Source organism: Salmo salar, chromosome 02 (genome assembly GCF_965601325.2).
Source record: "Salmo salar chromosome 02, fSalSal1, whole genome shotgun sequence".
Lineage (NCBI taxonomy): Eukaryota > Metazoa > Chordata > Actinopteri > Salmoniformes > Salmonidae > Salmo > Salmo salar.
Window position 1 is genome coordinate 27,441,513 of NC_138292.1, and position 125,441 is coordinate 27,566,953.

The window sequence follows — 125,441 nt, forward strand, 5'->3', positions numbered from 1 at the left end:
TACATTCAAAGAATTACAGCTATATCATTCTATTTTAATACATTTGCTGCAGGTGAAATGCAAATTAAGTTATATATTTTTACATTATGGCTGCTGAAAAAAATAACTGTTGATACATTACAAGGTTGTGAATCATCCAACCCACAACCCCTTACTTCTCTTAATGTGTGTGTGTGTGTGTGTGTGTGTGTGTGTGTGTGTGTGTGTGTGTGTGTGTGTGTGTGTGTGTGTGTGTGTGTGTGTGTGTGTGTGTGTGTGTGTGTGTGTGTGTGTGTGTGTGTGTGTGTGTGTGTGTGTGTGTGTGTGTGTGTGTGTGTGTGTGTTGGTCTGTCTGCTTTGATATACCCCTGGTGCTGGCTGTGCATGGTCAGTCGGTTTGTTTCAGCATTCCTGTGGATAATATGTACTGTAATTGATATGACTCTTCAAGGTTCACTTGAGCATCGGATGAAAATGCTCACAAGGTATTTATAGGCAATCCACATATACATATTCAGAAAGGTGTGTGTGTGTTTATCTGTGTGTGTTTGATGTGTGTACATGTGTGTGATTGAAAGAGAAGATGCACATCTCTGTATTAGAACCACTCTTCAGCCTATTTCCAGAAATGTTTGTTCAATGAAAGGAGTACAGCTCATTTAAAGTCAAGAAGACAAAGCATAGTGAATCTTAATTAGATCCTGAAATCACAACGACGCAGCTTGAGTCCAGGTCTTAGAATAGTTCCATGACAAGGGCTTTTAAAAAAAATACATTTAGATCATACCCAATCACACAGTCATGTCAAGTTCCTATCCTCTATTTCATGTCAGTAATGTCTGTCTCCCTCCCCCCTCTCTCTCTCCAGGAATGACATGCCAGGCGCGCAGCTCCTACCTGGACTCAGAGGTCATGTGGGGGGAGCGCTTCACCCCTGTGCTCTCCCTAGAGGAGGGCTTCTACGAGGTGGACTATGAATCCTTCCACCACACCTACCCTACCCCGACCCCCACCTCCTCTGCCCGAGAGCTGGCCGAGCTGGCCAAGAAGGGAGAGGCCATCCCCCTACCTCCCCAGTCCCCACCTCCAGTCCTGGAGCCGCCCCCACCACAGCCAGAGAAGGAGGAAGACAGAGGGGAGGAAGAGGTGGGGGTGGAGGCGATAGGGGATGGAGAGGGGGATAACATTAGCAATGGAGATGCCAACTGGATGGATGATGGGCATGAATGAGTGTGCATTGGTGAAAACACAGACCATGTCATCAGATGATGCTGCTCACTGGTTTAAAACAAGTTCATACATGGAACAGAGGCTACAAGAGGCAAGATTTCAAAACCTCAACATCATGAAGACAGGCAAGAAGTACTTGTGCAAGTGACTCAATGTCTCAAATGGCTTTGATATCAAACTTCATCAACTGATGAAGTGTCGAACATAAACTATGATATCCTATAGTTTATGACTGCTATTAGAGGGACCAAAAGTAAGTCTTCACGCGGACTCATCATTTTTTTATTACAGCATTTAGTGCCAATATTCTGATCTAAAACAACTTGGATAACTGGGTGAATATGATTTTAAAAGTTTCAAGTAATGGGATGTAAATTATTGAATAATTTGTACTAGACTAGATATGTGTGTAAGAATGAATGTGAAAGAGGATGAATTAAAGGAGGCCTGGCCAAATGCCCTTCCATTTCAAGTATTTTGATACTCACGTTTTTCTTACATGTGTTAATTTTTGTGAATTAATATTTACCTTGTATACAAATCTTAAATCACTAAGTTTGAAAGGCCTTTCGCTTTGAATGGATTGTTTAAAGTTATGGTTTGGATTTCTTGCACCATTTTGTTTGCTTCACAAATTATCCTGTTCAAGGCATTTTGGAAAGGTTTGCTATTAGTGGGCGTTGCCAACAACCTAATAAATAATTGAGCGCTTATCATGGAAATTGAAATGATTGAAGCCTTTTTTTGTTTATTTTTGCATTTTACATCCACACAGATAGGTTTTTAGAGGAAGTTGTGCCATATTGAGTCTTACCTTGGTGAAGATTTCCCTCTACTGGCTGTAGAATGTCAAGACAAGCACAACCTGGTCCTCTCAGGTCTCTCTTCAACTTCTTCCAAGCCTGATCAAGTAAGAAAAAGATGAAGGGAAAGAATAATCAGTCCAATTTTGTTATGCAGTCATATATAAGTCAATCATTAATCATCAGACAAGGTGTAAAACCCCCAAACACAAGCAAATTGTGATATGGGCAAGTATGGTGAAAGGTGTGTTTATCATAATGAAGCAGCAGGGGCACCTTAAAACTGCCCCCATTCTAATTGTAAACAAGGAATACTGCACTGCCACTGAAAGCCAAACTCAAAATGACATAATACCATCAAAACGCACAGAAATCAAATTATACATAAATCAAATCATACACAATCAAAGTCCTACGTGTGATCGCTAAGGTGACAGGCATACAACATGTTATACAAATTGTTGTCATGTAGTCCAGGGCAGAGGTAGCTCTAGAAAACCCAAGGGACCATACCCAGCCCTCTTGGGTTCTCATTTGAACCACTGACCACATTGCGGGCAATGTGTACGAGGCGAAGCCGAGTGGCGTAGACCACCACAGCCATGATAATGCCATTTATTTGGATACGTCCATAACAATGAGCTAATGATGCATGATTTCACCTGACATAGAAAATGTGCTCTCTCATCAGGACACGTTGTTCAGAGGAACTAGCCAACAACACAGCTAACACAATCTCTTCAAACTGAAGCTGGAAAGACTGCAAACGAGCCGCACTTCGTTTCGTTTCACCTGTTTTCTATTGATATTTATTTGTATACATCCATAAAACATTATGCTGATTCATGATTTTGACTGGCTGAGAAAAGCTGCCTGCCTGTCTGTCTCATCCCAACACGTTCATTACTGTGCATTCACATCGAATGGGAATATTGAAACAATGTTGCAAATGTCAGACAGCAATGTCAGACAGCAAGGTTAATACAAATCTCTGCTGTTGAAAACTAAATGTTAGTCTAAAAGAAATGTGAGATAATGTCTAGATGCTTTTTATAGTGGAGAGTTTATAAATTGCTTGGCTGGGTTGATGAGACAGTGGATTGCGCAGTTAGATGGAACAGAGTAAATAGCCATTTTAACGTGGCATAGACACCGGCTGGAATGAGGTTTTAACCAATCAGCATTCAGGATTAGACCCACCCGTTGTATAACCTTTAATATAAACAGTGATTCGATCCCTGAGTGATTCGATCCCCGTGGTATACCACGGTCTGACAGCTGTGGTATTCCACGGGTATGACAAAATATTTATTTTTACTGCTCTAATTACATTGGTAACCAGTTTATAATAGCAATAAGGCACCTCTGGGGTTTGTGATACAACCCCAAAGGGCTGTATCCATGTACTCCGTGTTGTGTCATGCAGAGAACAGCCCTTACCCATGGTATATTGGCCATATACCACACGCCCTCGTAATCCTTGAACGCAATATGCATTTGGAAACCTCAGAAATGATACTTTCATAGCACACCAAAATAGTTTTCAGGTGTCACATTAGTGCAGAATTCTGCCTTTTTCAGGAAGAAATATCTTGCTAAAATGCTTATTGTAATTTCTGCTTGGCATCAGACAAATGCTGTGATTGACTTGCATTTCTCCAGTCGGATGAGTATTCACCAACGTGTACCTCTGGTATATTTCCTCGGTGTAGCCTACTTTTCTCTGGTGAAATGCAAGATCAACTTCAAACAAAACATTAGGAAATGTAGCTGGCTACATTCTTTCTATGATTAACATTAGAAATATAATGGCTATGCATCGTTTTTGCAACAAAAAAAACCTTGCCTTTTAAATGTAAGTTAATTTACTTGTCGCTGCTAGCCAAATAACATTTCACTTCTGTTGTCATCTGATATGTTGTGAATTTGAAATATGTCCCTATTTAAGATTACGCTGATGTTTTTCGTATGATGTACCCAATGATTAATGAAAACTTGCTATGTCCTCATTGTGATTTTATGGACGTATTCAATGCGTCTTATCTATACACTTTTGTAATATTTGTGAAATGCATATTGTTATGTTTGGTAGCACTTATTTATTTTTTCTTTGCCTCCAACCCCTTTCCATACGTGGTACGGGTGTGGGTGGGGCTAGGTCTACATAGAGGTGCTGTTTTCAGAAAATTCACAAAAGCTCTGACGAAGGCCGTTAGGCCGATACGTAAGCTTATTAAATATTAGTGATACTATCAAGAACAGTGTGCGGTTCCCTTTTTTCCTTCACTTCTGTTGTCATCTGATGAAAATTAAGTTATTTTTTTGCCGAATGTGTTGCACTAATGCATTTTCTGTGAAGGAAAACTATAGTTGCACATCCCTGATCACTCTGATCAGGTGGGGGAAAAATGCAGATTTATTGATGGTCTGCGTTTGGAAAATGCAGATTTCTGAACTCTAATGTGACTCCTGGGAGTCAGGAAGCAGATGGTGAGTTTAATAATGATGATGATGATGATGATGATGATGATGATGATGATGATTTACAAATCAAGAGAAGCGTCTAAACATGAAAACAGAACCAATACTGCCTGATGACTGAGGTTGGTAAGGGTTATATGAAGGGAGCGTAGTCAGGGTGGTGATGAAGTCCAGGTGTGCTTAACGATGGGGAGCAGGTGTGTGCAATGATGATTGCCAGGTGTGCACATGTGGGTTGCAAGGACTAGTGGTTAGTAGACAGGCCACGTTGAGAGCCAGAGGGAGGGAGGGAGCAGGAGTAGGCGTGACAGATACACTTACTGTCTGCTGTTTTCACACAGAATCCCACAGAGGTATTTGGCGTTGCACATTGACCTGAACTACAAATGGAAACTTGTAAGGGAACAATAAACCTTGGCTTGAAGCTGTGCTACACAAAAAACCTTGGTGGAAATCTGTGGTAAAACATCGAACAGTAGCCAGTGTATCTTTTCCAGTCCGTTTGTAAAAATTTTTGGGGGTGATAATTAAGTTGAGTGTTCAAGGTTTCCAAAACTGTATCAGAATCAAGGAACAGTTAAGGTGGAGCGTTTCACACTTTGATCAGTTCCCCTCAGCTAAATCAAAAGAATGATTCAATAACTCTAATGTATTGTAGTCAGAAGGGCAAAGCTGAGGATAGGCTCCTTCACACAGAGCTAAATCAGAAGCCAGTGGCCTACGTGTAGTGTCTAAAAATGCATATCATCTTAAAGAACAAATTCAGTTGGATTGCTAGAATTGACACTAAATGCAATTGAATATCCATGGAGAACAACTTCTCGATATCTTGTATGTCGTCACCATAGTCCCTATGGCAGGGGTCACCAACTACATTCAGCCGCGGGAGGATTTGAATGGATGGTCGGGGGGCTGGAACATTATTATAAATCATTTGTACACTGCAAATTGACCGCAAGAAACTCAAACAATTATAGTATTTGACAAAAACATAATCATTTAAAATCTTGATTTCTTATTCTGTGGTATCATGGAGTTTGCACATTTTGTTTGTGCATGCTGCCGCCTACTGTGCAGTAGTGTGTGTTCAATCACGTTACATTTTGTGATACAAAAATGTAAGAGGGGGGAAAAGGAAAGAATTGCAACTAACTAACCCTCCACCTACAGCATATACCACTATTTCATAAATACATACAAATCACCACCCCATTCCACTACTTTGAACCTAACTGATCCTACACCAGGTCGACGGCCTGGGAGGACTGGACTCTTTCATTCAAAACCCCTTGTAACTCTTCTGAAGTATAACATTGTACACCCAAGTACTTCTCCGCAACTGCCACCACAAAAAAAAAATTCAGTGATTTACGTTCCATTTCTGAGGTACAATTGATAACCATGGCAATGAATGCTAAGAAGTTAACTTTACTGAAGCACAATTTTGTATCACTCTGTACTGGCCTAGGCCTACTACTCACCCTTAACCCATCATCCTCTACTCTCTTCACTGCCTCAGCATATGATACCTTCTGTTCTACTCTGACCCTGGCAATCTCAACCTGTCTCTCTCACACCAGTCACTTCTGATCCCCAGCAACATGGGCACCCCCATAAGTGACACACAGTTTTTTCCACCGATACTACACATTACTTTGTCCCATGCCCTTCTTCACGCTTCTCACATCTCTGAATCTCCCTCCTACACACTGCTACAATATGACCATAAGCTTGGCATCTGAAATACCTGAGTGGATTTGGCACAAAAGCTCTCACTGGGTAACTGATATATCCTAACATGACTTTGTCAGGTAAAGACTCTGCTTCAAAACTCAAAAGGACAGACAGTGTCTTCTCAGTTGCACCACGCTTGCCACCGGGTCTGCGTCACACAAAACGGCAGGCATCACACTTAACATCACCCCAGTAATCACTCCTTTCAAAGGCGCACTGCTCCGGAGAGCAAAGCAAGTCACAGATCTTGTCCCTAGTCACGTGACGCTCCCTCTGGATAGAAGAAATACAGAAAATAATCACAAGTCCACTTCGAGCTACCTTCACCAATTTAACAGTACCCAACCTATTTTCTACCCAGCCTGAGACTACATATGGATCAGCCAAAAGGCAGAGATCCACTTTCTCCAAAAATGTCTCTCCCACTGGGCCCGAATCATCATTTGGATGACCATTGGGGTGAGACTCTGAGGTCTTCATCACACCTGCCACCACAGGTAATTCATCCTCACGCTCCTCAGGTTCAATTTCTGAGCCATCAGAGACAGTAGAATAGGATTTGTACTTGGCCCAATTCTTAATAAACACACATCTTCCCACTACCCTCGGCTCTTCTTCTTCCTTGCTGTACATAACCCCGTCGATCTTTTCACCACGCACGCTCTTGCCACGCTTTCATTGCTTGCAGAGCATGCACTGATGGCATTTCTCCAAAGCCCAACTTCTGTTCCTTAGCCCAAATTACTAGTCTGGCTATCTCTGGCCTCTCCGTGATTCCATTTCCAAACCTTGATTACATTGGGATAAAATCAGTAGCTGGTAAAAATCCCTGGGGAAGTAGTATGGGTAAAATCCCTGGGGAAGCCCCACAAAAAAGGCATATTACAACTTATGTGTTGTGATAATTGCATTGTTTGCACTATAACCAGCTAATTCATATGCCTTGTGACCAGGATATATAGGCCTAAAGGCAGAGACAATAAGAAGACACAGTGGCAGAATAAATTAAACCACACATTTGTTTTATTACAAAACCGGAGAGCAACATCTGCCCGGTGAAGTCCACAAAGCACGTAACAGACTACAGTATGGTCAAGCAAGTTAATGTTTACAACATTTTTGGACCACTAAACAACTATTGATTTAGAACCAAAGACGGTTACTGCAAGTCGCAAAGAAAACAGGAGATGCCTCCACTATTCCAGCACCATTTAAACTTGAACATTTCAATATCATCAAATCACCTCTGCTTAGTCTAATAAAGTGACAACTAAAAGATACCAAAAACAATTTAGTCCAATCAACACAAGCTACATATGAATTGGCTGTCAATGGTTCTGATTTCTGTGTGCATGCGCGTTAGTGCAAGTAGAAAAATCATGTTGACCCTACTTGTAGAGAAACGCCAATGCCATCCTCCTCTCTTTCATGTTGACCAAACGGTCTATCACTCTGTCATACAGTACACGTTGTATGACAGCTAGTTAACATTAGCTAGTTAACATTAGCCTTTTACATCTAGCTACATATTGAACTTCCATCCTCTCAGGCCAGGGGCACAACAATGTATGTATGTATTAATGGTTGGATCAGAAACGCTATTATAATCATTGGCCAGTAGGGAGAATTAAGTAAAACCACAAGTCCAAATCCTCATCTCTATCCATGGGTAATTTAGGAAAGGGACAATTTTAGGTAGCTAGCTAGCCACCGAAGGACAACAATACAATCAGCTGCAACAATTCAAGTTCTTTCTGTACAGTGCATTTGGACAGTATTTAGACACTTTGACTTTTTCCACATTATGTTGCAGCCTTGTTCTGAAATGGATTAAATTGTTTTTTCCCCTCATCAATCTACACACAATACCCCATAATGACAAGCAAAAACAGCTTTTTAGAAATTTTTGCAAATGTTTCAAAATAACGGAAAAATCACATTTACATAAGTATTCAGACCCTTTACTCAGTATTTTGTGAAGTACCTTTTTGCAGCTATTACAGACGCAAGTCTTCTTGGGTATGACGCTACAAGCTTACTACACCTGTATTTGGGGAGCTTCTCCCATTTTTTTTTGCAGATCCTCTCAAGCTCTGTCAGGTTGGATTGGGAGCGTCGCTGTACAGCTATTTTCAGGTCTCTCCACAGATGTTAAATCGGGTTCAAGTCCGGGCTCTGGCTGGGCACTCAAGGACATTCAGAGACTTGTCCCGAAGCCACACCTGCGTTGTCTTGGCTGTGTGCTTAGGCTCGTTGTCCTGTTGAAAGGTGAACCTTCTCCCCAGTCTGAGGTCCTGAGCGCTCTGGAGCAGGTTTTCATCAAGGTTCTCTCTGTACTTTGCTCCGTTCATCTTTCCCTCAATCCCTCAATCTTGACTAGTCTCCCAGAACTTTCCTACAGCATGATGCTGCCACCACCATTCTTCACCGTAGCAATGGTGCCAGGTTTCCTCCAGAAGTGACGTTTGGCATTCAGGCCAAAGAGTTCAATCTTGGTTTCATCAGATCAGAGAATCTTGTTTCTCATGGTCTGAGAGTCCTTTAGGTGCCTTTTGGCAAACTCCAAGCGGGCTGTCATGTGCCTTTTTCTTAGAAGTGGCTTCCGTCTGGCAACTCTACCATAAAGGCCTGATTGGTGGAGTGCTGCAGAGATGGTTGTCCTTCTGGAAGGTTCTCCCATCTCCACAGAGGAACTCTGGGGCTCTGTCAGAGTGACCATCGGGTTCTTGGTCATCTCCCTGACCAAGGCCCTTCTCCCCCGATTGCACAGTTTGGCCGGGCGGCCAGCTCTAGGAAGAGTCTTGGTGGTTCCATACTTCTTCCATTTAAGAATGATGGAGGCCACTGTGTTCTTGGGGACCTTCAATGCTGCAGAAAGTTTTTGGTACCATTCCCCAGATCTGTGCCTCGACACAAGCTTCTAAGGACAATTCCATCAACCTTATGGCTTGGTTTTTGCTCTGACATGCAGTGTCAACTGTGGGACCTTATATAGACAGGTGTGTGCCTTTCCAAATCATGTTCAATCGAATTTACCACAGGTGGACTCCAATCAAGTTGTGGAAACATCTCAAGGATGATCAATAGAAACAGGATGCGCCTGAGCTCAATTTCGAGTCTCATAGCAAAGGGTCTGAATACTTATGGAAATAAGGTATCTAACAATCTTATAAAGAAGATCTCCTTTTGAGGGGCGCAGGTAGCCTAGTGGTTAGAGCGTTTGGCCAGTAACTGGAAGGTTGCTGGATGGAATCCCCGAGCTGACAAGGTAAAAATCTGTCGTTCTGCCCCTGAGCAAGGCAGCTGATTTTGTATGTTTGCCCACTGATAAAGAAAGGATCAGTCTATAATTTTAATGGTAGGTTTATTTGAACAGTGAGAGACAGAATAACAACAAAAATATCCAGAAAAACGCATGTCAAAAATGTTATAAATTGATTTGCATTTTAATGAGGGAAATAAGTATTTGACCCCCTCTCAATCAGAAAGATTTCTGGCTCCCAGGTGTCTTTTATACAGGTAACGAGCTGAGATTAGGAGCACACTCTTAAAGGGAGTGCTCCTAACCGCAGCTTGTTACCTGTTAAAAAGACACCTGTCCACAGAAGCAATCAATCAGATTCCAAACTCTCCACCATGGCCAAGACCAAAGAGCTCTCCAAGGATGTCAGGGACAAGATTGTAGACCTACACAAGGTTGGAATGGGCTACAAGACCATCGCCAAGCTGCTTGGTGAGAAGGTGACAACAGTTGGTGCGATTATTCGCAAATGGAAGAAACACAAAAGAACTGTCAATATCCCTCGGCCTGGGGCTCCATGCAAGATCTCACCTCGTGGGGTTGCAATGATCATGAGAACGGTGAGGAATCAGCCCAGAACTACAGTGGAGGATCTTGTCAATGATCTCAAGGCAGCTGGGACCATAGTCACCAAGAAAACAATTGGTAACACACTACGCCGCGAAGGACTGAAATCCTGCAGCGCCCGCAAGGTCCCCCTGCTCAAGAATGCATATACATGCCCGTCTGAAGTTTGCCAATGAATATCTGAATGATTCAGAGGACAACTGGGTGAAAGTGTTGTGGTCAGATGAGACCAAAATGGAGCTCTATGGCATCAACTCAACTCGCCGTGTTTGGAGGAGGAGGAATGCTGCCTATGACCCCAAGAACACCATCTCCACCGTCAAACATGGAGGTGGAAACATTATGCTTTGGGGGTGTTTTTCTGCTAAGGGGACAGGACAACTTCACCGCATCAAAGGGACGATGGACGGGGCCATGTATCGTCAAATCTTGGGTGAGAACCTCCTTCCCTCAGCCAGGGCATTGAAAACGGGTCGTGGATGGGTATTCCAGCATGACAATGACCCAAAACACACGGCCAAGGCAACAAAGTAGTGGCTCAAGAAGAAGCACATTAAGGTCCTGGAGTGGCCTAGCTAGTCTCCAGACCTTAATCCCATAGAAAATCTGTGGAGGGAGCTGAAGGTTCAAGTTGCCAAACGTCAGCCTCGCACCTTAATGACTTGGAGAAGATCTGCAAAGAGGAGTAGGACAAAATCCCTCCTGAGATGTGTGCAAACCTGGTGGCCAACTACAAGAAACTTCTGACCTCTGTGATTGCCAACAAGGGTTTTGCCACCAAGTACTAAGTCATGTTTTGCAGAGGGGTCAAATACTTATTTCCCTCATTAAAATGCAAATCATTTTATAACATTTTTGACATGCGTTTTTCTGGATTTTTTTGTTGTTGTTATTCTGTCTCTCACTGTTCAAATAAACCTACCATTAAAATTATAGACTGATCATTTCTTTGTAAGTGGGCAAACGTACAAAATCAGTAGGGGATCAAATACTTTTCCCCCCCACTGTATATGGCACCCTTTCATAAACCCTGATTGACATTCAGCAATCAGATCATTCAAGCACGATTTTAACCTTTTTGCAAAGATTGAGGCTATAATTTTGTATTCGTTATCTAGGAGTGTTATTGGACACCAATAATTAAGAGCTCCTTGTGTTGTTTAGGTATAAGAGTAATAGCCCCTTGCATCAGAGGCAGGTGGTTCTCCCTTTCTTTATAGCCTCAGTGGTCAAGTAAAAATGGTGCTATTTTGTCAGAAAGTTTTGTAAAATTCAGACGTTAATCCATCTCAACCTGGAGATTTTTTAATTGAGCAACCCCATATTGGATGTCCATAATGGATACATCTTGACATCAAGACCGATTGGATTCTTCACTGAGTTAACATTCTCTATAAAATCAAGGAGATCCTTAGTCACTCAAACTGTTATCGAAGGTGTAAAGATTCTCTTAACTTAGTGGTAAAGTCTGATAACTCTATCCCCATTAATCTTACATTTCCGGAGTGTGTTGAGTTCCCTCTCCTCTTTTCCAAATGAAAGTATCTGCTGTTCTTCATCTTTTCAAGCCATTGTTTTCTGGATCTTATAGAGGCTCCTCTAGCTTTCTCCTCATAAAATGTATCTAGTTGATTCTGTAAATCATTCAATTTAGCTTTCTAATTAATATCAAGCTTCTTAGAGCTCAGCTACCTCACATCTTCATAAGCCAAGCCAGTAGTACAGGCTGAGCAGATTTTAAATTTCAGCAGTTCCCAATAGAGTATTTCGTATAATCATTACTGCACATTCTTAGTCAGCCATATGACTTTATGATCCGTCAGGACTGCAGGCAGTATTTTTCCCTCTACGGTTTTGGGCTCAAGACTAGAAAGTCCGAAATTATTGACACCCTTGAAAAAGATGAGCAAAAACGACTGGGGTGTACTTATGGACATCCAAGCTAGGTGGCGACAAAATCACAAGCGTCCAGACCGTGGTGAATCATGGGAAGGAGGAGTCTGATGACGCATGGACACATTGGTAGGTAGTGTGTGCTGCGTGTTCTCAAGAAGAAGATAGAGAAGACCGAGTAAAACAAATTCGAGCTGTTTTAGATTGAGATACAGCAATTGACCAAATATGACACCAGGTAAGTTTATTTGATCAATTGAGTAGACGGGGATACATAATTGAAATGCCCGTAAAAGTCTTACTATTATGAAGGCCAAATATTATTGTGAAGTTTAATCTTCCGGCCTGGTGTTGCGAGCAGTAACGTTAGCAATGATTTCTCTCACAACAAGTAAATAGTGCATGTAGCTAACTATACAGTTACACGTACGACGTGTTTGTGTTCAAATTCATTATTGATCATTAATATTAAAGTGTTTGGACTGTCTTTTACTTCTGTGATTTAATGCAAAATGTTTGCAATGGTACAGCCCGCATGGCACAAACTAAACACGTGTTCATACGCACTAAGGTTAGCTAATTAGCTTTCAAGCAATCTAGGTACCTATTGTTCGCACACAACACACCTATTCTTGTTATTTTGCCTGAAAACGTGCTTTTGATTTGAGTGCCTAGCCAAATATTGGTCTAACGTTATTGGCACATGTGCTCGCAACATGCTAACATTGGTAACCAGGTCACTAACTAGCCCATTGCGTTAGCTAGATTTATTGCCGGCCATGTCATGCTGTTTACCCATTATCTTTGGTTTACCACTCTTGCTCAAATGCAGTCTTCTAGTTTGCTGTTGTTCTTTGTAGCTCTTTGAACCGCTATTAGGGTATCAATTCATCACCGGTGGCGGAATTAACGTGTATTTAGCTTACAGCTATCATGGCTGTAAGACAAATAAGCATGCATTAGTTGTTGGGATCTATGATTCTAGAAGTAATCTATACTATAACGTGTACCATCAATCTGAAGCATCTCATTTGTTTGCACCAGGCCCTGGCACCATGTTATGTGACATACACATTTGAATGTTAATCTCCGTTTTTCATAATCTTTCTTCCTTTTAGGATTCAGCCCCCGGGGTGGTGATCGAGGAGGCAGAGGAGGCTTCCGGGGAAGAGGAAGCTTTGGAGACAGAGGTGGTGGACGGGGAGGTTTTGGAGATAGAGGTGGACGAGGAGGATTCAGAGGCAGAGGTGGTGGTAAGTCAAAAATAGCTAGATTGTATTTGACATGTCTTTAGGTTATAGACACATGCCTGCTCTGTCTTGTGTAAGTTTACCTGACTGATGAGCATTATCACATATTTGAAGTCACAAGTCAACCTAATGTGACTGACTTAACACATCAAGTTTCTTGCATTTGCCATGGATGAAAGTTGTTTACTGCACATGGTTAATTTAAGCAAGAACTGGACATTACGTGTTATTTCCCTGTTACAGGAGGTGGATTTAGGTCTCCAAGCGGCGAGGGTGGCTTCAGAGGCCGTGGAGGTGGTCGTGGAACCCCCAGGGGTAGAGGTGGACGTGGCGGCTTCGGGGCGGGCAGGAAAGTCACTGTGGAGCCTCATAGACATGAAGGTGAGAGTAAAAGTTGGAGCTGTGCAATACAAGCTGTCTCCAGCAGAGGCCTGTAGTTGCACTATTGTTTGTGTTGTTCAGCAGCACCCACTCTATGCAAAATGTTTCTTCTGAACTGTAAACTTCCCAATATATTGGGGTGTTGTAATTTCATACGTCTCCAATTTCTCCACCCTCAGGAGTGTTCATCTGCCGTGGTAAGGAAGACGCCCTGGTGACAAAGAACATGGTGATTGGAGAGTCCGTGTATGGAGAAAAAAGGATGAATGTCGAGGAAGGAGAAACAAAGATTGAGTACAGAGCGTGGAACCCTTTCCGGTCAAAGCTGGCAGCAGCCATCTTGGGAGGAGTTGACCAGATCCACATCAAACCTGGCTCGAAGGTCATGTACCTGGGTGCCGCATCAGGGACGACAGTGTCCCACGTGTCAGACATCGTTGGACCTGTGAGTATTTTTTTCCACATAATCAGAACTGTCCTTGGTTGGGCTACTCAATAATGGTCTTGTTTAGAACAATTAACTTATATCACAATGAAGTGTGGTCCTTCATTCCTTTGACCCCTGTACATGTAATGAGACTTTTCCTGTTTTGCAGGAGGGTCTTGTGTATGCTGTAGAGTTCTCTCACAGGTCAGGTCGTGATCTGCTCAATGTTGCCAAAAAGAGAACCAACATCATTCCCATCATTGAGGACGCCCGGCATCCACACAAATACCGCATGCTTGTTGGTAAGTCATCAGAATCATACACTGATGCCAAAATACTGTGGTAGTTTATGTATATTTTACAAACTCTGGCTGTACCCTCTTTGTGCAGGCATGGTAGATGTCATCTTCGCTGATGTGGCCCAGCCTGATCAGACCAGAATTGTTGCACTCAACGCTCACAATTTCCTTAAGAACGGAGGGCACTTTGTCATCTCAATCAAGGTAAAACATTGAGACGGTTAAAAAAACGGTGTTATTCAGAGTTAGTGGTGCCATCTTCTGGAATACTGTTCTTAAGCAGGCAAACAAAGATATTAGACGTTGAACATTTTGCATTGAACTGCAAAGCTTTTGATTTTAGGAGCAACCTAGATTACTGTTACTGGGGGCCAGTGCCTCAGTTGCAGTGGGAATAAAGTACGTTTGTCTCGTCTCCCTCCAGGCAAACTGCATTGATTCAACGGCAGCACCGGAGGCTGTGTTTGCTGCAGAGGTGAAGAAGATGGGCTCGGAAAACATGAAGCCCCAGGAGCAGCTGACATTGGAGCCTTATGAGAGAGATCACGCCATCGTAGTTGGAATCTACAGGTGAGGAAATGCTTGTTTCTAAATATACACGGGTCACGTTAATGAAAAAATAACATGTAACAAGTATCTTGCTGCGTTTTGTAAACGTTGATCTAAAATACTGCTCATTGCAATTTTCTGCTCAGACTAATTTTGCTTCAGTTTCACTTTTCCACTCGGATGACAAACGGGACATATTCAGACAGCGTTCTGGCTGATGTGTAGCTACTTTTCTCCGGTACTTTTCTTGGTGTAACCTACCGTTCTCTGGTAAAATGCAAGATAAACGTCAAGCAAAACATTAGGAAATGTAGCTGGCTACATTATTTCTATGATAAACATTGCAAAAAACACCTTGCTTTTTCATTGTAAGCACATTTACTTGTGTGGCTGCTAGCCAAATAGCATTGCACTTCTGTTGTCTGATGAATTAAGCTATTTTGTGCCGAATGTGTTGCATTAATGTATTTTCTGTGATGGAAAACTATAGTTGCATGCCCCTTGTCACTATTGAAGCAACAAACAAAAAAACTCACTTTAAATACATTTATGGTCTGCATTTTGAAAATTCTGATTTCTGAATTCTAACATGACCACCCTGTATAATGTATTTTGTCTTTATAATATGAATTCATCAAATATTCCTTCCTACAGACCTGCTCCCAAGAATAAGAAGTGAACTGGCCCTTAGCAGCTGTGGCATAGTGACTTTTTCTGTGGACCCACCTCTGCCATGGGGGGGGGGGGGGGGGTGCTCTGCACTGGGATTTAGCAAGGCACTGATTGGACCCCCATATCCAAACTGACCATTTTAGTATTCCTGTCTCCAGAGCTTGGACGGTTTAGAAGTACGTAACTGTTTTTTGTCTGGGGAGAGGGTGTTGGGGTGGAATTGACTTCGCTAATTAACTCTGTAGTGCCATGTAAAGTACTGTACAGAGGGAAAGCCTGATATATTGATTTTACTTAGTTTTTTGTTTAATATTCACATTCATCTGTAATCTAATGCTTTAAGCACAATTTCAGTTTATTATTGAAGTCAAAAAAAAATTTCCCCTTGATGTTAAAACAAGACTATGGCTTACACCTATGCATGTTTCACTTTGACTTAAATGTGATATTGTACCCTGACTTTTTTATTAAAACAGTATGTGATTGTATATTTTGTTTCGTCCTGTGCTTTAAGACGTGGTCAGAGGAACAATATGTTGTCATGACATAAGTAATGGTCACTATACTGAACAGAATTATAAGTGCAAGTTGAGGGAGCGTGCAATTGAAATGCTGACTGCGTGAATGTCCACCAGAGCTGTTGCCAGGGTATTGAATGTTCATTTCTCTACCATAAGCTGCCTCAATGTTTTAGAGAATTTAGCAGTATGTCCAGCCTCACAACTGCAGACCAGGTGTACCCAGGACCTCTACACTTGTGGGATCAGCTGAGCTTATCTGTCTGTAATAAGCACCTTTGTTGGGGAAACATGTTCTGATTAGCTGGGCCTGGCTCCCTAATGGATGGGCCTAAACCCACCCATGGCTGCGCCCCTGCTCAGTCCTGTGAAGTCCATAGATTAGGGCTGAATTAATTTCCGTTCATTTATGAACTCACTCACTAAAATTGAATGTAGCGTTTATTTTAAGTAGTTTGATATGGGTTAACTTCATGTGAACGCGCTTCTGAGTAATAACGAAAGTGTATTAACCGTTACCAAATGACGGTTTCTAACCGTGCTGGTGACTAACTGCTATAGTAGTACTAAAACAACCTACACGCCGATTGTCAGCTCGTGCGACAAAAGACAATTTTCATCCCAGTGGTGACCGCCGCCATTTTAAGTGAGTGAATGACCATACAAATTGGTCAGTGGTTTTCGTCAAAACGCGCGAAAAGAGGCGGGTAATTTGAACATGATTGACGGTTAGCTCATGCGATATTATGATTAACTGATGTTAACTAGTTAGGTGCCGGTAGTATGATTGTCATTCAGAACAGTAGGTAACGTTATACAGTCATGCGAGTTAAGCACATGTTTAAATTAAGTGCTATTTGTAATTGACCAATATTAAGAACATATGTAACAGCATGTCCGTGAATCTAAATGTACTCATTTAGCTAGTTTGTTCGCTAAGGTGCTAACAGTATTGGTGATAACGTGAAGGTTTGCTGCTGTTGAGGCAACATGCACGAGCTTGCTAGCTATGTTACGGCTAGCTAGCAACGTTGGCTTGGTAACGTCCTTAACTAACTTACCCTAAAATCACATTTAAATGCCGAGGCACTTTGTATAGAAACGTATTACCGCTGCGTTAGCTTATGAACAGGCTTTCCATGTGATGTTTAATTTCACACCAAGGGTATGAGAGAGTTTGACTCGCAGGTTTGTTTTGGCGGCCATTTTGTAGGGAGAATGCAACTCAAACAAGCGGGAACGAGCTTCGTGTAGAGGGCGCGTTTTTCGTGCAGACCCTCGTCTAAGCGATAGCTAGTGCTGTCTATGGTGTGATCGAGATTAACGGGCAGAGAGGGGGGGTCCCTTGCGAATGCACATCGCTAGTTATAGCGGTGCAACGGAAATACCCCAATTTTATTTTAATAGTTTTTTTTATTTAAACACATCCCCTCCACCTTTCCGTTCACCACAACATGCAACACGTAGTTGGATATTAGTCGTAACTGTTACAGTGAAAGATAGCTAGTTAGCCTGCTAACGTTAGCTAGCCTCCCAGACTCAGCAGATACGATAAACCCAACGTTGCCAGTTTGCTACATGGTTTCCTGAGGGAAAACAGAGGCCACGAAAGAATCAACCATCAACGGCGAGATACGGTCTATTTTGGATGACAACCTAGTCATTGCCATGCTACCCCAAGCGGTACCACATCTGTTACCTGTGAACTGCTCAATTAGCTAGCTTGCACTGCGCCGGGCGGACCGTGCCGAACCTCCGAGTTCATCCTGCGCTCTTGCTGTACTGCGCTTTGGAGACTAACCTCACTGAGGACACGAGTTTTGACCGGGATTTATTGCAAAAACGACACTACCCTCTCGTTATTAGGATATCTCACCCATCAGAGGGGTGACAGTTTGGGGGTGGGGGGGATTGGTTTGCCGGTTCTTATTTTGCCCGGTACCTGTGGTGGAGGCTAGGACGGAGGGAGAGAGGGAATACTGATAATGGCTGCTCCGGGAAGCTGGAAACGAACCGCCGCCTGAGGTAAGAGATAAGCTTGGTTTATTCACTCACTGGGTTTTAACTCATTTGTTGTGAAGATGCCGTTTTTGTCATGTCGTTATGTGTTTGAAGAAGACCATGATGATAAACTGACATCCATACAAACAGCACCTTCCGTACCCTCCCATGTCCTCCAACCTCAGCATCAATATGCCATTTTCAATCACTATGGTGCTAGTTAATTGTACAGGACATTCACTTGGCTTGTAACATTATTTATCGATTCGTACACGTTGTGGACAATTTAGCTAGTAGCTACATTTTCCCGTAGTGATGCCTTGCAATGTAGATCATCAACGTTGGTTGTGATTCGCCATGATGGAAAACTGCGATAGACAGCTACAATGTATCCGAGGCTAGTTCAGACTATCCTTCAACATCTTTTAGAAATCACATTCTCAGCTGCAATGTAGGAATGAAGTAGGATTATCAAAAGTCACCCTGCCCAGTAGTCTCAATATTTAGTATGGGCAGTGTTGGCCATGTAAGCTGTCGATGAGCATGCCTCATCATGGACTTATTACGATTTGATGTATGACTGGGATATCCTCCCTTTTCAATGCATCACACAGCCACTGTTCCTACTTGTGGTAAAATTGAGAAACGATGGATGCCATATTCTAAATCACTGCTGCCTAATTTTATCTGCAGTGTTTCCTTTAACTAGCTAATGCAAATATTTTGAAGAGAATGCCCAAAAGCCACTGCATCGCTGCAAACTGCATTTTAGAATTCACAGCAAGACAGTGAGGAAGGGTATTGTAATCTCTGATGAAGGCTGTGGATGATGATAAAAGAAAAAACGATACATTAAAGAATGTCATAATTATATATGTTTTGATTTCGGTATGAAGGATGACATTACAACCCTTGGATCTTCATACGTTCACACGTGTGTGAATTGGGAGAGACATGCAGTTTCTGATGAAATTGCCAACTAAGACTATGAAAAGCAGTCTGTTATTGTGTATTTGTTGGAGTATATTTTCCATTTTGAATAACCTTTGTCGCAAAGTCATACCCTGGATAAATCTCGGTGCCTACACCCTTGATTTCCATGTAGCATTAGGAGCAAACCCTTGCTGTGGTGCTGAAGTAGAAATGCCGGTTCAAAATGGATTCACTTTCCTCTGTCCTTACCATGTTGGCTTCATTCTCTTACTGTTACCACTGCACCGAAGTGAAACAGTTATTACACGTTAATGCATATGTCGTTAAGATTTGTACGCCATCAGAATTTGATGTATTTTGATCTTAATGAATGAATCCCTCATCCACGTCCATCATGTTTGTTAACCCTAACCAGAAAAATCTTTCCCTCCTTAGTTTTTAGGTGAAAGGTTGGGTGCAGTTTGACATTGTCTCTAAGCTACTGAGTCATGATTCTTTCTTGTAGTGTTGCATGTCCTCATACATTTGGAGCATTAAAATGGATGATTCTCAGTAAATGCTGTATTTCCAAGTTGCATGGATGATTTCCATTTAGCATTCTGAACCACATTATGAGCATTTGACTGCATGTGACAATGACACATTTATTTGGTCAAAAGCTTTGCTGAATACACAGTTGTGATACATTCTCTTGCCACGATATTGAAAGACCAACTTGAGTGTGCATTACATCCCTCCATACCATAGCTTCATGTTGTAGGCCTGTACACCCCCCTTTCTAGTTCTCTTTCCCTCTGAATTTGGGGTGAGAGAAAAGCTCTGTTCGAGATTTATTTTGGTACCGGTAGCAGAGTGACACGCTGTTGTGAATGGACTGACTGACTGACTAACTTCATTGTACCGAACCTTGACACAACTGTGAAGTACAGCAAGTTGGTGTTGACTGGTCACCAAAATACTGACTGTGTGAAGAGGTGCTGTTTTATGTGTCAGTCAAGCTGGGTGTTTGTGGGAGTGTGATTCCGGGATGATGAGATGCTCGCCTGCAAGGATGACTTTCCGGTCATGTTTCAAATATGTATTAGAGCTCATGAGCACATGGTCCAGTCAAAGGGCATGCCACTGTTTTACTGGTGAGCATGTGTGAAAAGTTTGTGCTGGCGTTTGCAGGTGCAAGTCGGCGAGTGTGTGTGTGTGTGCGTGTCATGAAGCCTAGTAGCGATCATGATGATGGTGGGGGTGGCTGTCTGTAATTTGGACTATTACTTGAATCTAGTAACTTTAACCCAGGTAGCAGCTTGGCCCCCCACTCCCTTCCCATGCTCTTTTTCTGGTGAACCTGGCACTGGTGAGGTAACCTATCGCTTGTTTGTCTTTGGAGAGACCACTTGAGGGGGGCCTTCCCCATTCATCTATTGATTTACTCCTGAGTTTGATAGCTTAGGGAGGGGAAGCAGGGGACACCCACTCGCACACAAGTTCATAGTCCCCCACCTCCCGCGCCTAGCGTTTACATGGTGGCAAACTTGATTTACAGCGTAAGCTGTCTTGCCTGTTACAGAGAAGGCACAGTCCATATCCCACGGTTTTTGAGGCAGTCCCCTTTGAGCACAAGCGCTTCAAAAGTGTGTTAGAGAGGGACTGGAAGGAAACATGTTCAGTGAGTTTACTCTAGAGTGAAAGTTAGCACGTGGGCTTTAGTAGGGCCTGGAATGCTACCGCTACTCGGACCGGGGTTGATTGAACTGCAGCCTGTCAGTCTCCTGTTAAACCTGCCCAACACGCCTTTTCCCCTCCCTATTCTATTCCTGTCCAGCAGTCCCAATGTGACTTTGCCCTCAATGTCTCTATCTCACTCTGAGAGGACAACACCAGCCCACTTCTCAGCTGTCTAAAAGTACATTTGATTTTGATCTGGCTCTGAATGAACCCATTTCCTTATGCACAGCAACTTCACTACCTCATCAGTACTCAAGTTGCCCACGTGCAGTGTTTCCCCTAATATCACCATCTCAGCCTAGATATGTTGCCCTATATCTTATCTTCGATTAGTTTCTATAGAAAATTGTGTTTTTAGGTGCCACTGGATACTGATTTTGGGGCCTTCAGTGTCTGTCTGAAGATACAATCTGGGGGACACACTGGTGAGTGTACCAGTATGTTCAATGATGCTCTCTTGGTTACAGACTATATGCTTGCACCTTTGGTTCATTACCACCCCACCTTGACTGGCACGTGTCTCAGTGAAGTTTGAGTTTCAAGACTGGGCTACCTGCACAATGTAACCACATAGTTGGCTACTAAACCTCTCCTTCTAAAGCCAATTCAACATCTGATCATGTCTGATCAGCTTTGTGTTCTTAGAATTGTGTTTATAACTCTCAGAACCTCTAAGGTAATGTTATGGAAACTGGAAAATTTTGAATGTGAGAGAAGGCAAAGGACATTCCATATGCTAGGTCAGTCAGTAAAATCTGCATCAAGTGAATGGCTAGATCAATTTCCAATGGAGGAATGCTTGTAATGGATTCGATCAATGGCATCGCATGTACATTTGTCATCAGTCATTTAAGTGAGCGAGCATAGCGATCATAATTACATATAATGATTCAAAGAGGAATCAACTTATGAATTAAAAACTACAGTGATTAGAATACTAATTTAAAACAAATTAGGCTAGTTTTTAACGATAACTATTCGGGAAAGCCCAGCATCTAAAAAACCGAAGGACACAACTGTAATCCCACAGTTCCAATTTCTCCCCTTGCTGTTGCCAGGAGCAACCAAGCAAGCTACAAGAAACCGACAACCTTTCCTCTCCCCCCTTCTCTCCTTCCATTTAACCCATATCCTCCTTTTCAGGATACATTTTTTCTTGAACAGATGTGAATCAAAGTATATTTCATGAACTGAGGTGAGGGTTGTCATCTATAAATCAATCATGATACCCACCAAGTCAGAATTAAAGCCCAGCCTTGTGGTACAGACCAGTAACTTAAGTTGAAATGCTCAGTCTGTTTAAAAACGAGTGCATCTCTTCTAGGTTAATTGACAGCTGCAGACAAGACTAGAGGTCGACCGATTAATCGGAATGGCCGATTAATTAGTGCCGATTTCAAATTTTCATAACAATCGGTAATCGGTATTTTTGGCCACCGATTTGCCTATTTATTTATTTAAAAAATATATTTTTTAACTAGGCAAGTCAGTTAAGAACACATTCTTATTTTCAATGACGGCCTAGGAACGGTGGGCTAACTGCCTTGTTCAGGGGCAGAACGACAGATTTTTACCTTGTCAGCTTGGGGATTCAATCTTGCAACCTTACGGTTAACTAGTCCAACGCTCTAACCACCTGCTTTACATTGCACTCCACGAGGAGCCTGCCTGTTACGCGAATGCAGTAAGAAGCCAAGGTAAGTTGCTAGCTAGCATTAAACTTATCTTATAAAAAACAATCAATCAATCATAATCACTAGTTAACTACACATGGTTGACGATATTACTAGTTTATCTAGCCTGTCCTGCGTTGTATATAATCGATGCGGTGCGCATTCCGAAAAAGGTTGCTTTAAATTGTACCTAACCATAAACATCAATGTCCTTCTTAAAATCAATAAACAAGTATATATTTTTAAACCTGCATATTTAGTTAATATTGCCTGCTAACATGAATTTCTTTTAACTAGGGAAAATGTGTCACCTCTGCAACAGAGTCAGGGTATATGCAGCAGTTCTGGCCGCCTGGCTCGTTGCGAAATGTGTGAATACTATTTCTTCCTAACAAAGACAGCCAACTTCGCCAAACGGGGGATGATTTAACAAAAGCGCATTTGCGAAAAAAGCACAATCGTTACACGACTGTACCTAACCATAAACATCAATGCCTTTCTTAAAATCAATACACAGAAGTATATATTTTTAAACCTGCATATTTAGCTAAAAGAAATCCAGGTTAGCAGGCAATATTAACCAGGTGAAATTGTGTCAGTTCTCTTATGTTCATTGCACGCAGAGTCAGGGTATATGCAACAGTTTGGGCCGCCTGGCTCGTTGCGAACTAATTTGCCAGAATTTTATGTAATTATGACATAACATTGAAGGTTGTGCAATGTAACAGGAATATTTAGACTTATGGATGCCACCCGTTAGATAAAATACGGAACGGTTCCATATTTCAGTGAAAGAATAAACGTGATAGTTTCCGGATTCGACCATATTAATGACTAAGGCTCGTGTTATTATGTTATAATTAAGTCTATGATTTGATAGAGCAGTCTGACTGAGCGATGGTAGGCACCCAGCAGGCTCGTAAGCATTCATTCAAAACAGCACTTTACTGCGTTTTGCCAGCAGCTCTTCACAATTCTTCAAGCATTGCGCTGTTTATGACTTCAAGCCTGTCAACTCCCAAGATTAGGCTGGTGTAACCGATGTGAAATGGCTAGCTAGTTAGCGGGTGCACGCTAGTAGCGTTTCAAATGTCACTCGCTCTGAGACTTGGTCTTGCTCTACATGGGTAACGCTGCTTCGAGGGTGGCTGTTGTCGATGTGTTCCTGGTTCGAGCCCAGGTAGGAGTGAGGAGAGGGACGGAAGCTATACTGTTACATTGGCAATACTAAAGTGCCTATAAGAACATCCAATAGTCAAAGGTATGTGAAATACAAATCGTATAGAGAGAAATAGTCCTATAATTCCTATAATAACTACGACCTAAAACTTCTTACCTGGGAATATTGAAGACTCATGTTAAAAGGAACCACCAGCTTTCGTATGTTCTCATGTTCTGAGCAAGGAACTTAAACGTTAGCTTTCTTACATGGCACGTAATGCACTTTTACTTTCTTCTCCAACACTTTGTTTTTGCATTATTTAAACCAAATTGAACATGTTTCATTATTTATTTGAGGCTAAATTGATTTTATTGATGTATTATATTAAGTTAAAATAAGTGTTCATTCAGTATTGTTGTAATTGTCATTATTACAAATAAAAAAAAACTATAAATTGGCCGATTAATCGGTAGCGGCTTTTTTTGGTCCTCCAATGATCGGTATCGGCGTTGAAAAATCATAATCGGTCGACCTCTAGACAAGACCACTGAGTAGTTGATTGGTGGTTACTATACTATTTTGAGTGGAGTCTGCACCTATACAGTACCAGTCAAAAGTTTGGACACATCTACCTATTCCAAGGTTTTTCTTAATTTATTACTGTTTTCTACATTGTAGAATGATAGTGAAGACATCAAAACTATGAATTAACACATATGGAATCAGATGAACTCTCTCTGTCAACTGCGTTTATTCTCAAACTTAACGTGTAAATATTTGTATGAACATAAGATTCAACAACTGAGACATAAACTGAACAAGTTCCACAGACATGTGACTAACAGATGGAATAATGTGTCCCTGAATAAAGGGGGGGTCAAAATCAAAAGTAACGGTCCGTATCTGGTGTGGCCACCAGCTGCATTAAGTACTGCAGTGCATCTCCTCATGGACTGCACCAGATTTGCCTGTTCTTGCTGTGAGATGTTACCCCACTCTTCCACCAAGGCACCTGCAAGTTCCCAGACATTTCTGGGGGGAATGGCCCTAGCCCTCACCCTGTGATCCAACAGGTCCCAGACGTGCTCAATGGGATTGAGATCCGGGCTCTTCGCTGGCCATGGCAGAACCCTGACATTCCTGTCTTGCAGGAAATCACGCACAGAACGAGCAGTATGGCTGGTGGCATTGTCATGCTGGAGGGTCATGTCAGGATGAGCCTGCAGGAAGGGTATCACATGAAGGAGGAGGATGTCTTCCCTGTAACGACTGTTGAGATTGCCTGCAATGAATGACAACAAGCTCAGTCCGATGAAGCTGTGACACACCGCCCCAGACCATGACGGACCCTCCAAATCGATCCCGCTCCAGAGTACAGGCCTCGGTGTAACGCTCATTCCTTTGACGATAAACGCGAATCCGACCACCCCTGGTGAGACAAAACCGCGAATCGTCAGTGAAGAGCACTTTTTGCCAGTCCTGTCTGGTCCAGCGACGGTGGGTTTGTGCCCATAGGCGACGTTGTTGCCGGTGATGTCTGGTGAGGACCTGCCTTACAACAGGCCTACAAGCCCTCAGTCCAGCGTCTCTCAGCCTATTGTGGACAGTCTGAGCACTGATGTAGGGATTGTGCGTTCCTGGTGTAACTCGGGCAGTTGTTTTTGCCATCCTGTACCTGTCCCGCAAGTGTGCTGTTCGGATGTTCCGATCCTGTTCCGGTGTCGTTACACGTGGTCTGCCACTGCGAGGACGATCGGCTGTCCATCCTGTCTCCCTGTAGCGCTGTCTTAGGCGTCTCGCAGTACGGACATTGTAATTTATTGCCCTGGCCACATCTGCAGTCCTCATGCCTCTTTGCAGCATGCTTAAGGCACGTTCACACAGATGGGCAGGGACCCTGGGCATCTTATTTTGGTGTTTTTCAGAGTCTGTAGAAAGACCTCTTTGGTGTCCTAAGTCTTCATAACTGACCTTAATTGCCTACCGTCTGTAAGCTGTTAGTGTCTTAACGACCGTTCCACAGGTTCATTAATTGTTTTTGGTTCATTGAACAAGCATGGGAAACAGTGTGTTAACCCTTTACAATGAAGATCTGTGAAGTTATTTGGATTTTTACGAATTATCTTTGAAAGACAGGGTCCTAAAAAAGGTGCATTTCTTTTTTTGCTTAGTTTAGTAACCAAAAAAGTGTTGAACAAATCAAAATATATTTTATTTTTTAGATTTTTCAAAGTAGCCACCCTTTGCCTTGATGACAGCTTTTGCACACTCTGGTAAAATAGTTTACCATGGTCCCCAGCCATCAATCTGTACGTCTCTGCTCTCTTTGCTTTGCGGTTATGTTTTAGCTGTGTTGTTCTAGCTTGCCGACCATAATGTTATATGTTTAGCTAAGATTACTCCATATATCTAACCCTCTTTGATAAGAATTAGATGGTGTTATGTATTGGTTAGATGGTGTTATGTATTTCCAAAACGTTGGTTTACTTTAATGTAGCTGTAAGCTAGGTGTTACTATCAACTGGCAGACTCATGTAGTGCTAACGTAACGTTAGCAGGCGTGTAGGGCTAACGTTATCAGGCTAGTAAAGCTAACATAAGCAGGCTAGTTGCCTAGCAACCTTGCAGGTTGATTTGTAATAATAAATTCATAAAGTATTTGGTTGTAAATTGGCTGAAAATGTAATTGAAACCATAAGTCATGAGTGAAAATGATTGGTTTGATTTGAAATTACTGTATTTCTGTTGGAGTTTAAATTATAGGGAATAGGCTGGCTTGCCGGGTCCTCCATATTACATCACCCCCCCGGAAAAATATTTTTCCGACATGACTTGGGCATTCTTCGGAATTCTAATCAGTTTTATAGAATAAATGAGTAATGCAAATCCATATGTTACATGTGGTTGCGTTTGTTACTTACCCTTTTTAAAACGGAATTCAACAATATTAAAACATTTATTGAACTTAGTAGGGAATCAACTAAATGTATTAATTAGCCCAAGTTTATCATAAGACATAAACAGAATGCAATAGTGATTTGTATTTCCTGCAACTTTCTGAGGCAACAAAAATTCCCCGTCTGTGTAAGTGCGGTACGTGCCACTTTGTGTAGCCATTAGCGATGATGCTAATGAAAAGTCTTCTGGTAGATAGAAAGGTTTTCCCAAAAACCTTCTCAATTAAATGTTAACTACAAAGTAGCCTATGATTACCTGGCAGAATAAGATCATGATTATTTGCATCAATCGAGTGGGTATTTGTTTTTGCAAACTTCACCATCACGTGTGCTACGAAACACATTACAGCCTCCATTCTAGGTGTGCACTGGAATTAAATATACATTTCTCAAACTTTTCCTGGTGTGATTTAAGCATTTTTGTGTACATAGAAAAACTACTAATTGGATTTTCTATTAAAAAAAGGTGATTTTGATAGTAAAAACCTGAAAATATTGGGGGAAACGGAAACCTGGAAAGACAAAACGGAGAAAGGGGATTTTGGGGAGAGAACCAAAATGTGATCAGGCAAAATGTATCCAGATTTTATAGGGCCCTACTTTAGTCACAGATCTAGGATCAGTTTACCCTGCCCAAGCTTCACCTTAAAATGCAGAGTTGCTTTTGTACTTCACTCATTCACATATCTCCCTTCCTGTCTGTCATCCTCTTTCATTCATCTGTACCGAAGGAAAGCCACCTGTTTACTGATCAGTTTGGTAGCATCGTACCAGAGGTGTTTGTGCAGTTCGAGGAATAGGACACCTGATCCCAGATCAGTGTTTTTGATTAGTAACTTACAGAAAGGACCACGCCAGGCTAATTCTCACTTTCTCTTGCCCTGCCCCTGTTAGTTTCCTGTCCCCTTTAATGCACTTTTCTCTGTTCTTCAAATGGCTCATAAATTACTAATGAAAGGCAACACACTACACTGGCTCCTTCACCACTGGCTGGCAGGTAGAGGAGTGCTCAGCCCTGGCTCCTGACTAGGAGATGGAGAGGGGAGCCTTTAACCATTATCATACAGGTGACCTGCCAGCCAGGGATATAAGGTGAAATGGTTAGTGGTTATCCTAAACTTGTCCCGTAATAAACAGTTTTGATTTATATTATAGCTTCTTGAGAACTGTATGTAGGCCTATTACTGTGGATTGTTGCAGATCTGTTGATTGTCTTCATGAATCCTGAATAAATTCCAAAAAGCTTACCACCCCGCCACAGGTCACTGCTTCCCTCCACAATTTCAAAAAGTTGTCTCTTGAGGAGGCGCTGGGTCATTTCCAGTATGTAGGCGTATTTACACTATATATGAGTGTACATGGGGTCATTGGGGTGGTTGATTTAGTGTGTGTGTGTGTGTTTTATTTATGAGTGGTTTATTAAGCATGATGCCATGTTCCCCTGGCCTTGTTTGTGTAGTGGTAGGTACAGTGGCCTTTCTGAACAGTGCTGGGCCTGTTGGAGAGCTGACGGTGTGGTGGACAGGGCCCTGGGTGTGTGCCCTCCGTGAGGTGAGTCACTGTTGGGCTGAGCCTGGCTGGTCTGGGGCTCTAGTCTGTCCATTTACCTTTACTGGAAGTAGTGGACTGGAGAAATTAAATGTTGTTCAACCCTGGGTCTGAAGACTCACAGAATGTGAAGGGCAGGCTTTTGCTTAAGCCCAGCACTAACACACCTGACTCAACTAATCAATATATCACCAAAACCTTTTTTTATTTTAACGTGTTAGTACTCGTCTGGAGCAAAAGCCTGCACACCTTAGGTTCCTACTAACCAGGATGGAAGAACTCTGGACTTGAGGGAGCAACTCCACTCATCACAGTCAACATCTCACTGTCACTCTGAGAGGGCCAGACTTTTATGTTGTTGCCAGAGCAGTCCATAATCACTCTAAGTGTAAGGTGGACTCTGTAATCATTGGATCTTGTGGACAACCACAGATGCTAGTTGTTCTGTAGCATAGCTCCCTCCAAACTGAACAGGTATATTATGGCTGGTTAGTTTTTAGGTTAGTATTCACTTTGAATGTTGATCAGCTTTATGGTTAGAAAACGTTTAACATCACTATGACTAGGAACAGTACATGTGTCCGCCTGGCTAGGAAAAATGAACGTGACCTCCTGGCTAGGGCCCTAATCATGACACCTTTCAGTCCGTAACGGGTGCTTGTTCACTTATATTATAACCAACTTTGTCAGTGGCTCTGTGGTCTACTTCCATATTGCTGAAAATTCATCCTGTGGAAAAAGCCACGGGATGGTTTTTCAATACCATTAACTATTTATTTATTTATACGTTTTTTTTTAAATGAAATACCTGCAGTCAACTTGTGCAATACATTAGGAGAGAAAGAACATTGCGTTCTTAATTTCACCTGTCATGTTATTATGAAGATTATGGTAGTCCCCAGTCACGTGGTGTTTGTTTACAAGCACACAACTAGAGACTGAAGCCTTGTGAGTCACTCACTGTTGTGCAGCATGCGCCAGGGGATCTAATTACAGTATGGAATTCACAACTAAATGTTTGCAAGCCAGATAACTTATAACTATTAAGCTAACTGTCTAAAATGTGCTAAATGCTCTGCAGTTGTGCATTTGGTTTACTATTTAGTAGCTAGTTAGCGTCTTCCAAAATCAAGCATTCGCTTGGTAACAGCAGAGAATCCCCTACTTGTTTAAGAGCCTTGCTGGCTAAAATTTGATTTGTGCTTTCAGCAAACGGTGACTATAATGTTTTGTTACTTGTATAGTTTAGGTCAGAAACTGTACAAAATGTTCGCAATTGCCTCGATAGCATTCTCTATGGGATTTTACATGTTAGCATTGCTAACCTTCGGATTACAGACTATCAGTGGGGTTTGAAAACAGAGGCCTTTGTGTTCAGTGCCGGTATTACTGAATATCCCGACATGGCACAAGGTCAGTATGAAGGTACACTATATATACAAAAGTATGTGGACACCCCTTCAAATTAGTGGATTTGGGCTATTTCAGCCTCACCCATTGCTGACAGGTCTATAAAATAGAGCACACCGCCATGCAATCTCCATAGACAAACAGTAGTAGAATGGCCAGTACTGAAGACCTCAGTGACTTTCAATGTCCAACAAGTCAGTTGGTCAAATTTCTGCCCTGCTAAAGCTGCCCCGGTCAACTGTAAGTGCTGTTATTGTGAAGTGGAAATGTCTAGGAGCAACAGCGGCTCCGCTGTGAAGTGGTAGGCCGCAAAAGCCCACAGAAGTGGACTGCCAAGTGCTGAAGCGCATAGCTCGTAAAAATCGTCTGTCCTTGGTTGCAACACTCACTACTGAGTTCCAAACTGCCTCTGGAAGCAACATCAGAATAATAACTGTTCATCGGGAGCTTCAAGAAATGGTTTTCTATGGCCGTGCAGCCACAGAGAACCCTAAAACCACAATGTCCAATGCCAAGCGTCGGCTGGAGTGGTGTAAAGCTAGCCGCCATTGGACTCTGGAGCAGTGGAAACGTGTTCTCTGGAGGGATGAATCACGCTTCACCATCTGGCAGTCCAACGGGCGAATCTGGGTTTGGGGATGCCAGGAGAATGCTACCTGCCACAATGCATAGTGCCAACTGTAAAGTTTGGTGGGTCTGAGATTTGAACCAGCAACCTTTCAGTTACAGGCCCAAAGCTCTAACCACTAGGCTAACTGCCACCCTGGGATGATTTGGAACGCCGACTGCGAGCCAGGCCTAACCGCCCAACATCTGTGCCCCACCTCACTAATACTCTTGTGGATGAATGGGATCAAGTCCCCGCAGCAATGTTCCAACATCTAGTGGAAAGCCTTCCCAGAAAAGTGGAGGCTGTTATAGCAGCAACTCCATATTATTGCCCATGATTTTGGAATAAGGTGTTGGACAAGCAGGTGTCCACATACTTTTGGTAATGTAGTGTATGACAATCTGGATACCGCCCAAGCCTAGTGAACATGTTATTGATGCACCAGGAAGATGCAGAACGGTGTGAGAGGGGTGGGTGGGTGTGTGTGAGAAAATGCATGTTTCTGTGTGAGTGTGTTTGCAGTGAGCGGCTGCTCTCCTTGGTGCTGCTTTTTTCCTCGGCAGCCTGCTGACCTGCTTTACTCAGCTGAGAGGGAGCTGATGGAGAAGGAGACAGAGACACTGAAAAGCAAGGTATCAGAGGAAGAAAATAAATAAGGAGATGATTCAAGTTAAGTGGAAAGGTGTTTTCAAGGAGAAAGAAAGAGGGAGAAAGACGACAACATTATAGTATGTCAAGATAAGAAAGTGTAGGTAGCTACTGTATGTCAGTGTGGGGGAGGGAAGAGAGACAGCAGCTCTTAAAATAGACCTTACTACTTCATCACTTAAGCAAGCCTTGATCCGTGCCTGTACTGTACTAGATTATCCTCCTATGAATAAAAACATCTCTTCAATATGCATATTTTATATATGATGAGCTTTATAGATTTGTCTTATGACGGGGAGGGGAGAGTGTACAGAGACACAACTTGACTGATGGATTGGTTAATGACTGTTCTGCTGTAGCTTTTGTACATGTGACCAAGGCTTGTAATTCAATCAAACCCACCAAAGCAATGTTTACATTGTTTACAAACTACTTTCCTTGTACTCACCTAAACTGAAAGCATATGGTCATTTCCATATAAAAGGACCCATGAGCATCAACATGTGAAGTTCATAGGATTATTTCAAATGAAAGCTGAGTATTTTTTTTAGAAAGAAATTAGGGATACGCAAAGGCTTTGATTTCTGGTCAAGTAGACGGAAAATGGGTCTTTGACAATATCTATCAGAAAGTCTTAAAAGGTATTGGAAATGCATCAAAACACAATGTGAAATTAAAGACCCCTGCCAACTTATATTTTATTTAACAATTATTTAACTAATTCATATCAGCACTTATATTTTGTTTTGGAGAAATGATTTACCTTCTGTGAATTTAAGAAACCTTGCCTTGTGCGTTTTTGGTAACGGAATTACATCTGTGTAAGATATTTTCTCATTTTTCTCCCTCTTGAGGGAGGATAATTAAAGTTCACAGAAGTAACAAGTAAAGGTAGATATACCAATTAATTAGTGTTGTTACTGATATCAAGTTTGTTTATGAATTATCATGTGACTAAAACTCTTAACTCTGTTACAAAATTGAAGTCACCAAACCACAGTTGGGTCACCTGCCACTGTTCTCCCTTCTACTGGCATACTGTTATTCAGCTCATCTCAGAACAGTTATTTGATCTTTCTGTCGTCTGGTGATCAAAGCAAGTCTGTGAAAACAGCCTGGACAACCCTTCCCTTGCACTCTCTGTCTCTTGTCTCTCTGTCTCTCCAGTTGTCACCTCTCCCAGATGGCACGTGGGTATCTGCTTCTATAAACCAATGAGGAGATGGGAGAGGCAGGACTTGTACCGCGTTCAGGGTCACCGATAGAACTGACTTCTATTTTAGCGCTTGGCAACGTTGTCGCACCCGAGCAGTGTGGGTGCAATAATTGAATAACATATGTTTAAATTTATTTTGCAGCGCACGTGACACGAGCGGTGTGGTCAGAATGTAATAGCGTTGCACTTTTGTTGTCATCTGAAAATTAAGCTATTTTCTTCAGCGGAATGCTTTGAACTAATGTATTTCTGTGAAGGAAAACTATAGGAAAACACGCCCCTGATCACTCTGTTGAACCGAAAAAAACAATGACTTTCAATATAAAACGAAGGTGAAATGGTTTAAAACACAGATTGTTTTTATGGTCTGCGTTTTGAAAATGCTTATTTCTGAACTATAACGTGACCCCTGCCATGAATAGAATAATATTCATATCCATAATTATGCATTTCTGAATATTACAGGTCAGGGACCCATAATGTAAATCCACTTTACCTACTGTATTTCAATAACCAAAATGTATATTTTTTTCAAACTCAAGGGGTCATGTCATAGCTGACACCCATTCTTTCTGCAGAAATCATTGGTTCTTAATTCTGAGTTTTTGGAAAACACAGTCACACAAAAACAACATTTGAAAATTGCATCTGCACGGTTCTTCCAGTAAATGTGTATTTAGTGAAATGTTATTTTAAATTGTTCAATGTAGTCCTTATGCATAGTTGTATGGTTTGTTAAACTTTGAAATTTAATGTTTTTTTTGTTTAGCATACATTTTAGAATTAAACATCTGAGTCAAAGTGTAATTCCTTTACCGTGGTAATTCCCAACTACAAAAAAGCTGTGAAAAGCTAATGTGTAGGCTAAATACACCATTGCATATTTGATTGAATTGAGCCATAACTTCTTTACTTTGATGGTTTACCTGGAATGTATTGCTGCTATGGATGACTTGGCACTTGTGGAATGCACTGTACTGTATTAGTTAATGATAGGTTGCTGTATGAAGGACAGGATTGTGACCTCTTATCCTGGCAGGTTCACATATTGCTCTTGTACTCTTACAGTGCATTCGGAAAGTATTCAGACCCCATCACCTTTCCCAAATTTTGTTACGTTACAGCCTTGTTCTAAAATGGATTACATAAAAATGTTCCTCATCAATCTACATACAATACTCATAATGACAAAACTAAAACAGTTTTTTAGAAATTTTTGCTAATTTATTAAATTTAAAAAACAGACCTTATTTACATAAGTATTCAGACCCTTTGCTATGAGACATGAAATTGAGCTCAGGTGCATCCTGTTTCCATTGATCATCCTTGATCTTTCTACAACCTTGATTGGAGTCCACCTGTGGTAAATTCGATTGAACATGATTTGGAAAGGCACACACCTGTCTATATACGGTCCCACAGTTGACAGTACATGTCAGAGCAAAAACCAAGCCATGAGGTTGATGGAATTGTCTATAGAGGCTTGTGTCGAGGCACTGATCTGGGGAAGGGTACCAAAAACTTTCTGCAGCATTGTAGGTGCCCAAGAATACAGTGGCCTCCATCATTCTTAAATGGAAGAAGTTTGGAACCACCAAGACTCTTCCTAGAGCTGGCCTCCCGGCCAAACTGAGCAATCGGGGGAGAAGGGCCTTGGTCAGGGAGGTGACCAAGAACCCGATGGTCACTCTGACAGAGCCCCAGAGTTCCTCTGTGGAGATGGGAGAACCTTCCAGAAGGACAACCATCTCTGTAGCACTCCACCAATCAAGCCTTTATGGTAGAGTGGCCAGACGAAAGCCATAAGGCACCTAAAGAACTCTCGGACCATCAGAAACAAGATTCTCTGGTCTGATGAAGCCAAGATGGCATTCAGGACAAAGAATTCAAAGTGTCAAGTTTGGAGGAAATCCGGCATTGCTCATCACCTGGTCAATACCATCCCTACGGTGAAGCATGGTGGTGGCAGCACCATGCTGTGGGGATGTTTTTCAGTGGCAGGGAGACTAGTCAGGATCGAGGGAAAGATGAACAGAGCAAAGTACAGAGAGATCCTTGATGAAAACCTGCTCCAGAGCGCTCAGGACCTCAGACTGGGGCGAAGGTTCACCTTCCAACAAGACAATGACCCTAAGCACACAGCCAATGCAGGAGTGGCTTTGGGACAAGTCTCTGAATGTCCTTGAGTGGCCCAACCAGAGCCTGAACTTGAACCTGATCGAACATCTCTGGAGAGACCTGAAAATGGCTGTGCAGCAACCTGACAGAGCTTGAGAGGATCTGCAGAGAAGAATGGGAGAAATACAGGTGTGCCAAGCTTGTAGCGTCATACCCAAGAATACTCGAGGTTAGTAAAGTAAAGGGGGTCTGAATACTTATGTAATTGGGATATTATATTTTATTTAATAATGTTTGCTTTGTTATTATGGTGTAGTGTATGTACATTGGTGAGGAAAATAATCAATTTAATCCATTTTAGAATAAGGCTGTAACACAACAAAATGTGGAAAAATTGCAGGGGTCTGAATACTTTCCGAATGCACTGTGTGTGAATGCCCAGGTCCTTGCTATCCAGAATTTGAATATTACAGAAAATCCATGATGTCTCCTTTGACCAGCCGTCTGAATAATGAGACCCATAAGTTATAGCTAGAGTTAAAGCTCCCAAATCCAGTGTGTCCTCCTTTCAGCATGCAACAAACACATCTTTCATCAGAGATGACCCTCGACGTCACCGTCTGTGTACCGCTATCACATTGTCTATGGGGAAAGTTTACGAGAGAGGAAGGGGTATCAGGTGGTCCGTTTGACTATAGGTAGTAGGCCTACTTGTTTTGTTACTATCACTTTGAAGTTGTTGCTATGGCAGTATCCATCCACACAGTAGCTTGCTTGTGAATATTGTCCATTCACATCTCCCACAGAAGGGTGTTTCACTGATGCAGGTCAGGTCCTGTTTAAGGGCAAACTCCACAAGAGTGAACCCTCTTCATTCCATGGAGTATCTCTTACCTCTTACTCTCTCTTAACATCTCTCCTTTTGCCCTTCTCTCCCACTCTCTATATCTACCTCATCTCACTCACCCTCTTTTCATTTCTCCCCTACCTTCTTCAGCTTGCTCCCACCTCCCGCCACCTTTCTACCTCTTCCTTTCTTATTCCACCCTCAGCTCTGTTTCTCCACCCCTCTCTCCTAGTTTTCTTTCAGCCTCAAATTTTGAGAATTGATTCGGCCCACCGGGTTTCGGGCTTGCCGTGCTGTGTAAAATAAAACATTTAAATAATAATTCTGTGTGTCTGCATACCTTTTACTACTGCGCTCTCTCAGCAGCTGCAGCCACTAGCAGCGCCAGGATTCCAATATTTGCAGGGCTAGAGAACTTTGTGGCCATGATGAAACACATTTTTCTGGGGATTTCAATGTTTCAAATTGCATTATGAATATGCTGGAGTGTACTCGGGAGAATGATGATCCACAAGACCATGACTGGCAGCGCATCACAGAATTAGGAGAAGCCCATATTCCAATGGCATCTGTTAACACCTATACATCCTTGCAGGACCTTATAAACTATCGAAAGTAGACCTAAAACTGATAAATGTTTTCCTAATCAGGCATAGGCTTCATGCAGTTATTTTGGCATAAATCATGCATTCATGTTTGGCAGAAAATCTATTTATTGTTTAATTATTAAAAGCTCACGTTTTATTTTCAAAATAAAATGGTTAATACACTTGATTTATGCTACATAATTGAATACTAAATATTTCTGATCAGTGATAGATGAGCTACCACCTCCACTTGTTTGCCCAGCCATGTAGAGATCAATTAGTTAAACCAAATCATATTGATTGATTGTCAGACAAGTCACAGGTTTTTGTTTGGGAGTAGGACAGGCTGCTACTATGTGAGTGAAGAACAAAATCTACTTGTTAAGCTACATAAAATGAGGGATGCACGATATATCGGTGAGCATATCGGAATCAGCCGATATTAGCTAAAAATGCCAGCATTGGCTCGATGTCTGTCTAGTTTAACGCTGATGTGCAAAACCGATGTCAATGCTGACGTGGATACCTATATAACATAAGTAGATGACGTAATAATGCCACAAAAAATACAGCGCTACACAGAACAAAAGCAGAAAAATACTAAGTGCACTTCCACCAACTAAACAAGTTCAAGTCCAGCAGTCATATGAAAGAGTTATAAAATTTCAGCGAGACATCTCAAAGGCGAAGTCCATTAACGCCAAGATAATGGAATTCATTGCCGTGGACAATCAACCGTCCTCTGTCGTGGATGATGTTGGCTTTCGCCGACTGGTTGAGCCCCGGTACACACTATTTTTCAGATGTTGCCCTACTGGAGTTACACAGTATTGTTGAAACGTACATCTATGAGCTACTTGCTATGGGCGTCACTGCTATTAGCTTCACGACTGACATTTGGACCAGCGATGTCAACGAAACATGAACAACGAAACAGCACAGCAAGTAAGTGAAATAAATAGGTTTTGATTATGTTTTACTGGTAATGGGGACATACGTAAATGCCAACAAAATAACTGTGTGTGTGTGTAACCTTTTAACTAGGCAAGTCTGTTAAGAACAAGTTCTTGTTTACAATGACGGCCTACCCCGGCCAGACCCGGACGACGCTGGGCCAATTGTGCGCCTCCCTATGGGACTCCCAATCACAGCCGGATGTGATACAGCCTGTATTCGAACCCGGGACTGTAGTGACGCCTCTTGCACTGAGATGCAAATCAAATCAAAGTTTATTTGTCACGTGTGCCGAATACAACAGTGAAATGCTTGCTTACAGGCTCTAACCAATAGTGCAAAAAAGTTATTAGGTGAACAATAGGTAAGTAAAGAAATAAAAAAACAGTAAAACGACAGTTAAAAATAACAGTAGCGAGGCTATAAAAGTAGCGAGACTACATACAGACACCAGTTACTTGGGCTGATTGAGGTAGTATGTACATGTACATATGGTTAAAGTGACTATGCATAAATGATGAACAGAGAGTAGCAGTAGCGTAAAAGAGGGGTTGGCGGGTGGCGGGACACAATTCAGAACCCGGTTAGCCAATGTGCAGGAGCACTGGTTGGTCGGGCCACTTGAGGTAGTATGTACATGAATGTATAGTTAAAGTGACTATGCATATATGAAAAACAGGGAGCAGCAGCAGCGTAAAAGAGGGGTTGGGGGGGCACAGTGCAAATAGTCCGGGTAGCCATTTGATTACCTGTTCAGGAGTCTTATGGCTTGGGGGTAAAAACTGTTGAGAAGCCTTTTTGTCCTAGACTTGGCACTCTGGTACCGCTTGCCATGCGGTAGTAGAGAGAACAGTCTATGGTTGGGGTCTTTGACATTTTTTAGGGCCTTCGTCAGAGGAATCGATGCATCCCTACATAAAATGCTATCAAAATGTTCTGATCAGTGATAGGCCTATATGAGGAAGATGAGTCAAGACGAGTCCCCACGCTTGTCTCAAAGCAGCGTGATGGCACTGTCCCAATCAAAACGGTGCTGAAATTATCATCTTGTTGACCACACACTGCTATTACTTTAAATTTTGTATAATGGTTGGATATGACTTTGGGAGTTTCTGTATAAGCAACAATTTGATACATGCATTGTCTTCAATTGCATTAGCCTACTTTATTCCAGTATTTTCCATCATTCAGTTGCTCATACTACAGTGAGGTTTCCTCTCCTCGCTTTTCTAAGATGAGGGCTGTTTCATCTCCTCACTCAGCTGCCTCCTGCCACCGCTGCATTGTTCTCAACACCAGTTTTAAATCAATATACAGTTCTAGAAATCAGGCTTTTTTTCCTGGGTTCGGGCTTAATACATTTCTGTGATGTAGGACCGGGCCTGGTTTCAGGCTTCAGTTCACCAGGCTGGGGTAAGACCGGGCTCTACTCTCTATACCCCTCACTCTGTCTTTTACCCATCCCCCTAACATCCCCACTCACGCTTCCCCATGTTTGTGACTTATGCAACTCATCCCTCTCCCCCTCCAGTCTGCAGATCCCTGCCTGCATGATGTTGGGACACTAATGCTACGTTGGTGGACAGCAGGGGGGGGGTTGTGCTGTTGCTAGGGCTCCCTCCCAGCCCTCTTATGGAGAGAAGAGAGAAAAGTAGAATGGATTGATTTCTGTGGACACACTGTACCCTTCTGTGTATCAGGAAAAATGTCAGTGTTAGGACTCAGGAAAAGCAAGCATCCCATTTAACTTGGCATGAGGGGGTTTGAAAAAATGGAATGGTGTAACTGTATATGTTATGTGTCTTCTCTTAGCAGGATGTTTACAGAGCGGTTGTGCATGGTGCCACTGACAGGTGTGGCATTGTGACCTTTCTGAGATTAACTGATTCCCGCACTGAGGGGTCTTACATCACTGTCAAGGTAAATCATTGAGGCCATCCCCTCGCATGTAAAGTAGCGTTGCTCATTTCCCCCCAAAAGAGGACTGTATTGTCAGCAGAAGTATCGTAATCTACATAGTAAAAATGGTGCGTCTCCCTGGCCACGCAATAGTTGTAAGAGGGGGGGAAGCTATTTAGTGTGACACCTGCTTATTCCTCAATAGCTCTAAATGAGATGTCGCTGATGGTGACTGTGTGGTTCCTGGCGCTTCATTTTAGCTCTAGTGGGTGGTGGTGGGGTTGTATCAGTGACCATTGACAAGTCTGCAGTTTCTCTCTCTTTGCCTCGCCCTCTCTCTGTCTTGTTCTCTCTCTCTGTTTCTCCCTCTCACAGCCTGGCTCTTCAGGCGCTGAAGACATCACTGTGATGTAATTTGACTTATGGAACAGGGTGGCAATGTGTGTAGTGTCTACAAGGGTTGTTTGCTGTGGCGTAGGATGGCTATAGGATAGGATGTGCACTGTGAGCAGTCCGGAGAGTGTATAGGATCTGTATCAGGGACAAGGCTGGCTAGGTCACTCTCCTCACAGGGAGCAGAAAGTGGGTCAGCACTGGGGGAAGAGAAGAGAAGCTTTACACTGAAAACATGCCACACAGAGACAGCCACGGATGGAGTGGGCCTCTATTATTTCATCATGATGCTCAAACACAAACGTGACCAGGGTGGCCACCTTTCCACACACAGGTTGACACATGTGAGAAGACCCGGAAGACCCAGTCGAGGAACAGAAAGATACCCTGATCCCTTTCTTGCCAACCCAGGGGCTATGTCCCCAAACTGATAAATAGTCTGCTTGCCTCACAGCCTTTGTGATCCCTGAAATAAAAGCATCAGGCTACAGTTATGGGCTGTAATCATAATGTAATCTTTCATCTTCATTGGTTTCACCTCATTCTTTCCTTCAGAAAAGGGTTCGATAGAATGGCTACGAGGAGAGGATACCAACTTTTTTCAGGGACAAAGTAATAGGGGCTTAGGAGAGGGTAGAAGAGCCTATGACGTGTGTGAACCTGTGTGACATATGGCCTATTCAAACATTTGACCAATGACTTATATAAACCCTGGGTAGTTGACGGTATGTCTTGGCCAATAAGAGCCTTTGAAGCCACCAGGCCGCCATATTCATACTCCTCCTTTCGAGGCTTTGCGTAATGGGAGTGAATCGGGGAAAAACGATATCTCCACATTAAAATACCCAACTTGTCAAAAATGCCACGATGTGCGGCATATGGATGCAGCCAGCCCCAATTCAAGGGATGTGGGAAGACCTTTAATATGTAAGTATTGTGGTCCTGTGTAACCATAGTAACGCATGTAAGCATGTGTTCGTGGTTTAGCTAAATTACATTAGCTAGCTAGTTAACGGCTAATGGTATGCTATCTAGCTTACAAAGCAGTAACCCATTGTTGATGTTATTAAGCATTGATAAAGTGGTGATACATGTGTACAATTTAACTGCTGTTATTGAACAAAAATTGTGATAATGGATGTAGTTAATGTTAGCAGCCAGCCTAGTAAGGCCACCAGTGAACCAGTTCCGAGGTTTATTACACTAAGAGTAATTTATTGATCTTGACTCTATTGCGATTTCTTTTTACTGCCTTCATGGGGGAGTAAATTTACATCAGATTGATCTTAAATTGATCAACAATATTTAAAACATGGGATGCTGCATTAACTTCTCCAGCTTTACATTCTTGTAATTAACATTGTGTTGCTTTGTATGGTAGAGGGGTGCGCTACATGTATTCATTTCAATCAACTTTTTTTCTCATTACAAACACTGTAATGCATACTTTTTTAAACAATACATAATATTGTATGAACTGAACAGAAGTCAATCATTTCTCAATAAATATTTTTTGAGTTTGTATGTTGCCGTCCCCACTACAAGAAATAAATACTTAAATTCATGTATTTCTGTCCTTGAAACATTGCATTGAAGTACTGTAAATTCCCATTAATTCCTACGGAGTCTGTGCCTTATGAGTATCAATATGGCAGAACAACCTCTAAGTCATCTAGTGAATACATATAGAGTACCAGTCAAAAGTTTGGCACACCTACTCATTCAAGGGTTTTTATTTATTTTTACTATTTTCTACATTGTAGAACTATAAAATAACACATACGGAATCATGTAGAAACCAAAAAAGTGTTAAACAAATCAAAATATGATTTAGATTCTTCAAAGTAGCCAGCCTTTGCCTTGATGACAGCTTTGCACATTATTGGCGTTCTTTCAACCAGCTCCACCTGTAATGCTTTTCCAACAGTCTTGAAGAAGTTCCCACATGCTGAGCACTTGTTGGCTGCTTTTCCTTCACTCTGCGGTCCAACTCATCCCAAACCATCTCAATTGGGTTGAGGTCAGGTAATTGTGGAGGCCAGGTTATCTGATGCAGCACTCCGTCACTCTCCTTCTTGGTCAAATAGCCCTTACACAGCCTGGAGGTGTGTTGGGTCATTTTCTTATTGAAAATCAAATGATAGTCCCCCTAAGTGCAAACCAGATGGGATGGCGTATCGCTGTATAATGCTATGGTAGCCATGCTTGTTAAGTGTGCCTTGAATTCTAAATAAATCACTGACAGTGTCACCAGCAAAGCACCCCCACACCATCACACCTCCTTCATGCTTCACGGTGGGAGCCACACATGCGGAGATCATCCGTTCACCTATTCTGCGTCTCACAAAGAAAATCTCAAATTTGGGCTCATCAGACCAAAGGACAGATTTCCACTGGTCTAATGTCCATTGCTCGTGTTTCTTGGCCCAAGCAAGTCTCTTCTTCTTATTGGTGTCCTTTAGTAGTGTTTTTTTTTCTCAGCAATTCGACCATGAAGGCCTGATTCATGCAGTCTCCTCTGAACAGTTTATGTTGTCTGTTACTTGAACTCTGAAGCATTTATTTGGGCTGCAATCTGAGGTGCAGTTAACTCAAATGAACTTATCCTCTACAGCAGAGGTAACTCTGGGTCTTCCTTTCCTGTGGCGGTCCTCATGAGAGCCAGTTTCATCATAGCGCTTGATGGTTTTTGCGACTGCATTTGAAGAAACTTTTACGTATTGACTGACCTTCATGTCTTAAAGTAATGATGGACTGTCGTTTCTGTTTGCTTATTTGAGCTGTTCTTGCCATAATATGGACTTGGTCTTTTACCAAATAGGGCTATTTTTTGTATACCACCCCACCCCTGCCTTGACACAACACAACTGATTGGCTCAAATGCATTAAGAAGGAAAGAAATTCCACAAATGAACTTTTAACAAGGCACACCTGTTCATTGAAATGCATTCCAGGTGACTACCACATGAAGCTGGTTGAGAGAATGCCAAAAGTGTGCAAAGCTGTCATCAAGGCAAAGGGTGGCTACTTTGAAGAATCTCAAATCTCAAATATATTTTGATTTGTTGAACACGTTTTTTGGTTACTACATGATTCCCTATGTGTTATTTCATAGTTCTGATGTCTTCACCATTATTCTACAATGTAGAAAATAGTAAAAATAAAGAAAAACCCTTGAATGAGTAGGTGTATCCAAACTTTTGACTGGTACTGTATATCATTGCATTTGACCATGTTTGACCCCAAAACATTTGCAGGAAAGACATGTATTTTTTCCATGTCATTTCGGCAAGCCATAACACCCACCATCCCAGATTGTTCTGGAATTGTGGAGAACTGGTTGTTGGGGTGGAATTGGTGGGGGGGTCCGCCGGTTGCTTTTGATCATTTTATTGGATTCCTCATGTCTTACTCATTATTAGGAAGAATTATGGTCCAAATCAAATGTTCGGTACTATATTTATTGAAGATATTAATCCTATGAATTAAAATGGCCAATTTGGATGCAATCTATAAACTTAATTTCTCAAATCAAATTATATTTCAACAAAATGTTTCAGGAATGCTAATTTTATCTGTTTCTAATTACAGAAACGATTTCAGCACAATCTGAGATGGTGGGTGTCAAAATTCTCTTGTGCTTTTTGAGGTGGAACGACCCTATTACAATTCATAAATCGGACAGCATCAATGCGGAGTAGAGTAGTGTTGTCAAGATACTAGAATTTTGACTTCGATACCAGGTTTAGTATCACAATACTCAATACCAAAACGATACCACAGCATGAAAAGAAGGCATATTATCCAAAGTCACAGAATAGCACTTGATCCAGACAAACTCAGCTACTGCTTTATTCAATCGTTGGGCATCTTTTGAGTTCAATATCAGTACATTTGCATTGTTTTACATCAAAACAAATTCAGAGACAGCCATGTATGTATTAATGAATCAATCATACAATTTTACTTTGTTTTTACCAATCTCGTTACATAATGGTAATCACTTATTTGAATGGTAAATCTCTAGTGATAAACTGGGTAAATCAATATGTAGCCTAGGCCTATCCACAATACAGGTGAATGCATATTCAATAGTAGTGTGTGCATGCATTGAATTATTCATTAGGCTACAAAATAAACTTTCCAGTGGCACACCCAAAGATGAAGCGTAAGCAACTCACCGGAGATGGCCGATGCACTCGTGCCAATATCTCAAGATAAGCTACTTTGAAAAACAGTGCTGTTCGCTCTGACTTGCTCAAAAGTTTTGAGAAAAAAATGGTTAGCTTCCACAGACAGATTAGTCTTCTCTTTTCAGCAATAGGCATTTGCTTTACAAATGGTAGGCCTACGTTTTTCTCGCAATTGTATTTTGAAATTTGTGAAAGGCAAACTGACAGCTGCAACCAACCATAAAAATATGTTCCCATTCAAGTCAGGTGCACGCAGTCCGACACACAAAGTGCCAGGGTTAGAGCTTTCTAAATCCTTCTATGGATTATCTCTATGACCACAACGCAACAAGCTGGTGTACAAAACACTGTCTTTCCATGACAGACTGACCAGGTGAATCTAGCTGAAAGCTATGATCCATTATTGATGTCACTTGTTAAATCCACTTCATTCTGTGTAGATGAGGGGGAGGAGACAGGTTAAAGAAGGATTTTTTTTATTTTTTTTTTACAATTGAGACATGGATTGTGTATGTGTGCCATTCAGAGGGTGAATGAGCAAGACAAAATATGTAGGTGCCTTTTGAACGGGGTATGGTAGTAGGTGCCAGGTGCACCTGTGTCAAGAACTGCAACCCTGATGGGTTTTTTCATATTCACGTTTTGCTGTGTGTATCAAGAATGATCCACCACCCAAAGGAAATCCAGCTAACTTGACACAACTGGGGGAAGCATTGGCGTCAACAATGGGCCACCAAAACTTTGGACCGCTTTCAACACTTTTGTAGAGTCCATTCCCCAATGAATTGAGACTGTTCTGAGGGCAAAGGGGGGTGCATGCAAATCAATGTTGGTTAGGTGTTCCTAATGTTTGGTATACTCAGTGTATATTTGGCACACGTGCTGCCCAAATTGCGGCCTTTCCCGACTGTAGTAAAATATTTTTTGGGGAAATTGTTTATAGCTTAATTTTGGCAAAATTATTTCAATTTATCAGGGGTTGCTGCAGCACCACTACTTCACTCGGCTATGGTTGCGGCTCAGACTCCCAGTGCAGGCTAGCTATGAGTAAGTGGAGCAGGCACAGTGACGGCTGCGCTCATAGACAGGATTAGTCCATCAGACACATTTGACAGAAGTACCAAAAGTAACACAAATTTTAGTACCAACCTGTTTTTCATTTTGTAGTATCTAAAAAGTACAGAAGTTTCAGTATTCCGTTCGTGCAACACTAGGGTAGAGAGCAAAGACCCAAGTCATATATTCATAATTGCGTCCCTTCAAACACTAAGGCTGCATTTATACAAGCAGAAAAATTCTGATATTTTTTGCACTAAATGGTCTTTCGACCAATCACATCAAATCTTTTCACCGCAGATCTTTTTCAGAGCTGATTTTGATTGGTCAAAAGACCAATTAGTGAAAAAAGATCAGAATTGGGCTCTATGTACAAACACAGCCATAGAGATCCACTCATAAACAATTATCCATACCAAAAAGATATTCAGACACCTGAGGAGCCACATTACCCTCGAGCATACTGATCCCATGTTCATGCACGCGCTGAGCCCATGACAGACACATGCCAACCTGCCTTGACATATGTCCACATACCCGAATGCATCCATATGACACTGGCAAACAGTGGCAGGGTCCAAAACGTGCCTCCAGTCCGAGCCGCCCAGCCCACCCACCTGCCACAAAGATCCCTTGTTTGGACACAGGAATGACCAGTAGATCAGCCAGACCACTCAGACCCAGTTTGACTATGGACATAGAGCACCATTCCTTAATCTCTTCTTTGAAGTAAACACAGATCTGCGATGGTATGGAGTGGTGAAAGCTCTCTCTTATCCAATCACATATAGGTGACTCTGATTACCTCTAGGAATAAGGGTGCTGCATCTCAATAACCTTAATAGAGCTCCCTTTAATTAATCAGCTCATCTGCAGAGACCCGGTACCTGCAGCTGAGCCGATACCTGCAGCTGAACTATTGGAACAGGGCCCTAAGAGGTAGCGTTATGTGGGAGTGTCAGGAAGCAGTGTTTGGAATTTCCAGGTGTGTGGTGTGGGGGGTAGGGTGGGGAAAGGGGGTGGTGGATGTGCCCCCTCCGGTTGGTCTGCCCCAAGGCAACACCCAGCACTTTACCCTGATTGTCCTAGAGATAAACCCCTACTACAGAAATGGGTTCCACAAAATGTAAGTGGCTTTGGATTAAAAGTGTCATCCAAATAAATTAATTAGCTAGCTCGTCTGTCTGCCCAGTAGACTCTAGGCAATGGCTATCTGTCTGTGTTAATGATTGTGAATATTTACATATTTTGTCCCTTTTGACGTCCTGCGCTTGTGCACCTTTTCGTGTGCTCCCATGACAAGGCCATTTGTGCTCGCATACATGTGTTTGTGTGTGCGTGTGTATGCTTGTAAGTGAAAGGCCCTGTTGTCTCTGTGGGAGTGTGAGACTGCTCCCAGCTTCAACAATGACAGCCAAAGTGACTGTCTGTGTGCCTGCATGCCTGCACATACCCTTTGCCAGCCACCATGCCAGCTCTAAACTGGCACAGCAAGAATTAAATAGCCAGAGCTTCTAGAGATTATGGCTGGCTTAACAGAAGCTTAATCACATCATATGTGCAGTATAGGGTTAATAGGAAAGGAACAGTGACCAAGAGGAGGAGGGATATATATATTTTACAGTGAGGACTGGAAGGGGACTTTAAAAGGAGATGGGTAATTGTTATTTTAGGTACTTTGCAGGCTACAGCTCTACCACTGTGGATTTGAGTAGAATTAATGGTAGGCGTAGGTTCCCCTAATAAAAGCCTGTTTTACCCTTAAGCCAACATCAACTACCTTCTGTTTATAGGGGTTTTAACTCCGGTGCTCCTTGTGCTGTAACACATCTCACAAAGTTTTTTTCACTGCTGCTAGCTGAGTCACTGAAGTCAGAACTCTTCAGATAAACTTGATGACAGCACACTTCACTCATAACGCAAAGCCAAACGTGCGTTTGTGAGGCAAACCAGTAACCACAGGAGCGACGTGGTCCTTGTTATCGACGGACTGTCAAGCATGATCCTTTAAATTACAGTCAGATTTTCTCTTGGGGACTTTTCTTTACTCCTAAGGTGTCAGTTGGAATTAAATTGTGCAGGTATTTATAAACCGTGATCCATCTTTACCCATTTTGTCTGTAAGTAGTCTCATGTCCGGTGCTGTGTCAGTTACAGGGCAACCTGTTATCCTAGTGCCGACGCAGCGCTGGGCTGGCTGGATCCTTCTAAGTGAGGCAATTATTACCCAACGAATGTGATGATAAGTAGTTAGTATTGATTGGATTTGTATTTGACTACATCCCCCACAACCCCTCCTCTGCAGGAAGAGGCCACATCTGTGAAAGATCCATGTCAATTAACCGACACTGGCCTGTTAACCCGTGTGCCTGAAGTTAATGAAACGTTATTCAATACTCAGATGTGCCTGGTGTGAAACACTGGACATGAGAGGAAGACTCTAATGAAATGCTCCTGCACAGGGTTGGGCTCCAGTGAGGAAAAGACCACCACATTTGAGACTGTACTTCTAGGGCCTTAAGAGAGCCTCTGCCCCCCAGTGCATTTTTGTCATCAGTTTAAAGGTGCAATGTGCAGAAATCGCTCTGCTATTTCCTGGTCGCTAAAATTCTAATAGTTTGCCTAATTTCAGTTTGTGACCCAAACAAGTGTAGAGAATCATTGTACCATCTAAACTAGTGATGCACCGATATTACATTTTTGGCCGATACTGATATCCAATATTTAACATTTTTGTGGCCTTTTTAAGCATTCTATTACAGTTAAATAGTTAACACACACATATGGACGCAGCGGTCTATATGGTGGTTCGAATCCAGGCTGTATCACATCTGGCTGTGATTGGGAGTCCCATAGGGCGGCGCACAATTGGCCCAGCGTCGTCTGGGTTTGGAAGGGGTGGGCCATCATTGTAAATAAGAATTTGTTCATAACTGACTTGCCTAGTTAAATAAAGGTTACAGACACACACACACACCACACTGACCAAAAAGTTATTTTGTTGGCATTTACGTATGTCCCCATTACCAGTAAAACATAATTAAAACCTATTTCTTTCACTTACTTGCTGTGCTGTTTCGTTGTTCATTTGTTCAGTCGTTTCATTCTCAACCAGGATTTCTATGGAACGACGTTTGGGTCTTTGCATGTCAAAAAAGATACACGGCAAATAACAATAAGCTTGTTGACCAATCAGGACCTGAATATGACTGCACGTCACATACTAATTTAATGCGTTCCTACATTTTGTACATAGTTATTACACATTGATTACACTATCACTCGTATTTCATATGTCACAATTCATCGATACGTATGCAATGATGCTGGTAAAGTTGTCTCGCACCTATAGTGCTGGTCATAAAAAAAAGCTAGCTAGCTCATGGATGCAAACAATGTTCGTCCCCAAAAACATAGCAAAACGACATCTGTTTCAATAGGTATATAGTTAGTTAGCTAGCTAACTATATAGCTAGGTGTCATCATCTAAAATAACCTTAATTTATAACACAGGTCTTATTATTTATTTTTATTTTTTAAATTCACCTTTATTTAACCAGGCAGGCCAGTTGAGAACAAGTTCTCATTTACAACTGCAACCTGGCCAAGATAGAGCAAAGCAGTGAGACAAAAACAACAACACAGAGTTACACATGGGATAAACAAACGTACAGTCAATAACACAATAGAAAAATCTGTATACAGGGTGAGCAAATGTAGTAAGGAGGTAAGGCAATAAATAGGCCAATAGTGGCGAAGTAATTACAATTTAGCAATTTACACTGGAGTGATATATGTGCAGATGAGGATCTGTAAGTAGAAATACTGCTGTGCAAAAGAGCACAAAAACAAATATGTGGATGAGGTAGGTAGTTGGTTGGATGGGCTATTTACAGATGGGCTGTGTACAGCTGCAGCGATCGGTAAGCTGCTCTGACAGCTGACGCTTAAAGTTAGTGAGGGAGATATAAGTCTCCAACTTCAGTGATTTTTTAATTTTTTTTGCAATTCGTTCCAGTCATTGGCAGCAGAGAACTGGAAGGAAAGGCGGCCAAAGGTGGTGTTGCCTTTGGGTATGACCAGTGAAATATACTTGCTGGAGCACGTGCTACGGGTGGGTGTTGCTATGGTGACCAGTGAGCTGAGATAAGGCAGAGTTTTACCTAGCAAAGACTTATAGATGACCTGAAGCCAGTGGGTTTGACGACAAATATGTAGCGAGGACCAGCCAACGAGAGCATACAGGTCGCAGTGGTGGGTAGTATGTGGGGCTTTGGTGACAAAACGGATGGCACTGTGATAGACTGTATCCAATTTGCTGAGTAGAGTGTTGGAGGCGATTTTGTAAATGACATCACCGAAGTCAAGGATCGGTAGGATAGTCAGATTTACGAGGGTATGTTTGGCAGCATGGGTGAAGGAGGTTTTGTTGCGAAATAGGAAGCCAATTCTAGATTTAACTTTGGATTGGAGATGCTTAATGCGAGTCTGGTAGGAGAGTTTACAGTCTAGCCAGACACCTAGGTATTTATAGTTGTCCGCATATTCTAAGTCAGAACCATCCAGAGTAGTGATGCTAGTCGGGCGGGTGTGGGCAGTGATCGGTTGAAGAGCATGCATTTCGTTTTACTAGCATTTAAGAGCAGTTGGAGGCCACGGAAGTATTAATGGTGGTCGGACTCATCAATGTGAAGCTAGCCACAATAAGGATTAGCCACAATAGTGGACTTTGAGGTTAGCCTTCAAAATAAAAGTGTCATTGACAGTGATGCAAATGAATACAAATAGTATAATTATGCCATGATTGAATAGATCATGCTAAACGACGTTGGAATGTTGTTATATTAAAGCAACAAAAGACAATAATTTGTTAATTATTTGTTAATACAAGTATTCCTACATCATTGCTAAGAATAGTGAAAATGACTGCAGTTTCTACGGGTCATTTATTTTAGGCTGGTTGTATTGGTGCTAGCTAGGTACCGAGCTAAAACTAGCTAGCTACCCCAGAGGTTGCGGTCAAACATAATGCTTTATTACCAACGTGGTATTGTAAACACATCGTTCGTGGCCGGTGTTTGCTTGTTTGCAGACTTTTTTTTAATACAGCTTTGACAGTGATACTGATAGTAGTGGTGGTGCTTGGCTTGCACATGCAAATTCAGAACAGACAACATTCAATAATAGAACGGTGTTATTTGATGTGTCAAATTAAAAGCTTATTTAACGTGTCAAATAGTGTTATTTGATGTCTATCTTTTTTGACACGCAAAGACCCAAATGGCGTTCCATAGTATGTCGTGAAGCTAATAGCAGTGACGCTATTACTGTGTAACTTCGGTAGGGCAACATCTGAACAATAGCACACTTGGTAACGCTAGTGTGTACCGGTGCTCGACCAGTCAAGAAAGCCAACATCACCCACGACAGAGAACAGTTGATTGTCAAGGGCAATGAATCCCATTATCTTGGCGTTAATGGATTTCGCCTTTGAGTTGTCTCGCTGAAATGGTCTTACTCTTTCAAATGACTGCTCGACTTGTTGACTGCTCGATCCACACAGCAGACATTGTGGGCTAGGGTTAGGAATGCTGTGTACTGCAAAGTTTTACGTGGCGTCGGCCGATACCGATATGTTCACCGATATATATCGTGCATCCCTAATCTATACCACTGTGAAATATATTTTCAATAACCAAAAATATTGTATTTTCAGCTGTTTGAAGCTGGTGTACAAAACTGGAAGTAAAAGACGCAAAAAATTACTTTAGAACTGTAAGCTTAGAAATAGCCCACATAGAAAAGATCTACCACTTCTTAGATCTGTCATTCTCAACGAAAGCAAGTCTATCACACATTTCAAATCAAATTTTATTTGTCACGTGCCGAATACAACAGGTGCCGAATACAACGAATACAACCCTACAGTGAAATGCTTACTTACAAGCCCTTATTAACCAACAATGCTTTAAGAAGTTAAGAAGAAAACGTGTTAAGTAAAAAAATAGATAAGTAAAAAAATAAATAAAAAATAAATGTAAGTAACAAATAATTAAACAAGCACAATTTCTATGTCAATTTAGTCAGGTTACCCAAAAAGTTGTATATTGCAGCTTTAAACTGGATCGGTTGCTTGCTGGATGGAAAATTGAGTTTCTTATTATTTTTATGTCGCAGTTTAGACATTTGAATAGATGCTACAGCTGTCCTTGTCTGTCTGTCCATCCTTCCTGTACTTTTTTTTGTAGCAATGCTACCGTACCTGTTGACTTCCGGTAATTGTGCTAATGCTAGTTAGCAATGGCTTGCGAAACTAATGCTAACTTCCTTCTTATTGCACACAGAGACATAAAAATGGTATAATGCCAGAATCTCTCAGTATTCCTTTAAGGCAGATGTTTACATTTATATAAAGAAAACTTCCACTGCTGTTCATTGATAACAACTAATCGTGTGGTGTTCAGCTGGGGGTTTTGGGAGAGACCACCGCCTACAATATATAATGTCCTCCTCACTCCCCTATCAGAATTGAGTCAGTGTCTACGACCGGTACTTAGGCTACAATTGATTAATTTCAGTCAATGTTATGTCACTGTTTCTTCATCATTATGCATAGATATTGTAACGAATCTAGGATGGAGAGAAGGTAGATTTGATTCTCCAAACTGTGGGCTAAAAATAACTAAAGCTTGCTTCCAGAAAATCTGCAAATTATTGTTATGCTATTTCAGTTAGATAGTCGGTGCAAGGTCTAGTCCTGGCTGTGATGGTATGTGTTCTGTTTTCCAATAGATTTTGTAATGGGTCTTCTGGCAAGTCATACTGCCGGAGCCGTTTCTAATAATGTTAATGGTGACTGTGAAATGTGTCTGCCTGCCTATCCCTCTCCAAATCCATCCTGACAGTATCAACTGCAGCTATTTTAGGGGTTATAAATTAAAATTGAAGCCGGAGCTGATGGTAAAAAGGAGTTTCTCTGTACTTGACACTGAATCTAAAAAATGTTGCCCTACATTTAAAAAAGCATTGTGTGATGTGATCCTAGCAACATCCATGTAGTATTTAATTGCACTTTGCACTGGAGTCAGTTGCTCCCCTATAACACAGTGCAGTTGCTTGGTGCTAGTCAGAAAAGACATCACTCTTCCTCCTCTGGCAGTACCCAGCAAGTGGTTTGTTGTAATAGATAAGGTTGGCCACTGGGGGCAGCAAAGGAGGGACCACCAGACCCTCCTCAATTATCACAACGTTTGGCCTGCATCACACCCCTTAATCTACTTCTGGATGTTTATCCTGGTCCTAGGGTCAGCCCGGTGCTGTCACAAAGCCTCAGTTCCAATTCCTCTTACTACCATCAGTTGATTAAAAAATATTTGGTTTTCTGTCTGTATTTGAATGTGAAATGTATGCTGTTAATTTAAATGGAAGAGCAGGAGGGTATTTTTTTGCACACAGACAGACTGTCACAACTGGAACTGTGCCATTGCCTCTTATGGGTATATCCCAAACAGAAACCTGATCTCAACATAAACTCTCCCTGACCCCTTAAGAAAAAAATAACCCTTAATCTTGGCATTGTTAACCATGACATAGTGCAACATTGGAAATGTCCACACGCATGCAGAGACAACATTGTGTTAGGTACAATAGATGTGCATCCTGTCTAACGCTTTTGGGTCTCTGTGTGACACAGTTTGGTGGTATGTGCGATTAGCCCTGTCTGTCTGTCTGTGCTGGAATGAATGTGTGCTTTTCAGGTGAAAGGTCGAGCGGGGGGAGGGGGAGCCTCATCAGGGATTAACAGTGGGGATTCTCTACTGTCTCTCTCCAGAAAAGGGTCAGGCATAAGCGCAAAGACACGTGCATAGTGATGCTGCGTAAGCCCTCTCTCTGTGCCATTATCCCTCCCCCTTTAATACAGACACAGTAATGCACACTGCTCCTGCATGAGAACAGGTTACAAGTTTCTGGCAAAACAGTTTCTGGCAAAACAAAATAAATTTCGGAATTAAAATAGCGTAAAATAAAATTATAGAGAAGTATTATTAATGAAATTGGGATAAAAATTTGAATTTGTTGTAGAATGCTTTCCTGAATTTATTAGACTTGACATGGAATTGATGGTAACTCTGAGCAGAACACATTTTATACCTCAGTCATGTTCAGCAGTTTCATACAGGAGAATGGAGACCTCTAGGTGTCATTAGCAGACATTGAAGGAGATGTTTGACAAGAAAGATGTTCCTTTTTTTTTAAGTGATCATGCAAAAAGTGATTTCCTCTTTTCTATTCAACAGTTATCATTTATAAGCATCACATAACAAAAACATAACATACCCCGCCTGGTATGGCAAATGCTCGGCATCTGACCGTAAGGCGCTACAGAGGGTAGTGCGTACGGCCCAGTACATCACTGGAGCCAAACTTCCTGCCATCCAGGACCTATATAATAGGCAGTGTCAGAGGAAAGCCCATAAAATTGTCAAACTCCAGTCACCCAAGTTATAGACTGTTTTCTCTGCTACTGCACGGCAAGCGGTAGCGGAGCACCAAGTCTAGGACCAAAAGGCTCCTCAACAGCTTCTACCCCCAAGCCACAAGACTGCTGAACAATTAATAAAATCGCCACTGGACTATTTACATTTGCCCCCTCCCCCCATATCGACACTGCTGCTACTCGTTGTTTATTATCTATGCATAGTCACTTCATCCCTACTTACATGTACAAATTACCTCATCTAACCTGTACCCCTGCACACTTGACTCGGTAACGGTACCACCTGTATATAGCCTCGTTATTCTTATTGTGTTACTTTTTATAATTATTTTTTTACTTTTAGTCTATTTGGTAAATATTTTCTTAACTCTTCTTGGTTAAGGGCTTGTAAGTAAGCATTTCACGGTAAAGTCTACACTTGTTGTATTCGGTGCATGTGACAAATAAAGTTTGATTTGATGAGATTATTGGACTTCCTGAAATTCTTTCTGTATTGAATTTCATTTGTAACTGCATGGTTACTCGCAAGTAAAAAAATGTCATATCTTTATGACACTAATATTGTCTAGATTGCTCAATCTGTTTGTCCAGTATTCCCGGCATGGCCCGAGTATTTGCCTCCCCTTTGCTACACTCCTACACCTGTCCTTGCAGGGAACCACCTGTCCTTGCAGGGACCTCCCGGGTCCTATTTATGGAGGAAGCGCCTCAAACTTCTTTCAGTGTTCAACTTGACTCTCTGCCTGCTCTTGGGTTTCTTGGCAGAACTCTCATGGCAGTAGCAACATTGGGCCATTTTTGTCACATGTAACTCCAACCTTTCCTGTACACTATATAGCCCACTGGGAAACATAACTCATGCTCATCACCTATGACATGCCTTGCGTCTGTTTTGTAAATGCCTGTAGTTGCCGGGTGGAATTATGGGTCATGGCTAGAAAGGATCCAGCTTTTGTCAAATTAATGTAAGTATATATTTTTTTGCATTTTAGTTAACCCTAAACCTTTTCCTAATCTTAACCTAATTCTCCTAACCTGTTATGAAAAGTCAAATCTGATGTTAATTTGACAAAAGCTGGATCCCTTCTAGCCATGAACAGGAATTCTGCCACATTTCCCATTCCTCCCAGAGGTCCTTGAGCTGTTGTGATGATCAGAGGGGCATGTTGTAACAGGATGAGGCATAGATGTATATTTGGATTTACTTTGTTTCACTCAAGTCAAAGTTTGATATTTGAAACTGTTTGTCAGTGTGTTACTTTTAGCAGTTGCAGCTTGATGTAACAACTGTAACATACTGCAAGTTCTAGATAACTTTAATAAATCAAGCATTTTACATCACTTGCTGTTGCATAATTTTCTATGTTTTTACAAAGTAAATTGTATTATTGGTTAATTTTATTCCATTTCAAAGGTTAGTAAAAAGGTTGGTGCCTATTTTAAAAAGGTGGAGACCTTGGCGCCATGTAACCTTATTTAGTTGTTAGGATTTCACTGGTCGGCCATGAGAGCTATGATATATATTTGGATATTCTGCCTGTAGATATGGAGGTTGAAAATACAGCAGAGACGCATTTGATTCGTTGTTGGTAAGGATTTCAGCCATCCCTGCGCTAGGTGAGAATGAGTAATGATTATGATGGGTGAAATCAGTGCTTGTCTCTGGGTCTACATATCGCTGAAATTAAAGGACATTTAGTTCTACAGTATACACACACCTTATAAAACATCTTCCCAAGCTTTAGCTGAGCCGAAACGCAACCCCGGCAACCTCCCCGCAGTGTAATTGTAATTCGCTGCTGTGTTACCCCTCCGTTCCTCTGGCGCTCGTAGCTTCTTCTGTAGAGTTCGACTACCGTATCTTCCCACTGCATCATGTTTACCTAGCAACACGCATCACCCGCTGCCGGCCCTCCCATTGGTCATTTCAAAACGCACCCGGGACCAATGGCAGGGCTGTTACCATGGTACAGTGTGTAGTTGCCGGGTGGAATTTTGCTGCAAGGCACGTGAGTCCCGGAGTCTTCGCCTTGCGTTTTTAATCTCGGGTGTCTGGGAGCTTTGCAAACGTGATTTATTGGAACCGAGTCACACTCCCTCCCGAGAATCAGCTCACATAATACACGTACACATTTATCTATACATTTGTGCGTATACAATCAAAATAGTGTTAATTGACACAAGGAGGCTGCACCAGTTCGGTTTCGACTGTATGTGCCTTACTGTGCCTCTTCGGCGCCAAGGAGAAAGGGGGACTGAATTTGCTGGCTAATTGCTTAACTAAGTGTAGTATAACGTTGCTATTCATATTTGTTGTGTCATATTTTGGAACAAAGATGGGAGGCGATGGTGTCAGTCTCCAGATCAGATCAGATCAGACTGTCAAAGTCCCTGGCATTTTGGAATGAAATTGTTTTGCAGTTAACACATACATTTGGGGACATAATTGTTATTTATTCTAATATATATTAAATGTATTGTTAAGGCTACCTATTGTTATTTTTCTCATCATTTGTATGTTTCTGGTAACACAGGTTTTTTAAATGTTCAGCACATTGAATAATTGTTGTTGGTGACTGTTTACATTCTAATTTGTGGTCTAGAGAACATTCATAATTGAGAAATATAGCAATACCCTGCGACTTTTTAGATTGCCAGTCTTCCCCCAGAACATAGCAAATGCATACACAGTGCAACTGCAGAGCAACCCCAGGTGCTATTGCAAAAGTCATTCTAATGTCCTTGTCCTGCATGCAAATTGTACATTTATTGTGGGTGTGAGCACCCACATCCCCCTTCCCATGTCACCCACCACCTCAGTAACATCGCTAACCTATAACCTGTAATTGGGGTTTAGTTTTTGCATCAACAGTGCTCTCTAATGGAAGTGACATGTGCTGCATAGCTATTTCAAATATCTCCAGCTCGCAGTTTGATAAAGTTGTGTGCTGAAATCTATCCCAATCCTTGCATGACGACAGTAGCTGTCTGCAGTGAAGTTAAAGTTTTTCTGAAGGGGGAACACGCACATTCACTGGCTACCGTGGAGGATGAATGACGGCATGCTTAACCTCGTTTTGTACATCCCCTCCCATCTCTCCAGTTGCTGTTCTTTTGGGGGAGAATAGGGAAACGAATACCCGACATGAACACGCAGGGATTCACAACATTCAATCTCCTTGAGAACAGACAATGCTGTTTCGGTTCCACATGTCACAGGGAATTATTTTCAGAGCTTTCAAAATACCAAGGCTAAATTATCACAACATTACTTAACCTGCCCTTTGTGTTTTACTGGATTGAGATACATATACATTTTTGAAGTCGTCTGTTATTATGTCATATAGATAATAATTTACCCCATTGCCATTTATTGGTGTCACAAGGGTTTAAAATAGTTTATTTTCTTCCTGTGTTTGATCTGAAGAAGAAACAAAGTATATTTTGTTGATGTTGCAAAAAAGTAACTCCGTTTGATCAGATTGCCAGTGTTTTCAGATATTCTAAATTATTGCCTGTTTTGCTTACATTATCCTAGTTTGTGTGACTTGCAGGCAAGTACTGGACAGAATATTTTAATTAGATGTGAACGGTCACCTGGCAGATGTCCCTGTGCTGGCATGAGATATTCTCGTTTTGTGTTTTTTTGTGCCCTATCCAGTTATGCATGCAATTTATGGGAAGTTTAAAGTATTGTTTGAACTTTTCTATAGGAAACTGTTCTGTAGGAAACTGTTATAGCTTCCTTTTTTGCATGACTTCATGTGCTACACCTTTGGTCGCATTTCTAGTGGTCTTACCCCATTCCCCTGACTGTCTACCTGAGGTCTTTAACTGTTTCAGCGGGCACGTCTTTTTGCCTCCGCGATGCGTTTGGCGACGACGAGGAGGCAAGAGGACAGGGCAGCCTCATTTTCTATCTCCGCCCAGATATCCAAGTTGACCAATTCAAGCAGCTGAAGGGACGTCGTCTGACCAATCACGCTCGAGCTGCCGTGGCGTCGGATAGCAACAGAGCCTGCGAACGCGCACACTGGGGGTGGGGAGTGTTGAGCTCACGATCGGGGAAGGCGCGTCAGGGAGAGCGGAGAGTAGTGGCGGTGGAAAGCAATAAGAGAAGGGGAAGGGTTTTGCCAGTGTGCGTGCTTTAGCACAGAAAAGGTGAAATCATTCTCAAGGACTGGTAGAACGAAATTAAGCTTGCAGAAATAGACATGGTGAAGGACAGCAAACAAATAGCTGTCTTAGTAATTATTTCTTGAATAAACTTGAGGTACAGGAAGCAACTTTTGTCATAATCATGACATCGAATAAACTTCTGAAAGATAGAAAGTCATAAAGAGGCTAGAGCTTCAAGTTGACTCAAATATAGTGTCACAAAATGCTTGCTTTACTTAACTGATTCTAAAGTAACTTGTTTGACTTTATCCAATACCTTAATAATTAGTTATAACTCACTTGTATATTTTCCTTATGCTCCATCGGACTCATTATTTTGTTATAGATTGAGATGAGTTGGCAAGTTTTTGCCACAGCATGTATACTAGTATCTCGTTCAGGAACATTGTTGCGGTTGTCATTTTCAGATATTGTGTGAATAGTGGTAAGGGCTTTTATTTGGGCATGTGCACCCAGTGTCACCCCATCAATGTAGTCCTTGTCTCTCTCTCTCTCTGTGTGTATATTTATAGATCTACACACAGTTATTTAAACTTTATTTAACTAGGCAAGTCAGTTAAGAACAAATTCATATTTACAATGACGGCCAATGACGGAACAGGGGCAGAACGACAGATTATTACCTTGTCAACTCTGAGATTTGATCTAGCAACCTTTCGGTTACTGGCCCAACGCTCTAACCACTAGGCTACCTGCCGCCCCGAAATATTGAATATTGTAACACACACAGCTACATGATGTCAACCCTGATACTTTTCGCATCCCCCCCTTTTGAGAGTAGTTGTGCCACCAAGTTGCTCCTCTCCATTTATAGTAACAGGCAGATATATATATATATATATATATATATATATATATATATATATATATATATATATATATATGCACTGTATGTATGTATGTATGTATGTATGTGTGTGTGTGTGTGTGTATATATATGTGTATGTATATGTGTGTGTATGTATGTATATGTGTGATATATATATGTATGTATGTGTGTGTGTGTGTGTGTGTGTGTGTGGTGTATGTACATGTGTGTGTGTGTATGTATATGTGTGTGTATGTATGTATATGTGTGTGTATGTATGTATATGTGTGTATATATATGTGCGATATATATATATATATATATAATGTGTATGTATGTTGTGGTGTGTATGTAGTGTGTGTGTGTATATATGTATGTATGTATGTATGTATGTGTGTAGTAGTATGTATGATGTGTGTGTGGTGTGTGTGTGTGTGTGTGTGTGTGTGTGTATGTATGTATGTATGTATGTATGTATGTATGTATATATATATATATATATATATATATATATATATATATATATGTATGTATATATAAATAATGTATGTATATATGTATATGTAAAGTGTATATATATCTGCCTGTTACTATAAATGGAGAGGAGCAACTTGGTGGCGCAACTACTCTCGAAAAGGGGGGATGCGAAAAGTCTCAGGGTTGACATCATGTAGCTGTGTGTGTTACAATATTTCAAGTACCCCGCGTGTAATTTCACATAAACAGGGAAATAAAACTATGCGTAATGTCTCCTTGCTGTACTGTGACTCTAGGTAGCCCCGATAATTTAAGAGTTTTAAAGATTAATGTGCATGGAGCTGCGTCAACTCCGCTGCTATCGGAGTGTATCTCCACAGCCCCCCTGCGCTCGAATAGCTGTTGGAACAATCCGCATCACAGGGTGTGGATCCGGAGCCGGCCAGAAAGGGTAGCCAGCACAGGGAGTAATAACGGGAGAGGGGTGAATATGAGTTAATGCTACCCGGGAAGAACACCACCTCGGAGGTGAATATCCTGCAAGAAAAATCAGAGGATTGAATGAAAATATAGTTAATTGTTTGACCTGGAGGTATCAAAGGCGACAGGAGCGTGAGGAGAGAGAATCGAGCCACGTACAAAAGCTCCGAACTGACTGGCAGCGAACGACTGCGTAGAAGACAGTGTGAGAGGGAGGTGACAGTGTTGAAAAGTCTATTGCTTTTGATCATTTGGATCTACGGAGTATTGGGTTTTGTTTTAAAGGCACGTTTTTATTTTACTTTCGCGGGGATCAAGACTCACTTCCGGAAACCCACTTTATTTTTTGTTGAGCAGTCGCAACAGTTTTTGAATCAAAACTGACGAACAGACTCCAAAACCGGAATATTGTACTGTCGTCAATGTCTTGTCAGACGAGATACGTCAATTAAAATATAAATATTATCTGGGAGAGTGCGGACCGGATCTATTGCTATAAATATTATATTCAAGTATTTTACATTCTGTAGTTAACAAACAGCCTTTGCCACCCAAGTGAACTGGCGAGAGAGAAGGATACATTGTTGCTGCGTATGAGGACGCGTCTCTGCCACATCAAATCAAAATTTAATATTCACCTTTTTTTATCATCAAGAGAGGCGCATTGACTCTCCCTAGATCAGAGACTTTGGAATAGAGAGCAAGAAACTGACACTGAAAACGGTTTTACTTTTGTTGTGCCTTGGAATACACTTACTTGCACATGAGCACTTTGCTTTGTCATATTTATTTTTGCATGCACGTGTTTATTTCTTCTTCCTGCACAGATAACATTTTTCACAAGCTAAAGGTTGTTGTCACTCGCGTTTTTAGTTCCGTGTCCCTCTCCTCCCACCCTTTCGACCTGGCAGCGCTTAAGGTCACCAGTTAACTGCGGACTTCGCTAGTTCCGTTCAAGGGGGAAGGGAAGATTTTCATGTTTGTGCATCTGGTGGAAGAGACAAAGACAAAAAGCTTTTACTGTGGATGATTTATCTCTCTGAACTGTACCTTTTGTGTCACTGGATTAAACCACGAGGTTGAAGTCTGGGAAAGAAAACAGCACAGATGTTTTGGATTGCTTTCACCTGCTTATTTTTTGACTGATTAGTTCACAATAGGATACTTACACGGAATCTAAGAGGCAAAGGCTATTTTTAGAGTGATGGGGTAAATGCTGGTAGTTGGAAATTGAGACCCCCACCCTCAGCCCACCAACACTTCCAGCTTTAGCTCTGGTTCCATTGTCAGCTGCTGAATTATCAAAACTGGAAATCCGAGTGGGGGTCCTGTCTCAGTCAAGCTCCCAGATATACATCTCACCCTGTTCTACTTTCTGACTGTATCGTCTTTGTATCTTTGACTGGAATTAAACTTATTTTTCAGCACGGAAAACAAGGAACAATGCATGAGAAACTGCACTTATAAGAAGCAAACTTGAGTAACCAAATATTTTCTTCCCCATATACACAGAGAAGTATTATATATATATATTATAATATATATATATATACATATATATATATATATATTAAATAAGAAATAGCTATGAATTATATAAGAATATGTAGTTTAAATAATTATATTATATTTTTACGTCAGAAATAAATAAGCATTGTTGCCTGAAACCCAGTTCATTGCCTTAGAGAAACATAGTAATAAAGAATACCGAGGAAAGACGACGTGAAACTTTTTTGGAAACAAGTTAATGGTGCCTTTTTAGTTTCGTTGGTTCCTAATGTCTCCACCACTTCAGGATTGAATTGTTGACAAAGAAATATTTTTGTGTGAAACCCTTACATACCTGCCTTTCCGGTTCAAACCTGAGTTTTATTGTTGTTGGATGTATATTGCTGGATTGCAGAGATTTCTGAAGATTTCTGAGGCGAGGATTACCCCTTCACTCTACACTTGATGCATCCTCATAGTTTTCCAAAGTAATTTTTGGAATCCCCAAATTATAAACTTTGACTTGATTTCTGGGATACAGCAGCCCAACACACAAGAGTTTCAGATGGTGATCACTTCGTCAGTGGAGGAGAAGTCGCAGCCTTCTAACAGAATGGTCGCAAATCTGCCGACCGAATCCTGGATCAACAACCCAGAGCAAAATCGCTACTTACCAACTCAGTCACACCTACTCCGGAAACCGACAAAAAGTTAGTACCAATATTGTTGGTTTGTGAATGAGTATACACACTCACAGTTGAACAAACAGACACACACTCACTCACTCTCTCACTAAGCACATGTGTTGTTAACTTTTAGTGGATCAATCTAAGCAAAGATAGTTATTTGTCATACTTGAATAATGAGTGTGGAATTATAAGTGGTAAAGTATGTTGTTATTGCATCACCTGTGTAGTTCTCTGTGAGACCCCCTCCTCTCTTCCAAAAGGTTCACCACCTCTGTGGGATGATGTCATGAAACTTTTGTAGCATGTGATATCCTCAATGCTCTTAGTTGAGATATGAGTATTGTGTATCCTTACATGTTCATCCTGTATGACACAAACTGATAAGACCGATGTTCATTATAGCATGAGTTGGATCAAGATGTGTTTGTCTATGGCACCAACTTCCTGGTTTCTCTTGGTTGGTTCAATGCTTGTAAATGTTCGGTGTTGTGAGCTGAAGCAGTTTGTGGTCTCTGACTTGAGGATTGTTTATGCATAGTTTTGACTTGAGCGTTGTTTTTGCGTAGTTCTCACTTGAGTGTTGTTCATGCATAGTTTCTGCGATCTGTGGTGTTGATAACACTGTGGCGCTTATCATCCTCCTCAAAGTCATGAACAATCACAAAACTGTGTGCCATTGTAAAAAAACTAAAAAGAAGCAAGCATTATACTGATGACGTAATGAGAGGAGGGCGAGAGAATCGGGGAAAGACCTATCCATTCTTTCCATAAGAGTCGGAGGATTAAACTTGAAGCTGCAGAGCTCCATTGGTCGGTGGCCTACTACTGTTCTCATGGATGCATCAAGTACAGTTTTCATCATTGTTGTAGAGCACTTCGGTGGAAAAGCATACACATGTTTTAATGTAGTAGAATGGAACTAATACAAATATTGTAATGTTTTGTTACTGGCATAACAATGATGTAATTACAGAATCAACCTGTTCATATTGTTCTGACTTCATTTTCTTAACTCAGGTTGGATAAAACCATTTTTTAACATCTATCTCAACAATAGCTGTGCTAGAGCATAAAAGTTTATAATTTGAAGTTGTTTTAGGTTTATTTTAATAGGGCCGGGGATTCCCAGAAATGCTCATCACAAAAACTCAAGCAAACCCCACCTAGAGGAGTTCCACCTAGGAGACCCCAACCCCCTTCCCCTTCTCCTTTCCCACAATTGTCTCCAGCCACTTGTTCAAACAATTCTGGGAATAAATTCATTCCCTTTCAAGGTTACTGTTGCCCAGGTGTTACTACTGCAGTCCATTGATCTTTTGGTCCCAGTGTTTCCATGGATGGACACATGCCTTTTATGTTCTGCACAGCTGTGCTCTACTTGTAAGAGTCATGTGGTTCACACTTCAGCGTGTTTTACCATGACAGCCAGGCAGCTGGGAAATCCTAGCGAAGCTGGGAGTTCCACTGTGTGTGTGTGTGTGTGTGTGTGTGTGTGTGTGTGTGTGTGTGTGTGTGTGTGTGTGTGTGTGTGTGTGTGTGTGTGTGAGGTTGCAAAACAACTTTATTGATCTGAGTGTTAAACCTCATAGCCTGTAATGGGGCCCCTCCACCTCCATGTGTCCTATCCTTTTCTAGGGGCCTGATGCATATTCTTTTTCATTCTCAGGTTACGTTTGTATCACCTCTGTTGTGGAGATTCCCTTAAAGTTTCACAGGGTTACATAATATTTGACATTTGGGCAATTCACAGTTTATTTTACGAGTAGCATGACAGATTTATGTTGTTGCTGTATAAGTCAAGTGCTTCACGGAATCCCTGCCCCTGGGGAATTGCACATCTTATGTTCTGTCACGTTTCACAGTATCTGACTGTTTTAGATTCTCACTGTCTGGACCTGCTGGATCAATACAGGTCAATCAAAAGCAACACCTGGACCTACAGGGGTTTGAACTACTTTTGAACACCAGGCTTATTATTGTGTTATTACAGAGGATGTAGCCTGTTTTATTAATGACAAAGATACCTTAGTGTGGTGACATTCAGGCAGTGAACAGCCAGGTCTGTGTTAGTACAGGAAGCAGCTTGTGGAGATGGTGATGCCTATTCAATGGACGGAAGAATAAATGTGGAAGTGGAGGGAGAGTTGGGGTGGGGTAGATGAAGGCATGAATGAATACTGAGTTAGGGAGACAATTTTCCAGTTTTTGTAATGCTCTTCTGTTTATACTTTAATTTTATTATTTATTTGTGGAATGTTTTCCCATTCTTGCCTAGTTCCGGCATTGGCTCAAGAAGGGAATTCAATTATCCGTCAATCGTTTATCCACTTAATGCTCTTTAGATATAAATTACTTAATTGGCCCATTTTTAAGAACGTTTTCAAACAAGCAATCTAAAGCTTCTACGAGGACGACCACACCAGCCCCCCCCCCCCCCCCCCCACTGATCCCAGCATGGTAGCAGGAAGGCACTGACACCGCCATTGGTCAGACAGTCAATCACAGTCAGTCATGCACTTTGTCCATGGATGTGCCCTTGATGCTTTACATTGTAGCACTTATTTTAAGGTCACAGCTTTCCATGGTGCCGTTTATCTCAGGAGTTTCCCATAAAACTTAAGCGAGTTATCGGCATGCGGCTGAGAGGCCAGGATAAAGGTTGGGTTGAAAAGTGAAGCACGAGGAGGACACTTGTTGAATAGCTGACGGGATTCACCTTGTAGACTGCTTAGTGTACAGTAGTTTAATGCAGATTCGCCCCCATAAGCCTTAAATTGGATTGCAGCTTGGCTCAGGAAAGGGCTGTCTGTGTCCCTCGCTGGCCTGTCGTCCCATCCTCCTGCTGAGAGACTCCCTTTCATGACAGTGAGCCGCCACTGAAGTGGGCACAGTGTCTGGGGGTTACATTGACATTTAGAAGCTGGTTGGTAGAAGTCTAGTAGATATTAAACAAGGTTTCTGCTTGATCAGAAATAAAACTTATCATGCACTGAAATAACTTGACTTGGTGATTATCTAAGTTGGTGGCCAGAACATTTTGGCAGTTGGAAAGTTATTTAGTCGCCCCGCCTCCCCTCAACCATAACTATTTCTCACTGGCCAGACCTCACTCCTCATATTGCTATCTCTATTGGAGGGGGGTAGGGAGATGGTGACACTTCGAGTCCACGTTTACAGTTGAGTGCATAACTTTTTAATGTTGCCATTATCACTTCCTAGTAACAGCGATTTAGCAGGCTAATTGTAAATCAACACACAGCTGTAGTTGTCAATTGTAACTCGAAGCTCCTCTCTGGACTTTAAGAGGTATCAGACTCTGTGAGACATGAGTGGGAAGTGCAGTCTTTATACCCTCATATCTGAGTGACTTTACAGCTATATCCCCCTTTAATTTAAGTTATTTTTATCTGAGTATCCAACTGACTCGTTCTCTGCTGCCTATTTCTGTCCTCACAGTGTGGTGCGGGCGGAGCGGCCGTGTGTAGGTTACTGACTTAGTTTTAGGGCCCTGAGTAACTGGGTAAGCATTTCACTGTTAGTCTACACCTGTTGTTTACAAAGTATGTGACAAATAACATTTGATTTAACTGTCTGAAAGATGCTGGAGAGAAATGTAACATGCTTGAGAAAGAGTGTGACTTTCTGTCTGGTTCATTTATTTTCTGTCTGGAAATGTTGAAGATATGATAATAGTTAGGCCAAAGGTAAAGGCATGGTGGGAGCTTCTTTTCCTGAAGTAGAAGAACAAGAGGGAGAAGACGAGGGCCATATCAGAGCTGGGGAAAGAGAACAAATCTCAGGTTAGGCCCTCTGTTAGTGGAGTTTGGACTGTGAGACTGAAAGCAGCGGTATCTGAAGCAGTCACACAAACACCACGTCCCCACCGCTGCCCTTTGCTCCTCCCCTCCCTTCATCTTGTTTGTTTCCTGCACTAATTTATGGTCTAAAGGTGAAACGTCTCGTCCCCTTGCTTACTGTGGTTGAGTCATGTTTATCCTTCTGACTTTCCAGTAAACAAGATACTGAAGTTATCATTCATTCCCCCCTCCAAGAATGTGACTGAAGTGATGCAATCAATGCTCTTGATTGCTGTGTTTTTAACAAGATCCCCAGACTGTATTGCCTGTTGGACTGTGTTGTGTTTGGTGTGGTTACAGTTAGTGGCAGGTGCCTGTTACAATGAGCCTGTCCTCCTATAGCTCCTCCCACCAGCCTCCTCTGGTGTAGAGGTGGTGGTGGTGGAGTGGTGCTCTATAAGCTGCTGTCCCTTGAGATTGTCCCCCTCTGTGGAATGTGATTCATGTGAAAGTTGGTGTCATGTGGAGGTAAACAAATGCACCATCCAATAAATCAGTCTGGATTGAGTATCCTTGTTGTAGCTTAGCTGGGAGGAGCTGGTATACAGGGTTAGGGGGGACCTCTCTGCAACGCTCCCAAGTCTGTCAAAATGGCCCTTTAGTCTTCACCCCTTCGCTTCACACTAGTTAAAAACGTTAAAGGGTAGGAAGCATGAGTTTTTACTCACCAATGTAACACAGTGTGGTCAAAGACATAGTAACTTAGTTGGAGTCATGGTTACCTACAAGTACAAACATAGTTATGTTTTTGGGTTATTACGTATTTATTACCTTATTCCTGGATAGCTTCTAAACTACCCAGAATGCACTATTTCTCAGTAATTTGGAGGATCTATGCTGTGCTACTGAGTTTGTATGCTTGCTCAGCAGCTATCTTAAGCTGGCTAATGTTAGCCAGTAGCCATGCTAGTATTTAATTCAATTCCAGACCATGTGTTGGCGGTGGTGACCTACAATCCACCAATCACAGGAAGTATGATGTAAACAAGAAGTAGATGGGGCATGTAGGGCAATGGACACGGCAGGCTCTAGTGCCTTCGTGCAGTGGGCTTGTCTGTTCTCCTTTTTGTTTTTGTCAACTTTTCGGCATGTTCTCTAACGTTAGCTGTCTAGTTAGCTTACTGGATAAGATAACTGCAAATAGCTAACATTCTTTGATAACTGGTTAGATGGCGTTATGTGTTTATAAAACTTTGGTTTACTTTAATGTAGCAATAAGCTAGTTGTTAATAGCAACTGTCTGACTCGTGCTCTAGATAACGTTAGCAGCCTGGTAGGGCTAACCTTAGCAGGCTAGTTGGCTAGCAACCTTGCAGGTTGATTTGTAACAATACAATACATTCATGAAGTATTTGCTTCTAAATTGTCTGAAAATGTAATTGAATGCAATAGTCATGAGTGCAAACAATTTGGTTGAACTTTAAGTTATACATTGTGTTAGTTTACCACCCCTTCGACCTCCTCTCAACCTCCCCTCCCCAACACCCCCTTTGATGACGCAAGCTTGAAAGGAAAACATGTTATTGTGTAGCAGAAGCAGAGCTCAGTTTGCTTGTAGCCTGTACCTGCAGCCCCAGCCGTCCCACATCTCCTAGCAGACAACCCCCCCCCACCCCACTCTGCACCCCTCCCCCCCAGCCTCTCCCCTGCTGCGCATCACTCACAGTATCCACGCTGACACAGCCACTTCCATTACGGAAAGCACATAAAACATTTAGCAAGCAAACTCTCCCCTGCCTCTCTCGCTCTCTCTCTGACTCTCTCCTCCTCTCTGTCTTTCTCTTGTTTTTTCATAAGTAAAAAAGTTGTGACTTCCCTCTCTGCTTCCTCCACCTGAAGAATCAGACTGACCTCTCCTGTTGGCAGGCAGGACTAGGTGGATAGCTGCTGCCTCTACAGGAGCTGACATGCCCAGGCGGCTGCCCACCAAAGGAGCTTGGTCACTCTGAGATCGATTAGAGCTGGTCAGTCTAATGAGTTAGTCCAGAGCTGAGGAGAACCTGCAGCCGTCCTAAGATGTGAACAAGCCCTTCTCAAAGGGGGGTGAGAACCTAAGGTCCTTTGGGTCACATTTGAAACTTGTTGGTTAAGGGAGTGGTTTAGATGCTGTAGGTTGCTAAGTTTTTGCCAACGATGCCAAACACCTGACCCGAGAGGCATGGGAAAGCTTGCACAACGTCGTGTGTGTGTTTGATAGCTCCTGTTGTGCCAGCAGGGGTTTCAGGCAGCAGATTAGCTTCAGTCGTTGCTGACAAGATGGGCATTTGGATTGGCCAGCAGGAAGAGAAACATAATTTAAAAAAAATACATCAAACGCTGGGTACTAAGCACATCCTCATCCATACCAGCTCTCTCTCTCTCTGTTGTAGAAGTTGTCGAGCCAGAGCCCAGAAAGTACCACGGCCACAAATCGTCCTGTACCAGGGCTGTCGTCGGCCCTCCTTTCCCATTGCATTTGGGAGAGGATTTAGTTATATTTGTATGTACTGTGTGAGCGCTCAATTTACCAGTGTCACTGTTTGATGAGAGAGGTCGACCCAGATGGTTGTTATTTATAGCTTTCAGTCTGACTCAGCTTTGGGGGGCTGACTGTCTAAAGTTCATTGGGGGCATAGCGGGCGTGTTGGGGTAGAGGGGTCGGTACGAGGGGGTGACCAGGTAAGGAGAAGCTGGCATGGAAACTCTAGTTTGATGACACAGAAATTACACCTCATGGGGACTTTTGAGTCATGTACCTGTTACTTGAAGCAGTAGAGGATTTATCATTGTCTTTTATGTAGTGTTCTGTTTGACACTGTGGCTGGTCTTCAGAGACCTTTTGGGTGGCTGCATGTTGGACCCCTCCTCCCTCTCAACTGGCCCCCACTGCTACACCCAAACACAGACGCTTCCACTCGAGGGACACACTTAGGTTTCTGTGGATCACTGGGGCGTGTGGGGTGGGACATCACTCCTGCTCCTGTTCTGATGAATAATCTTGTTTCCTCCTCCACTTTGACTCACAGTGCCAGACACAGGGATGACATCTTTCACTTCCTGAGAATCCTACTAGCCCCCCTTCCCCCCTCCGCTCCACTCCTTGCTGCTAGATGTGTTAGGCACAGTCAGTGTGTGGGTGGTCAAGAGGAAATGAGGAAGAGCATTGGCTGCTCTCAAATAAATAAAGCACTCTGTTGCTGCCCGCCAGCCGGCGCTGTGAGCAGGCCAGTGATATGAGGAGGTTTAGCTGGTGTCTGGGCATTAGCAGGTGGAGATTGTCACCAGGAGGACAAGGAGTTTTTCCTGACCTGGACTCAGTTTATAAGCCTAATCGGCAGTCAGTTCACTCCATAGGATGGCTCACACTTCAGTGAATGCCCAGAACTTCCTCCTCTATCAAACTACTGTGATCGGTCATATGATGTTAGGTACTTCCCTCCGGCCTGTCTTCATCCTGTTGGATTGTATCCGAAGCCAAGGTGGTTGTATTTTCAGTCCAGTGATTGACAATGACCTGATGTACAAGTCAGTCATGTCATGACAATGATCTGATGCACCAATCATGTTGGGCTGTGCAGGCTGGAAGCGGACATTACCGCTGTGTCCTGATTGGATTGTTGCCCGGCATGTGGAAGCAAGAGTATGACATTTGACCTTTGAGAAGTAGCTAATAGTCAGGGTCAGTACAGTGAGGGTCCAGAGCCTTTACACTGAGGGACATACTGAGATTCTAGACAACTAGAGGTTTCATGTGGAGGGACACACAGGTACATTATGACATAGAACTTGACAGATGGAATGTCATATTCATGATGTACAAGCAGCCAGTCTTGCATACACACATTACATTCTATCTCTCCCTCGCTCTCACACCCCCTCTTTCACAGTCTGGGCCTGAAAAGCGCAGTGTCAGAGTGCGCAGTATTTGTGTCTCAGCTGTGCCTGTCCCTCAGTGCCAGCGAGCCGGCTGTTCCGGGAGAGAGGAGCATGAGTGTCCGCAGTGACCTGACCTGGCCCAGACACAGTGGGCACCTCGAGGGCATGGGCTTAGCTTCCCCTGCCACACTCCCTCGCTCTCGCTGGGTCTGCACTCTGCATGAGGTCAGCTCAGAGACAGTTCTAGAAGAAGATTTAGCTTTTGGAACTTTCTATTGACAGTGGTGCCTTCTCTTGTGACCACTGACAATGGACAGGATCAGTCAGGAAAGTAGTCTGGCTGTCGTCAGCGTGACAGAAGGGAAAGTTTTCTATTTACTGTTGTTCTAAACACAGTAACTTGTTGGCAGCATTGAGTTGCTGTCTTCAAAGTTCAAGGTGATTTTACCATTCACAGAGGGAGCTCTAACGTTACTGCGTTACCTGCCTGTTACCTGGCTCTGTCAGTTGTGCCTGTATGAGAGCTTGGAGATCCTGACCGGACAGTGGAGAGATGACGGTGGTCCTCCTTGCCCGTGTTGTGGCGGCGAGTGTGTTAATGTGTGTTGTTAGCATGTCAGTGTACCAGCCAGGCATCCACAGTGTTGTTGCATGAGTGGGAGGGTAATGGACACCAGTGACTTGTACAGTGGGAAACCGGAGGCCAAAAAGCTTCCTTTTGCTTTTTACACTCTATCCCTTCCTTCCATCATCCCCCCCCCCCCCGCCTTTTGCCCTGTGTCCAACTTTGGCTTGGTGGCACCACTACTCCCGATACCCTAACAGGGTATAAGAGGGGCCGACACGGGCGGGGGGAGGGACGGTGGGTTCAGCTGTTAGCCTTACACCCCCCCCCCCCCACACCATTTCCTTCCTGTTCCTTAGAGACAGATAGTGGGCTGGTCTGTTGCTATGGTGACACACTGATTGGCAGCTGTATTTGGTCAGCTGTAGAGAGGTGTGGTGGGATACCTCATGGTCCATGCACGGTTAATTGGTGCAAATGATTACTTCAGACACCCCTGTCTGTATATATTTAACCCAGTCCGATTTGACACTTGAATAAGTGAGGATGAATTCTACCCTGTGCAGTACACCTGTGTGTCTGTCTATAGATGGCTGTGTGCCCTTACCTACTATATTTTATTAATATCCAGCCCCATTAGAGACAACATTTGTGTGAGTGCTTTGGCCGGTTGGGTGAGAGAGACTGGGTGAGAGAGACTGGAGGAGAGTGAAATAGAGGGAGGGCGAGAGCGGCATTGTGGGAAGGGTTGCTGATACAGCACAAGCTACCAGGTTTATTTATAGAGACCTCGCCGCCCAGCCCTTGGATACTAGCAGCCAATGAGCAGCCAGAGAGGAAGGGGGTGTCACACTCAGGAAGTTCTCAATGTGTTCAGTTCAGCATTTAAAGGAACAGTGTGACATTTCTCAGTGCTCTGCAGATAGCCCTCATAACTATCGTCATATCCCTCCCAACTGAGGCCAGGGCAGAACAAGGCCTCTCATAACAACAGCAGTTTCAGTGCGTTATGAAATTTCTCTTCTGTTTTTTCTAGACCGGTTTTCTACAGTTTTTCTCGCAATTCTGATCCCAGTGCATCTACAGTCATTACAGTAGCATGAAACCACAACATTGCAGGTGCAGCTGTCCTTTAGTTTGACCATTTAAACGGTGTTGTATTGTTAACCTCTCACAATGCATGGCCAATACTGATGGAGATTTATTAAACAGTCTTTGCTGTAGAACATTGTCGTATTGATCTGAAAGGCTGATTAACTGTAACACTGTAAGCTCTGGATACAGGTCTGGTGTGAGTGCGGTTACATGCACACAATAATGCAATTATTGTGGATAGTCAGATTAATATAATAGTTTGATTAAACTGTTTACATGCTTTGCAAGAAGAAGGATTTCCATAATAGTCCTGTTTACATGGACACATCTGAGATCAGGCTTCCTGGAAATAAATGTTCTACCACAGCGAGCATATTCCATTTCGAGTTTGGACAAAGTTTGTATGCGAATACGACTTCTAAAACGCATATATGTTTTTCCAAACACACTTCACTTGGGCTAAAGAGGGAGGCTCGCTCTGCTGGTGCTAACACATGCGCAAATCAAAGACACCGCTGGAATGTCGGCGTTCACATGTCCTAATAATTAAAAAGATTGCTCAGAAAAACGGGTGTTTTAAGATGAGCAGAGTAAGGTGTTTACATGACAATTGCATTATCCGCCTAATCAGTTTAATATTGAATTATTAGTGTACCGGAGACATACTGTGTGTGTGTTTCAAGTTTTATTAGTCGAATGTACAGGATACACATGACGTACATTGTTCAATAAGGTGCTTACTTGCAAGTTCCTTCTTAACAACAGCAATAAGAAATATTATAAATATTTGTGTCCGAGTGTTTCTCTCTGTATCTGTGCTGAGACAGAAAGCAGTTTGAGATGAGTCGCGTATGTAATGTTTCCTCCTTCCCTCTCAGCCCACTCCTGATGCCAGTGGTGGGACTCATCCTGTCATAGGAGGGAATGCGTGCAGTCACCCTTCAGGATTGATGGTGCTCAGACGTGCTGTTTTGCACTTTGTTTAAACTACGGCCATTGATCGGCGGGCTATTTCAAGTTGTAATGTGTCGTTGATAAATTTCACCCCCGTTATTCCTCACTTTAAAAGCATTGGCTGTGAAATATCTCATCAATTTTATATACCCCCTTTTTTCATATTCTTCTTTCTGCACTTTACCGGAGACATGCAATTAATCTGTTGGTTTTGCAGGACACTAGCACGGTGGTCAAGGTTTTCATCAGCAATTTAGGACATTGCACTGTAAGATGCGTTGAAAGGGTTTGCACTAAAAGTAACCAAACCATTGAACAGGATATGCTGTTGGTACTGTTCAGTAGTGTAAGGTCATTGGTGCCCCATGTCCTCTGTTTAATCTTCCTCACATCTGGAGGGAAGAACAGAGTTGGGGACGGACAGACTGTATAAATTAAGGGACATCATTTCCCTGTCTTTTGACATTTGACCGGCAGCATTTTTAATTTACCGGACATTTGAGAGATTTACCGGACCCATATGCATTGGATGCATAACCTGATTAGGGCGTCCACCCAGAGTGCTCAGAATGACAGAAATCGCATTTCACATGATGGTAATTCATATTAACAGAACATGCAAGTTGAGGATACAACGATGTGCGGTCCATCTTACTGAATTCTGACGTGCACTTTGAAGATGTTAGAATAACTGCACGTTTACTTTTCCTCAGCCAACAAGAAGAGTAATGAACAGTAAAATCACTAGCCTATGTCAATCTACTATCCCCCATAGTGGAAATGTTTACATGTTCTATTGGTCAGCTTGTCGAGAAAGAAGTAGCCTATTCCAAACAGACTCTGGGACAGTTGTGGGACGATAGATCCCAAATTCATACAACCAGTAGGCCTAGGCTACATGAAAAGGATTGATGCAACCGATCAAAACGTTTAGCTTCAAATGTTGATAAAATATTAGTTCACATTATAAGCCCAGCAATGCGCACAAGGTAGTAGGCTACGCGCGAATGTTCGTTCCATAATGCCGTTCGTGGGAAAACACCGTTAGCAAAGCGTACTGCATATGCGAGTGGTTTCATGTGACAGAGATGGAAATATCTGTTAGAAATGTAGAAAGAGGGAGATCTAATGTGCAACAACTAGCACGGGTTGCTAATATGACTAGTATTGCGCTTTGGCTACTGAACAATGAAAGAAAAGTTGCTAGAAATAATTATCTCGAATATGGTCTGGTTTTGGCTAGGCTACTTTGAGGCAAGGTAAGACATGCCTCATATGGAGTAAAATGTTCATGTTTCAAACAATTAAGTATATGTTTTCAAAATGCGTACTTTCTCCAGCTCATTGCAAAATGGTGTGTGACACGCTGATGAAGCCTGCTTTTCGTTTCCTATGCATTTTCTGTTTGAGACGCTGTCTGACAGATTTTTCCACTGTATCTGTACGCTGTAGGTGTGTGATAAATATGATACATAACGAATATACTGTATATGCGCCAATTTAATTCCACTAAATTATGCAAATGAACCTATAGACCGATAAGCATGACCAGTCAAGTGTATTTCCCATCGACTGGTATTTCCATCAATGAATAGGCTAAAAATCATTATTTTGCATTGTTTTGGCCGGCGCCAATTTTATTTAGCCATCTATTACAGGTTAACGGAAACCCTGGTCTAAACTTAAACTTTTATTCAAACTTTAACCTAGAACAACCAGGATGAACGTCTTGTCGTAAACATTCTACCATCTAGGTCAAAGTGTAGTCTGACTCCGTATGTGTTTAATGCCAGTGGAATGAGTTTCCAGGCTGGTTTGCTGAGCCACTTGCGAATGTTTTTGTACAAGCGCCCTCTAGCTAAGTGAGTGAGAGAGGTCAAAATTCTGTGGAGGCCAGGGTTTACCCAGGAGCCAGCGATCCAAACTGCTGTGTCTTGGCATTGGTGGAAATTAGGCTTGAGCGTGCGGCGCTGTCAAAACCACACCGGACTGATCTTACCAAGCCTGTTGTGTTCCAGCCACTTTAGCTCGACTGCAGTCAAACTGCAGGCAAAGCAAAGTCTCAAGACTGCAGAGAATCTCAGTCAAGTTGAACCTGGGATTCTGACAGAAAGACAAGTCTGGTGGAACTTAATGACAAAGCAAAACAGCACACTAAACAGTGACTCGTAATTTTTTGGGAAGGATGATGCAACAGTCTTGTCACACAGTGGTTTGTCCCATTGAAGCTCTAACCCACATTGTCCATCTTTGCTAGCTACCTTGATAGAATCAGAAGATTTTAGTGCTCACAACATTAACCAAACCATTTTTGTTGCTGAAGTTCCATCTTCTATATCTTGTGAGAAGCCACCTCTCCTTTTGTCTTTTCATATAAAAGCAGGAGTTGGAGAGAAAGTTCTGCTTGGAAATGTCCTCCTGGTTTTGAGGCGTGATAATGTGGACTACTGACCTCCACAAAGGTCTCTTATATCTTTCTCTCTGTCACGCACACTCTCACTCACAGACACACCGGCTTTGTCAGATTGACCTGCGCTAATGCTGATTCTGCTGAAACAGGACACCCTCTTGCATAGAGATATTTCACTCCACCATTATTTGTGTGGTCTTTCTGGCAGGGAGCTAAATGGCCCTGTGGAGTGGTACCCTACTAAGTAGCCACCCCACCCTCTTGCTCTACATCCTTGATAGGGTGTATGTGTGTGACTTCAAAGAACAGCCAAGAAGGGTGTGTGAGAGAGCACATGTGTGCTTTTCCTCTGCAGTGCAGTGCTCGTGCCCACACCCACAGCAGTGCCAGTGTATGTATGATGAGTTAGGAAGCTTCATGTCGATGTATTTTTTTCTATAAACCTCTCCCTCTCTCTCGTCCTTTCTCCCCCTTCCCTCCATCTCTCCGTCTATCCTGCGAAGGTGGAAGCAGCTCAGGATGCAAGCCCCCCTCCTCTACCCTCTGCCAGCCTGCCGCCTTGGGCTTCTCCCCCGCTGAGCCAACCATGTCGAGCCAGCACAGCCACCCCTCCTTCAGCAACATCCACTCCATGGCTGAACAGCAGCAGGTACCCAGCGGCTAACGCCCTCACAGGACACTGCTCTAATGCTCTGTTTAGAATAATACTCTGTTTAGGAACTGACCTTATACTGACGCTATACACACACACACAACCTGACGCTATTCACATACACCCTTATACTGACGCTATACACACACACACAACCTGACGCTATTCACATACACCCTTATACTGACGCTATACACACCCACAACTCATCACGTGCACGTAGGTATTAGCATCACATACTGAATGGACATAATGAGAGGCTACCTACCTGTTGGATTGTAATATACATCCACAACCTCAAACACGTCAGCATCACGTACCGTACCAGTCAAAAGTTTGGACCCACACTCATTCAAAGGTTTTTCTTTATTTTTACTATTTTCAACATTGTAGAACAATAGTGAAAACATCAAACTATGAAATAACACATATAGAATCATGTAGTAACCAAAAATGTGTTAAACAAATCAAAATATGTTTGAGATTCTTCAAAGTAGCCACCCTTTGCTTTAATGACCGCTTTGCACACTCTTAGCATTCATTCTCTCAACCAGCTTCATGAGGAATGCTTTTCCAACAGTCTTGAAGGAGTTCTCACATATGCTGAGCACTTGTTGGCTGCATTTCCTTCACTCTGCGGTCCAACTCATCCCAAATCATTTCAATTGGGTTGAGGTTGGATGATTGTGGAGGCCAGGTCATCTGATGCAGCACTCCATCACTCTCCTTCTTGGTCAAATAGCCCTTACACAGCCAGGAGGTGTGTTTTGGGTCATTGTCCTGTTGAAAAGCAAATGATAGTCCCACTAAGCGCAAACCAGATGGGATGGCGTATCGCTGCAGAATGCTGTGGTAGACATGCGGGTTAATGGTGCCTTGAATTCTAAATAAATCATCAACAGTGTTACCAGCAGACTCATCAGACCATATTTGACCTTCATGTCTTAAAGTAATGATGGACTGTCGTTTCTCTTTGCTTATTTGAGCTGTTCTTGCCATAATATGGTCTTGGTCTTTTACCAAATAGGGCTATCTTCTGTATACCGCCCCTACCTTGTCACAACACAACTGATTGGCTCAAACGCATAATGAAGGAAAGAAATTCCACAAATTAACTTTTAACAAGGTACACCTGTTCATTGAAATGCATTCCAGGTGAATACCTCATGAAGCTGGTTGAGAGAATGCCAAGAGTGTGCAAAGCTGTCATCAAGGCAAAGGGTGGCTACTTTGAGGAATCTCAAAAATAAAATATATTTTGATTTGTTCAACACTTTTTTTGGTTACTATGTGATTCCATATGTGTTATTTCATAGTTTGGATGTCTTCACTATTATTCTACAATGTAGAAAATAGTAAAAATAAAGAAAAACCCTTGAATGAGTTGGTATGTCCAAACTTTTGACTGGTACTGTACTCTATTGACAAGCAAATACAACCACCATCACTGATAAACTGTTCTGTGGCTAGGCAACAGTGTTGCCTGTATACATAGGTTAACTCAAACATGCCCAGTTATGTCATTGGAAGTTACTCCTTCCACTCACATTGTATAGTGACCTTTATTTACTTTAGTTCTAATGACCGCTAGTTAGAATACTGCAGGGATGTCTTGGCCAGTTTTGGGGCTCCCCTCACCACATGTCCACTCCAGGTGCTGTCTGATGCGACCATACTGCAGAGGAGGATCCCCCCAAGTTTTAGAGATCCCGCCAGCGCCCCGCTGAGAAAACTCTCTGTTGATCTGATCAAGACTTACAAGCACATCAATGAGGTGAGTGGAGTGTGTGTGTCAGCCAGCCATCAGGTCCTACAGGAAACATCACCTCACAGCTTATCCGGTTCGCAGGTGGTTTGAGTAAAATAGATATGTTTTTATTTGTATTTATTTTTTTATATATGTTTGTGGGGGGGGGGGACTCGATATACTTTCAAATTTAAAAAAACAACAAATCAAAACTGTGTAGAAATGATAATGAACCTACATTCATATAGTTTCTTGACTGCCCAGCTCGCTTATCGCCAAAATGAAAGCTAGCAAGTCAGGGAACATCAGAAATTCCCAAAACGATGGATAGAGGAATTGTTTTTGCAAAATTGACGGCGAGGAAGTATAACCAATTTTCAGTGCGGCCCTCCGGACCTCGTTGAAGACCGAATGAGGCCTCCAGGGTAAAATTAGTTTTACACCCCTGGTATAAACATTAGATGTAGGTTTGCAAATGTCTGGTTGCTTTCCCAAATGTCGCTGGTTTTCCAGAAATCCCGGTTGGAAAGTTACCAGAGTTTTGCAACCCTAGGTATATGTAACCACATTAGCATAAACTGATGTACTAGTGAAGGATATCAGTGTTATCATTGGTTTGGTCCTCCGAGATCTATCCAAACAGTAGTGTGGCAAAATGAGAAACATTAGTGACTTACCCCTCTTTCTCTTTTCCCGCCCATCCCTTCCTCTCTCCATCTCCTCTCCTCCGTGTCCAGGTGTACTACACGAAGAAGAAGCGGCGTGCCCAGCAGGTGCCCCCGGAGGACTCGAGCACTAAGAAGGAGAGGAAGGTGTACAACGATGGCTACGACGACGACAACTACGACTACATTGTCAAGAACGGGGAGAAGTGGCTGGACCGCTACGAGATTGACTCACTCATCGGCAAGGGCTCCTTTGGGCAGGTCAGTGGACATGAGGGACAGAAGGTATAGAGAGGGCAGGTCAGTGGAGAGAGGGTATAGGGAAGGATAGGTCGGGGTAGGGGGAGAATAGGTCAGGGGTAGGGCGAGGATAGGTCAGGGGTAGGGGGAGGATAGGTCAGGGGCTAGGGGGAGGATAGGTCAGGGGTAGGGGGAGGATAGGTCAGAGGGTAGGGGGAGGATAGGTCAGGGGGTAGGGGGAGGATAGGTCAGAGGGTAGGGGGAGGATAGGTCAGAGGGTAGGGGGAGGATAGGTCAGAGGGTAGGGGGAGGATAGGTCAGGGGTAGGGGGAGGATAGGTCAGAGGGTAGGGGGAGGATAGGTCAGAGGGTAGGGGGAGGATAGGTCAGGGGGTGGAGGGAGGATAGGTCAGAGGGTAGGGGGAGGATAGGTCAGGGGTAGGGGGAGGATAGGTCAGAGGGTAGGGGGAGGATAGGTCAGGGGGTAGGGGGAGGATAGGTCAGGGGTAGGGGGAGGATAGGTCAGAGGGTAGGGGGAGGATAGGTCAGGGGGTAGGGGGAGAATAGGTCAGGGGTAGGGGGAGGATAGGTCAGGGGTAGGGGGAGGATAGGTCAGGGGCTAGGGGGAGGATAGGTCAGGGGTAGGGGGAGGATAGGTCAGGGGTAGGGGGAGGATAGGTCAGAGGGTGGGGGGAGGATAGGTCAGGGGGTAGGGGGAGGTTAGGTCAGGGGGTGTGGGGAGGATAGGTCAGGGGGGAGGATAGGTCAGGGGGTGGGGGGAGGATAGGTCAGGGGGAGGCTGGGTCTTGGGGGAGGAGGGAGAAAGAAGATGTTGGAAGAAAAGAGAGGAGAAACATTTCCAAAGTTTAAGGTGAAGAGTTGCATGGGGTGAGTGAAGTATGTCTACAGACGTGAGGAGAATAAACGGGTCAGAGGAAAGAGGAGAGGGATAATGACTGTATTTTGTTTAGTGAAGGAGCTTTGCCTTGGCCCCTACCACCTGCAAATGCTACAAACAACATGGCTGCCTGTCTGACCTGTGACCTTTTCCATCCCGCAGGTGGTGAAAGCATATGACCACCACGAGCAGGAGTGGGTGGCCATCAAGATCATCAAGAACAAGAAAGCCTTCCTGAACCAGGCCCAGATAGAGCTGCGACTGCTGGAGCTCATGAACAAACACGACACCGAGATGAAGTACTACATAGGTGAGGACACACACACACACACACACACACACACACACGCGCACACACACACACTGCTTTAAGCCCCACTTACGATCTAACACTATTGCATTGTATACCATCTACTAAAATGAATTGATACTGTTCCACATTTAACGTCTCAATTGAAATATAGACCAATGCCCTACTTCTCACATATCCCTATGTATAAATATCATGCTTCATATATATCAATCCAGTAGCCTTTGCAATGATAAACCTGTCACAGAATCACCTCTACCTCACTAAGCTCCTATAGCGCTCAGCGAGGTGATTGACACACAATAGTATAATAATAGATGGCATTTATATGGCTGAGCTGTTTTCCATGTGGTCAAAGCACCTTGCTCTCCACTCCAAGGGCACACTGTCACTCTGGAAGTCACCTCAACCACTACCCATGTAGAGCAGAGCACCCTGATAGGTTACTGCAGTGTACCGCTTCCCCTACTAACCTCCCTCCTCTTCCCTCCTCTCCCCCTCCAGTCCACCTGAAGAGGCACTTCATGTTCCGGAACCACCTGTGCCTGGTGTTCGAGCTTCTCTCCTACAACCTGTACGACCTCCTGCGCAACACCAACTTCCGCGGCGTGTCTCTCAACCTGACCAGAAAGTTTGCCCAGCAGCTGTGCACGGCGCTGCTGTTCCTGGCCACGCCCGAGCTCAGCATCATCCACTGCGACCTCAAGCCCGAGAACATCCTGCTGTGCAACCCCAAGCGCAGCGCCATCAAGATCGTGGACTTCGGCAGCTCCTGTCAACTAGGCCAGAGGGTGAGGAGACTAGCTGACTAACCAAGCACAGAGATATAGAACACCCTAATGAACCCAATGCATGTGCTGGGTGGGCTCAGGGGAGGGGTGTTGAGGAGAGAACACCATTGGGTTAGGAGAGAGGGAGAAGCAAGGGGAGGGAGGACTACGCCTTACCAAGCACATCAATATACACAGTCCACTCCTGAAATCAGTGCATTGCAGTTCACCACTCCCAATGGATCCTTTGTGAATTGTTCTGGGTATCTGCATGCTCCTGTGTGTTATATTTAAGATCGACTTAAACCAATGCATACATCAGCTGTCGACTGTGGTTTATATAGTAGGCCCTTAATGCATGCTATATCCCCTCTAGATGCTGGGGGGGGGGTTGTTGGGTAGAGAAGGAAATTGGAGCAGGGAGGGAGGAGGGAGCTATTGGGGGGGATAGAGAGCGATAGAGACGCAGGGGAAGGGAGGGAATGGTAGAGTTAGAATGAATAAGAGACAGCTTTTTGTAAACCAGATAAACGTTCAATGTATACTAACCTTTTCTAAAATGTATCATTTGTCTGCTAATGCCTCTGGATATCTCAGGAAGAGGGAGAAGAGAAGGGTGGGGTAGACGGATGGATGGATGAGGGACAGAGCAGGAATAGCCCACAGATGATTCCGTCTCTCCCGTTTCAAAAGAGAATGAGCTCAGTTTTCTGCAGAGGGTAAATAGACATGGAGAGGGAAGCTATGGAGGGAGGCCGTTGCCAGGTTGAATAGGAACTGGCATTCACAGCACGTCTTTGAGGACTCTTGGGAAGATGAGGAAATGGGCCTCACTACAGTGCTCAAGTATAGAATCCCAGCGGCTCTGCTGCACCCAGTTTAGATATTTCTACTCAGCTTGGCCTGCCCCGTGTGGACAAACGGTGTCACTGCACCACTTCCACCATCCTGTCTCCCTCCACCAGTGAGTGTGCTCTAAATTAGATTAGAAATGTTATTAAAGGGCCACAGCTCTGTTCTGCTGTAACCAACATACTGGAGCTAATACCGCTATCTTTTCCCATCACATTTTCTCCCCTCGTCTCTGTTTTTTCCTACCTATTTTTATTTCTTATATCACCCCAATCTGTCCCTCCACCACAGATCTACCAGTACATCCAGAGTCGGTTCTACAGATCTCCGGAGGTGTTGCTGGGCATGCCCTACGACCTGGCCATTGACATGTGGTCCCTGGGCTGCATCCTGGTGGAGATGCACACGGGAGAACCCCTCTTCAGCGGCTCCAATGAGGTAGGCTGTGAGAACACACACACACAGCATTGGGTGTCGATGCCGAATTTGCCCCTGACCTGTCCTGTTATTTCTCTCTCTCTCCAGGTGGATCAGATGAATAAGATAGTGGAGGTGCTGGGGGTCCCTCCCAACCACATGCTGGATCAGGCTCCCAAAGCACGGAAGTACTTTGACAAGCTGTCCGACGGCCTGTGGACCGTCAAGAAGAACAAGGACATAAAGAAGGTACTTTACCCCTCGGCCTCCGTGAGTAAAACTCTGCTCTTACTTAATCTTCTCATCTCATCTCCGAACCACATCCCTCCTGTCACTCACAACGCAGTAGGTTCAAGTTCCCCTGTCACCCCACAGATCCTGGATCAGATTACCTTGCTCTTACCCCCAAACCTAAACTTAACTGCTAGGGGGATTGAAAGATATTTGACCCAAGTGTCAGTGGGTAGAGGCAACTTCTCTACGAACCTCCTACTTGTATTAACCATTCACCCGTAGATAAAGAGAGATGGGTAGAAAACCGAGTGGAGGAGGAAGGGGAGGAGGGTTAGCTTGATTTTGGAAAGTAGTTTGTGCAGAACAGGTATTTTCTCCCTTTTGTCATTTCCAACCTAAACTCCCACTCTTAGGAAGGAGATCTGAGGCCTCAGCATCCTAAACTCCCACTCTTAGGAAGGAGATCTGAGGCCTCAGCATCCTAAACTCCCACTCTTAGGAAGGAGATCTGAGGCCTCAGCATCCTAAACTCCCACTCTTAGGAAGGAGATCTGAGGCCTCAGCATCCTAAACTCCCACTCTTAGGAAGGAGATCTGAGGCCTCAGCATCCTAAACTCCCACTCTTAGGAAGGAGATCTGAGGCCTCAGCATCCTAAACTCCCACTCTTAGGAAGGAGATCTGAGGCCTCAGCATCCTAAACTCCCACTCTTAGGAAGGAGATCTGAGGCCTCAGCATCCTAAACTCCCACTCTTAGGAAGGAGATCTGAGGCCTCAGCATCCTAAACTCCCACTCTTAGGAAGGAGATCTGAGGCCTCAGCATCTTCCTCTCCAGTCATCATCATCTAAAGCGTAGAACCCCTCGTCATATAGCTTTCCCTAATTGTCTAAACAGGTCCTTATCGTTCCATTATTCTGTGTGTATCAGAAGCATTACAGAGCCCTTAATAAGATAGAGGGACGAGGTGAAGGAGCAGTGAAGGCAGGTGAAAGGGAGAGGTTGAACAAAGGGAGAGGCCTGGGTTACGGTGGAGGTGAGAGAAAGAGGGGGAGAAAGGTTTGGATCACAGGTTAATTAACTCTGCCCAAAAGGGATTGGAGATGGTGGAGGATCAGCCATCTCACCCCAGAGGTAGGCACACCTGGGTGGGTGTGTGAGCACGGGTGTACACCTACAGTGGGGGGAAAAAAGTATTTGATCCCCTGCTGATTTTGTACGTTTGCCCACTTACAAAGAAATGATCAGTCTATAATTTTAATAGTAGGTTTATTTGAACAGTGAGAGACAGAATAACAACAAAAAATGCAGAAAAACGCATGTCAAAAATGTTATAAAATGATTTGTATTTTAATGAGGGAAATAAGTATTTGACCCCTCTGCAAAACATGACTTAGTACTTGGTGGCAAAACCCTTGTTGGCAATCACAGAGGTCAGACATTTGTTGTAGTTGGCCACCAGGTTTGCACACCTCAGGAGGGATTTTGTCCCACTCCTCTTTGCAGATCTTCTCCAAGTCATTAAGGTTTCGAGGCTGACGTTTGGCAACTCGAACCTTCAGCTCCCTCCACAGATTTTCTATGGGATTAAGGTCTGGAGACTGGCTAGGCCACTCCAGGACCTTAATGTGCTTCTTCTTGAGCCACTCCTTTGTTGCCTTGGCTGTGTGTTTTGGGTCATTGTCATGATGGAATACCCATCCACGACCCATTTTCAATACCCTGGCTGAGGGAAGGATGTTCTCACCCAAGATTTGACGGTACATGGCTCCGTCCATCGTCCCTTTGATGCGGTGAAGTTGTCCTGTCCCCTTAGCAGAAAAACACCCCCAAAGCATAATGTTTCCACCTCCATGTTTGACGGTGGAGATGGTGTTCTTGGGGTCATAGGCAGCATTCCTCCTCCTCCAAACACGGCAAGTTGAGTTGATGTCAAAGAGCTCCATTTTGGTCTCATCTGACCATAACACTTTCACCCAGTTGTCCTCTGAATCATTCAGATGTTCATTGGCAAACTTCAGACGGGCATGTATATGTGCTTTCTTGAGCAGGGGGACCTTGCGGGCGCTGCAGGATTTCAGTCCTTCACGGTGTAGTGTGTTACCAATTGTTTTCTTGGTGACTATGGTCCCAGCTGCCTTGAGATCATTGACTAGATCCTCCCGTGTAGTTCTGGGCTGAAACCTCAACATTTTCATGATCATTGCAACCCCACGAGGTGAGATGTTGCATGGAGCCACAGGCCGAGGGAGATTGACAGTTCTTTTGTGTTTCTTCCATTTGCGAATAATCGCACCAACTGTTGTCACCTTCTCACCAAGCTGCTTGGCGATGGTCTTGTAGCCCATTCCAGCCTTGTGTAGGTCCACAATCTTGTCCCTGACATCCTTGGAGAGCTCTTTGGTCTTGGCCATGGTGGAGAGTTTGGAATCGGATTGATTGCTTCTGTGGACAGGTGTCTTTTTTTTACAGGTAACAAGCTGCGGTTAGGAGCACTCCCTTTAAGAGTGTGCTCCTAATCTCAGCTCATTACCTGTATAAAAGACACCTGGGAGCCAGAAATCTTTCTGATTGAGAGGGGGTCAAATACTTATTTCCCTCCATTAAAATGCAAATCAATTTAACATTTTTGACATGCGTTTTTCTGGATAGTTTTTTTGTTATTCTGTCTCTCACTGTTCAAATAAACCTACCATTAAAATTATAGACTGATCCTTTCTTTGTCAGTGGGCAAACGTACAAAATCAGCAGGGGATCAAATACTTTTCCCCCCCACTGTATGGGTGTTGGCATGTATTTTCACTAGACGATTTGGGGTTAAGTGAATGATATAGTGCAGGATAAGACAACTTATTGTTAGTTTTAGGACTAGGAACTGATGGTCTTTAGACCGGAGACCATGTAAGGATACATGTTGGAGGTCTCATTCATTCCAGCTTCTCATCACTGGCTTGGTGTTATGTAAATATTGTAGACCTAATAGTAAGTCTATCCATTCATAATATGCATTCTACTGACCATCAACCATTTCATCGTCATAACAACATGCATGCTTGCATGTGTGAAATTCAACCATAATAATAACTAAAAGTCACTAAAACTGCCTCGAAGAAAATGAGAATTAAACAGTGTTTCTCTGCACCTCCCCACATCCATATTCTCCGTTCTCCCCCTTCTCTCACTCCCTCTATCTCCCTATTCAGGAGTACAAGCCTCCTGCGACGCGGCGGCTCCATGAGATCCTGGGGGTGGAGACCGGGGGTCCTGGTGGGAGGCGGGGCGGAGAGCAGGGGCACGCTCCCTGCGACTACCTGAAGTTTAAGGACCTGATCCTGCGTATGCTGGACTACGACCCCAAGACGCGCATCACGCCCTTCTACGCGCTGCAGCACAACTTCTTCAAGAAGACAACGGACGAGGGCACCAACACCAGCAGCTCCACCTCCACCAGCCCGGCCATGGACCACAGCCACTCCACCTCCACCACCAGCTCCGTCTCCAGCTCCGGTACGGGACACAGCAGTTAGTATACAGTATACCCTTACCATAAGTCACAGTCCACTGCATGGGGAAACATCTGCAGAGGTCAAACCTCAAAAGAGCAAACTAAACGTTGGCAGCTTGTTTGATCCCATATTCCCACTGCAGTGTTTCCCCCAGATAATTCTCCCCTACGTTTGTAAAAAACACCAAGATTCCTTAGATTGAGAGCTATTGAAAGTCCGTTGAAGCCATGTTGGTTAGTACTGTAAAGGATCTTGTCTGGGAGATCCCTCCCACCTACATAGTCTTCGGGGGAACACTGCAGTCTACTGCGTCATAGTGATGGTTGTTCAATGTTACATCTCAGCCAGCCCCTACAGCCCCTCACTCTCTGCAACAGCTACACAGTCTCCATAGAAACAAGCTCCTAGTCACTTCAGCCGCAGCTCAGTCCCTACAGCCTGCAGCACACCATCACCATAGCAACAGCTCAGCCTCAGCGGCCTCTGCCACAGCTACAGCTCCCATTCACCATGGCAACAGCTAGTCATCTTAGCTACAGCACCATGTTCAGCAGCTCAGCAACAGGTTATGGTCCCAGCAGTGATGGACTGTCAGTATGTTGACGTAACACAACTATTGTGTATTCTGACTAACCGAGTGTCTTTTCCCCCTCTCCTCCCCCTCTCCTCCTCTACTCCCCCACTCGCCCTCTCCTCTACTCTCCCTCTCCTCCTCTACTCTCCCTCTCCTCCCCTGCTCTCCCTCTCCTCCCCTGCTCTCCCTCTCCTCCCCTGCTCTCCCTCTCCTCCCCCGCTCTCCCTCTCCTCCTCTACTCTCCCTCTCTACTCCCCCTCCCCTACTCTACTCCCCTACTCTCCCTCTCCTCCCCTACTCTCCCTCTCCTCCCCTACTCTCCCTCTCCTCCCCTACTCCCTCTGTCCAGGTGGATCTAGCGGTTCTTCCAATGACAACCGGAATTACCGGTATAGTAACCGGTACTACAACAGTGCAGTTACTCACTCAGACTACGAGATGCAGAGTCCACAGGTGAGCGGTTTAAATCTGACCTCACTCTGATGTCTCAGATCTCATCACATGGAACAACATGTTCTTCCTCTATACCAGCTGGAACTGACATTTGTATGATGTACTATAGATTCTGCATTCTGTGTTTCTAACGATGACCTCTCTTCCTCTCCCCCAATGCCAAGGCTCCATCTCAGCAGCAGCTGCGCCTCTGGCCGGGTGGAGAGGGGGGCATGGGTCCCCTGTCCAACAGCGGCAGTAGCGTCGGCGACCCCCCATACCCCCAGCTGCTGCTGCACAAGCCGGCGGCCACGCAGCACTCGCGCCACTTCCTGGGAGGCGGCGGCGTCGGGGGCATGATGGAACCCCACCACCCGCACCCCATCTACGGCGGTCACCACGGCAACGGGCGGGGCCTGCGGCAGACTGGGCAGGGGAACCAGCCCCAGGGCCAGGCTTCACAGGGCCAGCAGGGCCAGCCCCTGATGCCCATCTCCTCCCCACAGATGCCGGATAGCATCGAGCTCAGCCTCACACACCACCACCATCTGGGTCAGTCTTCCATCATGCCGCCCCCATCCAGCTTGGACTCCAGCCAGTACGGCTCCTCCAACCTCCACCTGGGCCTCTCTGCCTTTCGGACTAGGACGGTCATGGCCCCCCAGCCGCCCCCCGCCGGCTCCCAGCAACAGTTGGCCCAGCCCCCAGCCTCTCAGGACAGCTTGGTCGCTGCCTCCGGGCTTGGATACATCCCCCCATGCTACCCGGGCAGTAACAACAATAACAACCCTCCCCAGGGTAGCGTGGTCGGGGGCGGGATGCTCACCGGGGGGCCCCCACCCAGGGGAGTAGGGGGCGGCGGGGGGAGGCCGGACTCTGAGGAGTCCACCATGATGGGTGTGTGCGGCAGTGGAGGCGGTGGTCAGAACGCGGCCAACTCTTGATAAATCTTGAACAAATTCCAAAAGCCATACAATTTTAACAACGACAACATTACAATTTCAACACGCATACACATTATACACACTTGAGTTTGAAACAAATACGGCCACACATACAGTTACAGAGATAAACTTGTGAAATATCAAAGGAGTTTTGTTTTGCATGGGAGAAGGTCGAGGGAGAGTAAGAGGGGGGGAGGCTTTGAAACCATTTTTATCCTTTTTTCAGTTTCTTTGTTTTTCTGTTGTTGAAGGAAAGAAACGGGGCTCAGTAGTTGGAATGGAAAGTTTCACATAAGTTAGTTTTTCTTGTTATTATTATTATATTATTTGATTTTATGTGGTTTAAGGAAAGGTTTGCAGCGAGATTTTTGTTGTTTGGGTTGTTTTTTGGAATGAAGACCGCAAAAGTAAATGAATGGCTTGAAAAGTGGTAATTGTTGGTTAAGAAGAGGGAGGCACGACAGAGAGCCTTATGATATTTTTTCAATCTTTTTTTTTTTCTTTGTTTTTGTTTAGTTTTTCTGAAGTCTAGGTTTAATTGTACATGTTTTATTTATTAAACATCACTACATGAGGAGGAGGGTAAGTGGGGAGATCAGAAGAGCGCTAAATTGAGAGGTGGTTTATTTATTCATTTTTATTTTAATTTATACAGGTTTAGTTTTATTTGCTGATGGACAGAAAACACTTGCGCATACACAGAGAAACAAACAAACGAGGGTCTTTTTAGTTTGTTTTTCAGTTCAGTATATCTCACCCCCGAAACACACACACACTTTTGTTAATTTTTTTTTCTTCTCCCGCTTGACACTGGCTTATATATCTGAAACTATGAAACAGATCATAGAAATAAAGTGAAGCAAATGACAAAAACCGTAGTCACCACACAGTGAGAAACTATACGATGAGGAGGCTGAAACATTTGACGAAGTGAGACGCTTTCAAGAGGAGAGGGGGAACAGAACTTCTTCACAAAAGGAGGAAGTGATTCAAGAACGTAAAACAACAAAACATTTTGCCACAAGGAAAACCAAAATGCTTCCCTGTTGTTTCAAAAAAATAGTCTGCCTTCTACTTCAACATCTAACCAGACTCTTTCACCCTCTTTCTCTCTCTCTTTTCTTACTCACTTTTGTTTTGGACCGTAAACTACAGAAACGTAACACACATTTTGGGTTGGAGTAACTCTGGATATGCTAAGCCAAATCTTGCTCACTCTCTCTGTCTCGATCTCTCGCTCTCTTCTCCTCTCTGCCCCATTTTTCTGTTGGAAGGGAGGGGGGCAATATATAGCAGGAGGGAGGAGTACATACTTATGAGGGGACACTTTCATGCCCTCCTTACCCCTACAGCCCCCATGACTCTGACTTCTCTGGCCTCTTTTTTTCTCCTGTCTTTTTTTCTCCCCTTCCCTCCCTCCTTCACGACACTCTGTGAGTGCTGTTTGCCATCAAGTAAAAAAAAAAGTGAACTACTTCTCTCTCGGCTGCTATCTCCACTTTCAACCATGTTCGGATTGCTGCTAAAGAAAACAAACAGACAGATAAATAAATAAAAATAAACTTTTTAACCCTCCTGCTTCAGAAAAAATGGAAAAATAAACCACTGCATCTCATGTATTTATTACTATTTAACAAGAAAAAGAAAAGGTAAAAATGAACCTGTTTTCTTCTGTTTTTGGTTTGGTTGCCTTCTTCCTGCTGGTGAAAGTTGGGCAATGACTAAATGTAACAGTTAAAGGTGGTATTAAAACACTGACTTAGTTTAAGTCAGCCACTGGGCGGGGCCTGAATGGGGGAAACTGGGTAAGAATAAAGTTGGATATATAAGAATAAAGAGTATACTTTTGCACACAAAGGTCAAATGCAAATCACAGCTTTCTGCTTTTTTCAGCTTTCAGTCGACAGACCCTCATCTGAGCAATGTGCATACAGTAGCAGGCCTACCACAAAGACAAACTGTTGATGTGGCAAGCTAACTAAGTGATCACTGACATGGCATAATAAATCTGAGATTTGCGTTTGACCTCAAGTTATTTCATTCTTATTTTGTACCTGAGTGTAACTGGTGTTGGGTGTGGTGGGGATGATGTCCATGAAGAACCACAAAGTTGGTGTAGCTACTAATGAACTTATTAGGAATCAGTCTCATTGTTTGGATAGTCTTGTACTCTTCTGACAATATTATATTGTTGCCTATATACAGTAGCAGGCAGCTCTGAGTAAAGTGTAAACATAGCATTACAGCTAGATACATTGGTGGTTTACTATCAAACGGTTACACTCAGTACACATAGTGTCTCCACTGTATTTGAACCAGTGTCTTCCTGGAGGTAACGATTGATGAAAAGGTGCTACTGGAAGTGTTAAAGACAGGTTCTTGTTGCCCTGATGGCCTACCCTATACCCCTAGCTGTATCTTTGGTCGCAGTTTACGTTGGCACAATCCTCCGTTCATCTATTCCGTTGTCAATGGAAATGCTGTTTAGTTCAACATGTTGTCGGGGTGTGTGGTGGGGTGGGTGGGTGGGTGGGGGGGGGGGGGGGGGGGGGGGGGGGGGGCGCAGCAGTATGGTCACCTATACCATAAAACTAAATGCAATTAGAACTAATTTAGGACCGTTTGACTCATGTTCATCAACACATTTGCGGTCTTCCTAGTTGAGCGTTATTGAATATGAATATAACAGGTGAAGGTCAAGTGTTGTATTCACCCAAGCCACTGAGTAAAATTGAGAGCACAGTTTATACTGGCATCTGGTGGATAGATAAGTGAATTACATACTCAAAGTTTACATTGTAACATAGTAGGCAATGCAAAATACGTTTTCATATATCATTGCAAATATAATGAAGCGAATCATTAATTAATCATCTACGCCCAGTTGCCTACATGCAACGAACGTCGCCGTGTGTGCCAAGTGCGTAATTGTTGCGCCAAAACCAGGTGAGCGCAATTATCAAGCGCCTACAAGATTAATCTTTAAATGGTCAATCTAGTTTGCTAACAACAGTGTGTCCACGAGGCGCTCTGGACTACAGAGTTTTATTATTTATTTCTGCGGCTTGAACATGGCGCAAGTTGCGTGGATGTTTTGTCTGTTTGCATGGATTTGTTCTGCCTTTCCATTCACACAAGTATCAGCGGAAGCTGATTTTAACGTTGACAGATGGGAGGGTCAAGTGCATCAAGACTACCAATTTGCGGAGCGGCACCTCCCGGGCAATGAACCAGTGCGTGAGGTGATCAGGCCTCGGATAGGGGAAGACGATGCCATCGGTGCCCAGCGGTCAGAACCACCATACTACTTCCTTCCCATGTTCCAGCACTCGGCGGTTCCCGTCGTCGATAGGGACTTGTTCAGACCAGCAGTCGGGAAAAATACGTTTCCCCAGTATCTTGACCAACCTCTTGTTTCCGCCACAAAATAGTCCAGAGCGTAACCACTTCTCTCCCGTGCGTAATCCGCGTGGAGTGGAGGTGTGGTGCGGGTACAACCAGATCTCCTTACGCATCAACAGAGGTCAGCTCGGGTTTAGGTGTCTGGCCTCCATGCTCTTCCTGGGCACTTGCCCCGTCACCCGGGTCACTTTTCTTTTACTTCCATTATGACTTGAATGACTGTGGCAGTACTCAAACGGTAAGATGTGTTTGGATACATTTTGACCTCACTATCCATTAGGAGCACACTCTTAAACTGACCCTAAAATATGTACTTTTGATTCTGTTAATGACTTCCAGACCATGAATGGCCAGCTGGTGTACTCCAACTCACTTCGATTTTCTCCAGAACCACAAGGGCCAGTGATAAGAGCCATACCTCTCAACCTCCCCATTCAGTGCATATATAACCGGTACAGTGCCCACTAGACTAGCCTACAGTTGGCATTTATACTTCAGTCTTACTAATGTGTGACGAGTGGTTTTTGCTGTTTACCATCCATTTCCTTAACAGATTCCACTACTCCTACAAAGTTGGCTATGTACCTGAGGTGCATGACCGCAATCTCTTGAAGAGTATTAATGGCAAACACATCTTTAGGCTCACTGCATGCAATGGTAGGTAAACATGTCCTATTACAAGAGTTTGCAAGTTGATTTAAGGGGCAGAGAGTGAGGGGGAAATCTTTCTCCAAATGCAGAGCGATGGGAACAGTTGTCGTCAGAAGAGGGCTACATGCTTGGGGAGCCAATGTACTTCAAAGCCTACGCTGTTTTTGTCCCCAAAGATGAGAGTGTGTTTGTTGATTCCTGCTTTGTTACGACATCCAAGGACCCAAATGCCACACCTCGCCTTGAAGTCATTCACAACTTTGGGTAATCAAACACTTAAATTCTCACACACGGATGTAGCTATAGCATTTGTATCAATCAATTCTAGTGGTGGGTATATCCGTATGTGTTTTTAGATGTATGGTGGACAGCAAGCGGAAAGGCAGTCAGTCCCAGTTCTTCTCCAGAGAGTCAAATGTCCTGCGCTTCACTGTGGATGCTTTCCTGTTCCCCCAAATCACTGCCAAGGTTAGGCCATATACTTTTATGGCACACAAATGTTTCCACAACACCAGTGAATAGGGGGGGTGTATATATATATCTCATACTCTGTTCCACAGCGTCTCTACCTGCACTGTACTATGACTGTCATGAAATCCACTTCAAAGCAGAGCGCCAAGTCCTGCACGTACAATAGAGCAGTGGGAAGGTAAACTGTCTTTTTGGAATCTCAACAGTAACCTCAACCAATCTGATCTATTTCTATATCCAGTGGTGGGAAAAGTAACCAATTGTCATACTTGATTAAAAGTAAAGATACCTTAAGTAAAAGTCACCTAGTAAAATACTACTTGAGTAAAAATCTAAAAGTATTTTATTTGAAATCTACTTAAGTATCAAAAGTAAATGCTATAAATCTTCTCAAATTCCTTGTATATGCAAACCAGACGTCACTATTTTCTTATTTATTTATGGGTAGCCAGGGGCACACCAATACTCAGACATTTACAAACAGCATTTGTGTTTAGTAAGTCTGCAAGATCAGAGACAGTAGTGATGACCGCGAGTTCTCTTGATAAGTCTGTGAATTGGAACATTTTCTGTCCTGCTAAGCATTCAAAATGTAACCAGTACTTTTGGGTGTCAAGGAACATGTATGGGAGTAAAAAGTGAATTTTCTTTAGGAATAACTAGTCAAATAAAAAGTCAATATAAATAGTAAAGTACAGATCTTCCCAAAAGGGTTGTACTTCAAAGTATTTTTACTTTACACCACTGTCGATCACAATCATTTTCTCAAGAATTAAATCACAAGTTACATAGACTGGTCATGATCAATGTGTAGGACACTGATGATAATAATGAAAACATTAAGTAATTCAGTTATTTCATGCTACATTGTTTTTTGCACTGGTTAACCAGGGGTTTATTCACTAGAAACCAAACGAAAGCTAACGAAACAGTGAGTGACCTACCTGAATTTGTCCAATAGAAACTCGTTTTTGTTGCAAAACGTTTTGGACTAATGATTGCACCCCTGGTTGTTGTCTTGTTAGGTGGGAGGAGCTGTATGGCCCTCCCTCTGTGTGCTCCTGCTGTGATTCTGTCTGTGACGTGTCAGACTTTAGTAAGTATACAACACAGTTAATGCTGGACCACCTTTTTTCTCTCTAATTCATCTTAGATTAAATCTTCAGAACAATGTATGCTGATCTGTAACCTGTGGTTCTGCCTGATGTAACCAGGGCCAGCCTTGACATCTCCTTCAGTGAAAAACCTAATCACCAGCAAACCCTGGAGAGTGTTGGAGGACAGGGAGAAGAGTTTACCCATTCAGGCTGAGGAGAGACAGCCAGACAGTGAGGAAAGGGTGGAGGAGACCTTGGCAGTCACTAATAGAGTGGAGAAGGTGAAGTTTAAAAGCTTGGCAGTCGCTCCTTGGGAGGAGGAGAAAAACATGTCAGTTGTTGTTATGAGTAAGGTAGAGGAGGTGCAGGAAGGGACAGTTATAGGAGAGGAGGGGGTGGTAGCCAGAAAAGAAGGGGGTGTGGAGGAGCTGATTGAGGACAAACGGGCTGAGGAGGTGATTGAGGTGGCAGCTGAAGAGAATGGCACAGACCAAGTGACAGCAAGTGTAACTTTGGAACATGTACCTGAGGAGAATACTGTGATGGTTAAGGAGGTAGCTCAGTGGAACATGTCAAGTGAGTTGAGTGTTGTCACCATGAATGCTAAGGTGTCAAAGAAAGCTAAGGAGCAGGTTGCTGGGATAGAAGGGTCAAAGGTTGAGAGAGTGGGGGTTGGACAGATGCCTTTGGTAGACGAAGCGGCAGCGTTTCTGCAGGGGTACATGGAGCCTGCCGAGTGGAGAGAAGATGACCAAGGACCAGCCCCAGAGGAGAAGCTGGGGAGGTTTTGGGAACCATCCACAAAGGTTAGTTTTCATAGTCTAGTGAATGTTTCAATGCTGCCTACTTTTTGAGTTTTAATGTCAGTTTAAGTTGCAATCATTTCAAGTGTTTGTCATACCAGCCATTTTAAAATGTGTATTTCTTTTCAGGACAAGCTTGCTGTGCTGGAAACTTCTGTCCCGATTTGAACATTAACATGAATTAACTTTAAATTAAATATTTCATAAGAATTACACCTAAGTGTTCTTGTATGATTGAATATTAAATTACCCTTGTTATAAGCAATGAACAAAGCTCTGAATGTTTATGGTAGCTGGGCATTTGAGGGATGTATTTTTGTGGGGGTGTATATTGAAGATGTAAACATATGGCATTCTCTGAAAGGTACAACTATTTTACACACAAATGACAGGAAGCTCAGAGGGAGACGGCAGAACTAGGGTTGCAAAGCCACTGGTAATTTACCAAAGTTCCTGGAACATTCTGTAATTTTGGTAACTTAAAGGTCATCTATGCCAACGTTTTTGTTTTATTTGTTTTATTTTTTAAATGCATTCATAGTATTTTTTTTTTATCTATATTTGGGTCCATGACTTTCTAGTGGATAGACCATATGGTTAATTAGAAAATAACCTAATGAAACAATCTAAACAATGGTATTATTTTCAATAAACTCTGCAACTCTTCCAACTTGACTTTTCACAAGTGCCACCAGTTTGGTGCAAAAACATTAACAAAGATAAGTTTGTAAAAAAATTAAGTATTTAATGCTGAAATCCTCATATTAAAACACAAATGATATTCCCTAAGTTGATGGTTTATACTTAAGATCATGTTATCTGATTAATTCATATATTTTACATGTGATAAATAAGGCCATGCAGAGGGCCAGAGATAATTAGACACCTGTGATAATCTGAAGTACCAAAAAATACTACTAGATGTCCTGTGATTAAAAATTCAAAAGAAACTTGAAATTACCCAAATGCTGGTAGTTTACTGGTAAACTTCAAAAGTTACCAGTAATATACCCTCCCATTCAAATTGTATTGGTCGCATACACATATTTAGCATTAGCCTTCTACATGTAGCTACATATTGAACTTCCATCCTCTCTGGCCAGGGGCACAATGTATGAATTTATGGTTGGATCAGAATCGCCATTATAATCATTGGCCAGTACGGAGAATTAAGTAAAACCACAAGTCCAAATCCCTATCATCCATGGCTAATTTAAGAAAGGGTCAATTTTAGATAACTAGCTAGCCACCGGAGGACAACAATACAATGAGATGCACAACGAGCTTCTGTCAATGTTTGCTCTCAATGTGATTGGAGTGAAGCCAAATCCAAACTGACTTCCCTTGACACTTTTTTGTGTGTGCCACGACCATTCACAGTTGATCTACACTGATTGGCTATTATTTTATACAAAAGGCTCGCTGGCTTGCCTTGTGTTCAATGCTACTGGCGGCATCAATGTCATACTCTTTTGGACCAGACAGCACTATGTAATTTACATATATTCATCATAATTTGCATCTGAAAGACACTGTTCATGCACCACTTGTTGCCATCTCCACAAAATAGCTTGAAACAGTTTTACATCAGTCCTGCCTAGGGTTGCATGTAGTGACCAAGGTGGTTCCGATAGACATGGCAGCTCTGTTTCTAGCTCCTAATGCTAACTAGGTAACATTGCCCATGAAATGAAATTAGGCTAGCGAGCAAGCATTTTAGCCAGGTAGCCTAGGACAAAAAAATGAAAGTGTGTACTGTATGACAGAGTGATAGACCGTTTCGTAAACGTGAAGGAGAGGAGGATGGTATTGGCGTTTCTCTACAAGTATGGTGAATCAACATGTTTTTTCTATTTGCACAAACGCGCATGACTACATCATATTTCTCTTATGTTTATTGGACTAAATTGTTTTTGGTATCTTTTAGTTGTCACTGTATTAGACTAAGCAGAGGTGATTTGATGAGGTTGAAATGTTGAAGGTGAAATGGTGCTGGAATAGTGGAGGCAGCTCCTGTTTTCTTTGGGACTTGCGGTAACTCTCAGTGGTTCTCATTCAATAGTTGTTTAGTAGTACAAAAATGTCAGAAACATTAACTTGCTTGACCATGCTGTAGGTCATGTAACTGATTGGTACATGCAATATGTTTTGTGGACTTCACCAGACAGGTTGATCTCTGGTTTTGTGAAGAAACAAAGGTGTGGTTGAATTTATTCTGCCACTGTGTCTTCTTATTGTCTCAGCCTTAGGCCTGTATATCACGGGGTCAAGGCATATGAACTAACACATTATAGAGTAAACAACGCAATTATCACAACACATAGGTTGTAATATGGCTTTTTATTCTGGCTTGGCTTCCCCAGTGATTTTACCCACACACCGCTACCGTTTATTCCATTCATGTGCTTGTCCTCCTATAGCTCCTCCCACCAGCCTCCTCTGGTGGAAATGTCATATTATTTTGTATAGAGGGATGTGTGAAAGACCTGACAGATATTTTCATAAACCTCAAGACATGTTTCCATAATAGCCTGACCATGGAATGGTGGATGTGGTTATCCAGGTATCTGAAGCACAGAACAAAAACAAGGAAGTAACACAACATGTAAAACAGTGAAAGATGATTGGTATCAGTCACCTCAGTAGATGGAGAGCATTTCAGCCTCTGCTCTAACAACTCACTCTTATTTTAAAACCTACAATGTTGTTTCTTGTGGTGATGGTGTCATTTCACCTGATGAAACAAAGTGACACATGCTCCTCTTTACCACAACTCAGCCTGGATGGAGACTACATTCTGGGAGGACTATTCCAGCTGCATGAGAAGTATGGAGTGACTGGTACAGTGACTGACACTGAAAACAGAAAACCTGAGGTGCTTCAATGTCACAGGTAAGGCAAAGTCTGCTTTCACCATTGGGGGAAAAACTACTGTAAATGTCTAACTTTTCTTGTTGCACACATTGACAGTAAAACTATGCAACCTTCTACATCCAAGGTTTACGTTTTCCTCAGCAAGCTACCAGCAGATTCAAGTCATGAGGTTTGCTATTGAAGAGATCAACAACTCCACATTGCTGTTGCCTGGCGTCAGCCTGGGCTATGAGATTTTTGACTACTGCTCTGACTTGCTCAGTTATGGGGCTGCTCTGGACTTTCTGACCCAAAAGGGAAGAGGAGCCATCCCTGTGTGGAACGGTACAAACTACAGACCTAAAGTCATCTCAGTCACTGGCCCGTTTGGAAGCAGCCAAACCATCAGTGTCGCCCCTCTGTACATGTCTGAGATGATTCCAATGGTAAGTAGTATTTTATGGCACAATATAACCTCATGATGGTGCTATTTATGCAGTAGCTGCCTTGTTTGTACTCTTCAGGAATGGGTCTGTAGAACACTGCAATATAAATGGACCTGTACTGTGATGCTTGTACAAATCTTACAATCCTTGTTCTCACAAAAGCATTATCGTTTTGTGTTTTACTTCAACAGGTGACTCATGGGGCATCAAGTGTCCAACTGAGCTACAAAAACAGATTTCCCTCCTTTTTCCGAACCATTCCCAGCGACAAATATCAGGTGGCGGCTATAGTCCGTATACTCCGACAGTTTAACTGGAACTGGGTGGCTTTCATCGGTGGTGACAATGACTACAGCAGAGATGCCTTGACAGTTTTTCAGGATGAGATTAGACCAGCTAACATCTGTTTGGCGTACCAAGACACCATTCCCCAAAACCAATCCTTAATAGGGCGTCTATTCAACAACATAGCCATGTTCAATATCCAGGTTATTGTAGTCTTTGCCAATGTGGAGTTTGTCATTCCTTTCATCCAAAAGGCCATAGATCTCAGAGTGAAGGAGAAGATATGGATCGCTAGTGAGACATGGTCCATGAATCAAGAGTTGATCAAGAAGAGTCAGATTAAGAGGATAGGGACGGTCTTAGGTATCACTGTACAGAGGCACAAGGACCTGAGAGGATTTGATGAGTTCATTAACAACACAGTAAAATCCAGACATGAGAATGCATGCACTGACATGGACTTAAAAGAAAGATGTGGTCAGATTTGCTCTGACTGCAACTCCACCAGTGCCCAGACAATTATTGGAGAGGACCCAACATACAGCTTTGTCATCTACTCTGCAGTGTATGCTGTGGCTCATGCACTCCACAATGCTTTGCGGTGTGGGACATGGAACTGTGCCGACTCAGAAATCATTGCTTATCCTTACATGGTAAGTGAGCTGCATCTCCTTCAGCATGAAGTCTATTGGTCAACCACATCACCAAAAATATGGTAATTGATTGACGCCATCTTTTATTTTACCATTTTGTCTTGCATTCCCAGGTCACGGAGGCACTAAAACAGGTCAAATTCAAATTGGACAATCAAAGTATAGAGTTTGATGAGAACGGGGACCCACCGGCTCATTACGACATTGTACACTGGGACTGCAAAAATAAAACATGTTCTAATGTGGATATTGGCTCATACCTTACCAACCCCACACCAAGCTTCCATATTAATGAAACTCTCATACATTGGTTTGCGGGCACAAAAGTTAGTACTAAATTCTTCAAAAGCATGCAAGTATACATTACACACCATCAAAACACTGCGTGGTATTCAAATTAGTGATAACTGATGCTGATATTTTAAGCTGTTCCTACTTCTTGCAGGCTCCAGTTCTGCAGTGTTCTAGTGAGTGTGGGACATGGAACTGTGCCGACTCAGAAATCATTGCTTATCCTTACATGGTAAGTGAGCTGCATCTCCTTCAGCATGAAGTCTATTGGTCAACCACATCACCAAAAATATGGTAATTGATTGACGCCATCTTTTATTTTACCATTTTGTCTTGCATTCCCAGGTCACGGAGGCACTAAAACAGGTCAAATTCAAATTGGACAATCAAAGTATAGAGTTTGATGAGAACGGGGACCCACCGGCTCATTACGACATTGTACACTGGGACTGCAAAAATAAAACATGTTCTAATGTGGATATTGGCTCATACCTTACCAACCCCACACCAAGCTTCCATATTAATGAAACTCTCATACATTGGTTTGCGGGCACAAAAGTTAGTACTAAATTCTTCAAAAGCATGCAAGTATACATTACACACCATCAAAACACTGCGTGGTATTCAAATTAGTGATAACTGATGCTGATATTTTAAGCTGTTCCTACTTCTTGCAGGCTCCAGTTCTGCAGTGTTCTAGTGAGTGTAAATCTGGCTCCAGAAGAGTTCAAACTGGCTTCCACACCTGCTGTTTTGAGTGTGAGATCTGCTCTGATGGAAAGTACATCAACCACACAGGTACTGAGCAACATGACTTTGTTTTTGCCTGGAGTTTTTCCTTGACAGGTCAATCAGTCAGAAAGAACACCTGGCACCATTTATGACCTATGAATCACATGACAAAAATTGTTATCTGTACGCATATTAGAATCTGTCACCCAGACGTTCTCTTCCCTTCCTCTCCCAACAGCCGATCCCTACAGCTGCATAGCATGCCAAAAGGATGAGTGGGCCAGGAATGGCAGTACCTCATGCACTAAGCGCTCTATAGAGTATCTGCATTCTGATGCTCCGTTGGCCATTTTTCTGATGTTCCAGGCCATTTCCATCATCCTCATCTCAATGGCCATCTTGATTCTGTTCCTTTGTAAGTTAGACACCCCTGTGGTAAAATCAGCCGGTGGGAGGCTCTGCTTCTTCATGTTGTGTTGCTTGTCCATGTCCTCCTCCAGCGTCTTCCTCTACATCGGCAAACCCACAGAGGCCATCTGCACCTTACGCAATTCTGTGTTTATAGTCTTCTATGTGGCCTGCCTGTCCTGTCTTGCTGTTCGCTCCTTCCAGATTGTCTGTATCTTCAAAATGGCCGCCAAACTGCCCAAAGCGTATGATTTCTGGGTCAAGCACGGTGGTCAGTGGATCACTATTATCACAACCACTGTCATAATGCTGTTTCTGTGCATTTTGTGGATAGCCATTGAAGGACCCAGGCCCAATCAGCTAACATTGTATAGCGAGGTAATTTTGGATTGCACATATGGAGTCATCCCCATCTTTTATGTGATAGTACTGTTTGCCGCTTTGCTGGGTATTGCATGCTTTAGTTTTGCCTACATGGGAACTGACCTGCCCAAAAACTACAACGAGGGTAAATCTATCACTTTCAGCTTGCTGATCTTCTTCATCTCTTGGGTCATCTCTCTGACAGTGCACCTGTCTACCAAAGGAAAGCACACACTCTCCGTCAATCCTTTCTCTGTGCTGTGCAGTCTGTATGGTATACTCTTTGGTTACTTCTTCCCTAAATGCTATATCATTATCATTAGACCTGAACGTAATACAGCAGCCTATTTTCAAACTGCAATCCAGAGTTACACACTTCAACCTAGATAATGTACAGATGTTGAGACATATGACTTGTGTGGCACTAGAACTGCCACTACTATGTTATGTGATTTGTTTCTTTTCAGTCTATATCTATATTTTGTAATCCCATACGGTTTTCCTCCTTAAAAGCATTTTTAATTGTTTGCCTATTAATAAAACCCTTTTGCAATTAATGTTTGTCCAATCAGATGACAGTAGGTTCAAAGCAAGTAATAGCGTGTATCAAGTGCATTTATTATCCAAAATCCTTTCAAAGTTCACACTTTCACTCTACAAGAGTAGAAAACGACTCTGCATTGTAGCAGGGATTCACCATATTAAAACAGGATGAACATAATGACTGAAATAAGTATTATGAAATATTATGGCATGCTCTATGAAGTGCTTAAAATAAGCTGTTGAAGTTTGACAAGGCTGTACAACAAGCTGGGTGTAAACTAACAGCACCATGCCTGTAATTGTTTTCTCATCTTGTTTGGAAATTGTTTGCATGAAGTTAGAGATAAGGACAGAGGCTAAGTACACTAAAGTCCAACTGAATAACTGAGGACTCTGTGATAAAATAAAGGCTGATTTAGTCCCATAGAGCCTTCCTCTGGTCAGTTAGTTTCCTTGATTGGAGGCAGAATTCAGACGTCTTTACGAGTTTTTCTGAGGGACCTTGATTGTTACCTGAGGTAAAGAATAAAATATGTTTTCAAGAATTGACATTAACACATTTTGTGAACATACATACAGCTGCTTGTGAGATGTTGCTGTTTATTACGTATGTAACGTGGCAACAGCGGCCATACATTTACGTATGTGGCCTGAACATTTTATCCTACAGTATTGTGGTGGTTATGGGGTCCTTACCGTTTTCACTTCAGTGTAGTTGTCCAGGCCATACTCTCCCAGCTCACGACCGTTACCAGAATATTTGTAGCCACCGAAGGGGGCTTGTACTCCAAACACGTCATAGCAGTTAATCCTTAGGAGAAAGAAATGGACAAACCACATACACAATTATCAGATTATAAATGGGTCAACTTCAGCCAACCTCTGGACCTTAATACTACGGAAAGAAATGGACATAATGTAAAATAAAGTAAGCTAGAAATCAGCGTACCAGACAGTGCCGGCGCGAAGTCCGCTAGAGATGTAGTGGGCCTTGTCGATGTCTTTGGTGAAGACAGCAGCTGCCAGGCCGTACTTTGTGTCGTTGGCTCTCTCGACCACCTCCTCCAGAGTCTTAAACTTCAGGATCTGCATCACCGGCCCAAAGATCTGAACACAGACAAAGTGTTAGATTCTTTAAATTCATTTCTCCTCTCTAACTTAAAGAGATCTGTTCTCTGAAGAGAAGATGTTACACATGTATGGTCTTGTCTGGCTACTTTCCTTAGAGCTTGAATACTTAATTGAAACAAAAGTGTTCTCCTCGCCACAGTTTTGCTAAAAGGCTAAGGGATGGAAAAATGTAACCACTCAAATTCATAGACGGTGCTATGGATGCAAGGACTGACCATCCGTGATATCCCATGTATAGTTTTAATCATGTTTTAAGGCTATACATTGTTTGTTTACATTTGTTGTTTACAAACACTGGAGTAAAACAAGCTTATATTGTAGGTTCTGATGGGGTATGACAGGGTATGAACTAAGCTCATGAGGCATTTATACATTCTATTCTTTAAGAATCAATGGGTATATATACATCATTCATTTACAAGTTCAAAAATGAATGTAGCAACTAAGGATTCTAGCTTCAGAATAGCCACACGAATATACTCAGACAACCAAAATATACAGGCTTTTCTTTTCATATTCATGGGTACAGCCAGTAGGGGGATTCTGTCAAGGCAGCCCCAAGCGCCAAAATGGTGAGTCTTGACAGCCAGTTTCATGAAGAGTAAGTTGTTAATAATGACAATGCATTGCTGTACCTCCTCACGGGCGATGGTCATGCCGTCCTGGACATCTCCAAAGATGGTTGGTTGGATGAAGTAGCCACGGTCTGCAGCCACCCCTCCCCCGCACATCAGCTTGGCCCCCTCACGCTTCCCACTGCTGATGTAGCCCAGAATCTTCTTGAACTGATCCTCATCCACCTAGATAGGGAACCGTTTTACAGGGCTCGTAAGTGGGTGCCTTATTCATGTGTTAGGGAGAGAGCTATAAACCAAACCAGACTACAAGTGCTTGTGTATATGCATGCAATGCAAATGCGTTCTTGTAGTTGTTTTCTGATAAAGGCTCTGCATTTGGAAATGCTGGTACCAGTTATTTCAGTACAATAGAGTGTGCAGCTCTTCTATTTTTATCCAGTGTCTTATGTTTGGGTGTGCATCTTCAACTCCTACTCCACTCGTCTGGGTGTGCATCTTCAACTCCTACTCCACTCGTCTGGGTGTGCGTCTTCTACTCTACTCGTCTGGGTGTGCGTCTTCTACTCCTACTCTACTCGTCTGGGTGTGCGTCTTCTACTCCTACTCTACTCGTCTGGGTGTGCGTCTCCTACTCTACTCGTCTGGGTGTGCGTCTTCAACTCCTACTTGTCTAGGTGTGTGTTTGTGCACCATGCAGTATTTGTAACCTGCGGTCCCTGCTCAGTCTTCATGTTGAAGGGGTCTCCCACCACCCTGCTCTTGGCCCGCTCCACGCTGCGCTCCATAAACTCATCATAGATGGTGTCCTGCACGTATGTACGGGAGCCGGCACAGCAGCACTGGCCCTGGTTAAAGAACAGGGCAAAGTGGGACTGTTCCACCGCCTCCGCCACTGCAGAAAGAGAGAGAGAACACAGTCATACATAGCCCATATGTTTCCACTTGACGTTTTGCAGCATTGGACTCCATGAAATTGACACCTGGCCTTGGGGTGAGTAGCTGCCAGAAGAGTTGTGGAATCCAATGGGCTGCTTTAGCATTAGCTAGCCTAGCATGCTGATGAAAAACTGCTAGTTTTTTTAACTGCCTATTTCAAACTTCACCATTTTCTGTCGGATAATTAGGAGTACAGTGACATCTTCCATCCCTGGATTGAGGTACGTTTTCTGGCCATATCCTGCATTTGTCACTGCGGTGCCAACATTATAGCTGAGCAAGGTTTTGACTTGAAGCGGAAGGTGTATTTACTGCTGAACCTCAAGTCGAAACATATCAGCCAAGTCAGACACAGCAACCGCAATCAAACAAATAAAGACACAGGCAAACATGCACACGCCTTAGTAGATTTCAGAGGAGGCTGGTTGGAGGCGCTATAGGAGGACGGGCTCATTGTAATGCTGGAATGGAATAAACAGAATGGTATCAAACACGTCAAACATATGGAAACCATTTTTGACACTGTTCCAATGATTCCATTCCAGTCATTACAATGAGCCCGTCCTCCTATAGCTCATCCCATCAGCCTCCTCTGGTAGATGTCCGTTGTAAAAGTAGCAGATGCCTGCTGCAATTGATACTTCATAAATAAAAACGGACACCACGCTTTTCTTAAGATATTGCTAAATAATCTGTAGCAGACTATCCAAATTAAGTGTTCCCATTTTTGAGATATTTCTAACTGGATGCCCACCCCAAAAGTAAAGTCGCCTTGAGCCATACTCACTGTTGGCATCGGACATGATTATGTTGGGGCTCTTTCCTCCCAGCTCCAGAGTGACCTTCTTCAGGTTGCTGGAGCCAGATGCCTGCTGGATCAGGTGACCTACCTGGACAGATAGAGCATGGAGCTGTTTAGACAGCACAGGGCTCATTCTCATACACACACTAATGCACCAAAACACATTGGCCATTTGAAAGCAGTGACTCAGTTCTTTGAGATGCCTAAAGTATGGGCAGTCTGTCTCACCTCAGTAGATCCTGTGAAAGCCACCTTATCCACATCCATGTGGGAGGCGATGGCAGAACCAGCAGATGGACCCATACCAGGCAGGATGTTCACCACACCTGGAGGGAAACCAACCTGAGAGAGAGAGATGGGGGGGGGCTTAAGAAGTGTGGTAAGGAGGGTGTGTTTGTGTGTTATGTGTGTGTGTATTAGTGTACCAACCTCCTTGATAAGACTGGCCACATACAGGGCAGTGAGGGGGGTCTGCTCAGCCACCTTCATCACCACAGTGTTGCCTGTAGCCAGAGCTGGCCCCAGCTTCCATGCCTGCATCAGCAGAGGGAAGTTCCACTGAGGGAAGATAGAGAGAGGAAGAGCGTGAACGGTAGAGTAAAAACAGACCATATCAAACGTGTGCATAAACACGTGCAAAGTACACAGACATAAATCCATGCATGCACTCAACACATTAACGTCCAGGCTGCCAGTATATTTACACAACACAGCCTTGCAGCCCTAAAAAGTTTTGGAAGCAAGGTGTCGCCTTAAATTACCCCTCTCCCTCCTCCCAGTCTCTTTCACCATGAGACTGGTGGGCCTGAAGCCAGCTCACTGAAACTGCTCTGCCTGCTCTTAATTCCTCTCTACCCCCAGTCTCTTTCACCATGACAGACAGAGCAAACACACCTGCTCTCACAGGCAAGAGGAAAGGGGCCACAAAATGGCAACGCTGGTCATTTACAAAATAGCCTCCAACACTCTACTCAGCAAATTGGATGTAGTCGATTACAGTGCCATCCGTTGTGTCACCAAAGCCCCATATACTACCCACCACTGTGACCTGTATGCTCTCGTTGGTTGGCCCTCGCTTCATATTCGTCGCCAAACCCACTGGCTCCAGGTCATCTATAAGTCTTTGCTAGGTAAAGCCCCGCCTTATCTCAGCTCACTGGTCACCATAGCAGCACCCACCCGTAGCACGCGCTCCAGCAGGTATATTTCACTGGTCATCCCCAAAGCCAACTCCCCCTTTGGCCACCTTTCCTTCCAGTTCTCTGCTGCCAATGACTGGAACGAATTGCAAAAATCACTGAAGCTGGAGACTCGTATCTCCCTCACTAACTTTAAGCATCAGCTGTCAGAGCAGCTTACCGAGAATTGTACCTGTACATAGCCCATCTGTAAAAAGCCCACCCAACTACCTCATCCCCATATTGTTATTTATTTTTTTGTTCCTTTGCACCCCTGTATCTCTACTTGGACATTCATCTTCTGCTCATCTATCACTCCAGTGTTAATGCTAAATTGTAATTATTTCGCCACTATGGCCTATTTATTGCCTTACCTTCCTACATTTGCACACACTGTATATAGATTTTTCTATTGTGTTATTGACTGTACGTTTGTTGATCCCATGTCTAACTCTGTGTTGTTTGTGTCGCACTGCTTTGCTTTATCTTGGCCAGGTCGCAGTTGTAAATGAGAACTTGTTCTCAACTGGCCTACCTGGTTAAATAAAGGTGAAATAAAAAATAAAAAATACACTAGTGACAGGTTAGCTGGTTAAAAATACCAAATTTGAATATGAACTATTGAGGAAGTATATTGAGAATGTTGTTTAAGATTCATCAAGGAGGTCCATTCCTAACCCCTGAACGGTTTAAGATTCATCAAGGTCCATCGCTAACCACTGAACAGCTCCTTCACTCACTCACCGGGATGATCTGGCCACACACACCGATGGGCTCATGGCGGGTGTAGCAGAAGAAGTCTCCATCGATGGGAATGGTCTTCCCCTCCCACTTATCTGCCCAGCCTGCATAGTACCTGTGCACACACATGCACACACAGACAGACAGTAAACACTCAAGAATCCTCCAAAATATTACACCTTTCAGATACATCAAAAGGGATATGGGGGGTGTCAATATTTCTCAACTGCTTTAAGTACTCACTACATTCCATATTCAGTAAATACCAGGACACTAGACTCAGTAGGGCTACCATGTATACATGTTTATTATGAAATAGAACTACAGAAACTATAGTTTCAGATATCAAGAGTAGAGGGAAATTCGTTTTTTTTTATTTTCCCAAAGAAGGAAACTCTAAATAAGTCAATTTCCAATCCGTTAAAAGGTAAACAAGCAGACTTGCAGTAGATTGAGATAGTGATTGGATCCACAGTGAGTATACAGTAAGCAGTCTAGGTCATGGTGCTGGGTGCCAGCCAATCAAATACAAATAAGGGAGGTTTGGCAGTCTGCAGTCACATTCTTCTAAGAACTAATTCGCAGTCAGTCTCACCCTCTTTCCCCCTCTCTCTTTCCCACCATTCTGTCTCTGCCTTGCCCTACAACTTCACACACACTAGAAATGTAACAAACATTCAACCATATAGCATAATGCCACATCTGGCACTTAAGATTTATGACAACTCATACATTTTGGTTTGCAGAAAGTAATAATAATGTATTACATTTGTAAAGCACTTTTCATTACACAGAATAATCTCAAAGTGCATAAAATAAAAACCAAATAGAACATTAGAAGGCAACTGACAAAGAACACAGCTGACACGACAAGGGACAAGGTCACCAAGGAGCACAGCTATCAACAGAAAGCCTTCCTAAAGAGAAAGGTTTTTAGGCCCGTTTTAAAGGAGCCCAGAGTCTGTGGTGCCTTCAGGTGATCTGGGAGGGCATTCCAAAGGCTGTCGGCAGTCGAGCTGAAAGCCTGATCCCCCAAGGATAAAATGCATGCATTCATTTCACTGCTCTCACACATACACACTGCAATTTATATTACTGTGACTGACCTGAGGCACTTGACCACCATGGGCACGTCCACGCTGTAGGACACGGCATAGGGCTTCCCATTGTCCAGAGTCTCCAGTTCCTATGGCAAAATAAGGTCAAAGTGTCAGAGTTCCACCATGGCCTAATTAATGAAGTTTGATTGAGGACAGATAGTAGCAAGGCTGTATTCTCTATTACGTAACATTGTCGAACAAAGGTGCTGATGATTCATGTTCTTTTAAATCCACAATTTGGATCCCTCCACAGCCTCAGAGGATCTAGATACTTTTGCTAACCTCTCTGGATTAAAACCAAATTATGATAAGTAATTATGATATAACGTATTGGATCACTAAAAAAAATACAACTTTTAAATTACCGTGTAGTTTACCAATAAAATAGTCTGACGGTGATGTGGACATACTCGGTATTCATATCCCGAAAGAAAAAAAATGATCTCACTACAATACATTTTAACAGAAAGTTTGCAAAAATAGATATGATCTTGCTACCATGGAGAGGAAAATACCTGTCTATTTGTGGAAAAATCAACCTGATAAACTCTTGAATCATATCCCAGTTTACCTACAGTTGAAGTCGGAAGTTTACATACACCTTAGCCAAATACATTTATACTCAGTATTTCACAATTCCTGACATTTAATCCAAGTAAAAATTCCCTGTCTTTGGTCAGTTTGGGTCACCACTTTATTTTAAGAATGTGAAATGTCAGAATAATAGTAGAGAGAATGATTTATTTCAGCTTTTATTTCTTTCATCAAATTCCCAGTGGGTCAGAAGTTAATATACATTCAATTAGTATTTGGTAACATTGCCATTAAATTGTTTAACTTGGGTCAAGCGTTTCGGGTAGCCTTCCACAAGCTTCCCACAATAAGTTGGGTGAGTTTTGGCCCATTCCTCCTGACAGAACTGGTGTAACTGAGTCAGGTTTGTAAGCCTCCTTGCTCGCACACGCTTTTTTAGTTCTGCCCACGAATGTTCTATAGGATTGAGGTCAGGGCTTTGTGATGGCCACTCCAATACCTTGACTTTGTTGTCCTTAAGCCATTTTGCCACAACTTTGGAAGTATTCTTGGGGTCATTGTCCATTTGGAAGACCCATTTGCGACGAAGTTTTAACTTCATGACTGACGTCTTGAGATGTTGCTTCAATATATCCACATAATTTTCCTGCCTCATGATGCCATCTATTTTGTGAAATGCACCAGTCCCTCCTGCAGCAAAGCATCCCCACAACATGATGCTGCCACCCCCGTGCTTCACGATTGGGACGGTGTTCTTCGGCTTGCAAGCCTCCCCCCTTTTCCTCCAAACATAACGATGGTCATTATGGCCAAACAGTTCTATTTTTGTTTAATCAGACCAGAGGACATTTCTCCATGTGCAGTTGCATACCGTAGTCTGGCATTTTTAATGGCGGTTTTGGAGCAGTGGCTTCTTCCTTGCTGAGCGGCCTTTCAGGTTATGTCGATTTAGGCCTTGTTTTACTGTGGATATAGATACTTTTGTATCGGTTTCCTCCAGCATCTTCACAAGGTACTTTGCTGTTGTTCTGGGATTGATTTGCACTTTTCATACCAAAGTACATTCATCTCTAGGAGACAAAACGCATCTCCTTCCTGAGCGGTATGACAGCTGCGTGGTCCCATGGTGTTTATACTTGCGTACTATTGTTTGTACAGATGAATGTGGTACCTTCAGGCGTTTTGAAATTGCTCCCAAGGATGAACCAGACTTGTGGAGGTCTTGGCTGATTTCTTTTGATTTTCCCATGATGTCAAGCAAAGGGGCACTGAGTATGAAGGTAGGCCTTGAAATACTTCCACAGGTACACCCCCAATTGACTCAAATTATGTCAATTAGCCTATTAGAAGCTTCTAAAGCCATGACATCATTTTCTGGAATTTTCCATGATGTTTAAAGGCACAGTCAACTTAGTGTATGTAAACTTCTGACCCACTGGAATTGTAATACAGTGAATTATAAGTGAAATAATCTGTCTGTAAACAATTGTTGGAAAAATTACTTGTGTCATGCAGAAAGTAGATGTCCTAACCGACTTGCCAAAACTATAGTTTGTTAACAAGAAATTTGTGGAGTGGTTGAAAAAACAAGTTTTAATGACTCCAACCAAAGTGTATGTAAACTTCTGACCTCAACTGTATATGCTTATGGGCTTACCTACACCTAGCGACTTGTTTTTTAAATTACATGAGCAAAAAATATTCAATTTTATTTGGAACGGCAAGCCAGACAAAATTAAAAGGCCTATTTATATAATGAATATGAATTCGAAGGGCAGAAATGATTAAATATCAAAGCATTAGACCTCTCACTAATGACTTCATTCATACAAGAGTTAAACTTAATACGAACTGGTTCTCTAGCAGATTAGTAAGAATGTCTCACCTCATGTTCAAGAATGCTCTTTTCCCCTTTATTAAGATTACAACCTCTCACTTTCGGTTATTTGAAAATGAAATAATCTCCTTTTTTTTTTTTTTAAACAAGCCATAGAAAGTTGTTGCAATTTTAGTTGAATCCACCAGAAAATACAGAAAAAAAGAATACAACAAATATTATGGTTAAACTCAAATATACCAATTCGTAATACATAAATATATTGAATATATTAAAAAAAATAAAAAAATAAAGGAATAATCTTTGTAAATTATATCATAAATAGGACTGGTGGAGTTGTCACACATGCAGCTAACAAAAATATATAGAAATGTCTACTCTACACAAAATTACAACCAACTAATTGCAGCATTACTGCAAAAATGGATGAGGCAAGTAGGGAAAAGTAAGGAACTTGTCTGTCGGCATATGACAGCTCGCTTGGAGTTTTCCAAAAGGCACCTAAAGGACTCTCAGACCATTAGAAATAAGATTATCTGGTCTGATGAAACCAAGATTGAACTATTTGGCCTGAATGCCAAGCATCACATCTGGAGGAAACCTGATACCATCCCTACGGTGAAGCATGGTGGTGGCAGCATCATGCTGTGGGGATGTTTTTCAGCGGCAGGGACTGGGAGACTAATCAGGATCGAGGGAAAGATGAACGGAGCAATGTACAGAGAGATCCGTGATGAAAACCTGCTCCAGAGCGCTCAGGACCTCAGACTGGGCCGAAGGTTCACCTTCCAACAGGACAACGACCCTAAGCACACAGCCAAGACAACACAGGAGTGGCTTTGGCACAAGTCTCTGAATTTCCTTGAGTGGCCCAGCCAGAGCCCGGACTTGAACCCGATCTAACAAATAACCTGAAAATAACTGCAGTGACGCACCCCATCCAACCTGACAGAGCTTGAGATGATCTGCAGGGAAGAATGGGAGAAACTCCCCAAATACAGGTGTGCCAAGCTTGTAGCGTCATACCCAAGAAGACTTGAGGCTGTAATCGCTGCCGAAGGTGCTTCAACAAAGTACTGAGTAAAGTGTCTGAATACTTATGTGAATGTGATATTTCATTTTTTTTATTGTTAATATATTTGCAAACATTTCTAAAAACCCGTTTTGCTTTTTCATTATGGAGTACTGTGTGTAGATTGAGGAGATCGGTTTTTAAAATCAATTTTAGAATAAGGCTGTAACGTAACAAAATGTGAGAAAGGTCAATGGGTCTGAATACTTTCCGAAGGCACTGTGTGCTGGAAGCCATCTGCAATGTTAAAGCTTATCTACCCCATAAAAAAATTTTGAATTAAAAATAACTGCCAGATTGCTATACCTTCCTAGAAAAAGCTAATGAATAACCAGTGTTGTACACAGAAGCATACAGTATGTATTTAGAGGTAGGCTCTGTAACATGCTGCTAATTGGCTAAACAGATGTTTTACTATAACATTGTCATATCAAATTACAGGGACTATTTTCTGCTACAGGGTGTTAATCCGTTCAGAGTCCAGTTAAACACCAGTAACCCTCACTTTAGTTAGGTCACATTAGAATCCAATATTTTGAAAAACAGAGACTCTTGCACAAGCAAGACAAAACCCAGGGAATTAATTAGCTCATCGTCAACAGAGTGAATCAAAGATTATCGTCGTCCACGGACCATTTATTTGGCTCGGCAAATGGGAACACAAGAGTATATGTGGTCAACATAACACACACGACAAAATGTATCTAGATACAACATTTACAGGCACATACAGTTCATGTTGAGCACATTGGACTGTACATACTTAAACAGATTGGCCAGTCTTACAAGTACTGACGAGTCACTGGCTTGGCTCTGGACAGACTCCCTCTCACATACACACCATATCCATATTTAACATGTAGGTGGAGTCGGTTCAGTGGACAGAATCAGTGCTATGTCCAGACCTGATGGACCTTGCACCCCTGATAAGCCAATCTGACAGTAGTTAATCAAGTCCAACCTAAATACTGTACTAACAATCCTACTCTCTTGTAACACACACACGAACTAAGCAGCTTGTTTCTCTCTCCAAGAACCAATCCCTTGCGTAAACAAAAGGAAATCTGATTTTAGCAGGGCCTCATTTACCAGGCAAAGTAAGGCAGCGTCCTGTGCTGAGGCCGTTCACTCTTTTATCAAAACAAGCCCAGCGAAACCCTTTCACCACAATAGCCTTTCCCCTATTACTTTCACCAAACAAGCAAAACCTGTAGCATAACATCAACAAATATGCTTTGTGTATGTCTTGGAAGAGCAGCACTAAGGAATTATATTACACCACTTCCACTGCAGTTTCTCAGTGTTGATCATGTGACCTAGCCATGACCCTGCGTCTCTATCTCTGCCATGTGACTTCAGTGGGGGTGCTGCTTAGGTCAGCAATCTGTGGAATACAGGACTAACACAGTGACTCTGCAAAATATGGTGCTGCTGTTTACAAGCCAAATAAATCTAGATGAACATACATTTTTTTAAAGATAATATTTCTGGGTAAAATGTTTCCACCACTGGAAGGTAACATTTGTCATCAGACAAAGCACTGTGCCAGTGCCACACAAGTAAACTCTAATACAATCCAAACAACTTTGCTTTCTTTGGCATGAGTGCCAGACCAGGAATGTTGTGCATCTAATTAGCCGCTCATAACACCACTTTAGGTTAATCATTTATTTCCGTTGACCAGCAGTAATGGGACGGCGTCACTGACCGCTAGGTAGGCTGTGTCCCTCTCGATTGCGTCTGCCAGCCGGCTCAGGAGCAGCCCGCGGTCCGACGCGTCCATGCGTCGCCATGGTGACCCAAACCTGAAGGCCTCCCTGGCAGCCTTCACAGCCTTGTCCACATCTGCCTGGAAAGAGGGAGAAGGAGGCCAGAGGGAAAACAGAGGGAGATGAAAATAAATATGAGATAATATCATTTACAAAATGGAAAATAGAAATGACGCCGCACACTGCTGCTCATGCTCGTAGGTGATATTAATTTACAACAACGTTTCAACCCTTAGATCATCAGGCATCATTTTAAAAAAGTACTTATCGAGTAATTCAATTACGACAGTCACACACCTGGCCTCTACAAGACTGTGCTCTAATTACACCTGTTGTTACGGTTAACTTTTCCCCTGGTTATTTTACCCTCTCGTCCTCCTACCACACCTAATTGTCATGTTTCTGCTTCAGGCAACTTCATTGTCTTAGCATGCCAAGGATGTAGTGTTGTTGAATACAGAAACAGTGTTCAAATGCTTTGAAAATGCCGTCTTCCTTCCTCCCTTCCTTGAGACAGTCATTACGACTGCATAGGTCCAAGCTATGTAGGCTAGTGGAACCCCTGCTTTCACCGATCCAATTATATTGGATCAGTGATTACTCCAAGGAACCGAGGATGTAAGTCTTGTAATTAGACAGAACAGGGCCAGGTTTCAAGGCAGTTCCAGCCACTGACCTTGTCTGCCTCAGCCACCTGACAGATGACCTCTCCTGTGGCTGGGTTGATGGTGGGGAAGGACCTCTTGCTGACGGCATCCTGCCACTCGTTATTGATGAACAGCTGTAATGAGACAGAGGAGATTTGATTAGGCTCTATGTTTAGATTACAGATGTTATCACAACTCTTTGATCCAACGGAATTAAAATAAATTGGGAGCCAGTATAAACACTGTATTGTCCAGTTGCATCCCATTACTTCCCTTCAGTTTTTATTTGTGCAGTATTGTAAGATAGTCTCTGAGATAATATTGCAATGGTATAGAAATCTCTTTATAAATTCCCCCAAATAAATTTAGCAGAAACACATGCATGTACATTATGTGCGTTGTGGCTGTCTATGAAAACGTTTTATTAATGCAACCCAGGAAGGCTTCTGGCTGTCTGCCACATTACAGTTTTGCATTACACCATCATACCCAACAATTATCTAGTGTATATGTAATTCAGTTGACCTAATGTATCGGATAAGTACGTTCTCACAAGGTTCAATCAGGTCAAGTGTTTTAATGTCAACAAGAGTTATAAACAAGTAGGCTAGCTAGTCAAGCAACAATAAAAAAATGCATCGAGTCCAAAAGATATTGCAATTCTCACGTATGCCTAGTTGCCTTGCAATGAATTGCACATGACAGAAATACACTAAACCGATCATTTCAGTCGTGTGCAACAATGATAATAGCTACTCAACATGTCATTCACATGTTGTGAATGCTTATCGCTTACCTTGTTGTAATGGACTTCGGGATGTGCGCTTGGAACCGGAATGGCGGCCGCGGAATACTGACAATTCGAAATGCCAGAGATTCGAGGCAAAATTCGGGATAACACAATTCGGAGCATCGTGCTTCTTCAACAAAAACGTGTTTGTCAACCAGGAGAGCGGGCTTTCACAAAGTATTGTACAGTGGAGTCGACCGTCATCTGTCACCCGCCCCCAAGAGCATGCGCAGTAGAGCCTTCCTTAGATTACGTTTCCAAAGTGAAATGTAGGCTATAGCGCCTGCATCATCTCAAATTCATAAAGAGGAAAACATTGGTGGAAAACATTACATAAATAAAATTAAAAATAGCAAATCAGACCTCAAAAACACATTTTGTTACAATACTTCACATCATCTTTGCAACAGCCTCCCCAAAACCCAAAAGAATTGAGAATAAACAATTCGACCAAGGTAGGGGAAACATTTACAAAGCAATATTGTAAATGAGGGAACATTTTCAACACAAGAAATCATGACCAAAAACAAGCAGACAGGTTATGCACACCCTCATTTGCAGTGGTGTAAAGTACTTAAGTAAAAATACCTTAAAGTGCTACTTAAGTATAATTATATATTTTTGTTGTCGTTGGGGGGGCTGTACTTTACTGTTTATATTTTTGACAATTTTACTTTTACTTCAATACATTCCTAAAGAAAATAATTTACTTTTTTACTCCACACATTTTAGCTGACACCCAAAAGTACTCGTAACATTTTGAATGCTTACCAGGACATGAAAATGGTCCATTTCACACACTTATCAAGATAACATCCCTCGTCATCTCCTGCCTCTGTTCTGGTGGACTCACGAAACACAAATCCATCATTTGTAAATGATGCCTGAGTGTAGGAGTGTGCCCTTGGCTATCCATAAATTTAAAAAACACAAATATTGTGTCGTCTGGTTTTCTTAATCTAAGGAAATTGAAATTATTTTTACTTTTTATTTTACTTTTGATACTTAAGTATATTTTAGCAATTACATTTACTTTTGTATACTTAAGTACTGTATATTTAAAACAAAATACTTTTATACTTAAGTAGAATTTTACTGGGTGACTTTCACTTTTACTTGAGTCATTTTCTATTCATGTATCTTTACTTTTACTAAAGTATGACAATTGGGTACTTTACCACCACTGCTCATTCCACAGAAAAGTAGTCTATCGCCTACATCGACCATAGTCCAAAGGCCGGCAAATGGTGATATTGAATTGTTTCGTTTTACCGTCCTCCACCACACTAGAGTGACTATAATTCCTAGGAATGTTAGTCCTAGATGTTGCATATGGCGTTTAGCTAATCAGGTTACAGCGGTCTGTTGTTTACCCCTGGCTGAAGGCTGGCGCAACATCATGAAGAAGCATTAGCCGCTCTAGCATAGTGGTGGAAAATGGTGTTTCATTAAGTATGCTTATTTTCCCTGTTTTTTTCCACCTTCTCACCATTAAATCGAGTTAAGGAGGAAATTGACAATTTTGCAGCCTGAATGATGAATGTTTAAAGTATGAAGCGGTCCACGGGGATACAAGTGTTTAACCGGCTACATGCATTCCCTTTGGATGGTAAAATGAAACGACTCAATATCACCACCTGCCAGCCTTTGGGCTACAGCTGGGTTAGCTGACAATGTCACGAAAACAATGGGCAGGTTAGGGATGGATCAGAATTTACAGAATGTTTACTTATAGGAAAATGGGGGAGGGTTTAGTATTTTTTAAATCTAGTCCAGGGAAGGGTCATGTAATTTGTAATCGATTAGATTTCAATATTTCTCATTGTTTTAGAATTTGTTGCTTATTAGGTTATATGTAGCCTATCAATGTGTGCAAAGTGCAGCCCCTCACCTCTGATTCTTAGCTGGTCATGCAATATCAAGGACGCATGCGCAACTATAGGGCAAAACAGGGTTGGCTTAGATTGGTGACATGTAAAATATATATAGTCTCCAATGTTTATTGAAAACAAATACATTTGCACAATGAGCACTTGTTGTCTCTCAAATACATCATTACAGTTGTTGGTTAGCTAGCTAGCGAATTATAGCCATATTAGCATTGACAGGAAATCAGTCAAAACACCTCAAAACAAGATATGGTATCAAGAACAAGATGAAACTAGCTGAAACGAGCCACTTACGATTCCCCACATGGCAGTTTTTTGTCATTGTTGCTAGCTGTCTGGCCATCGAGGAACCACAACAACTCACAAACTTCTGCCCCATTAAGGGAGTGAACATGCACATTGTTTTTGTGAAGTTGTCAGCTAACCAATCTATAGGCAATTTAGTGTGGTCTCAATCAAATGATCCATAGTCTATAGCCTATAGGCTCCAACGTGTCCTGATTAAAAAAGCAATAAAACTGGCCTTTAGACTAGTTAAGTATCTGGAGCTTAAGCATTTCTGGGTTCGATTACAGGCTCAAAATGGCTACAAACAAAGATCTTTCTCCTGAAACTCGTCAGTCTATGCTTGTTCTGAGAAATTAAGGCTATTCCATGCAAGAAATTGCCAAGAAATTGAAGATCTCATACAACGCTGTGTACTACTCCCTTCACAGAACACAGCAAACTGGCTCTAACCAGAATAGAAAGAGTGGGAGGCCCCGGTGCACAACTGAGCAAGAGGACAAGTACATTAGAGTGTCTACTGATGCTGATGCTCTAGATACTCAACTAGTCTAAAGAAGGCCATTTTTATTGCTTCTTTAAATCAGGACAACTGTCAGTTCTCTCTACGAGTGGTGGGTGTGGAAGTCAGGCGCAGGAGAGGAGTAAATACGTAGAAAAGCGTATTTAATAAAGTTCATCCAAAAACATACAGGTACCGAACAAAATAAGTCCTTAAATCCACTAAGACAAAATACTAGTGAAAACACCTGAATGAAATAAAATGAACAAACTAACGTCACCCAAAATAACAGACAGGGAAACGCCAACAAACCCGAACGAAACAGAGTGGGTAGGGCGAGAATAAATACCCAAACTAAAACAACCTAAACAAGACACAGGTGAGTGAACAATCAAAACAGACATGATCAAACGAAAAGGAAAAAAGGATCTGTGGCAGCTAATAGACCGGTGACGACGACCGCCGAGCGCCGCCCGAACAGGGAGAGGAGCCACCTTCGGTGGAAGTCGTGACAGTACCCCACCCCCCCCCGACGCGCGGCTCCCGCAGTGTGCCGACGCCGGCCTTGAGGACGACCCGGAGGACGAGGCGCAGGGCGATCCGGACGGCGGTTGTGGAACTCACTCAACAAGGATGGGTCCAAGATGTTCCCCCTCGGTACCCAGCACCTCTCCTCTGGACCGTACCCCTCCCAATCCACGAGGTACTGCAGGCCCCCCATCCGACGCCTGGAATCCAGGATAGACCGTACAGTATACACCGGTGCCCCCTCGATGCCCAGGGGGGGCGGAGGGACCTCCCGCACCTCAGCGTCCTGCAGTGGACCAGCTACCACCGGCCTGAGGAGAGATACATGAAACGAGGGGTTAATACGATAGTAAGGGGGAAGCTGTAACCTATAACATACCTCGTTTATTCTCCTCAGGACTTTAAATGGCCCTACAAACCGTGGGCCCAGCTTCCGGTAGGGCAGGCGGAGGGACAGGTTTCGGGTCGAGAGCCAGACCCGGTACCCCGGCGCGAACACTGGAGCCTTACTACGGTGGCGGTCAGCGCTCACCTTCTGCCGCCCACCAGCCCGTTTAAGAGACTCCTGGACGGCTCTCCAGGTCTCCTTTGAGCTCTGCACCCATTCCTCCACCGCAGGAACTTTGGTCTGGCTCTGATGCCATGGTACCAGGACCGGCTGATAACCCAACACGCACTGAAACGGTGACATGTTAGTGGAAGAGTGCGGAGCGAATTCTGGGCCATCTCGGCCCATGGGACAAACCTCGCCCACTCACCTGGCCGGTCCTGGTACCAACTCTTTCCACCTGCCCATTACTCTCGGGGTGAAAACCCGAGGTCAGGCTGATTGAGACCCCCAGACGCTCCATAAATGCCCTCCATACCCGGGACGTAAACTGGGGACCCCGATCAGAAACTATGTCCTCAGGCACCCCATAGTGCCGGAAGACGTGTGTAAACAGGGCCTCTGCGGTCTGTAGGGCCGTAGGAAGACGGCCCTCTCTCTCATTGCAACTACATGTCACTTTGTCCGTCAGCCTGTGAGTATTGTTTTTGGTTAAAGTGTTGACTGTTTGTTTGTTGGTGGGAAAAGGGGGTACCAAGACAAGTCGCCCATTGGCATACATTACCCGTAGGAATACTTTGTCTAAGTACCCTAGTTAGAACTGGGCGGACCACCCACTGTATTTTTGGTTAGTTAGCTAGCTGTTATTGAAGTAGGCTAGACTAGCTTAGGGGTGTTTTTGGATTATTGTTTCTTTGCTTGGGCCCAGCTCAGCCCCTTTTCTCACACCCCATTACCGTGTGTTTAGCAATAAACCTATAGAGTTTGACGGTAAACTTAATTTGTCTGTGGTTATTAGTTCTCACTGTTACTTTTTAACTATTATAAATTTGCATGATTTATGTTACGTGTCTCGTTGCCATCCCCCCTAGACTGCAGGGCCAAAGAGTATTCGTAACATAAGTGGGGGCTCATCCGGGATTTGTCATTACTGACACCCATGCCGCTCATGCAGATTGTTATAGTGGTTAGTTCAGTGTTGAGCGTCATATCATTATTGTTTGCTATTGGTTGGCTCTTGTGTTTTGGTGTAGTAGTTTAAGATGGCTACTTTTGATGTGAAATCCTTTTTGGATAAACCTTCGTGGGAGGTGTTTGACAAATATCGTAAAATTGATTTAATGACCTTGGCAGACCATTATTCATTGTCTATTTCGCACAGTTTAGTTAAGGCGGAGGTTAAAAACCTGGTGTTAAATGTTTTTTTAGAAGAGCAGGTGCTTGTGTTACCGCTGCCTGAGCCTACTACCCCTGTAAGGGATGTTGTGGCTCCGGTAAGCCCGTCGGTGTCTGAGGGCGAGGCTAAAGCTCCAGCCACATTGCCCGGTTTGATCCCCTCTCCCCACTGTCAACCGGTGATGCCAGGAGGGATGTCCGTTCGATACAGTTCCAACTGGAGGCGGAAAAGAGAGCCCAAATTAGGCGAGAGAATCTCCAGTTGGAGATGTGTAAAATTGAGGCAGAAAAAGAAAAAGAACGAGAACAGCGGCAGTTAGAGTTGGAGAAAACCTTCGTGGGAGGTGTTTTCAGCTGTGCTAACATAATTGCAGAAGGGTTTTCTAATGATCAATTAGCCTTTTTGTTGGTGCTGACATCTTCAGGACAGGAATACCGGTTTACTTAACGGAGGAATAAACACACATGTTCATCATTGGTATTTCAACCAGAACGGGGGAAAATGCACTTTATTTATTTTCGCACATGCGCAGTCATACATCTCTCATAGGGCATGACTGTACCAGTGTAAGAACACAATTCAACAACATATTAGTCCACATGCCAACACCCCCACTTGCTCTTATACTGTACAAGTCGTATTCAACCTAACTTTATCAACACATTTAGCTTACAGTTATTCATCTCACAAATGTCAGTTTATATTCCAAACATGTAACCCAAGAATTTTTCATTTTTGAACTTCGTTACAGGTTTAGTCAAAACATCTGCAGCCATGTCTGCCGTTGGACAATATTCAATACTTATTTTACCATCACTGAGTGCAGATCGAATGAAATGATATCTGATGTCGACATGTTTACATCTCTGACGACATACTGGGTTCTTTGACAGAGCAATTGCACCTTGGTTATCTTCAAAGATTGTTACTGGTGTATATTGGCACTCACTATCCATCTCGCCCAATAACTGTACAAGGTACAAACTTTCTTGTGTAGTAGCAGCCAGTGCCATGTACTCTGCTTCACATGTAGATAAAGCTACTGTTGGCTGCTTCTTAGACCTCCATGAAATGACAGGTCCACATTTAGTTAAACTAAAACAATACCCTGTTATGCTTCGTCTGTCACTTTGATCTGCTGCCCAATCAGCATCACTATATGCTACGAGGTTGAGTTTTTCCACCCCCTTTTTGTTACACAACTCCTGATTCATTGTTCCCTTCAAGTACCTCAACACATGTTTCTCCCATCATCTGCTGCTTCTCTCATTATCAGGGAAAGACTTTTATCATCCAAAACCTGTATCAATTCGGCGTAGGCTTCTTCATTTTTCTCTCCGTCTTCTTCATCTTCATCCACGCTCAATATGGCGGCCTTTAGCCCAAGCAAACGCAAGTGCCCCAAAAACTTTGTCTCCCATAACTCGTAGTTTTTTTCATCTCCGTCGAAATATAATCTATTCCATCGGCTTCCATGTTCCCTCCTGGGCCCATAACCTGTTGGTGCTGACATCTTCAGGACAGGAATACCGGTTTACTTAACGGAGGAATAAACACACATGTTCATCATTGGTGTTTTAACCAGAACGGGGGAAAATGCACTTTATTTATTTTCGCACATGCGCAGTCATACATCTCTCATAGGGCATGACTGTACCAGTGTAAGAACACAATTCAACAACATATTAGTCCACATGCCAACACTTTTAAAATGATAAACCTGGATTAGCTAACACAATGTGCCATTGGAACACAGGAGTGATGGTTGCTGATAATGGGCCTCTGTACACCTACGTAGATATTCCATTAAAAATCAGCCATTTCCAGCTACAATAGTCATTTACAACATTGACAATGTCTACACTTTATTTCTGATCAATTTGATGTTATTTTAATGGACATTTCTAAGTGACTCCAAACTTTTGAACTGTAGTGTATGTTTTGAGAGACAAATAGTGCTCATTGTGCAAATGTATGCCTATTTGTTTTCAATAAACATTGGAGACCAAAATGTGTTTATATGCTGTGAAAATTCTAAGCCAACCCCATCTTTTTTGTCCCATAGTTGAGCACACGTCAGTGTTGTTGCTAAACAACCAACCCATTGATTAGTGAATATGAACCATGTGAACCATGACTAGAGAACTGTGCAGCCATATTTCAGAGGCAGTGCCTTTTTAATAGTGGGGTATAACGTCAGACTGTTTAAAAAAGACAAATGTTTACCCATGAAACAGGATCTGGCCTGCCAGCACAATAAAGTGAGTTAGATAAGGATAGATAAGACAGGTGTGTGTGCCCATGCTTTATCAGCTTCCTGAAAAAAACCTGCAAAGCTCTGTTGAGACTCATTGTGTGGCTGTGTGATCAGCAAGGCCTTAGTAGACAATGATGTGTATAAACCCTGAATTCCTAATGCTATGTAGTGGCCAATGAGAGGCTTTGAAGCTACTGGCTACCATATTGGTACTCCCCAGAAGGAGCAGTCCTCCATAGGAATTAATGGAATTATACTATATTTCAAAAAATGTTTCAAGGACAAAATGACATGTATTGAAGTATTTATTTGTTGTAGTGGGGGCAGTAACATTTGTAAAAAATAAAAATAAAATGCTTTCAGGAATATTGTTTTATATTTTGATTTAGAATTTTCAGGTTCAGTTCACTTAATATAATTTAAAAGTATGCATTATGGTGTCTGCAATAGAATATACTTGTCGAAAACAAATGTAGACATTAATAAATTAATTTTATAGCATTAAAATGGCTGTGCGGTGGCTTCAAAACAGCACACCCTGCCAATATTTAATAAATCTTAGTACTACATTCGGCTAGGTATGGTAATCCTTGAGGCATGGTAATCATCTATCTGCTGTATCTACGGCCAGGAACAAGTTGTTTCACTCCACCCCAGACAAGGGTGCTGGTTCAAGGCTGAAGCAGTAGCCCAGGGTGCCCAAGGTTCCTATGTGGGAAGGTGGGACAGAGGTGTGGAACTGTAACTGAACTTGAACTAGGAGGACCATGGACGGGACCTCTAGAGATCATTCAGCTTCTGCTAATGTGATGCCTAGTCACTCTACCCCTGCCTTTATGTACATAAATGCAAATACCTCGTACCCATGCACAGTGTTATGTTTCTGGTACTCCCTGTATATAGCTTCATTATTTTGTATTTTATTCCTCTTGTGACATTTAAAACTTGATTTGATTGATTTGACTGGATTTTGACAGCAGTGCTCTGCATAGTGGGGCAACTACACTGAGTGTACAAACATTAGGAACACCTTCCTAATATTGAGTTACACCCCCTTTTGCCCTCAGAACAGCCTCAATTCGTCAAGGCATGGACTCTACAAGGTGTTGAAAGCGTTCCACGGGGATGCTGGCCCATGTTGACTCCAATGCTTCCCACAGTTGTGTCAAGCTGGCTGGATGTCCTTTGGGTGGTGGACCATTCTTGATACACACAAGAAACTGTTGAGCATGAAAAACCCAGCAGTGTACTACCATACCCAGTTCAAAGGCACTTAAATATTTTGTCTTGCCCTTTCACCCTCTGAATGACACACATACACAATCCATGTCTCAATTGTCTTAAGGCTTAAACATTCTTATTTAACCTGTTTCCTCACTTTCATCTAAACGGATTGAAGTTGATTCATCAACTCACATCAATAAGGGATCATAGCTGTCACCTCGATTCACCTGGTCAGTCTGTCATGGAAAGAGCAGGTGTTCCTAATGCTTTGTACACTCAGTGTATAGTGTACAAATACCAAGCTGTTTTTCCATAGTAACTGTATGTTCGCGATGGCACCTTGTGCCATAGATGTTTAACTGCATACAACATTACCACAGAAATGAATTAGTAGAGTACCACAGTATGAGTCATAATACCCATAAAACCTAGTGGTCAAAAAGGGAAATGGTTCCAATAGTTTTTCCACCATTCATTTTTCCGTAGGGGATTAAGAAACACTTAAAATAAGGGCTGTGTTTTGTGTAGGCATACCCTGACGTGACGTTTTGACAACCGTGTAAATGTGACTTTTATCAATATATTTGCCTGTATTTACCCCCCCAAAAAATCTATGAATGCTAATTAGCTGCTAACGTGGCTACCATAAAGAACTACAAAAACCATGATAATTTGGACGATCTCTGGATTAACTATCTAATGTTAGCTAAATTTAGTAATTAATAAATTGGCTACATTTCTTTAAATTGACAATTCTGTGAACTGTCTTGTGCAAGTTTTAAATTGGCACAGTACTTGTTAGAAAAGGTGTCGGCTAGATATGACTGCAGGAGCTTGCAGGGATTTGCAGTCTTGCATGATGTCTACTTTGATGATAATTAGTATTTTCGAAACTGAGAGTAAATAATGATGAATATATTGATAAAAGTCAACTTGTCCGAGAGATATTTATATGGTTTTCAAAACGTCTTGCCAGGGTAGGCCTACATGGAACACAGCCCATATTTCCCTATTGGAAAAATGGTGGAAAAACGATTGGAACCATTTCCCTGTTTGACCGCTAGGTTTTATGGGTGTTATAACACCTCCACCGTGGGGCTCTATTACACAGAACCTTTAGAATTTTGTTACTGATGTCAACTATAGGCAAGTCTGTCTGTGAATGAAATGAAATAAACACACCTGTGAAAATACATACTGAATGGGTGGGGGATGAGATCCCATAAATAAATCCTTTGTTTGGATTAATTTTTATTATTTGATGTATTTATTACGTTGCAGATCACATCACAGTCAAAATGTTACATGTGGGTATAGGAAAGGCATATTAATTTCCATCTTGATGCTTCACCACTAGATGGAGACATTAGCTTCTGTTTCCTTGTATCGCAGCAGCGGCTAATGTCCATGACAATACCTTAGACGTCCTACATGAGGTTTGCCAATAAAAAACTTTCCTAGGTTGAATATACTGACCATGATGTTTATGATACTGATCCAGAAAATGTTGTCAATTAACTTTATCCTTTCCACATGTTAACAGCTCCCTCAACATAACTTTCACAGCCAGAATTATGTTAAAATTAAAAGTCTCTTTTATAAAGACATTAATAATTCCCTTCACCTTTCCCTTTGTCCATTTACACATTGCTGATATAATTTTCTCTGATTTTACATTTTACCTCCAACGTCCTTCATTTATTCTTCTCTTTCAACCCCTGAAGGAGTGTGATATAAGACTGTATGCCCTGAAGTTAACACGGATAGGTTGGGAGACTTTAGGCAAGTCCTTAGTGATTTCGAAAATCTCCTGTTTATCTGAACATACTCCTTTGGCGATCATCAAAAACTCCATGATAGACTTGTACTCTGATGGAGAGGGAGATCTGTACAGGTCTTTGGGCAACACTAGCACGCCATCTGGAAGTTTTGCAATAGATGGACCTCTCTTTACATTGTCCTTTAACAATACTGATTTTGTCACTGAACAGATTGACCAGGTTTGAGTAGTAAAGAATATATTTAAGATATTTTCAACATCAAGGCCTTTTTAGCGATGCCATACATGTTATCTAGATCATTTTCTAAAGAAAACAGAGAATTGTACAAGTTGATGTGTGTCTTTACTGATCACCAATCATCACTTTGGACAAACAATATTTTATGCCACATTTGTCATAAACCAGCTGTGGGTCTCACAAGCAAGTTGTTGTGTATCTAGTTCCTTTCTGTTAAATGTGATCTTTGCTTAACACCATTTTAATAACAACATGGTAGATTAATCATCGAAACTAAGAACTGACTATTTAGATGTGATCATTTTCTTCTAATCATAGTTTTAGGGAGGAATAAAAACACCAATAAAACTACACTAAACAAAAATATACAGTTACAGTTATATAGGGATATCAGTCCAATTTCAATAAATAAATGAGGCCCTAATCTATGGATTTCACATGACTGGGCAGGGGTGCAAACCGGATGTGGAGGTCCTGGGTTGGTGTGGTTACACGTGGTCTGTGGTTGTGAGGCCGGTTGGACGTACTGCCAAATTCTCTAAACTGACGTTGGAGGTCTCTTATGGTAAATGTAATTAACATTACATTTTCTGGAAACAGCTTTGGTAGATATTCCTGCAGTCAGCATGCCAATTGCACGCTCCCTCAAAACCTGTGGCATTGTTTGTGTGACAAAACTGCATATTTATTTATGGCCTTTTATTGTCCCCAGCATGCTGATCATGCTATTTAATCAGCTTCTTGACATGCCACACCTGTCAGGTGGATGGAATATCTTGGCAAAGGAGAAATGCAGGGATGTAAACAAATTTGTGCATAGACTTTGAGAAAAATACACTTTTTGTGCATATTTTTTATTTCAGCTCATGAAACATGGGACCAACACTTTACATGTTGCGTATATATTTTTGTTCAGTATACATTGATAAATCATGGCTGATGGGTCTATGAGACAGTAAGAACTTTTTGGCCATCAAGGAAAACGCTATGTTTGGTGCAAACCCAACACCTCTCATCACCCCGAGAACACTACCTGGTGGTGGCAGCGTCATGCTGTGGGGATGTTTTTCATCGGCAGGGACTGGGAAACTGGTCAGAATTTAAGGAATGATGGATGGTGCTAAATAAAGGGAAATTCTTGAGGGAAAACAGTTTCAGTTTTCCAGAGATTTGAGACTGGGACGGAGGTTCACCTTCCAGCAGGACAATGACCCTAATTATACTGCTTTTGCAACACTTGAGTGGTTTAAGGGGAAACATTTAAATGTCTTGGAATGGCCTAGTCAAAGTCCAGACCTCAATCCAATTGAAAATCTGTGGAATGACTTGCTGTACACCAGTGAAACCCATCCAACTTGAAGGAGCTTGAGCAGTTTTGCCTTGAAGAATGGGCAAAAATTCCAGTGGCTACATGTGCCAAGCATACAGAGACATACCCCAAGAGACTTGCAGCTGTAATTGCTGCAAAAAGTGGCTTTACAAAGTATTGACTTTTGGGGGGTGAATAGTTGTGCACGCTCAAGTTTTCTGTTTTTTGGTGTTATTTCTTGTTTGTTTCACAATAAAAAATATTTTGCATCTTCAAAGTGCTAGGAATGTTGTGTAAATCAAATGATACAAACGCCCCAAAATCTATTTTAATTCCAGGTTGTAAGGCAACAAAATAGGAAAAATGCCAAGGGGGGTGAATACTTTCGCAAGCCACTGTACAAACTTTCCCTCTTTCCAGCTTTGAAAATGTACTGTCAATGATTCAGGAAAAGAACAGTCAAAATTGATTATGTCATAATTCAGTGCCACATGCCATTGTCAGCAATAGGTGCTGACTAGGAAGCTACACTGTTGTCACAAAGCAATTCTTCAACGCAACTTCACATGGAAAATGAAATGAACAAGCTGTCACAGGCTATGGCGTTGGTTCTTGGCATTACCCTCTAGCCGTGAGGCTGAAACTCAGTAAGCTGGTATTGGGCAATGTCAGTTATCTTGGATTCATCCCAATGAGAACAGCCTGTTCTGTTGAATCCATCAGTTCCCAAGGAAAATATTTATGATGCAGAGTTATCATGGCACTGAAAGGAAATGAGCAAAGGTTGATTTCAAACAACAACAACAGAGCATAAGGCTACTTCTGATTGAATCTAAAATATTTGTTATTTGTTTCCTTTCCTCGGATAATGCTTTTTATAACTTTTTAACATATAAAATATGATTCATCACTCTCCAGGTATGGTATCAAGACTAATTCAAGGTTGAGTAGGCTAAGTAAGAATTTTGTCCACAAATGTACTGAAATTTCTATTATATGTAAATAGTTTATGATTAGTGAAAGCAATAATGTAGTTATTTTGTTAGATACTTCATCCTATTAGCAGAAATCATATTTTTTCAAAGTCATTTTAGCTGTCGGCTGTGGCGTTAGCTGTTCGATCTGAACTGATTCAAACTGATTCACAAATCATGGGAATGTATCGTGCTATGCAGACTTTGACTCCATCTGAGGCAGGTGTTGCTAGGCAAACCCCTGCACTTGCCAGGGGGTTGATAAAGCCAATGTGAGAAACGTGCTAATAAACATTTGTGCTATGAAACAAAATAAATCCGTCACTCTGACCCACACATTTTTTTTGCTAGATTCATGATAGTGTTGTTCGACAAAGCAAGGAAAGTAAATTTGCAGCTGTTGTTGTTAAGTAATGAATCTGCTAGCTTCTGACAAGACTTTCTATATCTTTAAGTGTCTGATATCGCTGATTAAAACATTTCAATTAGGTCTGAATGGTGAGGAAACATGATAGCGTTGGTGGACATAGACGGAGAAAACAGGACATAGTCCAAGACAAGATCCAGTGGGATAAACAGAAGAGTGAAATACATGTGATTAAGTTAAAGATGCAGTCCGGGATCTTAAGCACAACACATGTGTAAAATATTGTACGATGTGGATTCATAACATTTCATACAAATTGCAAAAATGTAACATATATTATGAAATTAATGACAAAGTACACCATTGGATTACATAGTAAACAAAAAATGTGTACCCATTTTGGCTTGTGAGCACTACATTCAAAACTACTGGCTGAAATTATCCAAAAGTTCTGGAGCATCACTTTAATGTTTGCCTGATGACAAACTGAATTATTCAGCTCCATTGTTCCTACTAACCGACGTCAGTGGGCGTGGCGTAGCGTTTCGCCGGAGCAAGGAATTTGGCTAGCCAGGCATCTTTAATTCTGTAGCATCAGGTTGCAGTGGTCGTCCACTTACGGGCATATGATGGAGGCTACTTGTGTGAAA

The 125,441-nt window shown here is 42.7% G+C and overlaps 7 protein-coding genes and 1 long non-coding RNA gene across 13 annotated transcripts in view; 6 read left to right on the forward strand and 2 right to left on the reverse strand.

Annotated features, from left to right (window-relative positions):
* The window catches only part of LOC106578513 (G protein-activated inward rectifier potassium channel 4), a 21,040-nt gene extending 19,100 nt beyond the window's left edge, over positions 1–1,940 (forward strand). The window contains exon 5 of the mRNA XM_014157405.3: positions 848–1,940. Within this exon, the coding sequence (XP_014012880.2) occupies positions 848–1,209 (362 nt within the window). The 3' untranslated portion in view covers positions 1,210–1,940. The remainder of the gene's footprint in view (positions 1–847) is intronic.
* Positions 1,941–12,073: 10,133 nt separating this feature from the next.
* LOC106578539 (rRNA 2'-O-methyltransferase fibrillarin) lies at positions 12,074–16,054 on the forward strand. The gene is made up of 8 exons (XM_014157477.3): positions 12,074–12,226; positions 13,107–13,241; positions 13,482–13,619; positions 13,799–14,064; positions 14,216–14,348; positions 14,437–14,549; positions 14,770–14,915; positions 15,549–16,054. The coding sequence occupies exons 1-8, from the start codon at positions 12,217–12,219 to the stop codon at positions 15,571–15,573; spliced, it is 966 nt and encodes a 321-aa protein (XP_014012952.1). The 5' UTR covers positions 12,074–12,216; the 3' UTR covers positions 15,574–16,054.
* Positions 16,055–16,896: 842 nt separating this feature from the next.
* LOC106578455 (dual specificity tyrosine-phosphorylation-regulated kinase 1B) lies at positions 16,897–87,626 on the forward strand. Of its 5 annotated transcripts, none has more exons than XM_014157296.3 (11): positions 16,897–18,109; positions 73,866–74,011; positions 75,669–75,788; positions 76,499–76,687; positions 77,726–77,873; positions 78,378–78,664; positions 79,787–79,933; positions 80,021–80,182; positions 83,349–83,667; positions 84,575–84,678; positions 84,843–87,626. In XM_014157296.3, exons 2-11 carry the CDS (start codon positions 73,949–73,951, stop codon positions 85,599–85,601), a joined length of 2,298 nt encoding a protein of 765 aa, XP_014012771.2. In that variant the 5' UTR covers positions 16,897–18,109; positions 73,866–73,948; the 3' UTR covers positions 85,602–87,626. The 5 variants fall into 5 exon arrangements, with proteins under 5 accessions (XP_014012771.2, XP_014012742.2, XP_014012753.2 ...); XM_014157267.3 differs by lacking the exon at positions 16,897–18,109 and adding an exon at positions 60,017–60,647; XM_014157278.3 differs by lacking the exon at positions 16,897–18,109 and adding an exon at positions 60,018–60,647 and having other exon boundaries at positions 80,021–80,161.
* Positions 87,627–88,181: 555 nt separating this feature from the next.
* LOC106578524 (zona pellucida sperm-binding protein 3) lies at positions 88,182–92,290 on the forward strand. 2 transcript variants are annotated; one of them, XM_045701409.2, is made up of 9 exons: positions 88,182–89,241; positions 89,343–89,455; positions 89,557–89,660; positions 89,831–89,918; positions 90,011–90,122; positions 90,215–90,303; positions 91,151–91,221; positions 91,340–92,028; positions 92,155–92,290. In XM_045701409.2, the coding sequence occupies exons 2-9, from the start codon at positions 89,346–89,348 to the stop codon at positions 92,191–92,193; spliced, it is 1,302 nt and encodes a 433-aa protein (XP_045557365.1). In that variant the 5' UTR covers positions 88,182–89,241; positions 89,343–89,345; the 3' UTR covers positions 92,194–92,290. The 2 variants fall into 2 exon arrangements, with proteins under 2 accessions (XP_045557365.1, XP_014012915.2); XM_014157440.3 differs by having other exon boundaries at positions 88,183–89,241; positions 89,744–89,918.
* A 2,454-nt stretch (positions 92,291–94,744) lies between these two features.
* On the forward strand, positions 94,745–96,328 carry LOC106578478 (taste receptor type 1 member 3). Its single transcript, XM_045701411.2, has 3 exons — positions 94,745–94,917; positions 95,024–95,324; positions 95,516–96,328. The coding sequence occupies exons 1-3, from the start codon at positions 94,745–94,747 to the stop codon at positions 96,326–96,328; spliced, it is 1,287 nt and encodes a 428-aa protein (XP_045557367.2).
* Positions 96,329–96,612: 284 nt separating this feature from the next.
* On the forward strand, positions 96,613–98,777 carry LOC123733900 (taste receptor type 1 member 1). Its single transcript, XM_082969142.1, has 5 exons — positions 96,613–96,618; positions 96,708–96,785; positions 96,899–96,991; positions 97,231–97,351; positions 97,524–98,777. The coding sequence occupies exons 1-5, from the start codon at positions 96,613–96,615 to the stop codon at positions 98,444–98,446; spliced, it is 1,221 nt and encodes a 406-aa protein (XP_082825268.1). The 3' UTR covers positions 98,447–98,777.
* Positions 98,654–112,006, reverse strand: LOC106578507 (aldehyde dehydrogenase, mitochondrial). The gene is made up of 13 exons (XM_014157392.2): positions 111,721–112,006; positions 110,954–111,058; positions 110,217–110,357; positions 105,072–105,151; positions 103,969–104,080; positions 102,476–102,604; positions 102,275–102,388; positions 102,032–102,134; positions 101,016–101,200; positions 100,366–100,530; positions 99,549–99,706; positions 99,296–99,410; positions 98,654–99,112 (listed from the first exon to the last, which is right to left on the reverse strand). The coding sequence occupies exons 1-13, from the start codon at positions 111,835–111,837 to the stop codon at positions 99,080–99,082; spliced, it is 1,557 nt and encodes a 518-aa protein (XP_014012867.2). The 5' UTR covers positions 111,838–112,006; the 3' UTR covers positions 98,654–99,079.
* Positions 112,007–114,537: 2,531 nt separating this feature from the next.
* LOC106578627 (uncharacterized) lies at positions 114,538–118,340 on the reverse strand. Its single transcript, XR_001322492.3, has 2 exons — positions 117,873–118,340; positions 114,538–115,229 (listed from the first exon to the last, which is right to left on the reverse strand). It is a non-coding gene; the product is annotated as an uncharacterized LOC106578627 (long non-coding RNA).
* Positions 118,341–125,441: the final 7,101 nt, after the last annotated feature.

Excerpts from the sequence above, each read along its gene's own strand:
- LOC106578455 (XM_014157267.3), top strand. The coding sequence starts at position 60,503 with ATGGTGATCACTTCGTCAGTGGAGGAGAAGTCGCAGCCTTCTAACAGA. Across the intron at positions 60,648-73,865 it reads ACTCCGGAAACCGACAAAAA|GTGGAAGCAGCTCAGGATGC; the intron begins GTTAGTACCAAT and ends TATCCTGCGAAG. Across the intron at positions 79,934-80,020 it reads TCTTCAGCGGCTCCAATGAG|GTGGATCAGATGAATAAGAT; the intron begins GTAGGCTGTGAG and ends CTCTCTCTCCAG.
- LOC106578478 (XM_045701411.2), top strand. The coding sequence starts at position 94,745 with ATGGTGTCATTTCACCTGATGAAACAAAGTGACACATGCTCCTCTTTA. Across the intron at positions 94,918-95,023 it reads GAGGTGCTTCAATGTCACAG|GTTTACGTTTTCCTCAGCAA; the intron begins GTAAGGCAAAGT and ends TCTACATCCAAG. Across the intron at positions 95,325-95,515 it reads TGTCTGAGATGATTCCAATG|GTGACTCATGGGGCATCAAG; the intron begins GTAAGTAGTATT and ends TTACTTCAACAG.
- LOC123733900 (XM_082969142.1), top strand. Across the intron at positions 96,786-96,898 it reads TCATTGCTTATCCTTACATG|GTCACGGAGGCACTAAAACA; the intron begins GTAAGTGAGCTG and ends TTGCATTCCCAG. Across the intron at positions 97,352-97,523 it reads AAAGTACATCAACCACACAG|CCGATCCCTACAGCTGCATA; the intron begins GTACTGAGCAAC and ends CTCTCCCAACAG.
- LOC106578507 (XM_014157392.2), bottom strand. The coding sequence starts at position 111,837 with ATGCTCCGAATTGTGTTATCCCGAATTTTGCCTCGAATCTCTGGCATT. Across the intron at positions 102,605-103,968 it reads TGTGTGGCCAGATCATCCCG|TGGAACTTCCCTCTGCTGAT; the intron begins GTGAGTGAGTGA and ends ATCTTCCCTCAG. Across the intron at positions 102,389-102,475 it reads TGGCCAGTCTTATCAAGGAG|GTTGGTTTCCCTCCAGGTGT; the intron begins GTTGGTACACTA and ends TCTCTCTCTCAG.
- LOC106578539 (XM_014157477.3), top strand. Across the intron at positions 13,620-13,798 it reads GGAGCCTCATAGACATGAAG|GAGTGTTCATCTGCCGTGGT; the intron begins GTGAGAGTAAAA and ends CTCCACCCTCAG. Across the intron at positions 14,916-15,548 it reads ATCGTAGTTGGAATCTACAG|ACCTGCTCCCAAGAATAAGA; the intron begins GTGAGGAAATGC and ends TCCTTCCTACAG.
- LOC106578524 (XM_014157440.3), top strand. The coding sequence starts at position 89,346 with ATGAATGGCCAGCTGGTGTACTCCAACTCACTTCGATTTTCTCCAGAA. Across the intron at positions 89,456-89,556 it reads ATTCAGTGCATATATAACCG|ATTCCACTACTCCTACAAAG; the intron begins GTACAGTGCCCA and ends TTTCCTTAACAG. Across the intron at positions 89,919-90,010 it reads GAAGTCATTCACAACTTTGG|ATGTATGGTGGACAGCAAGC; the intron begins GTAATCAAACAC and ends ATGTGTTTTTAG.